At 57.5% G+C, this 141,539-nt stretch overlaps 1 protein-coding gene across 1 annotated transcript; it reads right to left on the bottom strand.

Moving 5' to 3' along the window:
* Nucleotides 1-22,155: 22,155 nt before the first annotated feature.
* On the bottom strand, nt 22,156-114,476 carry FOXO6 (forkhead box O6). Its single transcript, XM_044997622.1, has 2 exons — nt 112,931-114,476; nt 22,156-25,587 (listed from the first exon to the last, which is right to left on the bottom strand). The coding sequence occupies exons 1-2, from the start codon at nt 113,783-113,785 to the stop codon at nt 24,175-24,177; spliced, it is 2,268 nt and encodes a 755-aa protein (XP_044853557.1). The 5' UTR covers nt 113,786-114,476; the 3' UTR covers nt 22,156-24,174.
* Between the last annotated feature and the right edge of the window lie 27,063 nt (nt 114,477-141,539).

The following is a 141,539-nucleotide window of genomic DNA, read 5'->3' as shown; positions in this document are numbered from 1 at the left end:
TGTTAGTCTGTATCAGCAAAAACAATGAGGAGTCCTTGTGGCACTTTAGAGACTAACACATTTATTTGGGCATAAGCTTTCGTGGGCTAAAACCCACTTCATCAGATTTATGGAGTGAAAAATACAGTAGGGAAGTATAAATACACAGTATATGAAAAGATGGAAGTTGCCTTACCAAGTCGGGGGTCAGTGCTAACGAGCCAATTCAATTAAGTTGGAAGTAGGCAATTCTCAACAGTTGACAAGAAGGAGTGGAAATCAGTTTTGTGCTGTTAATGAGGCCAATGTACACAAGGTGGCCCATTTCAAACAGTTGACAAGAAGGTGGGAGTATATAGCAAGGGGAAATTAGTTTTTGTAAAAACAACGAGGAGAACTTGTTTTTGTAGATTTTGTAGTGACCCATCCACTCCCAGTCTGTATTCAGGCCTAATCTGATGGTGTCCAGTTTGCAAATTAATTCCAGTTCTGCAGTTTCTCTTGGAGTCTGTTTTTGAAGTTTTGTTGTTGAAGAATTGCCACTTTTAAGTCTGTTATTGAGTGACCAGAGAGGTTGAAGTGTTCTCCTACTGGTTTTTGAATGTTATGATTCCTGATGTCACATTTGTGTCCATTTATTCTTTTGCGTAGAGACTGTCCGGTTTGGCCAATGTACATGGCAGAGGGGCATTGCTGGCACATGATGGCATATATCACATTGGTAGATGTGCAGGTGAACAAGCCCCGGATGGTGTGGCTGATGTGGTTAGGTCCTATGATGATGTCCCTTGAATAGATATGCGGACAGAGTTGGCACCGGGGTTTGTTGCATAGTTTGGTTTCTTGGTTAGTGTTTCTGTGGTGTGGTGTGTAGTTGCTGGTGAGTATTTGCTTCAGGTTGGGGGGGCTGTCTGTAAGTGAGGACTGGCCTGTCTGTGAGAGTGAGGGATCGTCCTTCAGGATAGGTTGTAGATCCTTGATGATGCGCTGGAGAGCTTTTAGTTGGGGGCTGGAGGTGACGGCTACGGCATTTTATCAAGTGATCCATCCCCTGTTGCCCAGTCCCAGCTTCTGGTAGTCAGAGGCTTAGGGACACCCAGAGCAGGAGGTTGTATCCCTGACCATCCTGGCTAATATCCTTCATGAATTTGTCAAATTCTTTTTTGACCCAGTTATACTTTTGGCCTTCACAACATCCCCTGGCAATGAGTTCCACAGGTCAACTGTGCGTTGGGTGAAGAAGTGTTTCCTTATATTTGTTTGAAACCTGCTGCCTATTAATTTCATTGCGTGACCCCTGGTTCTTGTGTTATGCAAAGGGGGTAAATACCACTTCCCTGTTCACTTTCTCCACATCGTTCATGATTTTATAGACCTCTCTCATATCCCTCCTTAGTTGTCTCTTTTCTAATCGGAACAGTCCCAGTCTTTTTAATCTCTGCTCATATGGAAGCTGTTCCATACCCCTAATAATTTTTGTTGCCCTTCTCTGGATTTTGTCCAATTATAATATATCTTTCTAGAGATGGGGCGAGCAGAACTGCACGCAGTATTCAACTTGCAGGCATACCATGGATTTATAGTGTGGCATTATGGTATTTTCTGTCTTATTATCTATCCCTTTCCTAATAGTTCCTAACATTATGTTTGCTTTTTTCACTGCTGAGCAGATGTTTTCAGAGAATTATCCACAATGACTCCAAGATCTCTTTCGTGGGTGGTAACAGCTAATTTAGATCCCATCATTTTATATGTATAGTTGGGATTATGTTTTCCAATGTGCATTACTGTGCACTTATCAACACTGAATTTCATCTGCCATTTTGTTGCCCAGTCACTCAGTTTTGTGAGATCCCTCTAAAAGAACAGGAGTCCTTGTGGCACCTTAGAGACTAACACATTTATTTGAGCATAAGCTTTCGTGGGCTACAGCCCACTTCATCGGATGTTCTTTTTGCGGATACAGACTAACACGGCTGCTACTCTGAAACCTGAGATCCCTCTGTAACTCTTTGCATTTTGCTTGGGATAACTATCTGGAGTAATTTACTATTATCTGTAAACGTTGCCACCTCACTGTTTATCCCACTTTCCATATAGGGCAAGTGGTCTACATATTAACCAGCTGAGTGCTGAACCAATCAGGCCTGGGGTGGAAAGGGAGAAGTTTTACATATAAGAGGTAAAGGCAGCAGGGTGGACTCATCAGCTGATCAAGGCAGGACCAAGAGATATGTCTGCTGTCAGGGCTGAGTCCTAACACTGTCCTGTACCACTACACAGGCTACAGATTTCCTATCTCACCAGCTAATACAGAGCCCAGCCAGCTCCTAACCCAGGGCTGGCTGCTGCTAGCCGCAAGGAGCCCAGGCTTCTGTTTGCTGTCAAGGCAGTGAAGGACTCTGGAGAAGGGTTGCCATGCCGCCATTCGTCTCCAGTGCTGAGCGTCCAGGTGATGCACACAGTCTAGGATGGCACAGGGTGGAGACTGAGACGTGAGTTCTGCCTGAGGGTCACACGGGCTGAGGTTGCGTGTGTGCGCTAAGTACACGAGTGCACATATTCTGTTGGACATTTCGATTGATGTCACAGCCACAAAGTGGGCAGGGCTGTGTAAGGGGCAGTAGGGTTCCTAGCTCGTAGCTTTTGTTCAGGAGTTATTCAGAGCACTCCAAATCTTCCGTCCAGCGCTGTGTGTGTCACCCGTTAATTGCACAGTGCTGCCCCCGGGACACCACCTGGGACCTGTGATGAACAGCTCCGGGACGGGTTTTCCATACAACAGCCCTGAGGTTTGACTGTGAAATGCTGGCCTGTGGCTCAGCAGCCTTCAGCTGAGGTGCTGGGCTGAGGGGAGTGCAGCAAGGCAGCAGATCGTGTTCCCTCTGCACCCCTCCATGCCAGCAGGCCCCAATGGAGGAGGCAGAGCAGCTTCTAGGGCCAGTGGGATTCCCAGACACATCCCGGCTGCGCCTGTGGAGCCAGGATGCCCAGAAGTCCCAACCCAGCTCCCGTGAGTGAGAGCACCCTCTGGGCAGGGCATTCTCTGGTCTCCCTGCCCTGCTGCCTGGGCGCAGCTCCCACTCCCAGTGCCCTGGGAATCCTTGGGGGAGGCTGCAGTGTGGGGTGAGGGCACTTTGCTGGTGCACAGCCAAGCAGCAACAAGCTGCCTGTTTGCTTGGCGCAGCTGGTCTCACGCCTCGCAGCAGGGCAGGTGGGAAAGTACATGGTGAAATTTGTGGCCTGGACTTTTGGGGGCTTCAGGAGACAGTTGTGCTCAGAGGCAGCCCCCGGGGGGATTCCTGGGCAGGGGCCTTTGTCAGCCCAACCCTGTCTAGCAGCTGCAGCTGGCTTGCACGCTCCTCAGGGTCGCCACAGAACAGGCAGATAGTCCAAGGTCGGGGCAAGCCTCTGGTTTAGAAGCACAAACTCTTCACAACTAGATCCCTTAAGTGGTGCCAGGAGCCTCCAAATAGCAGCAATAGATACACGCCATTGGACGCTGGGGGCTCACTCCCAGCAGAGGCACATGCTGGGGGCAATCAGACTGAATCTGCCTCTGCCTAGCCTGTGTTTGAGACACAGACCAGCTGCGGCGCGTGGGACAGCAAGGAAAAGGAAGAATGACTAGCCTAGAAACACACCCTGCAGCAGCCAGGGCTCCCCACAAATGCTGCCTGTGTTCCCACCCTGGGGCTGACATACCCACTCAGGTGGTTGCAGACCCTAAATCTCTGTTGGGGTCCAGCTGCTAGAGAGCCACCTGTTCGCATGGTTAATCAATAGCTAGCTGGCAGCCCGACGCCAGGGGAGAGGGGATGAGGCAGCTCAGAAGGCAGCATGGCTGGGACGTTGTGCAGACAAAGCCCTCTGATAAGCCGCCCCGTGCGGTTACTGGCACCTCTCTGGGATGTTTGAATGAGGAGCGTCAGCGGGATTATGCCCCATCTCCTGTAGAGCGGTAGGTGCCCGGCTCCGGTGCCCTGCCTAGCACAGCCTGGGCTGCTGGAGACACCAAAGACAGCTATTTCAATGGCCTGAATCCCACCTCCACAACGGAGGGTACATAACAGCAGGCCCAAAATCCGGGTGGTGGGCGAAGGCCCCCCTGGGAATGTGAGATGGGGACGGAGGATGCAGATTGCTCAGCCTGACCAGCCGCTGGGGCTCAGGGGGGATTCCTGCCTGGGAACTGCAGCTCTCTGGCCCAGGGAAGGGCTGGACAGCAGGGAGGGTTTGGAGCTGGGACTTTTCCTTCTCTAGTGAGAGAGGAGGTGGGAATGTGGCCCCGTTTGCCATCCAGTGGGGCGCGTTAGCCGCCAGGCATGCTTGGGCCAGATGGTTCGTTCCCTGTAACTCGGGGGGGGGGATGTAGATACTCCCCAGAGCTGGGGTAAATGGGAAGTGGCCTTAGCAGGTGTCTCTACGGAGTCACCCCCACCCCAGCCCCCGCTAGTGTAAAGGAAGAAAGCAGCTGAGGGCAGAGGAGAGGAGCCCACTCAGTGCCAGCCCTGTCTGGGCCTCACAGCCCGGCCTCGTGCAGCTGGCAGCTGTGCACAGCCCGCCGAGGCCCAGGGGAACGGCAGAGTCGGGAGGTGCCTGGCTCTGAGTGGGCGGCTCAGGGTGTGAAGCGCCCGCGAGGTTGTGCCCTTGCAGCACTGACCTCCCTAGAGTTGCGGGGTGGACGCCAGGCCTGGCCGCACTATGCACCAAGCGTGCTGTAGCTGGGGCACGTCTCCGCCAGGCGCCCCCCTGGGAATGGGGCGTTTCCCCTCTGCGCCTCGCAGAGAGGCCAGGCATTCAGGTGTCCGTGAGCTCGCTAGCGATGTGCTCAGACCTCGGCAATGGAAGCAGGCTGAGGAGAAGATGGACTCTGGGCTCCCCAGGCACCTGCTGGTTCAGTGACTTGCCACTGGGGCTGGAGCTCCTCCACCCAAAACACTGAGCCCTGGTGGGGCATCACCTTTGGCACGACACACATGCCCCATCTCACATACACATGCACACCCCCACACAACCACCTCCCCATACGTACACATGCACACACAAAATCCCACCCCCATTCACACACACACACACACACACCGCATAAACACATCCCATCCACACACCACACCCACAATGCATGCAAACACAGCCTCATGTGAGAGTGCACATGCACAGAGTGCAAATGCACACACACACACACAGCATAGAGACACACACACGAGGTGCAAACGCACGTACACACACATTGTGCTCACCCACTCCAGTGGACTGCACGCGCGCACCCACACCCACACACAGAGCAGCCCACATGTGTTATTTAGGATTTTCCCAAGGTCGCTGCCTTGGTGCCTCTCCCATACAGAGCTTTTCCTCTTCTTCTTGCCTTTGCTGTGGGTAAATGAAGGTTTCCTGGGGACAACACAACAAGGAAGCTCCTTGTTTCTGTCCCGCCCCCTTCAAGCCTCTCCAAGGATCTCTCTGGTGTGCACAGCACACGGATTATTAGCTGGCTGCCTCTCCTATGCACAGGCAGCACCTTTGGCCGCCCTTGTGCCTGTCTCCTCTGTCCTGTACTGCACACTGGTCCCCTGGGCCAGCCGTTTGGCTCGGCGCCCAGGTTCATTTCAGAGCAAAGCTGGCTGGGGACGCTTTCCCTGCTCCCCTGGGGCAGGCTGCTCATTTCTGCCCCATAAGACAATGCCCTCTTTGAAAAACAAAGAAATTATGAAGTACATATGAACATATGGTAACATATATTCTAAGCTGCCTATGTGGCCAATTTTCTGTATGTTACCATATGGTGTGGCGTATTTAGCAAAAATATAACTTGACTGTTTCTCTTTCCATATGGGGATTCTTTTGCCTTAATTAATAACATTGAGCAAAAACTCTTTCTAAGGTATCCAAGATTTCTGCAAGGGAATGGTTTATGACAGAAACATGCTCCTTACAGTCTTCAACTTTCTGTCTGTAACATTCCGTCCTTCTCGGCCTCAGCCTTGTAGCTATGTGGGCCCGGGGCATCTTCCACAAGGGCTGAGAGCTGGAGCCAGAAAGTCCCTTTGCCACCCGGAAGGGCACCTTGGTCTGGCTCCCGCCCACTGTACAGATGCTGGGAACTAGGAGGCTGCTGACCCTCGGCCAAGACAATAAAGCACAGTCCAGCCTCCTGCCTGCATCTCTCTGCATCCCTCAGCTAGAGGGTCTAAGGAAGCCAATGAAGGACACTCAGGAGTGCTGGGGAGGCCGAGTGGACAATCGAGAGTACGCATGGCCACACAGGGACCTGTTTCTTCACAGGAATACAAAGCAGCCGCACTGGCACAACTCGCCAATTAAGCCTTGCAAGTGCCAGTTAGCTCCTGTAATAGTAAAGGTGTCAGCACATCCTGCACCCAAAGTGAGTGAGCAGAAGGCATCCCCAGCCCTGTCCCTGAGCCCCAGTGCAAAGCAGAGGGAGGGGAGGGGGCTGCAGATGGGTCAGGCACTAGCCCGGCTGGGCTCTTGCACTGGATGTCCTCAGTTTGCCAGGCCAAGCCCCATAAACAAAGCCAGATCTCCAAGGAGCTACGGTGATGGCCTGTCAGACTGAGGAGCTGGCTACTGCCTCTCCCACCCCATTGTCAGCCCAGCAGGCCACGTGGTTAAGTCAGTGTGGCCCTGGAAAGAACCATAGAAGATTAGGGTTGGAAGGGACCTCAGGAGGTCATCTAGTCCAACCTCCTGCTCAAAGCAGGACCAATTCCCAACTAAATCATCCCAGCCAGGGCTTTGTCAAGCCTGACCTTAAAAACCTCTAAGGAAGGAGATTCAACCCCCTTCCTAGGTAGCCCATTCCAGTTCTTCACCACCCTACTAGTGAAAAAGTTTTTCCTAATGTCCAACCTAAACCTCCCCCTCTGCAACTTGAGACCATTACTCCTTATTCTGTCATCTGCTACCACTGAGAACAGCCGAGCTCCATCCTCTATGGAACCCCCCTTCAGGTAGTTGAAGGCTGCTATCAAATCCCCCCTCATTCTTCTCTTCTGCAGACTAAATAACCCCAGTTCCCTCAGCCTCTCCTCCTAAATCATGTGCCCCAGCCCCCTGATCATTTTCATTGCCGTCCACTGAACTCTCTCCAATTTGTCCACATAGTTTCTTTAGTGGGAGGCCCAAAATTGGACACAACACGCCAGATGTGGCCTCACCAGTGCCAAATAGAGGGGAATAATCACTTCCCTTGATCTGCTGGCAATGCTCCTACTAATGCAGCCCAATATGCCATTAGCCTTCTTGGCAACAAGGGCACACTGTTGACTCATATCCAGCTTCTCGCCCACTGTAACCCCTAGGTCCTTTTCTGCAGAACTGCTGCTTAGCCAGTCGGTCTCCAGCCTGTAGCAGTGCATGGGATTCTTCAGTCCTAAGTGCAGGACTCTGCACTTGTCCTTGTTGAACCTCATCAGATTTCTTTTGTCTCAATCCTCCAATTTGTCTAGGACACTCCGGACCCTATGCCTACCCTCCAGCGTATCTACCTCTCCCCCCAGCTTAGTGTCATCTGCAAACTTGCTAAGGGTGCAGTCCACGCCATCCTCCAGATCATTAATGAAGATGTTGAACAAAACCGGCTCCCACTGAGATGGGAGTGTGAGCTTGACCCAGCTGTCTGGGGAGCCTCGCAATGCCCCAGCCACAGAATGACCCTGGGAAGAACCCCTGGGCAACCAAGTCCTGCAGAGAGTCGCTGACCAGCTGGAGAAATAACCACCCTGAGAGTCAGGCCAATAATGAGGAAGCCACGGTGGGTCTGTCTGCACTGCAGTTAGACACCCGGGGCTGGCCAGTGCCAGCTGACTTGGGCATGGGGAGGTTCGGGGTAAGGCGCTGTTTATCTGTGGTGTAGTCCAGGAGCCCAGGCTTCAGCCTGAGCCCAAATGTCTACACTGCAATGAAACAGCCCCTTAGCCCGAGCTGTCTGCCTAGCTGGCTCCTGCAGTGTAGTTGTAGCCATGTCGCTCCCAGGCTAGTGGAGCGACAAGGTGGGGGGTCAGACCTTGTATTGGACCAGCTGCTGAAGTCCAATAAAAGATATTACCACAGCCGCCTTATCTGTCCGGCTGTCTAGATTTTAACCCATTCCTGCCCACACAGTGTATAAAACACCCTGACAAGCTGATGTCAAATACTGTTCCTGGCAATGGAATGGGGCAGAGCAGAAAGCCCGGGCAGAGGATGCCTCTGCCACTTGTACTCATCTGCCAAGGGGCCTGGTCCCAGAGGGAGGGTGATCCTGCCTGCCTGACAGCTGAGTCTGATGCCGTGTTGACTCTGCAGTGAGCACATGGGCCAGGAGCAAACGGCACCGACTCCTATTACTGCTTCACTCCAGCGCGTTTCTGTGTTTCAAATCTTCTAAATCAGTGAGGCAATCAGCCGGGCCAGGCGCTGCTCCCCTGCGCTCCAGGGAAGGGGAGAGGAGGTGGCATCTGGAGACCTCCCGGGGCGTTTCCAGCTCTTACTCCTATGACTGTACAGGCCACACCCATGGCTGGTGACACTTTGCTTTAATGATCAAGGCTTTGACGCTCTCCGAGCCAGCCTGGCTCAGCTCTTCAGCTGGGACGGGTCAGTGGCTTGGGCTCAAATGGGGGCTGGCCCCACCCACACCCTTAAGCACAATCCAAACCTCAGGTCCCTCTGCAGCTGGAAACCAGCTGGGTGAGGCTGCTCTGTAACAGCGTGTGCTGCTGAGCGGAGCGCCCTGCTCCCAGGCGGAAGGGCACATGGAGCTGCCCCACGGGCAGCTGGCCTTGTGCTGGTTCCAGCCTGGCCCGAGCCAGACGGCTCCGGGGACGGAACGTGGAACCCTCCCTTCTGAGCTCACCTGCCGGAGTCCCAGGCCAGAGCAGGCGGGAGGCTGCTGGACAGGGGGTACATCCCAGAGCCAGGGGCTGCCAGGCCCAGTCCACGCCCCTCTCCAGTGTGGAAAGTGAGCAACTCCGGGGGGCTGATCAGGCCCCAGTCACAGTGCTGGACAGGTTCAGCTAAGGCCCCTCCAGCAGCTGCACCTAAGGGCTCGCTGGTGGCTCGGTCTGAGATGGGAGCACGGCAGCTCCTACCCTCAGGGTCACCTGGGCTTACCCCTGTCCCCCTCTGCCCACTGCCAGGTGTTTTCCAAGCCTGTGACTCCTTCCACTGTGAGAGCTCTAAGGTCCCTCTCCGTTGCTAAAGCGCTTAAACACAGGCCCAGAGCCTCAAAGGTATTTAGGCACCGACTGATTCGAATGGGCGCTAGGATCCTAAATGCCTTTGAGCACTTGGCCCTTCCCGCTTTGATTGGCGTGACCTCTGGTCCCTGGTTTGCCTCTGCACACGCCAGGCTCTCCTCGGCTGGAACTACCTCCCTCGGCTCCTGCCCCAGCCACGTCCCCTCTCTCTGCAGAGCCGGCCTCCGACGTCCCTCACTATTCCACAGGAGCCTCTCACGCTCTCCTGTGCCTCTTCTCGTGCCCCGCACTCCAAATCCCGTCTGTCCCCGTCTCCTGCTTCCTGCTCCGTGCCCTCCCCGCGCTCAGTGTGCGACCCTGTGGCCTGTCCCCGTGTGCTGAGCACCTGTGCAGCTTCACCCGCTTCCGGGGCCGCTGCGCTGCGCTGCGCTGCACTGGAGTGGCTGGCCGGCACTGGGTGGGGCTTGGGTGAACGAGATGGTGGGTGGCTCTTTGGGCCAGCTGCCTCATTGGCTACCTGTCTACAAAGAGCCGCACCCACTGACACTGAACCAGGGGTATGTGGCCATGGCGCCTCTTCACGCAGCCCTGGGAAATGTTCGCCAATAAATGGCTTCCCTTGGACTGGTGGGAAGGTGCAGCTGATGCTCGTTCCAGCCAAGAGCAATGTTTCTCCAATGCTTTCCCCTCCTCCCTGGCATGCTGCCCAGGCCGCGGAGCCGTAGGCTGTGGGCCAGGCATGGCGCCTTCACAGCCCAGCCCATGGCTCTTGCTGGTGGTGCCGCTGAGGGGTGCATCACAGCTCACGGAGAGGCTGGGAGGATGGCACAGCAGTCTGCCAGCCATGGCTTGTACTGGGCTGGGACAGGGGAGAGCTTCGGCACCAGCCTGAACAGCTCGTGGGCAATGGAGGGAACTCGTGTGCCAGCTGCTGCATGCACGGATATGGGTTCTGCCTGCAAAGTAAAGTACCTTGACCTGCAGGGCCTGCTCCTCCCCCTCGGCTCTCCATCCCCGGAGCCCGCCCGCTCTCCGGAGCTGCTTCGAGTCCAGCTCAGCTCACTCGGCCCAGTCACTGACCTCCGTGACAGGAGTTGTTCAGTCTCAGCCCAGTTCAGAGCAGACCAGCATCCCCCATCCCAGAACCACCCCATGGCTGGCTCTGATCCCATCAGCTGAGACTGCTGGATAGGTGATGGAAACTGAACGGTCCCAGAGGCTCAGGGGGCTGTGGCAGTGGGGTGGGGGGCAGCCCAGCCTGTGTCTTTGATGGCTAATGGTGATTTCAATCCCTTGAGCTGTACCTGCAGCACCTCTCCCCATTGCTAATAGTTCTAGGCACATGGGAGGGCTGCGTCCAGTGCAGCTGTTCCCATGTGAGAGCAGCACAGCTGCTGCGTGATCACCCTCAGCTTTTTACTATTGATCTCGAGAATCAGCTGCGGAATAGAAACCATCCAACAAGTGCACAACAGTCAATGTTCTACTGTCAGAAGCAAATTTTCTGTCATTGAAATGAGACCACTTACTCCCAGTGCAGAGACGCTTATTTTTAAATACAGAAAAAATGGCCGTTTATTCACAGGACGGCAGTGAGTGCAGGGAGTGGTAAATACACGTACCTGTGCCGAAAGGCGGAGCCCGGGGCAGAGTGCGGTGCTGGTTGTTTTCCTGAGCTAGAGAGCAGGACACAGACATCTGGACAATGGCACCAGTGGGTGGTTTGCGACCTGATGCCATGGGTTAGCGTTACTACAGCCCAGGCAGGGAGGGGGCTGCTGCATCTCTATAGACTGAGGCGTCTGATCTCAGAGCCACTGAGCTGTCCCTGCAGGGAGGGACAAAGCACAGGGCAGGAGGGCGGGGGTCACCCCACAGCTGGCTGGGCAAAGCAGTACCCAGGGGTGCTTCAGAGGGGCCTTTGCAGACCTGAGCAGCACATTGAGCGTTTGGGGTCAAGGCAAACAACTGGGCCATGGGGAAGGGCTGAGGAGGCAGCCAAAGGTGGTGGTGTGGGGCTGAGCGGGGAGGTGGAGGAGGGTGGTGATGGGAGGGGAGGTGGGGTGCACGTGGTGGGAGAAGGCTGCTGAAGGTGGTGATGGGGGTAGGGGGCAGAAGGGATGTGAAATAGGCTGTGTCGTCATAGATTTCAAGGCCAGTGAGAAGCCTGACTTCCCGCATATTGCAGCTGATAGAGTTTCACCCAGTCAGCCTGCCCTGAGCCCCTCGTCTTGTGAGTGGCTCTCAAGGAGTTTTTAATGTTCAACAGAAACAAAAGGAAACCTCGTCATGGCACTGGCCCAGCCCTAGGCGGAAATGGTAGAACTGGCCATAAGAATGCAGAAAAGGCAGACGTGGTCAAGAAACATTTCTGTTCTGTACTTGGGCCAAAGCCAGATGATGTGTTCCTACCATATGATGATGATGAAATACTTTCCATTCCAGCAGGAACTAAGGAGGATGCTAAACAGCAGTTGCTGAAGTTAGGCATTTGTAAAGCAGCAGTTCTAGCATCCAAGAATTTGTAAAGGGCTGACCAAGGAGCTCACTGGACCATTCATGCTGATTTTCAGTACGTCTTGGCACACTGGGGAAGTTCCAGAGGACTGGCAGAAAGCTAATGTTCTTTGAATATTTTAAAAGGGTCAACGGGATGATTATAGCCTGACGCTGATTCCAGGCAAAATATGGAACAGGTGATACGGGACTCAATTAACGCAGAATTAATGGGGGGTAATGGAATTAATATCAAGCAATGTGGGCTTATGGAAAAGAGATCCTGTCAAACTCATTTGCTCTCTTGTTTTGAGGAGCTTGCAGATTTGGTTGATAAGGGGAATAGTGTTGCTGTAATATACCTGACTTCTGCGGGGCATGTGAATTCGTACCCCCTGACATTTTGATTAAGAAACTAGAATGATATCAAATCAACACGGCACACATTAAATGGATTAAAAACTGACTAAAAGGGGAATCATCATCGAGCGGGTGTGTTTCTAGTGGAGTCCTGCTGGAATCAGTTCTTGGCCCTACGCTATTTAACATTTGTATCAATGATCTGGAAGAAAACATAAAATCATCACTGCTAAAGTTTCTAGATTACACAAGTATTGGGGGAGTGGCAAAGAAGGGTGACAGGTCATGGAAACAGAGGGATCTGGCTTGCTTGGTCAACTGGGCACAAGCAAACTCTGTGTGGTTTAACATGGTTAAATGTAAATGTCTACATCTATGTCAGCCATACTTACAGGCTGGGGGACTCTATCCTGGGAAGCAGGGACGCTGAGACAGATTAGAAAGCTGCGGTGGATAATCAGCTGAACTTGAGCTCCCAGTGCGATGCTGTGGCCAGAAGATGGAACAAAATCCATGGATGTATAAAGAGGAAAAGTTCAAGTAGGAGTAGAGAGGGTATTTTACCTCCTTATTTGGCTGTGGTGTGACCATCTCTGGAATCCTGTGTCCAGTTCTGATGTCCACAATTCAAGAAGGATGTTGATAAATTGGAGAGGGTTCATTGAAGAGCCACAAGAATGATGGAGGGATTGGAAAACAGGACTCATAGCTATAGACTCAAGGAGTTCAATCTATTTAGCTTACCAAATAGAATCACAGAATCATAGACTCATAAGGTTAGAATGAACTGCAATGGTAATCTAACCTAACCCTTGTCTCGTTAAGGGTGATTTGATCACAGTCTGTACGTTTCTACATGGGGGACAGAAATTTGATGATAGAGGGCTCTTCAGTTTAGCAGACAAAGATATAACATGATCCAATGGTTGGAAGTTGAAGCTAGACAAATTTAGAATAGAAATAAAGTGCAATTTTTAACTGGGAGGGTGATTTAATCTTTGGAACAATTTAGCCAGGGTTGTGATGGAGTCTCCATCACTAGAAACATTTGAGATTGGATGATTTGTGAGAAGACCTGCTGTAGTTCAAACAGGAATTAATGTAGGGAAGTTCTCTGGCCTGTGCTAGGCAGGAGGTCAAACTAGCTGATCACAGTCGTTCCCTCTTGCCTTGGAATCGATGAATCTCTCAGAAAGGCATCCAGTCTTGACTTGCAGATGTAGAGAAATGAAGGATTCACCACTTCCCTCGGTAGTTAGTTGTGGTGGTTAATCACCCTCAATGGCAAGAACGTGTCTTATTGCTAATTTGAATTTGTCTGCCCCCATCTTCAAGCCATTGGTTCTCGTTCTGCCTTTCCCTGGTAGAGTAAAGAGCCCCTTAGTAGCACCTGGTATTATTTTCCCCAGGAAGGTTCTTATACACTGTAATCAAATCACCTCTCAGTCTCCTTCCTGATAAACCAAAGTGATTGTGTTATTTGTGTCTGTCACTGAGAGGCATTTTCTCCAGCCCTTGAATCAGTTCGGTGTCTCTTTTCTGTGCCATGTCCAATTTTTCAACATCCTTTTTAAAAGGTGGACACCAGAACTGGACGTAGTATTCCAGGATCTGTCTCTCCAATGCTGTAGACCAAGGGAAACCACCTCCCTGTCTCTACGTCTGTTCATACACCTTTTTGGCCACAGCATTGCACTGGGAGTTCACGCTGAGTTGCTGAATAGCATTAAGCCAGGTACCCACACCTCTGGACCCTACTAGAACTCCCCTATTTGATGATGACTCCCACTGACCACTCCTTTCTGAGATCTGTCAGTCAGTCAGTTCTTAAACCACTTACGTGGGCTCTATTGCCATTCTGCAGTGGTGGGTTTTAATCAGAATGTCATGCAGCACAAAGTCAAATGCCTTACAAACACCACATCGACGCAGTTACCTTTATCGTTCAAATGTGTAATCTCATCAACAAATACCACCGGAATTCCATATAAACCATCTTGATCTACATTCCGATCCTTTCATTCTTTATCAGCCACACCACGTCTCAGCTTTGCCATTGTTTTGCCCAGGATTGCTGTCAGGCTAACTGGCCTGTAGTCACCTGGGTCATGCCACGTGGCCTTTTTGAATATCGGCCCAACATTAGCAATATTCCAGTCTTTGGTGTTTCCCTGGTATTCCAAGATGTATTAAAACTGAACATCAGTGTGCCAGAGCTCTCCTCAGCCAACTCCCATAGGACTCTGGGAGGCGAGTTATCCAGGCCTGATTTACATTTTTTTATCCCTGGGAATTGTTGGTGTTTGGGGGGTTTGCCCCCTCAATCTTTCCCCACAAATTTTCTTTCAGAGAAGCGAGTAACAGTAACCTTCTAAGGGCCTTGGGAGCCTAATTCCCATTTCCAAGAGTGACTCAGGGCCAGCCTTATAAAGGTAGGGAAGCACTGAGTAGGGTTTTCTATTGACTTCAATGGGAGTCAGGTTCAGGCACTTTTGAACCTGTCCAGAGCTTTGAAATCTGGCTGTCTGGGGCCGAACTCACAGACAGTCAGTGGGAGTTAGTTGCCTAACTCACTTAGGCACTTTTGAAACTCTGCATCCATGCCTCTCTGCATCTCTAGGAGCCTAAATCCCTTGGTAAATCTGCCCCTAAGTTCCTCGTTCACCTATGAGCTTTTGAAAATTTCATCTCAAGCCTAGGGGAAAAAAATCAGTTCATAAGGGGAACATTTCAGGAAGCTGAAAGTCACCATAAGAGCTGTTAATTGAAACATGTAGGTAACTTTAACCCCAGCTGCTGAGATGCCGAGATGCACTACTGGACCGGGCAGCAGGTGTAGAGAAGCAGGAGTTTCTCGCAGTGGGTGGCTGAGCTCAGCGAAGACCCCAGTGGGCAGTGAGAGGCTGGTGACTGCTGTGATAGAGGCCGTCAATCATCTCAGTCATCGGTAAAAGCTAAAGTCCATAAAAAATTATGTCAATAAAAATGTCAAGCTAATGTGGAACAATATTTTTGTTTCACTCGCTGGCAGATGGCTCCAGCCTCTGTGGAAGGTTAAGACAGACTCCAGTTTTACAGGCTGTTTTTATGACTAGGATGGTGGAGTCTTTATAGGAATGGACCTACATGAACAGAAACATCTCTAACTCACCCACAAGTGCTTGGGCCCAGGCAGCATTCACTCGGTGCCGTTCTACGGGGGATCCGAGGGGCTGATCACAGCGCTCCTTCTGGGCCATGAAATCGACGTGTTGCACACATCACTCAGTGGATTCATGCTGCCTTTTGCTTTGTGGTCGGTATTTTGTGATTTAAAAAATTGGGAGCCCAGCTTGCAAATTGGGCACTGAAGGCCGAGAGCTCAGTCCACGAGTGAGCCTTCAGCTGGCAGGCAGAGGGTCCCTGCCGCGGTGCTCAGTGGAGTCGGCCAAGTGTTGAACTGAAGCTTAAAGCATCAAAGGGTGGCGTTTGCTGCAGGGCAGAAGCCCTACCCAAGGCTAGGCACCACTTCAGGCCCACTTCCAGCTATGAGGCGATTGGAGATGGCACAACTAGCAGGGGTGCTGCATGAGCGAGTGAGGGCCAAGGAAGCGACAGTTGGCTATGAATAGCGAGGTGGTGCATGGGGGTTGCGTTGGCAGGGGGACCTGGCTGTGAATGGGGAGGTGGCGTGAGGGGGGTGTTGGCAGAGGGGACGTGGCTGTGAATGGGGAGGTGGCGTGAGGGGGGTGTTGGCAGAGGGGACGTGGCTGTGAATGGGGAGGTGGCGTGAGGGGGGTGTTGGCAGAGGGGACGTGGCTGTGAATGGGGAGGTGGCGTGAGGGGGGTGTTGGCAGAGGGGACGTGGCTGTGAATGGGGAGGTGGCGTGAGGGGGGTGTTGGCAGCGGGGACGTGGCTGTGAATGGGGAGGTGGCGTGAGAGGGTGTTGGCAGAGGGGACGTGGCTGTGAATGGGGAGGTGGCGTGAGGGGGGTGTTGGCAGAGGGGACGTGGCTGTGAATGGGGAGGTGGCGTGAGGGGGGTGTTGGCAGAGGGGACGTGGCTGTGAATGGGGAGGTGGCGTGAGGGGGGTGTTGGCAGAGGGGACGTGGCTGTGAATGGGGAGGTGGCGTGAGGGGGGTGTTGGCAGAGGGGACGTGGCTGTGAATGGGGAGGTGGCGTGAGGGGGGTGTTGGCAGAGGGGACGTGGCTGTGAATGGGGAGGTGGCGTGAGGGGGGTGTTGGCAGAGGGGACGTGGCTGTGAATGGGGAGGTGGCGTGAGGGGGGTGTTGGCAGAGGGGACGTGGCTGTGAATGGGGAGGTGGCGTGAGGGGGGTGTTGGCAGAGGGGACGTGGCTGTGAATGGGGAGGTGGCGTGAGGGGGGTGTTGGCAGAGGGGACGTGACTGTGAATGGGGAGGTGGCATGGAGGGTGTTGGCAGAGGGGACGTGGCTGTGAATGGGGAGGTGGCGTGAGGGGGGTGTTGGCCGAGGGGACGTGACTGTGAATGGGGAGGTGGCGTGAGGGGGGTGTTGGCAGAGGGGACGTGGCTGTGAATGGGGAGGTGGCGTGAGGGGGGTGTTGGCAGAGGGGACGTGGCTGTGAATCGAGAGGGGACGTGGCTGTGAATGGGGAGGTGGCGTGAGGGGGGTGTTGGCAGAGGGACGTGACTGTGAATGGGGAGGTGGCATGGAGGGTGTTGGCAGAGGGGACGTGGCTGTGAATGGGGAGGTGGCGTGAGGGGGGTGTTGGCAGAGGGGACGTGGTTGTGAATGGGGAGGTGGCGTGAGGGGGGTGTTGGCAGAGGGGACGTGGCTGTGAATGGGGAGGTGGCGTGAGGGGGGTGTTGGCAGAGGGGACGTCGCTCTGAATGGGGAGGTGGCGTGAGGGGGGTGTTGGCAGAGGGGACGTGGCTGTGAATGGGGAGGTGGCGTGAGGGGGGTGTTGGCAGAGGGGACGTGGCTGTGAATGGGGAGGTGGCGTGAGGGGGGTGTTGGCAGAGGGGACGTGGCTGTGAATGGGGAGGTGGCGTGAGGGGGGTGTTGGCAGAGGGGACGTGGATGTGAATGGGGAGGTGGCGTGAGGGGGGTGTTGGCAGAGGGGACGTGGCTGTGAATGGGGAGGTGGCGTGAGGGGGGTGTTGGCACAGGGGACGTAGCTGTGAATGGGGAGGTGGCGTGAGGGGGGTGTTGGCAGAGGGGACGTGGCTGTGAATGGGGAGGTGGCGTGAGGGGGGTGTTGGCAGAGGGGACGTGGCTGTGAATGGGGAGGTGGCGTGAGGGGGGTGTTGGCAGCGGGGACGTGGCTGTGAATGGGGAGGTGACGTGAGGAGGGTGTTGGCAGAGGGGACGTGGCTGTGAATGGGGAGGTGGCGTGAGGGGGGTGTTGGCAGAGGGGACGTGGCTGTGAATGGGGAGGTGGCGTGAGGGGGGTGTTGGCAGAGGGGACGTGACTGTGAATGGGGAGGTGGCGTGAGGGGGGTGTTGGCAGAGGGGACGTGACTGTGAATGGGGAGGTGGCGTGAGGGGGGTGTTGGCAGAGGGGACGTGACTGTGAATGGGGAGGTGGCATGGAGGGTGTTGGCAGGGGACCTGTCTGTCAATGGGGAGGTGGCGTGAGGGGCGTTGACCTGGCAGAAGGGGCTATGGGAATGGCTGGCTTCCATCTTTTCACAGATGGCAGCAGAATCTCGCTGGTGCTCAGAGCCGGCCGAGGTGGAGGGGAGGGATTTATGGCCACATAGTGGGAAAGGGGCCGGAGGTGACACAGGTCAGTGGTGCAGTGATCACTTCTCTGGGCCGACTGGGCCTGCCGCTCACATCCCCTGCCCAGCCCACGGCCCACACACGCAGCCACTGTCTCACTGCGAGGAGCAGGTCCCCACTACACAAATGCTGCAATTTACTGATTCTCGTCTATTGCCCAGTCTTGTGCTTGGCACGCCGACACTTATGAGTCCAGCCCAGCCTCTGGGGTGTTGGAGACCCCATTTTCCTTCCCCAGTGCCCTGGCCCAGCAGACACGTGGCAGATCTGGATCCATTCTGTACTTGTCCTGTATCCAGTGATTGCACAGCTTCATGCACCTGAACCTCTTGGCAGTAGTGATGTTCACTTGTAGAAACCATCCCATTGCCCCAGGATGGTCTAGCAGGGCCACCGAGACTTTGGAAGTCCTGCCTTCCTTTGACTTTCAGTTTGGTCTTTAGTTCCAAGTGCCCAAGGGTCACATGGGCTCCTTGATAGCTGAGGTGTGTTGTAAGATGTGTTAACGTGTAAGCTATCCCTTTACGTTCTAAGGGGATTCCTGGGTCTGCTTGTAGGCAAGGGAGACCTGGAGAGAAGCAGGGGATCTGGGTCTATCAGAGTCAGTCTGCAGCCAGCCAGCTTAGGGCTAGCTGGGGTGAACTGGGCCTCTCTGTTTTAGAGAGCAGCCTGCTTTCTCGTTCTCTGGTTTTGAGTTCCTGTGCTTTATCGTTCTGAATCCTAAGAAATAAAGTTGTGTGATGTTGTAGCCTTCCGGCACGAGTGTCAATGTTTTTATCTAACGTCTCGGTGTGTTTGCCAGGAACAAAACAATATGGCTCACAAGTATTGATGATTATACTTGTCCCCCCCTTTAACCTTCCAACGCCCTCTCTGGTACACCACATTCACTGACCCCTCCATCTGTTGCACACACACACACAGGCACTGAGCACACATGTGCACCTGCAAACACACACACACACAGGGGTACGCACATGCACGCGCACACATGTGCGCCTGCAAACACACACACGCATGCACCCTCAAGCATGGAAGTCAGATGGCCATACTTGTAATATTTAAAACAATTTTATTCATGAAAATATGCTGTACAATGCACTATACACAGTTCTTTACATTGCCACATACACAAACTCTAATAGCACAATCAAGAAGGTTACATTGCCTACAATACAGGTGCGGTGAGAGATAACAGCCTGTCCGAAACCCTCCCCCCAAGTCTGTACAGTTATAAATACGAGGGAAAGAATGAACTGAAACATCTGTATAAAGCAAACTGCTGGAGCCAGTCCCTCCGGGGAGCCAGCTCCGCTCTCAGATTGCTCCTGGCTTGCGTGCCCGTCACTGAGTCACTGAAGCCAGGCCCCACCAGGCCAGATGTGGGAGCCAGGCTGGGAGCAGGGGGCAGAGGGGACAGTGCGCTAGGGAACTGGGTGGCAAGTCCAGAAGAGGAGTCTCCCAGGGGGCAGGGAATGGGCTGTGCTTGGGGACCCATGTCCTGAGGGAGATTTAAAATAACCCCCCTGATTCCTTCAAATCAGAGAACTGGCCTTCTCCTTCCCTGTGCTCCCAGCCATGCTCGGAGCCGAGCGGCTGGTGGCTTGGCACATGGCCACTGACCTGGAGGTGGCTGGGCAGGGCAGCCCGGCCGTCTCTAGAACTCCCTGGACGCGACGCCGAAGCTGAGTTTAAACGTGGACTCATGGCCAAGCCACATGACAACAGCCTGTGTAGTGCAGACACCACAGCCGTGTGCTCACAGGGCAGAGAGCCTCGGCCTACCCAGCCTCGTGTGCGGCTCCTCGCCGTGGGCCGGTGCAGACCGCACCAGAGCACAGAGCCAGCTCCCAGCGCGCTGGGCCGTCGGGGGCCCCATGCCCCCCAGCTGCAGTGGGGGGTTGCTGGCAGCCCCTGACGGGGGTCAGAACTGCAGCAATTCCAGCAGGGAGAGCAGCTCTCCAGCCCCGCTCTCTACAGAGGTGGGGGGCAGGGGGCCAGACCAGGCCTGTGCGCGTATCGTATGACCCTTGCATACAGGAGCCCGGGGGCCCAGGGCCGGGAGGGAAATGGAGCTGCAAGGGAATGACTGACCCCACCCCCCCCCATCCGTCCCCATGTGCCTCGCCCCCGTCTCCGTCCCGATCCCCGAGCAGCCCTGGCCCACGCGCACAGCCCTCCTCTCCGCTCCCCCCGGCACTCGGGGTGCTGCACAGGTCCCTTGGCTCCTGCCCAGGCTCCTCCCGCCCTGCACCGAAACTCCCCCGCGCAGGCCTGGGGCTGACCGTGTCCTTGCCTGAGGGCGTGGGTGTCGCTGGGTCGCCCTGCCCAGCTCCCCGCCCGCCACCACACCCCTCGCACTGCACAACGACGGCACACACAATGCTTACCAACACAACTCCACCGTACACACGACAACCCCACGGTCACGAACCACAGACAGCTTCGCAAGACGACGTGCCCGGGGCTGGCCTCCCAGGTCAAACACACGGCGGGGCGAGGGGAGCAGGCATGGGGCATGCCGGGGGGTGGGGGCAGCTCTTCTCTGACTGAGGCCTCCGGCTGCTTCCTCTCAGTACCGACAGATACTCAGGGCTGGCCAAGGCCAAGGGGCTCCCTGGGCATCTCTGTCCCTCCTCCCATCGCCTTGGGGGCAGGGGTGTAAGCTGAAAGGCCCAGCTGGCACTGAGCTCCGGGGGCTGGGGCAGGGGCAGGTCGAGAGTCCCTGAGACTGGCAGAGAGCAGGAGTGGTGACTGGGCACTGAGCACCCCCAGGACAGAACCAGGCCTCCCCTGGGCTGGGTTCCCTGCCAGATGATGGCGTGTCTCCCCTCTCCATCCCCGCTCTCCCAAAGCAGGAACGAAAGCACCTGAGAGGAGCAGAGACTTTGCAGCAGAGCCAAGCCTGGCAAGGACTGTGCCAGCCTGTGCCGCTGGCCCTGCCACCAAGGGGGGTGATGCACTGATGCCGGATCCAAAGCCCCAAGCGGGGTGCCCGTCTGATGCCACATGCCAATGGCACATGCCATCCAGTGCCTAACGGCATCATCCTCTATCGTGCTGCTGGGGATGTGCCTGGAAGATCAGGTGTTTGGAAGGAGGTAGCTCCCTCCTTTCTCCCACACAGGGCAGCACTGCTCCCCGAACACCCCTGGTGCTAATAGGTGGTCCCAGCCCTGCAGCCGCCAGCCCCATGGTAAGCAAAGCACCCTGCCACACCCCTCCTCTCCACCCCAGGCTAGGGCAGGGCGAGGGGGCTGGGTATTTCATACCCATCTGTCATTGACAATTTCTTTCTGCAATGAATTAAATACGTCTGAAACCAGAATGGGAGTGCTGAATCTGACTGGATGAATGTATGCTATCAACCAAATCATAATTTTTAAAAAAGCCTCTGAGAAAGAATATCTAGAATAGAATATATTAAATTCTGTACATGATCCAACAATGTAAACATAATTAATTAATTGGTAATAATGTCTTTATAAATAGACTACGACCTCTATGTACCTGGAGCAAACATCATCAATGGTACATCAATGGGCTCCTTTGTTATTTCCCGCCATAGACACATGCCGGGTACCTGATGGACCCTGGTTGGGTGAGGCGAGAGGACATGGCGTATGCCCACCGCAGGGCGCCACTCTGTCCCAGGCAAGGAGCAGCTGCTAGGTCTCCTATGGCCTTCCTCAGGCCCCTGGAAGATGCAGCGGCTGTGAAGCTGGGGGCTGGGAGAATTGCTGGAGGGGTGCGAGAGAGAGATGGGGACTTTAACAAACCGACCCCTTTCTCTGTGCCTGACAGTGCTTGGTGCTTCTGGGCCGTTCACAGAGAAAGATGGGGGGCTGCAGGGCAGGGGCATGAGACAGCCCCACGGAGGAGGGCAGCACCCTTCAGGGCTCCACCTTGCGTAGGGATGGGGACCATCTCCTCCCATTCAGCAGCTGGGATCTCCGCTGCCCTTCAGATGTGCCTGTGCTGGCGGCTCCTGAATCCACACCACAGAGCCACAGGCTCCATGGGCCAACGCGGGAGGCTCCAGGCGCTTTCTACACCACCTGGCCACAGAACCCTCGTCGCCCCACGGAGCCAGGGAGCCCCAGTTCCCAGCTCCGTGGGATTATGCCAGGGCCAGTTCTAGGGTCCCTTTCTTGGTCCCTGGAGGCTGCTGTTTAAAACACAACCAGCCTTCCAGGAGCCCAGGCCTGCTTAGACCTGGGGAATCTCGGAATTTAAGACAGTAAAATTTGGCTCTGGCATCAGTAGTTTGTCACTGCTCAGCGCTGGGTCGCTCACTCCGTAGTTCGGCCTCTCTGACTATACCTTGGGGCCCCGGAAGATCATCTGGGGGGCAAATATCCCTCCCCCCTGCTGGGAAGCGCCAGGCCTGTGTCCTACAGTCAGACTTCACAGAAACCTCGGTTCTCACCCCTGGTTGCTAGAGGCTCAGGGTCCAACGACCAGGGAGCCCAGAGCAAAGCGCAGCGGAAACAACGTGTCTTCATTTCAGAGCCAGGAGCCGGGCCCTGGTTAAGGAACCCAAGGAAAGGCTCCAGCCCCAGGGCTCAGACAGTGTTTGGGCTCGACTTGTTAGAGAGCCAGGGACTGTCTACAAGGTCCTGGGCAGTTTGGAGATGCCCTGGGGCTCTGGGTCTGCCTCAGGCCGGCGGTTGCTGAACACAAGCCGATGGGTGGGGATTCCTGCCCGGCATGGGGCCAGCACAGCTCACTGCCCAGCTGTGCCTGCACTGCAGCTGCCAGCCACTCCTGGCTCTTCTGGGCCCTTCTCACTTACTGGGAAGGATCCTCCCCAAAGGCCGTGCGCTCTGCACGGCTGGCCCGGCCCGCCCAGCTCAGGTGGGCAGTGCTGGCAAAGCAGGCTGCCTGACAGCTAGCCCCAGTGGCTCCCTGCTGTGGGCAGCAATAGCACCTCTCCCTTGCCTGGCAGCCTGGCAGCCCCGGGCCCCTGCCCAGAGCCTGCACACCGACCCCTGGGGTGGGGGAGGGAAGGGTCTGCTGGTCGTGAAAATGCAGGAGCACAGTGCGCTCTGCAGAGGGAAGCAGGTGTTTGAACCCCAAGTCCAATGGGGAGGTCCAGTGCCCTGGCACTGAGCAGCCCAAACTCTGGGGATGTTCCGCATCGCAAGCCAGATCCAGGTTTTGCAATCATCTCCCAGCCCTCCGCATATCCCTGATATTAACTGCCATCTCCCGCGAGCATGCACTGCCTGCAGACTGCCTCCCCAGCTCCCACCGCGGCTCGCCCGTTTGCTCTTCTAACAAGGTGATTATTCAATGGCAAGAGAGTGCATAAAATCAAATAAATAACTCCCCCCCCCCTTCAACTTCCCCCTGCCTACCTCTCCAGCAGGGATCCAGGCTAGCAGCATGCCTCTCCCAACAGAGCCCCCCACAGGCCCCTGGGCCTGCAAAACCCACACCTGCAAAGCCAGTTCAGGGCATGCACGCCTGTGTCCCTGCCCACGCACGCACCGACTGTGCATGGCACAGTGCATGTTGCACACAGACAGCTGCCAGTCGTCGGCGGGTTGGGATTTTTGCAGGCACTGATGATTGAAAACGTGGCCATCCCCAAAGTTGGCTGAGATCAAACTGGCTCAGAATCCAGAAGTAAACTCTGGAGAGAGCCCCGTGCGCGTGGGTGCTGCCAGCAGGCGGCCCCAGCTGCTAGCTCCAGAGTTCAGAGGCTTTCCCTGGCTCTCCAGCTACCCCGGGGTTATATCAGGTTCTAGAACAGGCTTACACAGTACACGGAAATCCACTGGTTTGCTGCCGGGTGAGTGGGTGGAAGGGGCTGCAGGCTGACGCTAACGCTGACTGCTGGGGGGAGCCAGCCAACCGCTCCTGATGGCTGCAGCAGCCCTGGAAACCAAGGGCCTCTGCTCCAGGGCTGCCACCCCCTGTAGCTAGCCGGGAGAACCAAACCAAAGGAGCACAAAAGGTGGGGCCATTTGGAAAGCTTATTCTGACAAATGCGAATGCCTTGGGCCCAGCCTCTGCACTGCCTCACCTGGGAACCCCGCTAAGGGCGGAGGAGGGACAGGGCACGACGGGCTCCAGGCTGCCTTTGCGCCCACACCCGATGTGCTAGGGAGAGAACTGGCGTGGGCCTGGGGCTCCCCAGCACAGCCTGAGCTAGCTAGTCTGGTGCACACATCAGTGCGGGTGAACCCCAGCTCTGCACTGCCTGGCGGGGCTGTGTCCTGCGCCCGGACGGCTCGGTCACCCTGCGGCTTGTGCTCAGGGTGGCTCTCAGGTTTAACAGATGGCTCTAGCCCATCAGAACAAATAAAGGCAGAAGAGAAAGAAAAAAAAAGTCTGTGTCACTGTTCCCCATGTGACTCCTTGGTGGGGAGCGTCTGGCTTCGTCTCAGCCAGGCACCCAGCTCTGGTTGGGGGGCTGGGGGGCGCTGGGCAGCGTGGCCATGTTGAGGCCGTTCTGCGGGGGCAGGGCCGAGTCGAAGTTGAAGTCCATCTCGTCGCTGTCCATAAAGTCATTGAGGATAATGGACTCCACGTCGCACTCCAAGCTGCCGTTGAACATGTCCAGGTCAAGGTCTGCTGGGAACCTGTCCTGGCCCAAAACAGGGGGGTGGATCGCCCCTGGGTAAGGGCCCTGGAGGGAATCCAGCAAGCTCATGTGTGCCCCTTGGGTATTGACGTAGGGATGGAGATGCCCGTGGTGGGGCATGGCTGCCAGGCTGCAGGAGTCACTAGGCAAGCTCATAAGGCTGATCGGAGTGGGTAAGGCACTGTTGCTGACAGCAGGGTGGTGGCTGGCTGGTGACGGGTGGTACAAAGTGTTGCTCTTCATGAGGGAGGCCGAGTGGGCGGGGTAAGAGGACAAGCCCAGCTCCCCGCCTCCGCACACGAGGGCGCTCTGTCTGTGGCTGCGGGCCGGTGCCAGGACGCTGGCCTGGGCCATGGGCAGCTCGCCCTGAGCCATGCTCTCCTTGTGTGCGTAGGAGATGGAGGAGAGCAGGTCCTGCAGCGAGGCATTCCGGTAGGAGCCGGCGGGGGAGAAGGTAGCTTGCTTGTTCTCCTGGATGGTCTGCATGGGCAGGCGCCGCAGCAGGTTCATGGCGGGCTGGCTGTAGATGGTCCCGCAGTAGGTGCTGGTGGCTGCCGCGAGCGTCGAGCACTTGGAGTTGAAGGTGAAGCTGGAGCTCCTCTGCCTGAGGCCGCCCGAGGGCAGCGGCTGCGAAGGGCTCATGTTGTAGTTGTCCTGCAGATCGTCCAGCAGGCTCTCGCCAAGCCCTTCGTTCAGGCTGATGGTGCCGGTCAGGTCGGTCAGCCGGGGCAGCTCCACGGAGCACCTGCTGCTTAGGGAGGGCGACATGGTGCTGGAGGGGCTGGGGTACATCAGCGGGGAGGACGGGGTGCCGTCCTCCTCTTCCAGCTCGTCCGGCTCGTGGCTGGACATGATTGGGGAGAGGCGCCCGCCCAGCGAGCTGGCCGAGGAGTTGGCCCGTGTCCGGAAGTCGGCCCAGGCGTCATACTCATCGCTGGCGTGGGAGGCAGGGCTCTCGGACCACTTGGCCTGCTGAGAGGACGGGCTCTCCTCCCCACGCTCCTGAGTCGCCTGCAGCTGCTTCTTCTTGCTGGCTTTCCCTTTGATGCGCAGGAACTTGCTGTTGTTGTCCATGGACACTGAGCGCCGCCGCGGCGGCTTGCCCGTCTTGCCGCCCTCGGGGTTCAGCATCCACCAGGAGCTCTTACCGGTGCCCTCGTTCTGCACGCGGATGAAGCGGGTGTGCAGGGACAGGTTGTGCCGAATCGAGTTCTGCGGAGACAACAGAACGAAGAGCCTCTGTCAGTGAGAGTCCCCAGCGCCTCTGCCCCGGGACTAGCAGCTTCCCTATGGTGCGTGTGGAGTAAGCACTGCACTAGGACCCCTGAGAGCTGGGCTCTATTCCCTGCTCTGCCACTGGCCTGCTGGGTGACCTTGGGCAAGTCAGTGCCGCACTATGGGCCTCAGTTTCCCCATTGGCACAATGGGGATAATGATACTGACTCCTAGGTACAAGTGCTTTGAGATCTATGGTGGGAAGAGCTGGGAGGGTTTTCTCCATCTCCCTTTGATGCACTGCAGGAGCAGCGCACACCTGCTCTGACATGCACTAGCCTGGGCAGCCGGGGACTCTGCCGGGGTAAAGGAGCCTCTCCCCCCGCAACAGCGGCAGTGCTGCAAGAATCATAGAATCACAGAACATCAGGGTTGGAAGGGACCTCAGGAGGTATCTAGTCCAACCCCCTGCTCAAAGCAGGACCAATTCCCAACTAAATCATCCCAGCCAGGGCTTTGTCAAGCCTGACCTCAGAAACCTCTAAGGAAGGAGATTCCACCACCGCCCTAGGGAACCCATTCCAGTGCTCCACCACCCCCGTAGTGAAAAAGTTCTTCCTAATATCTAACCTAGACCTCCCCCACTGCAACTTGAGACCATTACTCCTTGTTCTGTCATCTGCTACCACTGAGAACAGTCTAGATCCATCCTCTTTGGAACCCCCTTTCAGCTATCAAATCCCCCCTCATTCTTCTCTTCTGCAGACTAAACAATCCCAGTTCCCTCAGCCTCTCCTCAGAAGTCATGTGCTCCAGCCCCCTAATCATTTTTGTTGCCCTCCGCTGGACTCTTTCCAATTTTTCCACATCCTTCTTGTAGTGTGGGGCCCAAAACTGGACACAGTACTCCAGATGAGGCCTCACCAATGTCGAATAGAGGGGAATGATCACGTCCCTCAATCTGCTGGCAATGCCCCTACTTATAAAGCCCAAAATGCCATTAGCTTCCACTGTAACCCCTAGATCCTTTTCTGTAGAACTGCTCCTAGCCACTCGGTCCCTAGTCTGTAGCCGTGCATGGGATCCTTCCGTCCTTCACCCCAGCCCGCCAGTACGCCTCAGCCTGGCCGGGCGAGGGACCACTGGGAGTTCACTCTCCATGGCACCTTCAGTCCTTGGCCTCTCTGCTGTGGCTGCAGCAAGGGGACCTGTTGGTGCCACAGGGGGGCTGCCCCCCAGGAGCGGCACTGAGACTCCCAACCCATTGCACAAAGGCTGCTGGACAGGAACAGCTCTCCGGCCCGACTCTGCTCTCACACTGGTGTAAATCAGGAGCCGCTCCGCTGGAGCCGATGGAGTGACACTGATGTCAGAGTGTGACTGGGATCAGAACCAGGCCCTGAGTTTCTGGCAACCGGGGCCTCGCAAGAAGGGCTCCCTGGTCCCACTCCCAATCCCCCTCCCCCAGCACAGACTCCTGGAACCCCCCTTCGCAGCACAGCCCATGCATAGGCCTCTTCAGACCCAGCGCGCCCATCCCGCTTGCCTCACTGACGCCAGCCACATGCCCAGTCCCTCACCAGCCTGGCAGACAGGCCCTTTCTCCCAGCCCCGGTGGGCAGGGACTCCCTGTTCCTGTGCTCGGGCCGGCTTCAAACTCTTCTCACCAGCCCTGGCTACTATTTCATGGCGAACGCCGCGCCTCCTTCACACCAGGAAGAAAACATGTCCAAAGCGACCGCACGCGGTCTCCTGCGTCGCTCGCCCTGCTGTCCCCTGCGGCCCGGGGCAAAAGGGAGCCTCTGGGTTAGGCTGGCACTGGACTCGCTCGATTCTAGACAGTGTCCGACGCCCTCCAGCAGCGCATTAGCCCACTGACTACACAGCCAGCCCCACACGCAGGACGGGGCAGCCCGGCGGGGGAAGCATGTGCCATGGCGGGAAGGGTCTGGTTTGAGAAGTACCCTGGGGCTCTGTGTTTCTGGCAGAGGGGGCAGGTCTGAGAAATAGGCCTGGCCTGGGGGCAGTGAGGCGTGGGAGGGGCCTTGGCTCTGGGGGGAGTTCAGCCCCCAGCAGCAGGTCAGGCTGCAGAGACCTGCAGGCTCATGGACCCTAGTTGTGCTCAATCTCTGTGTAATGCTGACAGGCCCCAGGTGTCGGTGGACAGGGTTGAACTAGGGACCTCAGGAGCTTAGTGCATGAGCCTCTCCATAGGATCATAGAACATCAGGGTTGGAAGGGACCTCAGGAGGTATCTAGTCCAACCCCCTGCTCAAAGCAGGACCAATCCCCAGATTTTTCCCCCAGTTCCCCAAATGGCCCCCTCAAGGATTGAACTCACACCCCTGGGCTTAGCAAGCCAATGCTCAAACCACTGAGCTATCCCACCCCCCAGCATGAGCTAAAAGCCACCTGGCTGCTAGCGAAGGCTGGTGAGCAGACTCCTTTTATCTCTCGCTTCAAGTGGTGTCAGTGACACTAGCTAGGCCAGAGCACCACCCCCAGGAGGTGTGTGGTTACCCAGTAAGGGTGGCTGGGTAGGTCCCTCCTGGCCCAGCCCTAGGCCGGGGCAGTGGGGACGCTACAGCCCAGGGGGCTCAGGCCCAGCTCCCTCCAATTCCCTCAGCCCATCATCTGTATCAGCAAATCGGGAGCCACCCCCACATGCAGGAAGGGTCAGCCCAGCCATCTTGAATGTGCCAGAGCAGACACAACATGTCCTCTGGGGACCGGCTCCACGGCACCAATGGCGGCTCTTTGAAGCAAGTCAGCGTGAAGAGTTGGCCAGCAGCCAACCAGCTGGGCTCCGCTCACAGCAGGAAGCCGCATGCTGCATGCGGATCGGAGTCTGCCCGTGGGCCGGGCGCGCATCCCCCAGCATCACACACCTGGCACAAGGGCTGATTGCAAACCCTTGCGGGGATCCCCTCCCCGGCGTGGCAAATCCCACCCCCAAATCCTCCCCTTAAATACGAGGTGTGGTCCTGACCCGCCCGAAGCCCAGAGCATGTGAGTTCTGGGGCCCATCTCTCCTGCCAACAAATGCAGAGTTTAGCTATTGAGGGGGAGTCCCCCTGAGTGGCTCCTTCCCCTGCAGCATCCTGAGGCACCTGAGGAGGACAGCACGATACACAGGCATGGGCGTGGTAGTATCCGAACCGGATTTTTCCTCAGCAGCACCTTTGAATCCTGGTGCCAGGTGCTTCTGCAGCCACCTCAGTGCTGCCTGCTTGCAGCAGGAGCCCGTCTGATGCTGGAGCGTCCTGGGTTCTGCGTTCACAGCCCACCAGGGCTGGTGTGATTAGACTCCCCCGGGGTACAGCCAAACCCTGGACGGAGAACACGCGAGCTTGCCCGAGCCACGTGGACACGCGGGAGACTCCCGCTGCTCCCCCAGCTGTGCCACGCCAGCACTGTTCTCACCCACGGGTGCGTTTCTGACACCACTGAAAGCGGGAGCACCAGGCAGGGCCATGCCCTTCTGCTCACCCCCCACGCTTTGATGCTACAGCAGAGAAGTCCAGGCGTGACGCACGCGGGAGGTGGGGATTATTCCTCGCAGTTCGGGGGAGTTTGCCCATGGAATTCCCAGCGGGCACCCTGCAGCCGCCAATAGCATGTGTCACTTGTGGGGACGCTACAGAAAACCAGGCCATTGGGAGGTGGCATGATGAATGCTCCCCAAGGCTGCCTCACACCTGACCCCACCAGGCAGCTGGGGGCTGCGCTTTGCTCCCTAATGAGCCCTTCTGCCCCTTGAGTGCCCCTTTCAGAGATTGGTCTGGGGCGAAGGGGAAGGTCCAGGATAGGTCTCCTGGGTTCTACGTGCTGCTGTGCCACCAACTCACTGTGTGACCTTGGAGAAAGGCATGTGCCTGGCTGTGCCTCAGTTTCCCTGTCTGTGAAATGGGGATAAAGGTGGTTCCTCTGTAGGAGGCCCAGTGCCCAGCACAATGCAGAGAGCTGAGGGTGGAAGAGACCAGGCCTGAGGCCTAGGCAGGGGGCATTCTGTGCCAGCTGGAAACCAGAGCTGGGAACATCAGGGAGTTTGCAGAAGGGCTGCCTGTGGCTGAACAGGCTCCTTGGTCCAGGTGTCTGTCCCGGCCCTGAGCCCCAGCTGAGTGTGCTGGGGAAGGCAGCAAGAGTTTAGGCCTGTCCAGCTGGGGGAACGGGCAGGGGAGGGGGAAGGAAGTTGCTGAGGTGCCTGGGAGAAAGTTTGGTGCGGCTGCCAGCCTCGAGTGGCATACTAATGAGGAGCCGGGCGAGCTCCGGGCCCATCCATCATATTATGTAATGGCTTCCTTCTCCGCACTTCATTTATTTGGAGATTGCTCCCAGCCTGGCTCCTCGCCAGCAGCCACCAAATCCAAGTCTACAGAAATCAATCTCGCGCTGACTGATTAAGCCGTGTTTAGAACTAATTGCTCCTTCGTGTGTGGGGAGAATAAATTACGGGCTTTAATTTCACATCTTTAAAATGCAACTGCAGGTACGGGCTGGCCGTTAACCCCTTCCCAGCCTGCCCTCAGCACGGAGCAGCCCCAGTGCCACCTGGCCAGGCTGCCGCACACGGGCTCAGGCCAGGGCACCCAGGCGAGAAACACCTGCCACTGCTGGGGGCTTCTGTGGGGCACATGGGCGAGGGGCGCCTTGGCCCTCCGCTCCCTCGCAGCCTGCTGGCTGTCCCCAGGAGCCACACGGCCACGGGCAGCAGGGAGACACGCCCCACCCCACCCAGCCAGAGCACCTAGGGGGCTAGTCGCTGTGCCTCCCTCCTTACCCCCATCCCTCTGCCCCCCTCCAGCTCCACAGCCCACTGCCTCCTGCCGCCCATTCCTCTCTCGGCCTCCTGCCCCACTCCAGCCTCCCCGCTGCCTGCTGCCCGAGCCAGCCATGCCCTCCTGCCCTCCCCCAGGCCTGGCAGAGCCCTTCCGCGGGGAATCCCTGTCCCACCAGGCGACGTTTCTGTGCTGCTGCTAAGAGCCCGGCCCATCCTGGCCGACAGTGGCAGAGATGCTCCTGGGCCGGGGGCACAGTGGCTGCGTCAGCCCCTGATGCCCGGCGCTGAGCGAGATGCAGGGTGCACCTGTGCTCTGCAGCCTGGGCCCCACAAGGGACACGGTGCAAACTTCTCCTGCTGCCGCCACCCGAGCCAGCCCTGCCGCGGCAGCAGTGTGAGGCGTCCTGCTGGGCAGACGGCGGCAATAGCTGGCAGAGAGAGGCTAACTCACGCCCTGACTGCAACGCCAATGACCGTCTGCCCGGGCTCCTTGCGCTGCTCCCACCAGCAGAGCCCCACTGCTGCTAGCAACAGCACAAAGTGCCCTGGGGTGGGCAAGGCTCCCAGTCCAGGGACCACGTGCCACCCTCTAATCAGGGCATTGGTGCCCAGGGAGAGATGGCCTGGAGCTTCCGACAGGAGCTGCCAAGGGGTGGGGGCTTCATTGTCTAACCCTGAGTTATGGGTCATATCCCCAGAGCTGCTAGAGCCTGGGCAGGGGCAGGACACAGCGCGCCGTGGGCAGGGGCAGGACGCAGCGCCCCCGTGGGCAGGGGCAGGACGCAGCGCCCCGTGGGCAGGGGCAGGACGCAGCGCCCCTCGGGCAGTGGCAGGACACAGAGCCCCGTGGGCAGTGGCAGGACACAGAGCCCCGTGGGCAGGGGCAGGACGCAGCGCCCCTCGGGCAGGGGCAGGACGCAGCGCCCCTCGGGCAGGCGCAGGACACAGCGCCCCCGTGGGCAGGGGCAGGACGCAGAGCCCCGTGGGCAGGGGCAGGACACAGCGCCCCGTGGGCAGGGGCAGAACGCAGAGCCCCCTTGGGCAGGGGCAGGACGCAGCGCCCCCTCGGGCAGGGGCAGAACGCAGCGCCCCCGTGGGCAGGGGCAGGACGCAGCGCCCCTCGGGCAGGGGCAGGACGCAGCGCCCCGTGGGCAGGGGCAGGACACAGCGCCCCGTGGGCAGGGGCAGGACGCAGCGCCCCCGTGGGCAGGGGCAGGACGCAGCGCCCCTCGGGCAGGGGCAGGACGCAGCGCCCCGTGGGCAGGGGCAGGACACAGCGCGCCGTGGGCAGGGGCAGGACGCAGAGCCCCGTGGGCAGGGGCAGGACGCAGCGCCCCTCGGGCAGGGGCAGGACGCAGCGCCCCGTGGGCAGGGGCAGGACGCAGCGCCCCGTGGGCAGGGGCAGGACGCAGCGCCCCCGTGGGCAGGGGCAGGACGCAGCGCCCCGTGGGCAGGGGCAGGACACAGCGCGCCGTGGGCAGGGGCAGGACGCAGAGCCCCGTGGGCAGGGGCAGGACGCAGCGCCCCCTCGGGCAGGGGCAGAACGCAGCGCCCCCTCGGGCAGGGGCAGAACGCAGCGCCCCGTGGGCAGGGGCAGAACGCAGTGCCCCGTGGGCAGGGGCAGGACACAGCGCGCCGTGGGCAGGGGCAGGACGCAGCGCCCCGTGGGCAGGGGCAGGACACAGCGCCCCGTGGGCAGGGGCAGGACGCAGCGCCCCTCGGGCAGGGGCAGGACGCAGCGCCCCGTGGGCAGGCGCAGGACACAGCACCCCGTGGGCAGGGGCAGGACACAGCGCCCCGTGGGCAGGGGCAGGACGCAGCGCCCCGTGGGCAGGGGCAGGACGCAGCGCCCCCTCCGGCAGGGGAATGCCAGGCCAAGCTCTGCCAATAGCCACATCAATGCACTACAGCCTCAAGGGGCAAGGGAAGTCCAGTCTCCAGAGCCCACCCAGCCCTCGGCCTCCCTCCTGATGCTGCCAGCGAGGTGCCTGGCACTGTTGGGGGTGTGGGTGCCTGTCCTCTGAGAATGGCTCTGTGCCCAGGCCGCTGGAGGCAGGCCCTGAGCAGCATCCGGCGGCAAGGACGGGCCCTCATGCACTTGCGCCCTGCTAGCTCCAGCCCGTGCCACCTTCCCTGGCAAGGCGAGGGCAGAGGAGCCTGCGGCTGCAGGGCCAGGGACACTGCAGCTCCTCCAGGCTGAGGGCGCTGGCGGAAGGGGAGGGAGGTGGGCGGGCTGCCCATTGGTCTGACAGCGGGAGACAGGACAGGCAATGGCAGGTCCAGGGACCAGCACCTCCATGCTGGAGCGGACGCTCAGTCCCAGGGGCTCGCCCAGCTTGCCCTTCCCCCACCGGGCCAGACCCACGCAGCCACCCGGCCCTTCCCCGGGGCCCCAGCAGACGCTTCGAGGGGCTGATGCCAAAGCTGCTCCCTCTCCCTGGCCTCACCCCCGGCGCCCCTGGCTGGCTGGATTCTCCAGGGCCGCAGTTACCCCGGGGCAGGGCAGCAAGCTGGCAACGCAGTGAGCTGGAGGCACTGACGCCACCCCCTGCCCCCGCAGCACTGCCAAGCTGGCTCCTTGCCATGCCCCCAGCACTGCCCCGTTTGGCCCCCGGTGTGCGGGGTCCCTCTTCCGGTGCACTCGGCAGGGAGGGCTCCGTCCGGCAGCACCTCTCGCAGTACCCCCTGTGCTGTGCAGCACAGCGGTACCAGCCGTGCCAGGCACGCATGACGGCAGCCCCGGTGCAGGGGAGAGGCACACCAGCAGCCTTTGTGCACCGCTGCTCTGACGAGAGGGCAGGGTCCCCAGGCGGGCACTAGCGCCCCCACTACGGATCCCGAGTGTCCCGAAGCCTCTTGGGTGCTGCTCCGTTGGGAGCCAGGCATGCGGATGGTCTGGCCCAAGAGCACAGAGGGCAGCCCCATAGCAGGCACCATCTGGGCCACACAGCTCCAGCCACAACATGCTTCACCCGTGTGGGCAGCTGGCCCTGCACTGGCTCCCGCAGAGATCAGTGGGTGTGGGGAGCGCTCAGCACCTGGCAGGATGGTGCCCTGCAAGAATCATAGAATCATAGACTATCAGGGTTGGAAGGGACCTCAGGAGGTATCTAGTCCAACCCCCTGCTCAAAGCAGGACCAACCCCAACTAAATCAGGGATCCTGCCTGAACTGCCATCTGCCTCAGAAGAGGTGACCGGGACAGGTGCGGCACAATTTATGGGGAATCGCAGACGCCTGCTCACCTTGCCATCACCTAGCAGGGGGCCATGGGGTGCAGAGCCTGGGCTCTGGGAAGGGCACCAATGCAGCCCCAGGCCACCATGTCTCACTCATCTCTGCAATGCAAAGCAGTAATGCAGGAGACGCTGGTGCCCCAGGGCATCGGCCAGACAGCAGAATGTGGCATGGGGTGTGTGAAAAGCCCCCTCCCACACGGGGACAGGGAGTCGCTGCTGGCTGGGTTAGGGGCTTAGCCAGGTGGCTGAAAGGTAACGCCGAGGCCAGAGGGAACCGTAGCTTCCCCTGCAGCATTAACGACGGGGCCTTCGCACAAACACCTTCCCGAAACCCCGGCTTCGGCTGTCCACTTCCAGCCGCTGCCTTTCTCCTTTTTTAGGCAATTCCAACCATTGGAAATCTCTTCCCTCCCTGAACTTGGCACCCAAAGCCATCCGCACTTGGCAGCAGGCCCGGGAGGCCACGGCACTGGCTGGGATCGAGGGACCTGCCTGAGATCGAGGGACCAGCCTGGGGGGCAGGAAGGGGAGCAGCTCAGTGCCGATCGGTGCGGGGAGGCTGCCGCCTCCTTCCGCAGAGAAGGTTTAAGAGCAAGAAGGAAACAGCAATTAATTGTGGCTGAGCTGAGCTGAGCCGGGGACTCAGTGCCGACCGTGTCCAGGACTCTGCTTCATTAGAGCCCTGAGGCGCTTTGCTTGCTGCGTCTGGGTGGGCACTCGTGGCAGGGCAGCTGGGCTCTGCACGGAGAGCACGCGGGGGCGGGGACAGGGACACGGAGCTTAATTAATGGACTGGAAGAAGCCCGGTTGCTTCCTGCCCACAGCAGCGTCCTCAGGATGAGACGCTCAGCCCTTAGCAATGCCTCTGCCACGGGCAAACAGCTCTGGCCAGCCCCCAAAGCAGGGAGCCAGGGCAGGCTCTTCGGGGGAGCCAGCGGGGGCGGGCACGGGGGAGGCTGGGCCACTGGCTGCTGGGGCCGGCACTGCTCCTGCAAGCAAACTCGGCTGAGTGCTAAAGACACATGGCACAGACCAAGCATGTTGCACATGCAGCGACCCCAGCCAATTAACCATCCAACGGCAGGTATCCAACGTCTGGCCACAGGGAAGGGCTCGCCCAAGGCCACATGGCACATCAGAACCAAGGAGCTCCTGACTCCCAGACCTGTGCGCTCACCACTAGTCCACACTGCCTCTCACAGCTTCAATCAGCGGGTGCGTCATGAGCCACAAACACAAACCACACCCGCACGTGGAGACACAGCAATGACGCCCAAGGCTTTCCCTGTCGCTGCCGCCTGCCCCAGTCCGCTGCCCCCCTCCTGCCCCCTCACACCCACACGTGGAGACACAGCAATGACGCCCGAGGCTTTCCCTGTCACTGTCGCCTGCCCCCTCACACCCGCACGTGGAGACACAGCAATGACGCCCAAGGCTTTCCCTGTCGCTGCCCCCCTCCTGCTCCCTCACACCCACACGTGGAGACACAGCAATGACGCCCGAGGCTTTCCCTGTCACTGTGGCCTGCCCCAGTCCGCTGCCCCCCTCCTGCCCCCTCACACCCACACGTGGAGACACAGCAATGACGCCCGAGGCTTTCCCTGTCGCTACCACCTGCCCCCTCACACCCACACGTGGAGACACAGCAATGACGCCCGAGGCTTTCCCTGTCACTGTGGCCTGCCCCAGTCCGCTGCCCCCCTCCTGCCCCCTCACACCCGCACGTGGAGACACAGCAATGACGCCCGAGGCTTTCCCTGTCACTGTGGCCTGCCCCAGTCCGCTGCCCCCCTCCTTCCCGCTCACACCCGCTCCCTCTCACTGATGCAGCCCTCCAGTCAGCCAGAGCCCATTGGACACCAGACCCTCTCCCATCAGACGCTGCCCCTGCCCCGACTCTCTTGCTGAGGCAGAAATCTCTCCTGGCCGGCTAGGCTGTCAATGGGCCCTGGGCCTTTGGCAGAACCCGGGGGCTCCTGCGGGGGAAGTGCAGGCATCTCCCCCACACGGTGAGCATGTCCAACGAGTCACTTGGTTGCCCTGACGGCCAGGCACACAAAGCTCTTACCAGGCAAGGCACCGCATAGGGTGACCAGACAGCAAGTGTGAAAAATCGGGAGAGGGGTGGGGGGGTAATAGGAGCCTATATAAGAAAAAGACCCAAAAATCGGGACTGTCTCTATAAAATCGGGGCATCTGGTCACCCTAGCACCGCACAGCCACAGGCCATGGGAGGGAACCATGGTGTGTAGCGCGGCCTGCCCGGGGAGTCGCTGGCATGGGATTCCCCCAGCACAGCTCCGAGTCGGCTGGGAGAGCCCTGGGGGCCGCAGCTCAGCGAGCAGGTGGCTCCGCACCCGGCCAGAAACGGACAGGGCAGAGCAAGCTGCGGCTGGTGACCCAGCAGCGGGCGCTGCTCCCCACATCAGCATCCAGGAAAACGTCAGTGTGGGGCTAGAGGCGCTGGCCAAATGAAATGTTCAGGAGCTCCTGCACCTGGGGTCATTACTGACAGCGTGGCACCACTTCCTGTCCTAAACTGCTGAATGGCATTGCTGTGCTCTGTTATACAGGTGCTGTGCTCCACCTCAGAGGTGGCTGCAGGCGAAATAGCCCTTGGGAGAACTGCCAGGCTAGGCTGTGTTAGCTGACACAGACAGCAGTGGGCAGGGGTATTATGGCTTGCAGCAGCAGACGCCTGCATAGCGCTGTGCACAGGCCTAAGCCCTGGGCAGCCAACTCCTGAGGAGAGGCTCCGGGCCTGGCTAGGAGGGTCCCTGCAGCCAGCAGGGCAGAGAGCAGAGAGGGAGGCGGGAGAGGCAGCTGCCCTAGGAGCTGGAGGCTGGAGGGGCACGCAGGCAGGCAGGCCCCTGCACAAGGCTGCCGGCGGGTTTCCCAGCACAGCAGAGTCCCCAGCTGCCATCCCATGTGCCTCGCCTCACGCCCGCTCCATCAGCCCCACATCCCCAGGGGGCTGGGGAGACACTCCAGAGAGCGGGAAGGCGCTAATCCCAATGGTGCCTCCCTCCCCCCAGCACAGGGAGACATGCCTGCCAGGGAAACGGGCCCCATTCCCTCCCTCCCCCCAGCTGTTCTCCAAGGAGCCTCATTGTCAAGGGAAACAGCCAGTGTGAAATTGGTCTGATTAGCAATTAGTCCCATTGTGAAAGGATTAGCCGGACCCATTGTTCTGATGAGTGGCTTGACTAGCAATTTGCATCTGGAAGGAGCTGTCCATTTTCTCAGCACCCTTCTGACCAGACAGACACTGTCTGGAGCAGTGCTACCCAGCACCCTGCTGCTGGGACCCAGGCAGGACGCGGTGGCTAGCCAGCCGCAGGGCCAGGAATGGTGCCAGAGCCTGGGGTCAGACTCTGCAAATATGATGCCTAACACTGGGCACCTGCCGGCCCATCCGTCCACCTTGTGGCACCTGCGGGAGTGGGCTGCTTGTCCGTGCTGCTGAGCCCTGCCCCCTTGCAAGGCAGGAGGAGCTGTGGGGCTTAGCACCTCTGGAAAGTTAGTCACTTAGGGCTTGGCTACCCTCGAAACTCCAAAGCGCTGCCGCGGGAGCGCTCCCGCGGCAGCTCTTTGAAGTGCGAGTGTGGTCGCGGCGCCAGCGCTGGGAGAGAGCTCTCCCAGCGCTGCAGGTACTCCACCTCCCCGTGGGGATTAGCTCACAGCGCTGGGAGCCGCGTTCCCAGTGCTGGGGCACTGTTTACACTGGTGCTGTACAGCACTGTAACTTGCTGCGCTCAGGGGGGTGTTTTTTCACACCCCTGAGCGAGAAAGTTGCAGCGCTGTAAAGCGCCAGTGTAGCCAAGGCCTTAGGCTAAGTCTACACTGGCAATTGAGTGACAAAACTTTTGTCATTCAGATGTGCTAAGCCCCCCGCCCCCCAAGACAAAAGTTTTGCCACTGCAAGTGTCAGTGTAAACAGAAGCACTCTCCTGTCGACAATGCAAACACCGCTCATTGGGGGTAGAAGTATTTTGTCTGCAAAAGTGCCGACAAACAGCGGCTACACTGCCCGACTTACACGACACGTCTGTGTCCACACGGCGTTGTCACTAAAAGACGTGTAGTGTAGACAAAGCCTTAGTTAGGTGCCTCGATTTACATTCCCTTTGGAGGCTCCTGGTTTCTTTGTCAAGCACAAGGGCTGGGATTAGCCCAAGCCAGAGGAGCTATTGAGAGCTGGGGACAGGTACAAAGCCAGCGACCAGAACTACCCGCAGAGCTGCCCAGCCCCTGACCAATGGCCTCTCACTTCCCAGGAGCGGCTCCTTTTGCCTGCTTGTCCTGACAGCCCGAGCGGATGGTCCCCAACGTACCAGGCAAAGGAAACTGCCAATGAAAGGGTGACGTAGCCAGCCCCAGTGCTCCCTCCCTCCTCCTGGGGCACTGTCTGCTCCCCCACAGGCAGGCTTCAGGACCCGGGGTCAGGGTGGATTGTGCCTCGGCTGGCAGAGCTGGACCCACGGCAGCCAGCAAGGGGGTGGAGAGACTGGCACTGCGCTTTGGGTGCACAGCCCTCCCCCACACCCTCCCCTTCACTATTCCCTGCCCGGAGACATCACCCTAACCAAACAGCTTCCCTCTGAGAGGCCATGACCGCACACAGCAGGGCTCCTGGCTCGTCCTCACGTGTCCTGAGATGAACTGGTGGGAGGCAGCTGCTGGTCTAGACAGACGTGGGGCCCTGCCTCCCCTCGCTGCATGGGGACGGGCCAGGCCCTGGGGGGTGAGGGGGAGTTTTCTCTTCAGCCGGGGAGTGCGGGCTACAGCAGCTGGCGTGTGTATGTGGAGTGTGAGCTAGGAGTCATGGGGGGCCGGGTGACGCATGGAGGTGGAGCTCAGGGGTAGCACAGCAGGAATGCCTGCACACCACAGGCCTTGGGCTCAGCAGGGAGCTGGCAGCGCCTGCATGGAGGGCGGTCCCATGTGTCTGATGGGCAGAGTGCCCATCAGCTCCGCGAGGAGGGAGGTGTTTGCTCTCGGGACCAAGCTGAGCACTGTGCCAAGTGAGACTTCCCTGGCGCTGGCAGGTGCTTGCAGCACATGAGGTCTGGTTCAAATCCAGCTCACGTCAGCAGTGACCAAAATGCATCTCCATCCAGGTGCCAGTCTGCAAGCTGCTGGGGCGCCAGCCCCGACCTCGCCCCAGTGCTATTCAGTCGCTTTGTCAATGCTCTGGAAGGACATCTCACAGGTCAGGTGGGCTCAGCAGAACAATGGGTTCTATCAGCCCAAAGCAAGGTACAAAGAGCACAGGTCACACTTACAAAAGGGGCCACCAGAAAGCAGGACTCTGACAGGGATTCTGGGTCCCAGGAGATAACCAGCTGGCCAGGCGCTCCCAGTGCAACGTGGCAGCTACGAGGCAACACAATCCTTAGTCATATAAGCAGAGGAGTATTGCATGGAGAAGGGAGGGGCTGGATGTGGCCTGGATCTCATGTCCAGGTCTAGTGTCCCCACGGCAACAATTGTGTTGAAAAATTTGAAAGGGTTCTGAAAAGGGCTGCGAGACCAAGCCACGGTCTGGAAACCTGCCTGCCAGGGAGACACTAAAGAAGCTCAACTGATTTAGTTCATCCATGAGAAGGTTAAGGGGTGACTTGATCCCAGTCTGTATGGATCTCAAAGGGGAGGGGAACTGAGGCAGCAGACACCTCTCTAATCCAGCAGCTAAAGGCACATTGAGATCCAGGGACCAAAAGCTGAAGCGAGATGGATTCAGGCTAGAAACCAGGTGCACATTTTTAACAGTGATATGAATTAACCATTGGAGCAATTTAGGCCTTGTCTTCACTGCGGAGTTAACTCAAGGTATCTACACGTGACAATTCCTCGAGTCAACCTAGCTCAGGTGAGAGAAGCTACACTGCAAACAAACACTTGATTTGCACAGACTGGTTGTGTTACCAGCTGACAAGTTGTGCCAGCCAACTTGAGTACCATGCAGCACTGCACCCAAGTGAAGAGGGATTGTGGGAAGATGGCAGTTATGTTAGGAGCAATACTCAAGTTACAACTCAAACCAACTGCAGTGAAGACAAGCCCTTAGCTAGAGACTGTAGTGGATTCTCCATCACCAGAAATCTTTGACTCCAGGCTGGATGTCTCTGTCTGAAAGATCTGCTCTAGCTCAGCCAGAAGTTACAGGCTTGATGCAGAAACTACAGGCTGCGGTTCTCTGGCCTGTGCTATGCTGGAAGTCAGACTGGATGATCACAATGGTCCCTGATGACCTTAAAATCTGTTAATCCAGCTCCCAGCGTGTCCACATCTCCAGCACTACCAGCTCCACTGGCACTGTCAGCCCCCTGGCTGGCAGGCCCAGCAGAGACCAAGCCCCACCCGTGCTGCTCAGCAGGAGCACATGGTAGGTAGAGGCAAACTGGCCTGCTGCGCTGCTCCATGCTGGCACTTCGCCCGCCAGTGGCATCCAGCTAACACCTCCCCCCTGCACCAAATTCACTTGACAACAAGGGGAAAGAGAGAAACAACCCGGACACCAGGAGCTGCTGGGGAATGGAGCCGTATGGACCCATATGGACCATCCAGCCAAATCTCTCAAGGGACCAGGAGCAGCCAGAGGTGAGACCAGTATGTCCGTGTCCCCATGTGGTGCCAGGGCACAGCCTGGAGTACTGCTGAAAGATTCCTCTGCACCCCACCAGGGTTCCCCAAAGACACATTCACACCTCTTACAGTCACGTCCAGGTGACCCCGCTTCCGCCGCCCGGCTCTGAGTGAGAACAGAGCAGGCTCTTCAGCACAGGCCTCCACCCCCTGAGCTACAGGAGAAGCTCCTTTACCCGGCAGAGCAGGTTGTTCTCCTGCCAATGGGCCCAGCCAGCAGAGGGCGACCCCCTCCCTCCCAGCCCTGTGACAGAGAGCTCCGAATGGGGCCCGAATGGGGCAGGATTCCCTGGGTGGGGGACCGCCCTCCCGTGCGTTGTACGCCCAGTGGCAGGAACCTCTTGGTCTGTGTTTGTGCCATGCCCAGCCCGCGACAGGGGCTGCTAGGCATTACGGTAATAACATAACTGGGCAGCCTACGAAGCAGGAGTTGCCATGGAGACGGCTTCTGGGCTCTAGCGGCCATTACCCAAGCGTACCCCACCCCCTGGGCTCCTGCCCACGGTGCCAGCCTGGCCTGCATGCGGCGCTGAGTGCTGCCGGGAGGATGTGAAGTGCCAAGCTGGTGCTGAGGCCGCAGAGTTCGATGCCGTTGCTGGCAGCTCTCTGGAGCTGCCCAGTGCAGGGGGCTCAGCACTCCGGGCCCGACCTAGCGCTGGCAGCGCCTGCACTCGGCTCGGGATGCCCTGCATGCTGCCAGCGACACGGCTACTTACTCAGCTGCCAGCTTTGGGAATCTCAGCCCAGCTCCAGCGTTTGTCGAGGGCGCCGCCTGTAAGGCCCCAGGTCAGAGACGTGCTCCTGCCTCCACAGCTCCCACCAGCTGCCAAGTGCAGCAGCAGGGGAGGGATGGGATTTAGCTCTGGCTGAGGAGCTCCAGGGGCTTGTCTTGGCAATGGGAGCCCTGGATGTGCTCAGAGAAAGGCCTCCGGTTTCCCAGAAAGCCCTGATCCTACCGGCCGATTCCTCCTCCAGACGACAGCTGTCCAAGCAGCCTGGCCACTGGCAGGAGCCCACCAAGGCTGCACATCTGGCCCAGCTGCTGGTCGTGCCAGCTAACGAGCCTTTTACCTGCTTGTAGGCTTGTGCTGCTTAACGAGAGAAAGTGGTGACAGGCCGCTAACGAGACTCCTCGTCTGAGCCTGGCCAGGCCCCGCACGGCGGGATAACGGCACACGCGGCTTCGGGGGCTAATGGCTGGTTGATTGCTTTGCACACAAAAGTGGTAGGTGTTGGAGGAAAGGCCTTACAGCCGGGACTCGGTGCCACGGCTCCAGTCTTGTCTCCCTGCCCTCAGGGACCACGCTCCCATGGCAGGGCACACTGCACCCAGACAAGCTGTGCAATGGCAGGGTACTGACGGTGGGGAGACCCACCTCTCCAATTCTCCAACAATGCCTGTTACAGCCCCCCACCCCACCCCCACAGCGCTCCTCACCCCGCTGGAAACTCCTCCAGTGGGGAGTGGATAAAGGCAGCATTATCCAGTGGATATCCATCTCTGAGGTACCCATCACCATGGTCTCTGGGCGCCAGGATGAGGTACGGTTCTGTCCACAATGTGGTGGGGGAAGGGAAGCAGGAGTCCAGTCTGGGCTCCAGAAGGCCCTGAGCATTATTATCTGTATTAGAGTCAGGCCCAGAAGCTCCGCTGCGCTGGGTGCTGTACAGATATGGCTCGACCCAGACTAATATCTCCTCGTTCCATAGTGAAAGACCCCTTGGCAGCCTTGGAAACATGCCCAGAACTCGCATCCAGGGCTGCATGGACAGCGTTACCTAGGGCGCCTTGGCAGCTACTGAAATGCAGCTGTGTCTAGGGCGCAGCATGGCATTAACAGTGCTCAGCAACCTCGCGCAACAGTTTAGGACAGGAAGTGAAGGCAAATCCCATCCTGGTGGTAACTAGAGGGGCACTTGAGATAGGCAGAGTCTGGCCAGGATGCTGGGTTCACACTAGAGCCCCGTTTGCAGGACGCAGCGCCCCCTTGGGCAGGGGCAGGACACAGCACCCCCTGAGCCACCGGAGCTCAGCCCACCCACTCCCATTCCCACTCTGAGTTCGAGGCTTGCACAGACCTGGTAATGACGGCCCATGGCCCTGGGCTGCGCACTGAGCGCTGCACCCAGCTCCAAGAACAGCCCAGCCTGCTAGGAAGGGCCAGGGCACGTTTCATGGCCCACCAGCAGCGCAGGCCCCGCCATTACTTGCCATCCAAGGCCTGGCCCTGCACCCCTGACCACCAGGCTAGGGGGCTTCACCGCTGCCTCAGGCAGCCGGCATACCCAGCGCAGCCTGCGAGGGCAGCCGACCGGAGCCCAGTATGCCGTGTGCCATGCCCCAGAGCAACTTAAAATCCCCAAGCTCCTCTAGCCACCCCCTGGAACTAGAAGGGAGCAGCTGTCCCAGCCTGGCCACAGCAGGGAGCTTGGGAGGAGGATTAGAGAGAAGCTTCTTCGGAGAGATGCTGGGCTCTGGGTCAGGCTCACCCCTGGGGCAGCGACTGGCTTTCGGTTCTGTGTTTGTGCAGCGCCTAGCGCAGTGGGGCCCTGGCCTGTGGCCAGAGCTCCTGGGCGCTACAGGGATAGAAACTATAAATAACCCGTCATCTTCTCCCTGAACAAGAGCCCATGATTATCTGGAGGGCCCCATCGTGTCACAGCCCAGGGCCCAGCACAGTCCCTGCCCAGAAGAGCATGAAGCGGGGGGCGGGCGGGTTGGGAGAGTCGAATTACCCCAGCCCTACTCCTCTCCAGCTTCACTGTGCAGAGAGCCCCTGCGCTCAGCCCTGACACCGGCCGGAGGGGAGGGTATCTGGGAGAGTAGCTGCTGGAGCAGACGCTGTGACTGCAGATGGGGTGTCAGCCGTTCCTTGCCCCGTGCAGAGCACTCACACACCGCAGGGTTCCTAGCCCAGCAGGCTCGGCAGCCCCCAGCCTGCCAAGCAGAACAGGATTCCACTGCTGGGCCATGCCACACCAGGTCTGTCAGGTGGGGTGGGGCCCCTCTGCGTGGCATGGCAGGCTCCTCCCAGAACAGGGTCACCACAACCTCCCCATTGCATCCTATGCCAGTGGCCCAGGCGTGCACCGCACAGTCCATGGCAGCCCCAGCCAGAGCTCATGGACAAGGAGTAATTGGTGCCACAAAAGTGAGGGCAAGGGGGAGCCCTGGGCTCTGTTTCTGGCTCTGCCCAGTCCCTGCCCTACTCTGTGCCTCAGTTTCTCTGTCTCTACAATGGGGATAATTCGTAGATTCCAAGGCCACAAGGGACCACTGTGATCAAGTAGTCTGACCCCCAGCACAACACAGGCCAAAGAACTTCCCTGAATTAATTCCCCTTTGAATTAGAGCAGAACTTTTAGACAAACATCCTGTCTTGATTTAAAAAGTGCCAGTGATGGAGAATCCACCGCTGCCCTTGGTCCATTGTTCCAATAGCTATTCACCCTCACTGTTAAAATGTGCACGTTATGTCTAACCTGAATTTGTCTGGCTTCAACTTCCAGCCACTGGTTCGTGTTCCACCCTGTGCTGCCAGACCGAAGAGCCTTTCTGCTCCCCGTGCAGGTACCCCACACAGGTACTTACAGCCTGTGCTCAGTCACCCCGTAACCAGCTCTGTGATAAGCTAAATAGACTGAGCAGCTTGAGCCTATCACTATCAGGCAGATTTTCTAACCCTTCCATCATTCTCGTGGCTCTTCTCTGATCCCTCTCCAATTTATCAACAGCCTTCTCGAACTGTGGACTCCAGAACTGGACACAGGATTTCAGCAGCAGTCCCACCTGTGCTAAATACAGAGGTAAAATAACCTTGCAACCCTACTCAAGATTCCCCGGTTTATGTATCATAGAATCAATGGATTAGAAGGGATCTCAAGAGGTCATCTAGTCCAGTCCCCTGCACTCATGGCAGGACTAAGTATTGTCTAGACACGGGGTTCTCAAACATTTTCTTCCTGAGCCCCCGCCCCCCAACATGCCATAAAAACTCCGCAGCCCGCCTGTGCCACACTCATTGGTTTCCTGCATATAAAGCCAGGGCTGGTGTTAGGGGGTAGCAAGCAGGGTAATTGCCCAGGGCCCCACGCCACAGGGGGTCTCACGAAGCTAAGCTGCTCAGGCTTTAGCTTCAGCCCCAAGTGGCTGGGCTTGGGCCCCCGGATTTCAGCCCCATGCAGTGGGGCTTCAGCTTTCTGCCCTGAGCCCCAGTGAGTCTAATTCTGGCCCTGCTTGGCAGCCCCCCTGAAACCTGCTCGCGGCCCCCCAGGGGGCTCTGGCCTCCTGGTTGAGAACCACTGATCTAGACCATCCCTGACAGGTGACTGTCTAACCTGCTCTTAAAAATCTCCAGTGACAGAGATTCCACAACCTCTCTAGGCAATTTATTCCAGTGCTTAACCACCCTGACAGTCAGGAAGTTTTTCTTGATGTCCAACCATAACCTCCCTTGCTGCAATTTAAGTCCCTTGCGACTTGTCCTATCCTCAGAGGTTAAGGAGAACAATTCTTCTCCCTCCTCCTCGTAACAACCTTTTATGTACTTGAAAACTGTTCTCATGTCCCCGTCCCCCCCGCTCCCAGCCTTCTCTTCTCCAGACCAAACAAACCCAGTTTTTTCAATCTTCCCTCATAGGCCATGTTTTCTAGACCTTTGACCATTTTTGTTGTTCTTCTCTAGACTTTCTCCAATTTGTCCACATCTTTCTTGAACTGTGGCACCCAGAACTGGACACAATACTCCAATTGAGGCCTAATCAGCACGGAGTAGAGCAGAAGAATTACTTCTCGTGTCTTGCTTACAGTACTCCTGCTAATACAGCCCAGAATGATGTTCACTTTTTTTGCAACAGTGGTACGCTGTTGAGTCATATTTAGTTTATGGCCCACTATGACCCCCAGATCCTTTTCCGCAGTGCTCCTTCCTAGGCAGTCATTTCCCATTTCCTATGGGATTGTTCCTTCCTTGCATTTGTCCTTCTTGAATTTCATCCTATTTATTTCAGACCATTTCTCCTGTTTATCCAGATCCTTTTGAATTTTAATCCTATCCTCCAAAGCACTTGCAACCCCTCCCAGCTTGGTATCATCCGTAAACTTTATCAGTGTATCTCTATTCTATTATCTAAATCATTGATGAAGATACTGAACAGAACCAGACCCAGGGCCGATCCCTGCGAGACCCCACTCGTTAGGCCCTTCCAGCATGACTGTGAACCACTGATAACTACTCTCTGGGAACCGTTATGCATATTGGCCCTTTGGGCCACAGTGTCGCACTGGGAGCTCATGTTCAGCTGATTCTCCACCATGACCCCCAAATCCATTCCAGCGTCCCTGCTTCCCAGGGGAGCCTCCTCCTGTGCATATGGCCGGCATCCATTAATGACAGTGATTGCGGAGGTGCTGGGAGATCTATGCGTTAGCATCTCCCACTCATCCTTCTCGCCTGGGGTAGTCGGGGTGGGGGGGAGGCTTGCAGGGCCTCCGAGAGCCAGATGCAGCCTCCTCCCCCTCTCCCAGGTGCTATCAAAAGGCTCCTGGATCACAGCCCTGGGTTTGAGGGCTAGCATGGCCACGCTGGGACTGGGGCCATGGGGAGGGAGGGAGGAGGCACCAGGCAGCTGGGTTGGGCAGCTGGGCAGGAGAGGATCTGGCAGGGGGTTAGGAGCTGAGGACGGAGGGTCATCGGCAGTTCATCAGCTGGAAGGGAAGGAGATGGTACCCGGGAGGGGGGTTGTGGCTGGGAGGGGGCGTATGCATGGGCAGCTTGCATTGATCAGGCAGGTGGGTGGGGGTTGGGAGCTGAGCAGTGCATTTTGGCCCTTTGCCCCATACTCCGGCTCCTGCAGGGCCAAGCTTGGGGCCCGAGGGGGAACGAGAAGAGCGGAGCAGGGGGGTTGGGTCCCCTGAGCAGGAATCGGGGGGCAGGGGCGGTATTGTCAAAGGACTGACGTGGCTCCAGAAGGATGGAGGAGGGATGTACGAGGCCCTGGGTGTGCTAGCTAGTGCCTCCCTCTGTGTGAGCAGCCTGCATCCTGCCCTGCCCCGTGGCACAGCCAGCCATTCCCCAGGGCGCTTTGCGACGGCCACTGCCACACGGGCCTGTGGCGAGGAGCCCCCGCCCCACCTTGGCCTGACACGCTGAGACCAGACACTACCGGCACCTACTGACCCTGCTAGTCCTGTACAGCACGGGCCAGGCTGCCAGGCTCCTCCGGGCCCCTGCACATGTGTGTGTGCATGTGTGTGAACGCTCTGCAGCCCCCAGGTTTGCTCTGGGGCAGCGCTTTCAAGGCCATGCAGGCAGGTGGTCCCCTCCCCTTTCACACTGACGGTGGATATGTGGATGATGCCGGATCTCGGTGACACTGGTATAAACCAGCACAACTAGCTCCTGGGGTTTCTCTGGATTTACAGTGGCCTCAGAGCCCAGGATCTGGCCCTAGACTTTTGCGGCAGGAGACCTGAGGGGCCCGTGTACACCACAGCCCCACTTGGACTCAATGCGGGAGCATGGGCTGAAATGCCCTGGCCTGGGCTATGCAGCGGGTCAGACTAGCTCAGGGGCTGGCAACGTTTCAGCAGTGCTGTGACGAGTCTGCATTTATTCACTCCGATTTAAGCTTTCTCGTGCCAGTCATACATTTTAACATTTTTAGAAGGTCTCTGTCTATAAGTCTATAATATATAACTAAACTATTGTTGTATGTAAAGTAAATAAGGTTTTTAAATGTTTAAGAAGCTTCATTTAAAATTAAATTAAAATGCAGAGCCCCCCGGACCGGTGGCCAGGACCTGGGCAGTGTGAGTGCCACTGAAAATCAGCTCACGTGCCGCCTTCGGCACCCATGCCATAGGTTGCCTACCCCTGCACTAGCTGATCACAATGGACCTTTCTGCCTGAAAACCGCTGGCTCTATAAACAGCCACTGCCGTCCCCAGCGCACCCACCATGCTCCGTACCTGGTGTGTACTTCCCCCAGGGCCACACGCTTGTCCCCAGCACCTCAGAGGTTTGGGGGTGCACTTGAGCTGTGGGGGAAGCTCTAGGAGGGTCACTGTCCCTCGAAGAGGCAACGCAGCCTTGTCCCTGGAACAGCGCGTCAGGCAGTCAGGCCCCAGTGACGCTGCTGTGCAGGACGGACATGCTGGTTTGAACCGCTTGGTGCATGCCTGGGACCTGACCCCTCGGCTGCCCGGCTGGAGTCGGGTGTTTAGCCCTCTCCAGGCACCCAGGGCGGCAGGGAATGGGGGAGCAGGAGCTAGTGCAGGGCTTGCTGGGCCTTGCTTGGCTACTCCCCAGGCCCTTCGACGGCCACCCGCTCTCCACCCCAGCGCAGGCCAGCTGCAGGCTGCCTGCCACAGGGCCTCCCAAGCAGAGCAGCGCCCCTAAAGCACCAGGGGAGCCCCTGAGCCCTCAGGCAGCTGTGCCCAGCTCCAGGGGAAGGTGAGAGCTTCCTGGCCGCTGAGCCAGGCCCTTCGCCCCACCAGAGCGAACGCAGACAGGAGGGGAGACAGGCAAGAGCTCCTCTGGCTCCACCCAGGCCTGCTCCAGCCTCCTGAATTTACTCCAGAAGCGCTGCTCCCTCTGCGCTGAGCTGAGCTGGCAGCAGAGCAGGGGAGCTCCCGGGACCCATGCTCCTGCACAGCCCTGCCAGTGCACAGAGGGGCCTGCGAGAGCTCGGGCGCCACTTTGTCTGGTGCCCCCGCTGCGCTCCCCACGGCCGCCCCCCCGCTGCGCTCCCCACGGCCGCCCCCCCACTGCGCTCCCCACGGCTGGGGCCCTGGCCCCGCCCCCCCTGCTGAGCTCCCCACAGCCGCCCCCCCGCTGAGCTCCCCACGGCCGGGGCCCTGGCCCCACCCCCCCGCTGAGCTCCCCACGGCCGCCCCCCCGCGGACCTCCCCACGGCCGGGGCCCTGGCCCGCCCCCCCGCTGAGCTCCCCACGGCCGGGGCCCTGGCCCCACCCCCCCGCTGAGCTCCCCACGGCCGCCCCCCCGCTGAGCTCCCCACGGCCGGGGCCCTGGCCCCACCCCCCCGCTGAGCTCCCCACGGCCGCCCCCCCGCTGAGCTCCCCATGGCCTGCCCCCCGCTGAGCTCCCCATGGCGAGGGCCCTTGCGCCTCCCCCCCGCGGAGCTCCCCACGGCCGGGGCCCTGGCCCCACTCCCCCTGCTGAGCTCCCCCCGGCCGCCCCCCCGCTGAGCTCCCCACGGCCGGGGCCCTGGCCCCACCCCCCCGCTGCGCTCCCCCCGGCCGCCCCCCGCTGAGCTCCCCACAGCCGGGGCCCTGCCCCCCCCCCGCTGAGCTCCCCCCGGCCGCCCCCCCGCTGCGCTCCCCACGGCCGGGGCCCTGGCCCCACCCCCCCGCCTTGCTCCCCCCGGCCGCCCTCCCGCTGAGTTCCCCACGGCCGGGGCCCGGGCCCCACCCCCCCCGCTGAGCTCCCCACGGCCGCCCCCCCGCTGAGCTCCCCATGGCCGGGGCCCTGGCCCCACCCCCCCGCTGCGCTCCCCACGGCCGCCCCCCCGCTCAGCTCCCCCATGGCCGGGTCCGGGGCCCCACCCCCCCGCTGAGCTCCCCACAGCCAGCGTTCCTGCACCACCTGCTCTAGTGCCCCCTGCTAGGTGAGGCTTGGGACTGCACCTCCCCAGAAGCAGTGCTCCTGCACCCTCGCACTGGAAGAAGCTGGGAGTGCTTCCCCACACAGCCAGCACTACAGCGTGCCTTGGTTCCTGCCCCACTGTGGGAGCAGGGTTTACAAGGCACCCGCCGGCTGGGCGGTGCGAGGCGTGATGCTGTCCACAGACGGCTGTGCTCCGTGTCTGCACACAGCCAGCTTGCTGCCTCTAGCTGCGGAACAGCGGCTACCCTGTTCGGGTCAGTGCATCGCCTGATCCCAAGCCAGCCTGACATGTTGATAATTGAACCAAATGCCCATTAGCAGCATGCCGGCCTGTGTCAGTCACAGAGCCCTGCAGCACAGGTGGCAGACACACGAGGATCCCAGCTTCTGCTTCAGAGCAGCCCAGTGTGTCAGCAAAGGCCTGTCCAGAGCATTTCTCTGCTTGTCACGCAGTACGGACCGGTGCACGCTCCTGTCAGTCAGGAGCCTGGCTTGCAACTCGTTAACACCTCTAACAGCCCTGCCCGTGCTGCACAGACCCGGGGGAGCCATGCCCAGGGACACAACACACATAGGACACACACAAGGTTTGCTGTGTTGCACAGACCACCAATTCTGGGCTGGCTCCTCCAGCCACCCCCGATCAGACCAGTGCTCCATCCCCCACAGGATCCGTCCGGCGGCCACGCAGCAGGGAAGGGCAGACTGCACCACAGGGCTGGGGGTCAGCAGAGCTGCCGTGCTCTGCTGAGGGGCTGGGCCAGCCCTCCCACCTCTCTGTTTCGCTTCCCACACCTGTGGGCTGGGGATGGTCCAACCTGCCCTCTGTGGAGCCGGGAGGCTGAACTCATTCCTGGGCAGGTGCTGCTGAGCCACCCCATGGTCACTGGAGCCCCTTAGACAGGCACGGCGTGAGATTATCCCACTGCCCAGATCATCCTGCTCCCAGCAGCGACGGGCACCCCCCACCCCAGCTGAGCCAGGCTGCAGTCAGCTGGCACATGCTGTATCAGGCCGCTCCCTAGGGGAGAGAGAGGTGCCAGCACCGTGGCCCATGCTGCCCTCAGCGGCCAGAGCCAGCCAGGATGGACTGAGCTGTGATGTGGAACTTTCCCTATAGAGGCTGGGCTGAGCACCTGCCCCGACTCCGTGACGCCAGTGGCTCACCGGCTGCTAGCCTTGCACAGGTTTGGCCTGCTGCTCGCTCCAGCTGGGTCTGTGCTGGCTCCAGAGAGGGGGAAGGGGATTCCTTGGCGATCACCTATGTCATCCCATGGCAGGACAATAGCACGTGCCCCCCAAGCCACCCAGTCCCCTCCTTATCCCACACTACGCCTCTGATCCCACTTGTGCCGGGTCATGCTGGGATCACAGAGAAAAGCGTCTCCTGGCAGGGCTGTCACGGAGTCTCCGGGCGATGCTCTGCAACTGCTCCCCACAAAGCCAGGCAGGACTTTGGGGAGTCTCCTCTCCCTCGGAGCAGACTGTCTTCAGGGCAAGAAACTCACACGGCTTCACCTCCTGGGTCTCTCCTTGGAGCATTCAGCATGTGCCCCTCCGTGCGCTTCCCACAGTGAGTCCGCCCAGGCGGGGTCCTGGGGAAGCCACCGGGTCCTGCACCCCCACTGCGCAGTCAGACGTGACTCTCAGCCAGCCAGTAACATAGAGGTTTATTCGATGACAGGAACATGGGCTAAAACAGAGCTTGTAGGTACAGAGAACGGGACCCCTCAGCTGAGTCCATTCTGGGGCCCAACGAGGCAGACCCCCAAGTCTCCCTCACTCCTCGTCCCCAGCCAGCCCCAAACTGAAACCCCCTCCAGCCCCTCCTCTCTGCTCAGTTCCTTTCCGGGGCCAGGAGGTCACCTGACCTCTTTGTTCTCCCCCACCTTTAGCATCCCCTTGCAAAGGGGGCAGGGAAGGGCCGGGCCATTACTTGCTAGGAGACAGAGTGTTGGCCAGAAACTGAGGCCCCCACACAGTATTCAGAGGAAACATTAAGAACAGTCCCACTTCGTCACACAGGCCTGCTGAGGTCCCTCGGGGGCTGGACAGAGGGGCTGTGACCTGGAAGGGGACAATACTCTAGATGGACGCAACATACAGAGCACATAACCCAGGGCTCAGCTGGATACAGGGCCTGAACCTACGCCCGCTGCCATCAGTAAGAGTGTTTCCATTGATTAGGGGGCTTTGGCTCAAGGCTCCGGCATAGCACATGGCAGCATCTCCCCAAGAGTCAGTTGGGTGTCATAGACTATCGGGGTTGGAAGGGACCTCAGGAGGTATCTAGTCCAACCCCCTGAGATTCTTACCCCAGTTCCCTAAATGGCCCCCTCAAGGACTGAACTCATAACGCTGGGCTGTCCCTCCCCCCGGGTAGTGGTAGGTGTCCACTACCTGCATCCTTCCTGCTGGGACGGGACGTGCTGCCCCCTGGGCTGGGCTCCCTGGCCTGCGCTAGCCAGATCAGCTGGTGGCTCCTCGGGGACTGGAATCCCTCCAGACTCAACCAGCCCTAAGTGGCTGTCGGGTAAAACCCTGAGAGTCTGCCGAGCTGCCTGAGGAGCACAGCAGGCGGAGCTGCAGGGCTCTCAGGAGAGGCCCCGCCATCCCCACGCTGCGGACCTGGAACCTGAAGGTTTGTTTCCCATACAGGAGAGAAGGGCCCCTCTGCTGAGTGAGGTGTCTGTGGGCAGGTCTCCCTGCCAATGGCATGGCCGCTCCCTGGGCAGGTGTCACGATCTGCCACGCCTGTCACCGCATTCAAATTTGTCACTGCTCCCTCCTCCCGCTCCTGACCACGAGCTCTGCAAGTTATTTCCAAACCAACAGGATAAGCAGCTGACGCCAATCAAACCACAGCACCCGCCCACCCCACCTCCAGCCCTTGCTTCCTCCAAGGCTACAGGGCACAGCCTGGCACCCGCAACACGCAGGAGACTCCGCAGACTCTGGCTCGTCTGCTTGTGCATTCGCAGTGTTCCAGTCACAGCGATCTCCAGGCTGCAGGTCAGGCAGGATCCAGAGCTCTCCGGAGAGCTGCCCGGCCAACCAGCCCCATCCCGTCCTCAGCCCCAGGCAGCGACACACATGGCAGAGTGACACCATGCCAGGGGCGGGGGAGACCTGCCAACAGACACCTCACTCAGCAGAGGGGCCCTCTTCTCCCATCACTGTACCCGAGTGACCTGGATGTGGGTGAGCCAAGGACAGCGGGCAGAGAGGGAACAGAGACCATATCATGCCCCTCCAGGCACGTTACATGAGGGAGCAGGCATGGGAACCTGGCAACTGCCACATGGGATCAGAGCAGGGTCTGTCCAGCCCAGGATTCTGCCTCTGCGCCAGAGAGAGGGGCAGGAAACTCCTGACAGGGGCAGAGCTGGAGTAACCTGCCCCAGCAGAGGTCCCTCGCTAACCCCCATCACTTAGAGCAGGTGGGTCTCCAGCCTGAGCAGATGCTGATCCCTGTTGGTGACAGGCGTGGATAGCCAGAGACACTCCACTCACCCTGGTTACCAGCGTGGCCAAACAACTGGTTGCTAAGAAGTTCTGCAATGGGAGTGTATCTGTTGCCATGGCAGTGGATTTATTGTAGCCAGCCAGGATCACTCAATGGCCCCTTTGAAAACAGACCAGACAGAGCAGCACCCCGATCACTGGGGATGGGCCATCCCGGGCTGCGGGAGCAAAGCCCTCATGCCCCGTCCAGCTGGCTGTGTCCCTGCAGCTGCAGCCCTGCACCCCGTCGCTCTCCAGACACTGCCTTCACCTGCTGTCCCAGGAGCATCCCCCAGCTGGCCAGCCCAGCACAAGGCGTCTTTATGTGACCAGCCTTTCCCCGAGCCTGCCAGGGAGGAGGAACACAGGGTGGCTTTGTAGCGGAAGGCTCCTTCCCACTCCCAGCTGCGGCTGGATTCACCCGCTCAGGCTGCGTGACCAGGTCCTGGTGACCCAGCTCTCCGGTCAGGTGACGGCTCTTTCCAGCCGCGGGCATGAGTCACAGCCGGGGAGCTTTGCAATCGGTGCCAGGTGACCGGTGTTAGGGGCACGGCATCGCTGATGATATGCCTGGCATGTGCCACAGGGGAGGAGTGTCACTCTGCCGGCCCATCACCTGGGGACACAGAAGGGGGAACGTCGCTCCCTGGCTGGCTGCAGCGCTGTGCAGGGCATTCTCGGCTGGCAAGCTGCACAGCCAGCACATGGCCCTGCCATGGGGGGAGCGTTACCAGTCTCGGGCAGCGAGCCAAGTGCCGCTACGGGCACAGGATGGCGGGGAAGGGAGCAAGCTCACTCTTTCCAAAAGAGCCACAGTTAGGGGGTGTGGAGCTGGCCCCAGGAGGCCCCGATCCCAGCTAAGAGGCGGCTCCACCCAGTTCCCACCGGCTGGGTGAGGAAGAGACGCCTCCCATCAGGGACTGGCTCAGCACCACAGCAGCCTAGCGGAGCCCCGGGATGGGCACATGGAGCCCTGCGGCGTGGCCTGCCCAGCCTGCCTTTGCCATGGCCAGCATGGACCCCTGGACTGGCCACAGGGTTACTGGGGGCTTTGCGGCTGCATTTTCATTTGCACTTCCAAGGCTGAGTGAGCACAGAAAGGGCTGGGAAAGGAAACCCTCCAGGTGGTCCATGGGGTCGCCCCCCAGCAAGCAGGCCAGCCCCGGGGGTCCATAGCTCAGCCCTTGAGGGTCAGTACAGACACAGCACTGAGATCTGGTGCTCAGAGTCCCTGGCATTGCTGCTTTGACATGTGTCCCACCAAGCCTCAGGAATCCAGTCTGACAGGCTGCAGCCATGAGCTGCCGAAGGCTCTGGTCACCTGCCCTGCCGGCAGCCAACAGGTTCTTGTGGAAGGCCCCATCAGCTCCCATCCTACATGGAGCCCGACTGGAGTGTCTGCCTCGGGCACTGGGTGGGTCTGATCTCAGGTGCCCAAGCCAGGTGAGCGGGCTCTAACGGCATCTACGAACCACTGCACAGACACTGCCCATTCGAGGACAGGGCTTTGCCAGGCTTTCCATGGGCAGTGCCCCTTCCAGACTGGGCCATCTCCTGCCCAATCCTAGCTCAGGGGTGACAGGGGGCAGGCACGGGACAGACAGAAGGACGCTGTGGTTCGACACCTTTATGAAGGATAGTTTTAGGATGACAGGTGTGTAGCTTGATGTGTGAGAGCATGGCAGCAGATCATTTGTGTGTGTTTGCAAGTGTCAAAGTGCACTGTGCATGTGACTGGGTAGACAGGGGCATGTCAGGGGATGCTGTGTGGTGCAGGTCTGAGTGTGCATCAGGGGATGCTGCGTGGTGCAGGTGTGTCTGAGTGTGCATCAGGGGATGCTCGTGGTGCAGATCTGTCTGAGTGTGCATCAGGGGATGCTGTGTGGTGCAGGTGTCTCGTGTGTGTGTGTCAGGGGATGCTTTGTGGTGCAGATCTGTCTGAGTGTGCATCAGGGGATGGTGTGTGGTGCAGGTGTCTCTTGTGTGTGCGTGTCAGGGGATGCATTGTGGTGCAGATCTGTCTGAGTGTGCATCAGGGGATGCTGCCTGGTGCAGGTGTCTCTTGTGTGTGCGTGTCAGGGGATGCTGCGTGGTGCAGGTGTGTCTGAGTGTGCATCAGGGGATGCTGTGTGGTGCAGGTGTCTCGTGTGTGCGTGTCAGGGGATGCTTTGTGGTGCAGATCTGTCTGAGTGTGCATCAGGGGATGCTGCGTGGTGCAGGTGTGTCTGTGTGTGCGTGTCAGGGGATGCTGTGTGGTGCAGGTGTGTCTGTGCATATGTGCGTTATGTGCGGGGGGCAGATAGGGCTGGTGGCAGGTGTAACAGTGTAATCCCTTTGCTTCGCCAGTCGAAGCTCTGTCTCCTGGATTGCCCCAGCACCGTCTGTCCCACCCCACACTCTCTCCAAAGGGCTCATTAGAGCGAAAGATGCACAATTTAGATAATGAATCCAAGCGCTGCCTCTTGGGGAACCGGGCGGGGTGGGGGCGGGGTGCATGTTGCTGGGGTGGGTCAGAGCTGTCTAAGCCGGGAGGCCCCAGGAGAGGCAGCTGCTGGGAAGCTCAGCAGGTGGTGGCCGGTTTCTGTTACACTGTCTTAAGATCCCTTCCCCCCCCACAACTCCCTGCCTCCCCGGACGGCTCTGGGCTCTGCTCTCTGCTTCCCAGCCCTGGCCAGAGCCCCAGAGCCCGGGCCCCGCGTAACTTCACCCAGGTCTCTGCCGATTGTAACCAGACTTCTCAGCTGCTCCAGGCAGGCCGTGATGGCAGCTCCTGGGGGGGCTCTGGAAGGACGGGGCCGCCAAAACACTGGCCTGGCTAAGTGTGTGTGAGGATAGGGGCATGTGACAATGGGGGTGTATAAGGATGGAGTGTGGGTCTGTGAGTGAGGATGTGTTGTATGAGGATGGGGGGAGTAGTGAGAATGGAGGGGTGAGGATAGAAAGGTGAGGATGGGGGTGTCTGTGAGAGGATGGGGTGGGGGTGTGAGTGAGGATGGGGGTGTATAAGGATGGGTTGTGTGAGGATGGGGGTGTCTGTGAGAGGATGGGGGTGGGTGGGTGACTGAGGATGGGGTGTGAGGATGGGGGTGTCTGTGAGAGGGTGGGGGTGGGTGGGTGAGTGAGGATGGGGTGTGAGGATGGGGGTGTCTGTGAGAGGATGGGGGTGTGTGTGTGAATGAGGATGGGGTGTGAGGATGGGGGTGTCTGTGAGAGGATGGGGGTGGGTGTGTGAATGAGGATGGGGTGTGAGGATGGGGGTGTCTGTGAGAGGATGGGGGTGTGTGTGTGAATGAGGATGGGGTGTGAGGATGGGGGTGTCTGTGAGAGGATGGGGTGGGGGGGTTGTGACGATGCGGTTCTGGCGGGACCCAACTGAGAGTGCCAATTCAGGACCAATTGCTCAAACAGGGCAGTCACAGCCCTAGGCTGAGGTTTTTCCACCTCTAAGGCAAACCAAACCAACCCGACAAAAAGGACTATGGTTTCACCCCACTGGCTAACCACAAGTCACACAAGCAATTTCCTCAGACACTCCAGTCTCCCAGTATCACCACTGGTCCCACTCATCCTGGGGATGAATGGTTATGAAAACCAACACCCCAATAAAAGAAAATGGTTCTCTCAATTCCAACGAATCAAGCCCCAGACCCAGGTCAATATACACATCAGATCTTACCCACAAATCACGCTGTTACCAATCCTTTAGAATCTAAAATCTAAAGGTTTATTCATAAAGGGAAAAAGGTAGAGATGAGAGCTAGAATTGGTTAAATGGAATCAATTACATACAGTGATGGCAAAGTTCTTGGTTCAGGCTTGTAGTAGTGGTGGAATAAACTGCAGGTTTAAATCAAGGATGAGTGTGTGTGTGATTGAGGATGGGGGTGTCTGTAAGAGGATGGGGGTGTCTGTGAGAGGATGGGGGTGTGGGTGTGAGTGAGGATGGGCGGTGAGATGGGGTTTCTGAGAGGATGGGGGTGGGAGTGTGAGTGAGGAAGGGATGTGAGGATGGGGGTGTCTGTGAGGATGGGGGTGTATAAGGATGGGTTGTGAGGATGGGGGTGTCTGTGAGAGGATGGGGGATGAGTGAGAATGGGGTGTATAAGGATGGGATGTGAGGATGGGGGTGTCTGTGAGGATGGGGTGTATAAGGATGGGATGTGAGGATGGGGGTGTCTGTGAGAGGATGGGGGGTGAGGAGGGGGGTGTATAAGGATGGGGGTGAGTGAGGATGGGGTGTATAAGGATGGGATGTGAGGATGGGGGTGTCTGTGAGAGGATGGGGGGTGAGGAGGGGGGTGTATAAGGATGGGGGTGAGTGAGGATGGGGTGTATAAGGATGGGATGTGTGTGGATGGGGGTGTCTGTGAGAGGATGGGGGGTGAGGAGGGGGGTGTATAAGGATGGGGGTGAGTGAGGATGGGGTGTATAAGGATGGGATGTGTGTGGATGGGGGTGTCTGTGAGAGGATGGGGGGTGAGGAGGGGGGTGTATAAGGATGGGTTGTGTGTGGAGGGGGGTGTCTGCGTAAGGACGGGGCGTGTGTAATGCCCTGCTAGACATGGGTGAGCCAAGGACAGTTTGAACCCGGCTCTGGCTCCATGGCCCTGCAGGAGAAGGCGCCAAGGCCATGCGGAGCCAGCGCCAATCTCCTGGCCTTTGCTAGGAGGTGAGCGCTACAGCCTGGCCCCCAGGCCCCTCTTGCCTGCTGTGTCCTAGGGGGATTAGGCTTCTCGCCCAGTGTGAGCGGGGGGTGCCCCCAGCCCAGCAGCCTCAGGCCTCGGCTCGTTGCCTGGCGACGCCCTGTCCCCAGTGCGGCGCTGACGAGGCCCCAGCCAGACCCTGAGCCCTGGGAGCAGCGAGACTGCGGGTTAACCGCTGATTAGCTGCTGCGGCTGATGAGCAGCTCTTCAGACAGGCGATTGACTGGCGGCTGATTAGCCGCGTGAGCACCGCTCCTCGCAGCTATTTTTAACTCTGCTAGTGGCAGGGCTCTCCTGGCTGACACCCGGACTTGGCTGCTCTGCGACGGCTGCGGAGCCAGCAACACACAGCACTGGGCCCGCTGACAGGGTCTCTCCGCGGGCTGCAGCCGGGGGAGTCAGGCGAGCCCAGGGCCGAAGGGATCGGCCCATGGTCAGCCTGTATCCCAAAGCCCTCAATCACAAGCATTCCAGGGGGGCCCTGCTGCCCTTTGTCCCATGATATGGATGGAGGTTAGTCGGTGGGGAGCCCTCTCTGCTCTGAGGTCAAGCCAAAGGCGCTGGGAAGCAGAGCTGGGGGGTTGTTGTCTCCATTATCCTTCCACGCCAAGCTCCCAGAGTTCCTGTTGGTTGCGGGGTGGGTTTGTGGGGTTCAGTTACTGGGGGCGCCTATGGCTAACTCCTCCAGGGAGGATCCAAAAGGAGACGGCTCGAGCTGCACTGCCAGTTGATCTCCTTATGGTCACGGCTCTGATCCCAGAGCTTCCACCTGCCGCAGCTGCCCTGAATCCCATGGGATAGCTGGACTAGACAGGGCAGCGAGAAGCTGCTTTGATTCCTCCTGAAGAATCCTGATGGCCAACAGCTCCTCCTCTCCCTCGAGATCTGCCAGGCCCTGGTGTCTCTGCCCTTCTGCTCCACAGTTGTGTGCAGCTCCAGCCGATTCGTGCGCTAGCAGATATATCTTCTCCTCAGCAGGCTCAGACAGTGCCATGCCGGAGAGACAATAGGACATACAGGCAACGCACCTGGCTTAGCCCAGGGAATACCAAGGTGACACTATGGGGAGAAGAAACATTGGGAGGAGCTGGCTGGACGCACTTGCCATCTGCTGAGGCCACCTGGGCCCCACTGTCCAAATGGCACCCAGCCTTGCGGCTCAGCGCTGCTCCTGGGCCACACCCCTCCCAAGCACAGCACAGAGGAGCTGGCTAGGCAATCACAGAATCTCAGGGTTGGAAGGGACCTCAGGAGGTCATCTAGTCCAACCCCCTGCTCAAAGCAGGACCAATCTCCAAACAGAATTTTACCCCAGTTCCCTAAGTGGCCTCCTCAAGGACTGAACTCACAACCCTGGGTTTAGCAGGCCCATGCTCAAACCACTGAGCTGTCCCTCCGCGCCCCCAAATTGCATTGCTCCTCTCTGGGGAAGGCCTCTCAATGGTGAGCCAGGCTGCTGGAGTCTCCTGGGACCCCGGGTCAAACACATAGAGGCCTCGGCACATCTCAGCATTCGGCACTCTCCACTGGCTCTCCACCGGCCTCTGTCCACCAGCAGGGAGCACTGTGGCTGGTGCAGCTCGGCAGGGACTGGCCATTGCAATTCCTTCCAGCAGGAATCGTGCTGGCCCCAGCTTTTCCATCCTTCAAGCATCCTGCAAGACTCCCCTGCCTCCCCCTGAGCCACAACGGTGGGAGAAGGGCCAGCCCACGCTGCCGTGAGTGGGAGATGTGGCTCCAGCAAAGGGTGGGTGAGGGCAGAGTCCTGGGAGCACTGCAATGGGAGCAGCTTGCAGCTGGCTCTGGGGAGCTCCTCAGGCTCCTGTCGGCCCTCACCAGCATCACCAGCCCTGGAGGGAACAGCCTGAAAGCCACATTCCCCTGGGGCAGAAGCCGATGGGGCTGCTCTCATAAGCTCTGCCAAGGATCAGCTCAGAGCCTCCCCTTCCCCATGCCAACCACACCTACCAATGCTCCCACCGGACTGGTCCACCGGACTGGTCCATCCGGACCCACCGAACCAAGACCATGGGGAAGGGGCCCTGGCCAGGCTGTGAGTGCCACGCATGGCTCACCATCCAACAGCCCATCTGTGCGCCGAGGACTCTGCCTGGTGGCATTTCTGGGATCCAGGCAGAGACTCCACAGTGACAGCCGGGCTGTAGGGAACAGGCTGGGCCCAGAGCCATCCCCTGGAAGGTCCTGGGCTCCATGGGCACATGCCGCCTGGTGCTCCCCCTCAGTACCAGGGCCGGCCTGCCACGGGCGGGCTCCATGGGGCTCTGGCAAGGGGGGAATCCCAGGATTAAAAGCAAAGCTGCCCAGGGTGATGCCAGACATTCACTCAGCCTAGTGCTCCGGGAGCTGGGCCATCCCCGGGAGCATTTTCCTTCCTAAAGCACAAGACCAGGAGAGGAGGCTTCCTGGCGGGGGAAGCAGAGTGCTGCCTGGGGCAGGAGCACCCGCATGCTGCCACCCACCCGCTGCCCTCTCTGCTCCCTCGGCAGCTGGGAGGTGCGCAGAGGCTCGGCAGGCACATCACAGAGCCTTTGCATTTTTAATTGGAAAACATGTTCTCTAACTGCTCCCCCCAGCTCCCTGAGCAGCCGGCTCCTGGGCATTCTGGGAAATCCCAGCCGTGCACTCACCATGACAAAGCTAAAATTGCAAGAGCTTGGCGCTGAGCAGGTTAACAGCGGAGCGTGAGCCCCAGGACACGGCCATAGCTGGGAACACTCCCATCCCGAGATCACCATCCCTACCGCAGGCTGGGGCAGCGGCAGGTTCCCCCCCATGTTACAGATGGGGAAAGCGAGGCTCAGAGAGCAGCAGGGATCTGCCCCAGTTACTCAGTGACTTAGGTGTATCATGCGTCCGACGAAGCGGGTGTTCACCCCCGACAGCTCATGCTCCAATACGCCTGTTAGTCTAGAAGGTGCCACAGGACTCTGTCGCTTTTTACAGTGACTTGGGGACACCTGCAGTGAGTCTCAGAGCCTGCGCCAACACCCCCAGGCTTGCAGGGCTCACGTCTGGGGTTCCAAAGGGCAGCGTAGCCGTGCCTGCTCAGGCTGGAGCCTGGGCTCTGAAACCCGGCGGGTGGGGGGGTCTCCGAGCCATGCTCAGCCCGGAGTAGGAACGGCTGCACTGCTGGTTTTAGCCCCGGAGCACAAGCCCTGTGAGCCTGAGTCAGCTGACCTGGGCTCAGTGAGACTGGTGGCCGTGGGGGTCTTTTCTGGCAGGTTAGATGTACCCAGAGTCTGGCAGAGAACCCAGGCATCCTGACCCCAAGCTCTGTGCTCACTGCTCCAGACTCTCCGCTTCCAGCCAGCCCCCCAGCACTCCTAGGAGGGGTGCAGAGCCCCACAATGGCCCACCCAAGCATATTGCATCAATCCCCTGCTGTTGGCTGCCGCACGGCTCCACTTGTAAATCACCTGGGGCCAGGAGGGCTGCACAGCCAGAACCCGTGCGAGGTGTATGAGCTGGAACCCCAGAGGGCAGGGTGACCAGATGTCCCGATTTTATAGGGACAGTCCCAATCTGGGGGTCTTTTTCTTATATAGGCTCCTATTACCTCCCACCCCCTGTCCCAATTTTTCACACTTTCTGTCTGGTCACCCTGCCAGGGGGTGACACGTTGCCCCCAAATGACCAAGGCAGAGTCCAGCCTGGCCCCTCCCCCGGTACGGAAAGACCCGTCTCCACTCGCTACTGCCCCAGGAATACTCTAATTACACCCCAGAGCTGGCCACCAAAATAGCTGCAGTAAATCACACACAGCTGCCATGTAATTTTTGCATGAAATTACAGTATTTTTTCCCCTGGGTTCAATTTCCTCCACACCAAGTTCTTACCGCAGCCAAATAATTAAAGCGGCAGCGCTCCCTTTTCCTTAGGTACTTGTCTAATGCCCCACTGGCACCCTCCCCCGTGCCTGGGCACGGTGGCTCCAAGGCCAATGGGCCGGGGAAGAGTACACGTGGGGCGACCCCAGCCACAGAAAGAGATGTGGGAGTGTAGGGGAGCCTTCACCCCAAAACTGGAGCTTGCAGCTGGTTTGCTGTTACAGGGAGGGGCAGGTTTGAAAAGATGCAGCAGGGGAGCTTCAAGGTGCGGGAAGGCAGTTGAAGGACTCCAAAGGCCAGTGAGGGAGGGGAGCTGCAACCAGCTCCTCTTAGGAAGCTGACCAGCGCTCCAAAGGTCCTGGGCCTGATCTCCAGAGGTGCTGGTGCCCGCAGCCCCGAGCAAAGCCAACGGCAGCTGCAGGTGCTCTCACCTCTGGACGCCAGACCCCCTCCTCGCCTTCTCAGCGCTGTGCCCAGGCTGCAGCCTGGAGGGGTCGTCTGCAGAACACTTGGTTACCTGGCTCTGAGCTCCCATGGCCTGTCCCAGAGCCTTGGCTGACTTGAAAAGCCCCTGGAGCTTCGGCTGCTTCTTTGTTGTTTGACCTGAGCTGGCAAGTGGAGCCGCCGGATGGCAAACAGCTGTGCCAGCTTCGGGGCAGAGCAAAGCACTTGGGCACCTGGGGTCTGGCAGCATGGACAGCCGCATGCTCTGAGAACACGCCCCCTGCTGCCCAGGCTGCAGAACCGCCCCCGCCCCCAGTGTCAAATCTGTGCAGCCCACAGGCTGAGGCTCCAGGGAGGGAGAGCTAAACCCAAGGAACTGAAGGGCCCCCAGCACAGCAGCTCAGAGGTTCCCAGGGTGGCACCTTAGAAAGTCGCTGTGCACAAGTGAAGTGTGATGAATGTGCACACCCTGCACTGGCTCCTCGAGAGCATCTCGCTTATTCAGTATGGGGAGCAGAACCCCTAAGCTGGGGCTCAAAGCACCCAGGTCTCTCCTCCTTGAGCTAAAGGAGGGTCCCCATTAGCTCCCGCTAGTCATAGGGTCACACACTAATACAGCCTCATTTCAGCCACGAGAGGGTTAGACCATGAAAATGAGACGCAACTGAGCTACCAGTCAGATTCTTGGGATGTCCCTGGGCAAGTTGAATTCACTGGTGTTAAAACGTGACAAGAAATGCAGTCTGACCATGTGAGAGCTGCTGGGCTTTTCCGTCTCTCCAGGGAAAGGATGGAAGCCCCATTGCTTGGGACGTTTCCAGCAAGGCTGGACAAAGCCCTGGACCATGGACCGTAGGGTCCCAAGGGAGATGGACTAGATCTGATGTGAGAGGGCTTTTCTAGCCCTCATTTCTATGGCTCCATAATGAGCCTCCACCTCAGCCAATGGCAGGGCTCAGAAATGTGTTAACATCAGTTCTGATTGGACGGCAACACCAAACGGTTGATCAGACGATTTGCCCTTGGCAGATATACAACACTCAGAGAGTAAATACTGAGGAGCGTTCCCCTGGTTGGTGAGGCCCCCTGAAGTTCCCTTAGCCTGGGTTTCCCTTGAGCTGGGTCAGACCCAGCCTGCACCCTCGCACTGACCTGGGACCAGCCCGAGTCTGAAAACGACTGAGCTCACAGTTTTTGTACTTGCTGCTCTGAACTGGCCAGAGCAGGAGCAGGAATAGTACTGCAGGGACCAGTGTTCTTTTCCTGGTCTCTCCCCAGCCCATGGGGAGGAGGGAGAAGACACCTCCCAAGGAAGCCGGCTCTTGTGGAATTTCCAGCCTGGAGTGGCTTGGAAAAGCATCCCGTCTTTTGGATGCTGATATGAACCAGTTCTTTGTAGGCTGGCCCAGTGCTAGTTTCCAGGCTGTGATCTACATTTGAACTGGACGGTTTCCAAGAATCCACAGAACGCTGGGCACTGGGCCATGCAGTAGGTCACAAAACCCCTTGAGCATGCGCCGCTCGGCTAGTGCCCTTTTCTTCTTGCATTGTAAGGCGCATGGATACCATGGAGAGGAGCACGGCGTAAACACGCAGGCAGATGGCCAGTCCCTCTCTCTCCCCTCGTTATTAACCCACACAGCTCCCTGCCCAGCTCTCCCTGTGCGGGTTGGCAGCACCAATGCAGCCAGGCTGTCCAATCCCATGGTGATAGAGTTTGTGACTGCTAGGAGTGTGGCCAGCTGCTCGGTGCCCTATACACCTGCCTGGTGCCACCTGGCAACAGGAGCCAAACCTTGCTGAGCATTTGCCAACAGCCCTTGAAAGCACATCTAAGGGGCAGCAAGCAGAGAGACTCGTCCCCTCCCCCACTTCCTCGTCCCGCATCACCCCACTCCGCTCCACACTACAAGGTGCACAGATGGTTTCCAAAGGCCAGGGTTGGCCTCTTCTTCGCTCTTCCTCTCCGTGGGCAGGAGGGCTCCAGCCAGTGCCACCTGCTGCCTGGAACACACAGCTGCAGGGTGATGTACCTGCCATGGAGCTGCCTTGAAAACCACCAGTGCTGTTTTTGGCAGTGACAGTCAGGGAACTGGCTGGTTTGGGTGCTGTGGAGCAAGATGCCTCCACACGGAAAGCTGGCTCAGCGCGACCGGGGAGGAGCCTCCCCCGCTCGGCAACCGGACAACATCACTGACTCGGCTTCCCGCAGAGCAATGTCTCCCACTTGTACTTACACATGCAGCCCAACGGCAGCTGCGGGCACTCAGCCCCTCTGGAATCAGGATGCCTCTGCCCCCGCAGAAGGGCAGGGGCCTTGCTACCTCCTCCTGGCTGGCGCAACATCCGTTCCCTCCCGCAAGAGGCACCAGCCTCAAGAAGTGAGTAATCCCAGCTACAGCTCAGCACAGCACGGGTGTCAGCCCGGCAAGCACCTCCCAAGAGCACCCAAGGATGTGGGATTCTGGCTGCCTTATAGGGAGCTACTCAGAAACAGGGACCTTAGCTGGGGAGACGAGCTGCAGTTGAAGGAGTTTCCAGCACAATTTCTGGCCAAATGTTTTGGGGTTTTTTGCCCAAAAATGAAAAATAAAATGTTGCAGAATATTTTCATTTTGGTCAAAATTTTCCAGTTTTTCACCAAAAAATGGAAACAATTTTTTTTTTTGGTAAAAATTTTCAGCTTTCAGAAAAAAAATGGGGTTTTCAAAAAAACATTTTTTTTTCAGTTTTTGAAAAAATGATGTGTCCCCTGTTTTGATTTTAAAAAAGCAAAAGCTTTCCATGAAAAATTTTGCAAAAATAATTTTACAAAAATGGCCTGGGAAAATAATTGACATCTGCCAACCAGCTCAGTTTCCAGTTCTGTTTGGCTCTAGCAAGCGCACAGCCTAGGCTACTGTCTCTTCTGTTATTCTATTCCCTTGCTTGTCCTAGAAGCAGGGCAGGAATCGCCTCCAAACAATTTATGCTAGACAAGCATAGGCTTCTGGTTAGTTAGAAATACCTGACGTAAACTAACTCCCTTTCAAAGCAATGGTTTCAATTTAGGGAGGAAATTGCGGGTTGAACTAAACCACATTTTGTGAATCTGAATAGTCTATTGAAATTAAGGGCTAGAGGTTTCTCAAACCCCACTGGAGCCTGTCCCTAAGCCCCAGTTCCTGGATACATTTCAGTTTCTGTTGCACCCTTTCAGTCGAAATCACACCTGCAGTTTCATTTGGATCTGCTGCTGTTCTTCACGGCCTGACCTAAACTGCTCTGCAGCGTTGCTGTGCACCGTTAAGCAGCAGCCATGCTCCACCCCAGAGGAGCACCGGCGCTTCAGCGCTGGATAAAGTCATGCCTGGCGAGTTTGTGTTTCAGTTTGTTATGCTTTAGATTGCTTTGGATGAAAGATGCTCTCTCCATGTCTGACTATGTATGGTGAGTGTGATTTATTACAGCTCTGCCAAAGCCCCTCAATCCTGAATTAAAAATATAGCCACATCCTTTCTGTTTCCGTGCTAGGCTCCCAGCCAGTGCACCTCAGTCCTGGCCAGCAGCCCCCCAGCGACCCCCGTCTGACTCTGCCGGTCCATGTGGATCACAACCCAACGCACCTGGCTGTGTTCTCTGGAGCAGACAGCCCACACAGCAAGACTCAGAATTACATTTTGCCTGCACTCTAAGGTAGGAACGGGACCGAGGCCTCTGGGGCTGAATGGCCTGGCACTTACCCATCACACCCCACAGACCTACTATGCCTGTGAGCCTTGCGCTTAGGAGCCAGCCCCACCCATGGCTCAGCAGTGTTCCAGGATGCACAGACTCCCCTCCCTCATACAGACTCATGCCCCACATCCACCCCTGCCTCCTCACAGACTCCCCTCCCCATCAATACCAGATGGGCCCTTCCTTGTCAACCCCCAGACCCTGACACTCCCCACACTCCTCTCTCTGCTGGACATGGGGCCCCATGTTGCTCCAGTGAGGCCTGAGGGTGACACCCTCCCATCTAGCAGTGGCAGGTTTTACCCTCTGCCTCCCACGGCATGTGCCCTGGGAAGACAGGCAGCCCTGCCCTGGCAGGTTCCTTGCAGCAGCCTCAGCCCAGGTGTCACCCACACGCTGCAAAGCAGGAATAGCCTGGCAGGGGCTGAGCCAGCTGCCTGCTCCCAGCAGAGCAGCAGGCTGCCCTGCAGCCCAGGGCATGGCTCCAACCACAACACAGGCCGCCGGGGCGCTGGCAGGAGACTGCCTCCCTGGGGCCATTCTCCAGAGCCAGGAGGATCCTTGTAGGACCTCAGCAGATGGCAGGAGAAAGGCTGATCATTGCCACACCCGAGCAGGTCACCCTGCAGCCATGGGGATCCCGGAAGGCTGGACACATAGCTGGGGCGCTGGTGTAGGAGGGGCGGCAGGGGCCAGTTGGGGAAAGGGGAGCCCTACACCTGGGACTCTGCTCCTCTGCCCCGGCAGCCGGAGGCCTGCTAGCCCCTCCCACGGGCCCAGTCACAGGCCTCGCACCATCTGGCAGAGGGTGAAGCCATTAGTGAGCAGAGCCCTGAGCTGGTGTCCGGCCTGGACGGGAACAGGGAGCTGCTTGTGCGAGCCGCCTGCCAGCTCCACTCAGCCTCGCCAGCCCTGGCTCACTCAGCCAGCCCCTTCCTGACCGTCGCATGCACCCAGAGCATGCTGCTCTGCTACCTGGCATCCTGCTGCCCAGAGCACAGGCCAAAGGGCTGGGTCCCCCGTGCTGGCGCCGCAGGCTCCAGGGACGCCAGACACGCTGCCTCTCAGCAAGCCCCATGGCCGAGGCACCACGAAGACAGTGGGGCAAAGACGGGTCAGCCAGAGAGTGGATAGTGCCGGGGATGGGCCATGGGGGGCTACCGTACTTCTGAGACCCCAGCCATGGACTTGGGGCAAAGGGTTGTTGTGCTGTCACATTCCAGGGCCAGGCGATCCTGCTGCGGCCAAGGGGGGACGAGATGGCTGGTTAATAGTTCAGTGGCAGAAAATGGCTCCTCCCCAAACTGCTCAAAGGCTAGGAAGTGGCTGTCAATTCCCCACCCCCTGCCAACACCTGACCCCTGCCTGAGGAAGAGGCCATGCAATCCCTTGGGAATGGGAACAGCCCGCTCCCCGCCCCCACACAGAAGGCGAATACCCTCTCCTGGCAGTGAGCACCACCAGGGAGCGGGGCAGTAAGGACAGCTCGGGTATTGGGGCAGCAGCAGCACCTGGGAGCCAGCCCTGGTCCCCACCGACAGGGTGACAGGGCTTAGCGCCAGTGACAGCACCAGGCAAAGCACCATTGTTCGTCCCACACGGGGAGAGAGAGCTCAGCTGCCTCCACAGTGCGAGCACACACATACACACACACCCCAATGTGCACACACGCACACACATACACACACACACACCCCAATGTGCACACACGCACACACATACACACACACCCCAATGTGCAGCACACACGCACACACATACACCCCAATGTGCACGCACACACCAATGTGCACACACACACACACCAATGTGCACACATGCACACACATACACACACACACCAATGTGCACACACGCACACACATACACACACACCAATGTGCACACATGCACACACATACACACACACACACCAATGTGCACACACGCACACACATACACACACACACCCCAATGTGCACACACGCACACACATACACCCCAATGTGCACGCACACACCAATGTGCACACACACACACACACCAATGTGCACACATGCACACACATACACACACCAATGTGCACACACGCACACACATACACACATACACACACCCCAATGTGCACACACGCACACACACCAATGTGCACACACGCACACACATACACACTCACACACCAATGTGCACACACATACACCCACACACCAATGTGCACACACATACACGCTCACACACCAATGTGCACACACGCACACACATACACACACACACCAATGTGCACACACACACGCTCGCACATGACATATTCCCCTCCAGGCATGCACCTGCGCACAGAGCAGGGTGAGCAGTGGCAGTGTGCTGACGCCCAGCTGCTCACGCTGAGCCAAGCCGAGCCTGCTATCCCTTTAAGGGAGCCCAGTTAGCAGCTCCTCAGCTGACAGGTCCTAGTCTCTGCCTGGGGCCGGGGCCAGTGCCATCCACAGCCACAACCAGGCCCTCCTCAGAGGGCGGGGAGGGTCGGAGAGAAGTCCCGGTTCCCCCCCGCACCCAGCAGTGATGAACTGCGCAGATGTGATTATTCCATCTTGAGACCATGACACCCCGAGCACACGCGCCACAGACCAAAGTCACGCAAGCAAAACAAGGTCATTGTTGGGCTGCAGGACCCCAAAGCCCTGGGGCAGGCGGCTGCTGCAGAGCCCAGAGGAGGCAATGTAATGGGGAGTGCCAGGCCAGCACTCATGGGTTCAAGCACCGCACACACTACTGGAGTAACTGGGGAGGAGGGTCAGGGTCATGGGGAAACTGAGGCACAGAGTGCGGCCATGACCAGCTCAGAGTGAGTCAGTGGGAGGCCGGGAACAGAACCCTGCTCTCCTGCTGCCGCAGCCTGGCCTGTTGGTCCAGGGAGCGCTGACTCTCAGTCACCGCTTAGGCAGAGAGATTTGTTATATTGCCATTCCATTAAATCCCCAAGCTCTGCCTGCACACCCGTGTGTGTGTGTGTGGGGGGGTGCATGCGCACACCCACACACACGTGCATCTCCCTTCTCCAGCGTGCGAGAGCCTCCCTGAATGAGATGTCAGGCCTTGTCCCCAGCAGCTTGGCCGGCACAATACACCATGGAAACAGCTCTGCCCCCCGCCAGAAGCGAATGGCGAGTGTAACGAGTTTGACAGTGTTAGCGTGCTTGTGCATGTGAGCTTCCCCTCCCCTCCCCCGCGTGCTGGCAGGGAGGGGAATTTGGAGAGGTCTCCGGCATGCTGGGAGGCTCTTTCGCTCCTCTGGCCCGTAAAGCCAGCAGCAGTCAGGCTTCCCTGCTCAGCTCCCCGGGCAGGATCCCAGCCGTGCTGCTCTGGTGCCAGCATGCTCCTGGCAGGCTCTGAGTCGAGCCAGGAGAGCCCTGCGGGCGGGGAGGATTTTCCGTTTGGTGCTGACGACAAGCCAAAAAGCAACTGCGCTCCCTGAGGGGAGGAGGCTGAAGCCCCCATCTTCCAAGGATCAAGGGCATGGAGCTGCAATGGCCAGCTCCCGCTGAGGAGCCAGAGCCTCTCCTGGGGCCCCACGCCAGCAGGCCAGCTTTTCTCCCCTTCTGTCACCTCTGGCACCCAGCAGGCTGTGCGTGCACGCACTCATATGCTCCCACGGCCCTCCCGTAAACTCCATGCATTCACACAGTGCACAACACCCCCCCCACACACACACTCCCCTCACATACACGTTCTCACACCCACGCACGGCCACAAACACATGAACCGACACCCCGAGCCCACATACACTGGCCACATGTGCGGACGCACACACATCCGCGCAGTGACTCAGCTGACCTGACGGGCAGCAGCTTGCTTTGCACCTGTTAATTACCTCCGCCCTCCACCCCCTCAGCCTCTGTCACCAGGGTCTCACCAGCCAGGGCTTACTCATAATTCACAGAGCGGGGAAGGGGGGATCCTCTCAGCTGCTGCGCAGTCAGGCCCAGGTGCCCGGGGGGGGGGGGGGGGGGGCAGGGGGCTTGTGCCATTTATAGCTGCAGAAGATTAACCCTCCAGGCTCCAGCAAGGAAACGCAGCACAGAAGCTTCAGCACTGCTGCTCTGTAGACCTAGGCCCAGCCTTGCCCCCACCCTGGCAGCACCAGGAGGGAATGAGACCAAGCCCAAGGACCATGACTGCTCCCCAGCTCTGAGAGATCCTCACAGGTGCCCGCCAGGCCGGGTGCAGGAAGGTTACAGGCAGTGGTGGTACCCGTCACTCAGCCCCACCACGCCACTGGGAAGGCCCCCATTCCTCCTCCCCAGTGTCCCATTCGCTTAGAAAAGGGAACACAGAGTGCGTTGCTGGCGCTCTGCATTGTGTGTGCTCTGTATATACTGTGTACGTGCAGCTCTTCCCATGCACACTGGCTCCACACAGATGTGGATATGAACATATGACACAGCCAGTCTCTGACCAAGGAGCAACGCTACAGGGTGACCTCGGCTTCCTGTGCCGTAGGACCACTCCTCCTGGGAAGGTGCCACGTGGCAGCCTTGGACTCAGTGACAGTTGAGGGATTGCCTCTGGAAAAGAGGGTCTTGTCTCCCAGGCTTGGGAAATCCCCTGGATCACAGTACAGTGCAGGGAGCACAGGATCCATCGGGGAATTCCCAGTGGCTGCACCATGCAGCTCTGGTTTCATCCCAATATAACCTGCCCAGCCCCACCATCGCTGCTGAGGGCCAGGCAGCAAGGCAGGGCTGTCAAATGCTGCCCAACTAAGGGACTTTCCCAGAGCCCTGATGAGCTGGCAGCATCCCCAGGCGCCCTGATGTCTGGGTGGGTCTGTGTGAATGTGTGCCTGGGGCTTGCCTCTGGCTCCCAGGGACAGGAGTGTTTAACCCCAGAATGCCCTGGCTAAGCAGGATTTCTCCTAGCTTCTCAGGGACAGATCTACCTGGATTAGGAGAGGTGGGATTTGTGACAGGCCTGGAACACAGCTAAGCCCTTTGAAATGATCAAGAAATCCACTTACATAATAACAGGCACAAAATGGCTGCTGCCCGCAGGCCACTTTCTGCTACCGGCATTTCCTCGGGGAGCTGAGCGGGACCGGGAAAGGGGAGTCAGCCGGGGAAAGGCCGTCACTCATGGGTCAGCTCCTCAACTGGAGATACACACCCCAGGTGTGAACAACAGAGCAACATAGTGGCATGGGGATATACCCCCATCCCACCTTGATGGGCCACCCTTAAAGCCTCCAGAGCCCAGGGATTCAGTGGCAAGGCAGACACTTTGCCTTGAAGGCCACCGCAAAAGGACACTACAAATCAGGCTGGTGCCCTATTTCACTTCTCCTGGACAAAAGCCTCATTTCATTTCTGCTTGCTCTTAACTTCGAAATATCAGGATCATCAAGGCTGGGCCTTGCTGGAGGACCCAGAGCTTTGGATTCCCCCATCTGAAAGGATGAGGCAGCTGAATCTGGAACCAAAGGAGATTCTCCTCCTGCTGTTACTGGAGGTTAGAGGTGCTGTCAAAGACAACTCCTAACAGTGGGATGAAAATCACTTTCCTAGACCACTCATCAGTTTTCACTGCTACAATCAAAGCAGTTTGCTGGTACAGGAATGCAGCTATAGCTACACTGGCAAACACGCCTCGTGGAGATGCAGCTTATCCTGGCAAAAGAGTTCTTTTGCTGGTAGAGCTTACACCAATTCCCTGCATGGGGTACATTCAACTGGCAAACGGACATTTTTGCCAATATGGTGGTTTGCACTAAGGCTTTTGCTGGCACAGCTCTGTGGGTTAGTGGGGTGTTATTTTTATACTTCCAACCAACATAGCTATGCTTGCAAAAGGTTTAAGCATAGACCAGGCCTGAGACCTACCAGTTCTCTGGTCATCTATCCAGTCTTCCAGGGAAAGCAGGATAGAGCAGGCCTGGCTTTCTAACAAACAAAACCACCCCACCCCTGCACGCACACACACACTGTTTTCTTGAACTTTCATATTTCCTTTATCCATCAGAAAGATGCAAGAAAGGGCACAAGTCCAATTCTTATTTTCCTTATCCAGCTTTACATTCTCCCACTGAGTGTAGAAATAGCAACCTCTCCTCCTCTGGACACTCAGACATGCCCCCCGCTGCAGCCCTGACCAGACCCTGCACGAAGGGAGGGTGGCAGAGCAGAGAGGGGCAACTGGACAACCACTCCCCATTCATCAGTGAACAGGTCGCAGAACTGACGCATCAACTTTAGAGAAGCAAATACAGCTGCAAAGAAAGGGATGTGAAACTCAGCTCCTCCTCTACCTGCCTGCCAGGACCTGGCTTCCGGATTCTCAGTTACTTGGGAAACGGCTGATGACATCGCAAGCACCTTAAAGCCAAGCAAGGAAATTCTCTGCTTTAGGTGTTAGGGATGCCATCCACTGTTGCCAGGAAACACAGAGCTCTGAGTTAAGATCCCGGCAGGTAAGTGAAGGTGGAGCTGATTTTCAATGTTATTTATTATTTTTATGTTAGTTAATCCTTAAAGGAACTGGCCATTCATGGGGTTTCACAGCACCACTGGGGGGTGCTGTGCTGTGCTGAGGGAAGGAAGGGATTCAAGTCATTGTCTCACCCCTTGGGCATGCCCCTGGCTGTTCAAGGCAGTGCAGTGGGGGGGAAGTGTGGCGCTCTCGGCCTGCTGGGTCATTCTGAGGGGACACATATGAGGGGACACTGGGGTTGCTCTCCTGGGCTGACCGGCAGGGAGGGAGGGGAGACGCAGGGCCAGAGGTTCCCTCTCCAAACAGCTCTCCACTCCATGTGTTCACTGCCTGCCTTGGTGTCTTCTCCTCTTTCCCTGCCTTGTCACTCAGCCTCACCTGTCACTGTGCAGGTTGCTACCACAAGACTCACTACAGCTCCTTACCCTGCAGCCTCAGGCCTCTTGCTGGGCTACTACCCCGCAAGCAAGTGCCCTGGAGTGATCATTGTATCAATGACAGCCTCTGCCCTTCCCTCGGAGGGGCTCAGAGTGCATTACCAATGACTGCTCACTCTGCGGAGGTGCCAGGGGCCGATCCACTCCCCAGATCAGGAAAACTGAGTCATTCATTTCCACAGACATCCCAAACTCAGGGGACTGCAGGCATCCCAGCATGCCGTTGTCCCCGGGAAGGGGGGGGGGGACTTGTGGCCATTCATCCTGGCAGGGTGTCACCACTGTCCAGAAATGTCTTTCCCCGGCCAGCCTTAGCCCACTGCTTACTCAACTCCCTCCTCCCGCCCCAAGCCGGTAGCAGGTGAGTCCAGCAGACTGCCTTTGCGCAGGGAGATGCGGGATTCTGCATGCACAATGTCCAGCCTGCAGCCACATATAGGGTTCAATGCGGGGGATATATCCAAATGAGGTACAAAGACAAGGATGGCTCATTCTGTGGCTGGGGGCAGCAAGCTGACGAAGCTACGAATGGAGCCATGCAAGTGTCACTTAGGAAGCAGAATGAGGTGGGCAGTTCCCATTCCAGCTGAGGAACTTTAGACAAATGAATCCTGGGGTAAAAGTAGCTCAGTTGCAAACACGTGACAGTGGAGCAGCCTCTGGCTTCCCATAGCAGCTGCTCAAATGCCTCGAGGATCTGGATTAGCAGCAGAGCCTTGATACATCCCAAGAAGGTCCTACAAGGGGAAACAGACACACCTAGGGATGCAGCAACTATTCCAGTTAGGATGTAGCTGAGGAACAGGAACACAACAACCTACACACCTGTCAGCGTCTCAGAGGATCTCAACAGTTGGCCACACAGGGGACCTGAAGCTTTACCTGTAATGGCAAAAATTACATCATCTTGAACCTCTCTTAGCCGCTGGTTCCTTGTGCAGCACAGTGGCACTGAGATGCTGTTCTAAAGAGAAGCAGAGTCATTCTCTCTGTGTACAGCTGCACAGACGCCCTGCACATAATGAAGTCCCTTCAGTGCTAGGAGCCCTGGAGATCCAGATGTCAGCCTCCAAATGATAAATCCAGTCCCAATACGAAAATCATTTCACTCCTTCCAAAGTGAACCAAGATATGACTGGAAATGCCCCAGTGTGGGTGTAGAAACAGGATTGCTAGGACCAGTTAGCCAGCATGAATTGGGTTATTTAGGAGCTACAGGAAGGAAAACACACTGAAATCCCCTCTTCCCCCTACCCCCACTGTATTATACACACCATATTCTAATAGCAGGCACCTAAGCATCGGGCTGTCAGCATTCTAGTCCTACCTCTGCCCAACTCACTGTCTGGCATCAGACATATCACCACGGCATGAATTATCAAAGGCCTGGTCTACACTAGCGGGGGGGGGGGGGGGGGTCCGATCTAAGGTACGCAACTTCAGCTACGCTATGTGTCCTCAATTTATAACCAAAATTCTTGTTATTAGTCCCTAAATGCATGATCTTGCACTTTTCACTATTAAATTGCATCCTATTACTATTACTCCAGTTTACAAGGTCATCCAGATCTTCCTGTATGATATCCCGGTCCTTCTCTGTGTTAGCAATACCTCCCAGCTTTGTGTCATCCGCAAACTTTATTAGCACATTCCTACTTTTTGTGCCAAGGTCGGTAATAAAAAGATTAAATAAGATTGGTCCCAAAACCGATCCCTGAAGAACTCCACTAGTAACCTCCTTCCAGCCTGACAGTTCACCTTTCAGTATGACCCGTTGATGCTTCAGAGGCAGGTGTAGCAGTACTCCACCTGCTCTCTCACAGTCGGAGATTGGCTTAAGCCTGAAGCACAGGGTTTAATATCCCTCCCAGAATTGTTGTTATAATTAACTTTGAATTTAGCTTCTCTATGCCTCCCCTCCTGCCTGTAAGAGGGGGATGATACCAAGTCCAACCTCAAAGTGAGGCTTCAGGAACAAATGTCTGTAAAGCGCTGTTTTTTCCCTGGGTGGAATATACGAGATCAGGAATGAGTCTGTGTCGCAAAGTCTGGATTCAGACTTACCCCAGTACAGGAGTGTTTGGATCAGGGATCTTGCTTGACCCATCGCAAAGGTAGAGGTCAGGCACAAAGTGTGGCTCCAAACTCACTCTTCCCAGGTTTGGGGTCTGGATCCAGGACTGCTGTTCTTACTACTGTTCGCACTACATTCAATAGCGCTCCAAGTCTTCAACTGGGATCGATCATACCCCAGGCAAAGCTTTTACCCCCAAAAGGAAGAAGATCCAGAGATGGCACTAGTGCTACTGATTTCACACAGAAGGTGGCTACAGTGATGGGAAACAGTATAAAACTCTGAGATAGAGACCATGGTAGGCAATACACAAATACAGATCACAGTATAGAAGACACACTAACAGACAAAGGGTTGGGGACCGGGAATAACACACAAGGACATGCACAATGGATAAAGTACTGCTACTTCCATGTTTTGCTATTGTTTGAGGGCAGGTGTTTATTCCTTTTGGTTTTAGTTGCGTAGAAATGGGATTTGGTTCAGGCCTGTGTCAACTGTAAAGTACCATCCTAAACTTCCACACAACGTAGTCTCATCTCTGGGACACCTAGTGCTTCTGTTAGAGGGTGTTTTTACACCTCATGCTAAGCCTGCACTAGGGAGACAGTTTGCATATGGCAGCGACATCCTGGGAAGGAGAGTGTGAGCGAGACCTGAAATCCTATTTATCTAGAACCACTCTGCAGATCCACAGCTGCTCTAGAGCTCCACAGACACCACTCAAAGCCTCCAAACACATTTCCCAGCTGCTAGCTTCTCCTGCAGGTGTGGCTGGCTGATGGAGGCCTCCCTCCATGGTGCAGGTGCCAGCTTCCCACACAAACTGCCCCCACTAACACACCTCTGACCTGGCAGGACCTCCTCAGAGGTGAGAATGGTGTCTCGTTTCCGAGACCTGTTCAGTCCCTGGCCATTCTGCTGAGTCCAAACTGCCAGGGAGCAATCCCTGGCGCTGGGAGACCTGTGACGTGGGCACTCTGGAAAGCACACACATTTCCAATAAGCCACTGGATGGGAAAAGCCTTCAATCTCTCCTGACCTGCATGTGCACCAGTAAGCCAGAGACAGCGGGGTCCGTCCCACCCCAGGTCCCTGAGCGATTTCAGATGGCACACCTCAGGGGATGAATCATAGAATATCAGGGTTGGAAGGGACCTCAGGAGGTCATCTAGTCCAACCCCTTGCTCAAAGCAGGACCAACCCCCAACTAAATCATCCCAGCCAGGGCTTTGTCACGTCTGACCTTAAAAACCTCTAAGGAAGGAGATTCCACCACCTCCCTAGGGAACCCATTCCAGTGCTTCACCACCCTCCTAGTGAAAAAGTTTTTCCTAATATCCAACCTAAACCTCCCCCACTGCAACTTGAGACCATTACTCCTTGTTCTGTCATCTGCTACCACTGAGAACAGTCTAGATCCATCCTCTTTGGAACCCCCTTTCAGCTATCAAATCCCCCCCTCATTCTTCTCTTCTGCAGACTAAACAATCCCAGTTCTCTCAGCCTCTCCTCATAAGCAGGGCCGGCTCCAGACCCCAGCGCGCCAAGCGCGCGCTTGGGGTGGCATTTTGCCGGCAGGGCGGCAGGCGGCTCCGGCGGACCTTCCGCAGTCATGCCTGTGGGAGGTCCATCGGAGCCGCGGGACCAGCGAACCTCCCGCAGGCATGACTGCGGCGGGTGCGCTGGTCCCGCGGCTCGGGTGGACCTCCCGCAGGCATGCCTGTGTATGCTCCAGCGGAGCCGCGGGACCAGCACACCCTCTGCAGGAGGTCCCCTGGAGCCGCGGGACCGGCGACAGGCAGCGCGCCCCCTGCGGCGTGCCGCCCTGCTTGGGGCGGCCAAATTCCTAGAGCCGCCCCTGCTCATAAGTCATGTGCACCAGCCCCCTAATCATTTTTGTTGCCCTCTGCTGGACTCTTTCCAGTTTTTTCACATCCTTCTTGTAGTGTGGGGCCCAAAACTGGACACAGTACTCCAAATGAGGCCTCACCAATGCCGAATAGAGGGGAATGATCACGTCCCTCGATCTGCTGGCAATGCTCCTACTTATACAGCCCAAAATGCCGTTAGCCTTCTTGGTAACAAGGGCACACTGTTGACTCATATCCAGCTTCTTGTCCACCGTAACCCCTAGGTCCTTTTCTGCAGAACTGCTGCCCAGCCATTCGGTCCCTAGTCTGTAGCAGTGCATGGGATTCTTCCGTCCTAAGTGCAGGACTCTGCACTTGTCCTTGTTGAACCTCATCAGGTTTCTTTTGGCCCAATCCTCTAATTTGTCTAGGTCCCTCTGTATGCTATCCCTACCCTCCAGCGTATCTACCACTCCTCCCAGTTTAGTGTCATCTGCAAACTTGCTGAGGGTGCAGTCCACGCCATCCTCCAGATCGTTAATGAAGATACTGAACACAACCAGCCCCAGGACCGACCCTTGGGGCACTCCACTTGATATCCAACTAGACATGGAGCCATTGATCACTACCTGTTGAGCCCGACGATCTAGCCAGCTTTCTATCCACCTTATAGTCCATTCATCCAGCCCATACTTCTGAAGTATGAAGTGCCTGGAGCATGAGTGCATGGCACAGGCTGGTGCAGAGATCCTTCCCTATGTCGTTGCCACTTCCCACAAGTGACCCTTCTCACCCGCTGTGGCGTTACTCTCACGGCTGCCTCCCCAAGCCCCAGCTAGGAGGCTGAGCTATTTTGCTTCCTTCAGAGTCAATGTCAAGAGCACTATGGCTGGTAGGAGGTGCCCAAGTGCCACTGCAGCCTGGTGCCCCATGCCTGAGCCGGCAGCAAGAGCCATAGGGCATCACCCTGGCCTGGCTGCATGGGACCCACAAATGTCCAAGCCCCTCTTGTGCCAGGGGCATTTCCATGGGCACGTCAGGGGAACTCTGCCTCTTTGCATCAGAGGAGCTCAGAGCCTGCACAAAGGGCATTGTCATGGCCTGGTGCTTAGCCAGGGTGTGTGGCCTGAACCCCATGGCCAGAGCCAGATGTGGGACACTGGGAGATGGGAAGACAATACGCTGTTGGCACCAGTGGGCCTGGCACAGCCAGAGGCCTGGGAGCTGCTTGGCTGGGGGTTGGGGAGTAACATAAGGGCCAGCAGCTGAACCCTGCCCAGCTGCAAGGCCTGGAACAGCGTCTGAGGGACCCTGGAACAGCAGGGGCCGGAAGCAGGCACCTGGCCAGGCGGAGGGTGTGGGAGGGGCAATGCAAGAGAGGCTGCAGGGCTGGGGGAGCGTTGAAGGGTGGGGTGTAGAGGTGGGAGGGAAGTAGTGATAGGAAGGATGAAGGCATTATATAAACAATGGGACAGTTGGGGGAGCAGGGTGTGGGGCGCAGGGGCAGGAGTAGTAGCAGGGATGGGTGTGTGAGCGGCTGGGGTGAGTGTGTCAGGGTTTGGGGCAGGGGGACGGGCGGGGCTCACTGTGTGAGCGGCTGGGGTGAGTGTGTCAGGGTTTTGGGGGAGGGGGAGGGGAGGGGCTCACTGTGTGAGCGGCTGGGGCGAGTGTGTCAGGGTTTGGGGGCAGGGGGAGGGGCGGGGCTCACTGTGTGAGCGGCTGGGGTGAGTGTGTCAGGGTTTGGGGCCGGGGGAGGGGCAGGGCTCACTGTGTGAGCGGCTGGGGTGAGTGTGTCAGGGTTTGGGACAGGGGGAGGGGCAGGGCTCACTGTGTGAGCGGCTGGGGTGAGTGTGTCAGGGTTTGGGGGCAGGGCTCACTGTGTGAGCGGCTGGGGTGAGTGTGTCAGGGTTTGGGGCAGGGGGACGGGCGGGGCTCACTGTGTGAGCGGCTGGGGTGAGTGTGTCAGGGTTTGGGGCAGGGGGAGGGGCGGGGCTCACTGTGTGAGCGGCTGGGGTGAGTGTGTCAGGGTTTGGGGCAGGGGGACGGGCGGGGCTCAATGTGTGAGCGGCTGGGGTGAGTGTGTCAGGGTTTGGGGGCAGGGGGAGGGGCGGGGCTCACTGTGTGAGCGGCTGGGGCGAGTGTGTCAGGGTTTGGGGGCAGAGGGATGGGCGGGGCTCACTGTGTGAGCGGCTGGGGCGAGTGTGTCAGGGTTTGGGGCAGGGGGAGGGGCAGGGCTCACTGTGTGAGCGGCTGGGGTCAGTGTGTCAGGGTTTGTGGGGAGGGGGAGGGGCGGGGCTCACTGTGTGAGCGGCTGGGGTGAGTGTGTCAGGGTTTGGGGGCAGGGGGAGGGGCGGGGCTCACTGTGTGAGCGGCTGGGGTGAGTGTGTCAGGGTTTGGGGGCAGGGGGAGGGGCGGGGCTCACTGTGTGAGCGGCTGGGGCGAGTGTGTCAGGGTTTGGGGGCAGGGGGAGGGGAAGAGGCAGCTCGGGGTGTGTGGGGGAGAGAGGCATGTGTGTGGAGGGATTCTGGGTCTCTGTTCAGTACCATTATCTGCCTGAGACCTGCTCCCACCATCCCCTAATGGCCAGGCCCAGCCCAAGCTGGAAGTGGGGAGGATCGCTTAGTGCTCCTCACTGGGCACTGCCTCAGCTGTGTAGTTGGGAGGCTGCTGGGCACCTGTGGCAGGACTGAGCTGTTCCCCTTGCTGCACCAGCTAGCTGGGTCCCCCGAGGCTCTGCCTCCCTGGGGGACGCGGGCTCTGTGTAACAAGGATTGAAGCCGGGGGACGCGGGCTCTGTGTAACAAGGATTGAAGCCGGGGGACGCGGGCTCTGTGTAACAAGGAATCAGGATTGTAGCCGGGGGACGCGGGCTCTGTAACAAGGATTGAAGCCGGGGGACGCGGGCTCTGTAACAAGGATTGAAGCCGGGGGACGCGGGCTCTGTAACAAGGATTGAAGCCGGGGGACGCGGGCTCTGTAACAAGGATTGAAGCCGGGGGACGTGGGCTCTGTGTAACAAGGAATCAGGATTGAAGCCGGGGGACGCGGGCTCTGTAACAAGGATTGAAGCCGGGGGACGCGGGCTCTGTGTAACAAGGATTGAAGCCGGGGGACGCGGGCTCTGTGTAACAAGGATTGAAGCCGGGGGACGCGGGCTCTGTGTAACAAGGAATCAGGATTGAAGCCGGGGGACGCGGGCTCTGTGTAACAAGGATTGAAGCCGGGGGACGCGGGCTCTGTGTAACAAGGATTGAAGCTGGGGGACGCGGGCTCTGTGTAACAAGGATTGAAGCCGGATCATGTGGGTAGAACAAAGGGTGGCTTTAGCATGGACCAGCTTTGCTGACCTGCCTGCAGTGAACCCACCTCACCCTGCTCCGTGCCCTTCTCCCACTGCAGCTTGGCACAGGGGATGCTCCAATGGGCAATTTCACCTTCAGAGCCAAAACCACTGGCCCTGGTGCCAGCCCCTTCGGTGTCTGCCAGGAATAGTGAGTCCAACCAGGCGGCTCTGCAGCTTTCAGCCATGAAGCTGCCATGCAGAGGTGCCAGAAAACAGGCTATCCCCAGACCGCAGGGCGGGGGGTGTTGAGAGCAGCACCAGGAAGGTAACTGGTGGCTTCCCCCCAGAGCTGGCAATCCCCTGCAGGTGCCACCTGCCCAGGAGGGTCCCATTGGCTCCCCTGTGCTGGGCTCCTTTTGGGCTCTCCAGCTTTGGGACACTGAGTTTTAATTGAATTAGATGCTGCTGCCTGGGCAGAGCAGCCTGCAAACCATCCTCAAATTCCTGGGAAAGGTGCCCAGTCTGTCTGCAGTCTGAGCCCCCAGTGCTGACCTAGAACTGACCGGCTTTAGCCACCCCTCCAGCCCCAAGCTGCAGGGGGTCCTGCTGCCCTGAATAGAGCTCATTATGCAGACGATTAGGCATGGCCAGCCGAGGGGGCCGGGAGTCTCTCCCAGCCAGGGTCAGATGTGCAGAGCCTCCTTCTCCCGCCAACTTCCTGCACAACAGAATGTACTGAGGGCTACGCGGCTCCAGCCAGGGACACTGTGTGCTCCCTGCTCCAGGCCTCTTTTTCCTGGCCAGCCTCCGGCTCCGCACAAAGCAGTGCGGCCAAGCTCAGTCACTCAATAGCGCCTTTGTTAGCTTCACCGTCACACCTCGGCCCCATCAGCCCCCTCTGCCCTTCCCACACTCCCATCATGCTGTCTGCTGGGGGGCACATCTCCTAGCAGTCCCATCCCCCCCCCGGCCTTTCCTTTCTTACCTGCCAGGGCCTTCTCCTTTGTGCCTCATCGCCCCCCTCTTGGTGCCCCCTCCGGGCCCTCGCCCCATGCCTGAGCCTGCCCCCACCAGCTGTGCCTGGCCTGATGAGCTGGTGCGGTGCCCAGCCTCTTGGAGGCAAGGGACCGGTGCCACAGGAAACCCCTGTTACCTTCTAGGAAGCTGTCTCCCAACCTGTCCGGCCCAGACTCGTGCACAAGGATGCAGGGCACAGCCATAGCAAGGACTGGTGATGGGGTAACAGGCAGTCACACGATCCCCACAGGAGCCTGGCCATGCACTGTAACGCAGTGTAAGCAACCCCAGCCCACAGCTGTCGTGCCAGAGATCTGCTCCCAGGGCTGGCACCTCGGCTCCATCAGAGCAGCCAGGCAATGCCCCACATGGGGACCTCCTTTACCCCCCACTCCAGGGCACCACGTGGACACCAGCTGTATGCCCCCAAAAGCAAAATGGGGCCATTGAAGAGAGATCCTGGTTCTCAGCCCCCAACCTCTAACCTCAGCATCCTCTGCCAGCATTCACCCAAAAGGGGCAGGGCCAGGCCATGCCAGGGAAGGGTGAGGACAGGCCACAGGGCCAGCATAGAGGGAGGGACCGACCGCAGAGCCCACATGGGGAGGGGTAAGCTACGGAGCCTGTGCCAGGGGAGGGGAGGGACAGGCCACAGGAATCACAGGGGAAAGGCTAACCTACCAAGCCTGCATTGGAGAAGGGGAGGGGTAGCTCATGGGGGCTGTGCCAGGGGAGGGGAGGGACAGCTGTGAAACCAGGCACAAGGGGCAGGCCACAGGGCCTGTGTAGGGGAAAGGAAGGGACAGGCCACCCTGGGCCCACAAGGGGGAAGGGCAGATAATGGAACCCCTGTCCAGGTGTATGGAGTCTGGGACCTTTAATCCTGGGGCCCACTTCACACTGTTCCACACTTTTAAAATCTTTTTAGCTTTGAACACATGGGAGCAAATAAATAAATAAATAAATAACTACCATCCCAGCTCTTCGAACGTGGGGCAGAATCACAGGTACAGGGCCCTCGACAACAGACAGCAACCAGAAAAATCGCAACACACTCCGCAGGGAGCCAGGACTCAAATACTAGGTCTTCAGCCCAGAAAACACAGGCCTCTGCTACTTGAGCAAAAGCAGAACTCCCATAAGCAACAGCATTAGCAGGTCCCTTCTCCTCTCTGTGGGGTTCATCAAAGGGCAGCATCACTCTACACCAGGGGTCGGCAACCTTTCAGAAGTGAAAACAACAGGAGTCCTTGTGGCACCTTAGAAACTAACAAATTTATCTGAGCATAAGCTTTCGTGGGCTACAGCCCACTTCTTCGGATGCATAGAATGGAACATGTATTGAGGGTATATATATATACACATACAGAGAGCATGAAAAGGTGGGAGTTGTCTTACCAACTCTGAGAGGCCAATTAGGTAAGAGAAAAAAACTTTTGAAGTGATAATCAAGATAGCCCAGTACAGACAGTTTGATAAGAAGTGTGAGAATACTTACAAGGGGAGATAGATTCAATGTTTGTAATGGCTCAGCCATTCCCAGTCCCTATTCAAGCCTAAGTTGATTGTATCTAGTTTGCATATTAATTCCAGCTCAGCAGTTTCTCATTGGAGTCTGTTTTTGAAGCTTTTCTGTTGCAAAATTGCCACCCGCAATTATATCTCTCCTCAATATATGTTCCATTCTATGCATCCGAAGAAGTGGGCTGTAGCCCACGAAAGCTTATGCTCAAATAAATTTGTTAGTCTCTAAGGTGCCACAAGTTGACCTGTTCTTTTTGCGGATACAGACTAACACGGCTGCTACTCTGAAACCTTTCAGAAGTGCTGTGCCGAGTCTTCATTTGTTCACTCTAATTTAAGGTTTCACGTGCCAGTAATACATTTTAACATTTTTGGAAGGTCTCTTTCTATAAGTCTATAATATATAACTAAACTATTGTTGTATGTTTAAAAAGTTAGGAAATGTCAGGGGGGATAGCTCAGTGGTTTGAACATTGCCTTGCTAAACCCAGGGTTGTGAGTTCAATCCTTGAGGGGGCCACTTAGGGACCTGGGGCAAAAATCAGTACTTGGTCCTGCTAGTGAAGGCAGGGGGCTGGACTCAATGACCCTTCAGGGTCGCTTCCAGTTCTAGGAGATAGGTATATCTCCATTAAAAAAAATGTAAAGTAAATAAGGTTTTTAAAATGTTTAAGAAGCTTCTCAGCTCACGTGCCACCTTTGGCATGCGTGCCATAGGTTGCCTACCCCTGCTTTACACACAAGCCAAGCACATTCACCTTCCTCCGTACCCAGAGGAATTACTGCAAGCCCACTCTGCTACTGCAATGCTCATGTACCTCTGAGAGCCTGCCTCTCCCAAGGCTCTGGGCACCTGAAGGAAGCAGAAATACAGGTTCATCTGAGCATGGCCATTCTGGGCCCATTTCACATAGAAACACATCTGCAACCCAGTTCAGGTTCATTCTTTCCCAGCATGACATCCCTTGTGTTAATGCAGGCCATGCCAGATCTTCCACACACTCTGTGAGGGGACGGGTAGGAGAAGGGGATTTGGGAGGTTGGAGGGGTGGAGTAGTTTCATCTGCTGATGGGCTCAACTCAGCATTTCATCGCCATACAGATGCAGAGATCCAGCTGTCTCAAGAATGTTCCCAAAGAGAATCCCAAGTCTGCGTTCCTGGAGACTTCAGTCTACCATGGATTGAGATTAGTGTCTTCTCTCCAGCTTCAATAAACCCTTCTCTGTGGAAATACTTTACACCTCCTGGAAATGGAGACAGCTCTCCTTCTGACCTTGTGCTCCCCTCCTGGAGAAAGATCCCTACTCCCTACAACAAAGGGGCTATTCCATCTTCCCTGATCCCATCCCACTAGCAATCCATGTCCTTGGTCTCAGGGAGATCATACATATCCTAATTCCTCCATCCACATCCTGCAGCAAGATGCAACCGATGGGAGCTCAGAAATGAAGCCTAGACAACAACCGATAGAGTCCTTTCAAGGCCTCTCCAATGGGGGCATAGTAGTTCTTATGTCATCTTACTCCATCAAGCTTTACTCACCACACTTTCTGGGCAAAACTATCTGAAACCCCCAGCGTAGGCTCTGAGGCAGGGGAAGGGACCAGATGAGCAATAAGAGATCCCACCACAATGCCAATGTATAAGTTAGACCCCAAAAGATGTTCCATCATGACCATCTACATTGTCTCTCCCCTGCAATGACCGCCCAATGGAGCCCTGCATCCTGCCGACTGTCCGCCAGAGCTACCCACTGTGAATACCCAATGAAGATTCTCACCATGAGTCCCCAAAAGAACTCCTCAACCTGCTATGATCACCAAATGGGATTCCCCCTGTGACCAACCAATGCAACCACGCAACAAAGGTCCATCTGGGACTGCCCAGTGGAGCTGCCCATCATGGCTAATCTCACCACCATGACCACTCAATTGAGGTTCCCACTGTGACCGCTCAGCTACGACCACCTAATGTAGCTGACAACTACAATCTGCCCCAAAGAGCTCCCCACTGCAACCACCCAACAGAACTCCCCATCATGACCGCCCTATGGATTTCTCTGCCATGATGACCCAATGGTGCTCCCCACCATGCCTGACCGAGGAAGCTCATATTGCGACCACCCAATGGAGTTCCACTGTGACTGCCAACAGAGCTCCCTGCCATGACTGCCAATGGAGCCCCCGCCAGGTCCGCCCAGCAGAGGTTCTTCCAGCAGTAAAACTCCTATAATTACTGTTCTTTCATATCTAAAACTACCTGAAAATTGCATCTGGAGATAATTCATTTCTGTTTAATGAATCCCCCTCTCCAAGCTACCCCTCCCAGAAGAAACTGCAAGGTGTCTCCAGCTCCAGACACATTTATCCAGGCTTCCAGCACCGCTGGGGTTAAGCCCATGTGGCATCCTCAGTTTGTCACTAAAGAAGACCCCATCTCTCTCTCTCTGCTGCTTCTGCTGCTGCTTTATGGCTTGGCAGAGGGAGGGGGCCACGCCTGCATTTGTCTGGCAGCTAAGCCCCTGTCGTCATGGGGGCATTAGCACCATTACTGCAGGGAGCTCCCCAGAGGACAGTAAGTGGATCAAAGGGTTTTAGCAGCAGACGGCTCCCAGACAGGTCTGGATTGTCTTCAAGGCAGCCACTTGAGGCTACAAATGCACTTTCTGACTGCAGCTCCAAAGCCGAAAGTTTCACACGGGCTTTATTCCTGTTAACCCCTCACAGCCCGCAGCCTCCGGGATACTGGGCAAGGAGCAGCGTGTAGATGCTTTGCACCAGGGGCCCTCCTTCCAGCATGTACCCCCTCCCCAAACCCTGCCCACTTCTCCCTGTCAGAGGACAAACCTCTCGGAGAGCATCATGAGGCAATTCCATACATCCAGCCCCACAGCTCGGAGCGCTCTGGTGGAGATTCCATAGCCAAACCTGGGGGCCAAAACCCAGGCCCCTTGTTGCACATTTAGGTGCCTAAATAACTGGCCTAGTTTTCAGCGGGGCTGAGCAGCTCCTATTGAAGTCCCCCAGACTTGAATTATTTGGCCACAGTAACAAATGCAGCCCCCAGCCAGTAGCATTATTCCCCCTGCCTGGGGGAAGCACAGAACAGGGATGGGACTTGTCCAAGGCCACACTGAGTCAGTCGCAGTGTGAGGAACAGAACCCGGGAGTCCCGCTTCCCAGCGCCTTGCAGCACCTACTCGGCTGCCTTCACTGGCTGGTGATGGAAGTAGCAGGTGCTGTCCAGGGTGGACACTGCCCGCCTGTTCTGTGCCTGATCCATTCCTGTGTTTCCCCGCTGCTGCCAGCTGGCGCTGAACAGCCCATCACCGTCACTCTCCCCTTCCCCCCGCCGCCGCCCACCAGCGGCAGAGGGCACCAGTCCCTGCTGGATGGAAGGAAAGCTGCCTTTGGTGTATCACATTTTGCCCTAAGGCCTCTCATCTCACCCCTTCTGCCCCGGCCACTAGGTGCAGCCCAGCCTGCATTAGGTCCTTCAGCCCTCTAGTCTGTGCTTGATGCAGCCCCGAGCATCAGCCAGCGCTTCCCAGGCAGAGCCCCCATGCGCTCAGGAGGGGAGGGCGACTTCGCTGGAGTCATGATGCTATGAATTATTCAGGGCATAACAGTAATTATAGGAGCCACTACTGGCTGCCCTCCCTCTGCAGGCAGGATCTGAATTGGTTCTGCTCCTTGGACTGGGCTTGGATGGGGGCCAACAAGCTGCTTGGATGGCAAGGAGTCAGAGGGGTGCACATGGACTGGGAGCTGTCACCTAACACTCCCATCTCAGTGGGGTAAATCCATCGAAACAGCAGCTTCCAGTTGGCCTCCTGGAGTGCTGGGACAGCTGCGGGGGGTGGGGGTGTAGCAGCAGCAGGAGAGGGACACACTGAGTCAGCAACAAAGCTAGAGGGAGAACTCAGGAGTCCTGCTTCCTAGTCCTAGCTCAGTCTACTAGACTATGTTGCTGCCTTAGGGACTGTCTATGACCATTGTTAACGGCATGCAGGGCACTTGAGGCAGATCAAAGACAAGGAATGAGATTTTCGAGGCTGTCTAGGAGATTCAGGTATGTCTTCCATCAAAGTGAACGCAGGTATGTCCCTAAATCCTCTAGACTGCATGGAACATCTCAGCAAAGGCCCCTCCAGCGAGCTTCCAACCTATGAAAGACACTAGGCCGAGGTAGCTGGAGAGAGACAGCACGGAGGATCTCACAGGAATGATGGCTGGTCACCACCAGCTCCATCACTGACAAAGTGTGCAGACGACACAGAAATTGGGGGAATGGTAAATGATGAAGAGGAAAAGTCCCTGATATGAAGTGATCTGCATTGCTTGGTAAACTGCATGCAAACAAACAGTATGTGCTTTAACATGGCTAAATGTAAATGTATACAGCTGGGAACAAAGAATACTTACAGGATGGGGGACTCTATCCTGGGAAGCAGGGACTCTGAGAAGGATTTGGAGCTCCCAGTGCAATGCTGAAACCAAAGGAGCTAACGTGATCCTGGGATGCATAAACAGAGGAATATCGAGTAGGAGGAGGGAGCTTATTTTACGACTATATTTGGCACTGGCGTAACCACTGCTGGCATACTGTATCCAGCTCCCATGGCCACCGTTCAAGAAGGATGTTGATAAATGGGAGAGGGTTCAGCAGAGAGCCACAAGAATTATTAAAGGATTAGAAAATCTGCCTTATAGTGATAGACTCCAGGAGCTCAATCTATTTAGCTTAACAAAGAGAAAGTTAAGGGGTGACTTGATCACAGTCTCTAAGTATCTACATGGGAAGCAAATATTTAATAACAGGCTCTTCAATCTACCAGAGAAAGGTTAACATGGTCCAATGCCTGGAAATTGAAGTGAAACAAATTCGGACTGGAAATAAGGTGTAAAGTTTTGCCAGTGGGGGTAATTAACCTTGGAACACTTTACCAAGGGTTGTGGTGGATTCTCCATCACCGACAATTTTTTAATCGAGATTGGTGTTTTCTAAAAGCTCTGCTCTAGGAATTAGTGTGAGGCAGGTCTCTGGCCTGTGCTGTGCAGGAGGTCAGAGATGATCACAATGGTCCCTTCTGGCCTTGGAATCGGAATCTATGGGCTGGTGGTCGGATCCCAGGTCCTGCTGACGTTTCCGGTGTGATGTCAAACAGGTCCCTCAATTTTATAAAAAGTTAGATGCTAAATTCTGCATGGAAAAGTGGGACCCCCTTGTGTGGGACCACTGTGCTTGGCATGCTCATTGGATATCTGAGAGTGCAAGTGATCACAATAACGTTACTGTACCTGATCAACACAGATTGTCATGTTAGTTGTATGCACAAATCAGGGGGGCAGCTGTGCACACATGCAGCACATGCAATTGCAGAGTTAACTAGTTCAAAACCCAGACCCTTACATTTTCTGTGCCTCAATTTCCCCAACTTGGAGATGGGGGGGTTGCAAGGCTGAATCCATGAACACCTGTGATGTGCTTTGAGCAACGAGGATGGCTGGTGCTAGGGAAGGGCAGTGGAATCGTATCATTGTTATGAAACTGGGAGTGGAATATTTGGATCCCGTTGGGAATTCTCAGGGTCAGGAAGACAAATCTGCTCACTTAGTCCAAACAAGGGGCTGGTGTTCAAAAATTAACCTGAAGCCACCATCATTAACCAAGTGCAGCCTCATCCTGCCATAAATCCTACAGTCTAACAGCTGGCTAAGAGCTTGGCATGTGGCCTCCCCATACAGCCGCTCCTTGGCTCGCACACTCAGACTACAGGATGCAGGAAAAAAGAGAGCAGGTCGGCCAAGAAATACACAGGGAGGTTTGAGCTCTATTGCTGGGATTCCAGAGCTGCTGAGCTGCCTAGCTGGCTGTGAACTGGGTGCTGGGAAACCTCTGCTGTATGGTCACTGCTGATGGGCGGGCTCCTGAGGACACGCTGCTGGCCAGCGGAGGTTTCATCAAGCCTCTAGCTAGCTCTCAGCGGAAGCCTTGAGGGCAGCTTTTCAGTGGCCCTGCTCCTCTGCATGTGCAAGGCTTGTGTGCTGCCCATCCACCCATATTTGCATGGAGGTTTTGTGAGTGTGCAACGTACAGGGTCCTGGGCACGCACACAGGTCCGTGATTAAGCAGCCTTACTGAAAAGGTGCCCGTTACGGCAAGCTCAGCAGAAGTTAGCTGGCAGGGCGGGGAGTCCAGAGACCACTTCTGAGTTTCAAATCTGGAGTGTCACTCTCCTGACCCAGGGAGAGAGGGGCTGATACCATAAATCCTGGGTGAGAATGGAGACCACATCCATCATTTCCGTCCATGGGATAAAGAGACCACCATACGTCAGTGTATCCCAGCCCAGGCAGTGATGCACCCATCTGGCATTTTCTCATTATACTGAGGGCTTCTGTTTTGCTGTGTGCATTTGCCACAACGCTTTCAGTGGTGGAAAAACTATTTGCAGAAATGGCAGCACAGTGTGGGAAAGCAGCATGAGGAGGGACTCTGGCACCCAGCAACCTACAGCCACACGCAGGCACTGCGGGGCTCAGCCAAGTGCATCTGTGCAGCGTCAGGGAATGGAACCCGCAAACTTTAGCAACGAAACCGGAGTGTTACTGTGAGGCAGCCTTCCCCAGTTTAGCCACTAGGGGGCACTGGCATATGCACGCGTATGCTGTGGCATAGTCCACCTTGCAAGGGCTGAAGTGGGCTTGAAGACCCCTTCGCCCTGGAATGAATGGCAGGCGAGAGCTACTCTGTCCAGTAGCTGAGTGCCAGCCTCGAGCCATAATTCATCACTGTGATTTCTGTGCCCCATGCAGACAGGTGCTCAGAGCGGTACAAGCCACAAAGACAGGATCCCTGCCACAAGGATCTACAAAACCTCACACTGCACCTAACTGAAAACCACCCTCATCCTCTACACCATGCTAAGAGACCCGGCCACCCGCAGCACCAGACACCCAGGTGACGCATACACAGCAGCACAGGCACTGATGTCCATGTGTCAGCCCAAGCTGGTTTGCCTGTGTTTTCCTGGCCCCTCCTGGGCCGTGGTGTCAATAACAGGGCGGATGGTGAGTCCCCTGTACCCAGAGATCACAATCTCCAGGCAGCAGGGAAATGACAGTGGCTGAAAATCCTCTGCTGGGGAGAACGATCCTCATTTTCACTTTTTCACTAGTAGGGTGGTGAAGAACTGGAATGGGTTCCCTAGGGAGGTGGTGGAATCTCCTTCCTTAGAGGTTTTTAAGGCTCGGCTTGACAAAGCCCTGGCTGGGATGATTTAGTTGGGGTTGGTCCTGCTTTGAGCAGGGGGTGGGACTAGATACCTCCTGAGGTCCCTTCCAGCCCTGAGATTCTATGATTCTATGATTCATTATGTTTCTGCCAGGGAGCCCAGGGGAGGTTGGGAGATTTCACAGATGGCGTATCCCCAATTGCCCACTCTCACATGGGGTAGGGGCAGAAAGGACAGCCAGTTTCCCTAGGCTATTCGACATGTAACGCCGTGTCACCCAGCCAGCCCTGGGCTGTCAGGTGCATTCATCCACATACCCAGCCCAGGGCAGCAGGCAGGGGAGGCGGGAGCCAGGGCAGAGCAATTAGCGCCCGCTGGAACGACCCTCTCCTTGCACAGTGCACAGGGAAGAGTGAGCTTCTCTCTCCGAATGCTGCATGGTGCTGACAATCCCGTACTGAATTACTGTAGCCCTAAAGCGTGACTCCCAGCCTCCTCTCAGGCTGGCTAAGATGATGCCTGCCTGGGGTTGCCAACTCGGAGTGAAGCTATTCCGGGAGATTGTTTTTCCTCAATGTGACAATGTCATTTTCTTAAAATATCCTATTAAAATCTGCCAGATTGCTTTCAACAGTCACCGGGAGACTGATGCCGATTCCAGGAGGGTTGGCAACCCTATGCCTGCCCCAGGGCCTGACTGCCTGGGGCTGGGGGAGAAAGAGGGGCTGGGGCTTCCCTTAGCTCATGCAACACATTAACAGGGGGCTGATTTTCTGCTGCACCTGGCCCCTTTACACTGCTCCAGTGGCGGCACGGATTGGAAACCACTGCCAGGGAATCCCTACGGTGTGGCGGGGGGAGGCAGAGCAGGGAGGCGATATGGCCTGGGCACACGAGGGGCTGGCAGGTGGCCCCTGGGAGGCTGCTACAGCTAAGTGAGAGCAAATGCCAGGAAACCCAAGAATATGGTGAGCAGAAAAGGGGCTTCAAGCCACCTTTGTCCCTCCCCCACTTGGCATGAGGACCTGGGCCCCGTGCTGCAGCTGGACCACTGTGCAGCGTGTGGGAACTGCACCCTCCCTTTTGGGTTACTGCCATGCAGTCCCTTGGGCTGGCACCCCCACAGGCTTAGCTCTCGGTGGAGCACTGTGCACCCCATCCCTCTCTCTGCCTGTGCTTGGAGAGGGGAGCTGGAATAGAGCAGCTGGAGCAGAGATGGGGCTGTGCAACAGGAACGCTCCAACAAGTAGCTGAGTCGGATTAACAGGGTCTCCAAGCACTGGCACTTGAAACTCCATGAGACAAAAACACGCTGGATTCTTGGAAGGCAGCATCTTGGCAGAGACAGCGACAATGGAGAGAGATGGCTGAGACAGCCCAAAGCCACTGTCAGTCCCTGAGGCCTAAGCTGCTTGCTTTCCTTCCACGCAGCACCAACGAGCAGGCCATTTAGGGTTCCCTCAACATCAGCAGCCTGTCCTCTAGCACCCTAGGTTTTGGGTGAGCAGGTTCCGGGGGAGCGGTGCTGGGTGAGCCGGTTCAGGGTGAGGGGTGCTGGTTGGGCAGGTTCTGGGAGAGTGGTGCTGGGTGAGCAGGTTCTGGGTGAGGGGCACTGGATAAGCAGGTTCTGGGGGAGTTGTGCTGGGTGAGCAGGTTCTGGGTGATGGGGGTTGGGTGGGGAGGTTCCGGGTGATGGGGGCTGGGTGAGGAGGTTCCGGGTGATGGGGGCTGGGTGAGGAGGTTCCGGGTGATGGGGGCTGGGTGAGGAGGTTCTGGGTGAGCAGGTTCCGGGCGAGTGGTGATGGGGGCTGGATGAGCAGGTTCCGGGGGAGCGGTGCTGGGTGAGCAGGTTCTGGGGGAGCGGTGCTGGGGGAGGGGGACTGGGTGAGCAGGTTCTGGATGATGGAGGCTGGGTGAGTAGGTGCTGGGGGAGCAGGTTCCGGGGGAGTGGTACTGGGTGAGCAGGTTCCGGGTGATGGGGGCTGGGTGAGGATGTTCTGGGTGAGGGGTGCTGGTTGAGCAGGTTCTAGATGAACGGTGCTGGATGAGGAAGTTAGGTAAGCAGGTTCTGGGTGAAGGGGCTGAGTGAGCAGGTTCCGGGGGAGCTGTGCTGGGTGAGTAGGTTCTGGGGGAGCAGTGCTGGGGGAGTAGGTTCTGGGGGAGGGGGCAGCAGGTTTCAGGGGAGGGGTGAGCACGTTCCAGGGCAGCGGTGCTGGGTGATGGGGGCTGGGTGAGTAGGTGCTGGGTGAGAAGGTTCCGGGGGAGCGGTGCTAGGTGAGGAGGTTCTGGGTGATGGGGGCTGGGTGAGGAGGTGCTGGGTGAGGAGGTTCCAGGGGAGGGGGGCTGGGTGAGCAGGTTCTGGGTGATGGGGGCTGGGTGACCAGGTTCCGGGGGAGCGGTGCTGGGTGGGGAGGTTCTGGATGAGCAGGTTCTGGGTGATGGAGGCTGGATGAGTAGGTGCTAGGTGAGCAGGTTCCAGGGGAGGGGGGCTGGGTGAGCAGGTTCTGGGTGATGGGGGCTGGGTAAGGAGGTTCTGGGGGAGGGGGGCTGAGTGAGCAGGTTCCGGGAGAGGGGGGCTGGGTGAGGGGGTGCTGGGAGGCTGTGGTTGGCTGCTGCTGCTGAGATTTCTGACCCTCTCTTGTGATTCCCTGCAGCAGCTCACCATTACCCCCGCTGCATCTTGGCATTTTCCTGAGGCGGGGCTGGCTGGGTCTCTATTGTACCGTGTATGCAGTGCCACCCATGCCTCAGCTCCGCGCACAGGCCCTGTATGAGCCTCAGCTGCACAAGAACCGGTGCTGCAGGCTGCTCTATGCCACATGCTGATTCCATGGGCTTGCCCTGCACACATCCCGGTTCCATTCCCACCCCCATGTGCGTCTCGGGCCGTGTGCCCACCCCAGAAGTGGCCCAGTTCCCTGCTGTACACGCGGGATGCTGCTAGGCCTGGTACAGAGCACCTAACCCACTTTACCCTTGCCACCCTGGCAGCCTACTGGGAGCTACTCACACTCACTCAAGGCAGGCTGGAAGCTGCCAAGGAGCAGCCCAGGCAGCCCAGCCCCAGCCCGCTATCTGGGGCCGCCTTGCGTGTGAAGGAAGGCCGGCTGCTGGCGGCACAGGAATGAGGTTGTGGGCAGGGCAGGGGACCGGAGGAATCAGCACTCAAGGGAGAGAAAAAGGATCATCTGTCTGTCTGGGGATTGGGCCTGCTTTGAGCAGGGGGCTGGACTAGATACCTCCTGAGGTCCCTTCCAACCCTGAGATTCTAGGATTCTAGGATTCTATGATCACAAAGTAAGTGCTGCCCAGCAGCGCTGGAAAAAGAGCAGCGGCCCTCTCCCCGCAGTGGAGCTCCCTACAGTTCTATCCCTTCCCTCTTGTTTCAGGGAGAGCTCAGCTCCCGTCAGGTCTCCCAGATCGAGGAGTGAGAGAATGAATTAGCTGAGTTCAAAAGATGCCCCAGCCATATTTCAGTCATATGAATGCTACAGCTTGTTAGGAGCCCCAGGAGCGCTAGAGGGAACCTTCTTGCCCTGTGTCCTTTGGAAGCAGCATGAGGAAACAATCAGACGGTGCCTTGGGGAGCTGGAAGGCAGCCTGGAGCTCAGCAGTAGACACAGGCTCATTCCACTTGCCCCTGGAAGGGTCCTAGCTCCCCAAAGGCCACCCACTCAATCACACCACAGCCTGTGCCAAACCCCCGCCTTGGAGACCCAGCACTGCTCCCTGCACTGATGTCCCCTCCCCCCTTACTGCAGTGGCAGTGGGGCATAAAGCCACGGGCAGCCACGCAAGAGTCACCCCACTCAGCCCTCAGAGGAGATGCAGCCCCCCGTCCGCCTGCTGGGATTAGCGGGGACAGATCTGGCCACTGGAACTGCAGAGGAACAAGAGGTCGAGGGCTGCAGGCATCGGTTTGGAAAGACTCGGACTCGGCCTGGGCTCAGTCTCGCCCACATTTCGAGCTGAACTCCGGCTCTGCACGGTCCCAAACCTCCATGTTCCACTGGGTGGGCTGGAGCAGGCCAACAGGCCATGAGATGGCAGGAGAAGCTGTGGCGTAATCTACCCCTCTTGTCTCCAGCCCTTGGCACAGCCAGGAGAAGTCATTTAAATAAAGCCGCCCTTATGCAGACCAACCTCTTGGATGCTTCTCCAAACCAACCATGACCTCTGACCTTCCTGAGGCCTGCCCTTCACTCCCTGAACGGTGACATGCATCAGCTGGCTTGGAAGCACGTCTGGGAGGGGCAGGCTGCACAGAGAACACAGCTCCCTTTCTAGGGTTGCCAGGCATCTGGTTTTCGACTGGAACATCCGTTCGAAAAGGGACCCTGACGGCTCCGGTCAGCACTGCTGACCAAGCTGTTAAAAGTCCAGTCAGTGGCACAGCGGGGCTAAGGCAGGCTCCCTACCCAGCTCCACCTGGCTTCCGGAAGCAGCAAGCACGTCCCTCTGGCTCCTTCACACACTGCCCCTGCCCCGAGCACCAGCTCCGCAGTTCCCATTGGACGCCAACTGCAGCCAATGGGAGCTGTGGGGGTGGCACCTGCAGGAGCTGCGGGCCTAGGAGCCAGAGAGACATGCCAGCCATTTCCAGGAGCCTCCTGAGGTAAGCGCCGCCAGGACCCCGCACTGCTCACCCCCTCCCGCACCCCAACCTACTGCCCCAGCCCTGAGCCCCCTCCCATACCCAAACTTCCTCCTGGAGCTCACAGCCCACACCCCCTCCCGCACCCCAACCTACTGCCCCAGCCCTGAGCCCCCTCCCGTACCCAAACTCCCTCCTGGAGCTCACAGCCCACACCCCCTCCCGCACCCCAACCTACTGCCCCAGCCCTGAGCCCCCTCCCGTACCCAAACTCCCTCCTGGAGCTCACAGCCCACACCCTCTCCCGCACCCCAGCCCCCTGCCCTGAGCCCCCTCCCACATTCCAAACCCCTCAGTCCCATCCCCCAGCCTGAAACCCCCTCCTGCACCCCTCATCCCCAGCCCCACTCCAAAGTCCGCACCCCCAGCTGGAGCCCACACCCACGGGGGCTCCTGTAATACAGACACACACACAGAGCAAGGGGGTCAGACGTCAATCTTAGAATTTGTTTTTTAAAAAGTTCACACCAACCGCAATCTAAAGAGAAACGGCTTTAAAAAAACTCCCTGACAGCAGAGTTCTGCTTGGCTGAGCCTTCCCCGCTGCCGTGCTGTGAATTCAGCCTCAGCAGCAGGACAAGCGGGCAGTCTGGAGCCCCAGCCAGCCTGCTCGCACTGCCCAAGTGCAGAACGAGCCCCAGAGCCGATGTGACAGAAAGGAAAGAAAGAAATCTCTCCCTCTGTAATACTCCCTGGGGCTGCTCTCAATCCTGCAACTGGATCGATGTGGGCTGCTAGAGCAGATCCAGCTGCAGCATCGGGGCCCACACTGGCATCATGGGGAATAGCATTTTAACAGCAGACACATGGTTTGCACCTGAGGCCCCTTTCAGTGGGTCTCAGCTTTGCCTACACCACTGAAGAGGTGCAGTTTTCACCTCACTGCAGTGCATGTGAGGTGACCTGAGGTAAAAACACAGTGCAGACCAGACACATCCGCTTTGGCACACAGTAACTAGGCCAGGTTAGCACCAGGACTGAGTTCGCCTTGTTTACCTCCTGGTAAAACCAAAGCACCTGGCTTTCGCTGGGCTTTTCCCTCAGGATAGCTCATGAGCACTAGTTCACCCGAGACGAGAAACTACCTTTTTTTTTTTTATCAGTGAGGACAAGACTTCACTTAATAAAAACAAACCACAAAGACACACAATCTCTCCTTTTACTGATTAACATAAAATCATGCTGCACCGTGATTTACACACATTATTAGCCTGGCGTCCCATAGGAAATTTTACCAGTGGGACCTGCAATTAATACCTGTGACATAATAGAGTTGATTATAATAATTGCCATGATAATTATGTGACACCCCGGGAAGGGCGCAGAGAGAGCCTTGCAAAACAGGCTCTTTGTCTTTACTTTTTTGTTTTCTCTCCAGCTTGCAGGTATCAGCCAGCAATGGACAAACCCTTTTTAATGGACTCTTAATAATGCTGTAATTTCCTTCTGCAGTGAAAGTTTTCCAAACAGTCAAAGCCTCAAAACAAAGCAATGATTGTTCCTATTAGCATTAAATTCTACTCTAGGAGAGAGAATAAATCAAACATGGGGATTCAATTCAAAACAGAACTATAAAAAATCCAATAATGATTTTTTAATATTAATAAGAAAAATATATTGTTATGCACTCTTAGCATTTAAACTTCTAATCCAATCAGTGCAAAGTGCAGAGATAAATCACAGCAGCAGAGGAACGGGGAGCAGCCATCAAGCATGCAGCAATAAAACGCTGTCTCACAGCCCTGGGACAGAAGTAGGTTTGACAGTCTAAAAATAAAAAAAAGGGAGAGGTTGGGGGGCTTATCAGCCTGTCACTCCAGAACAAGCTTGTCCATCGCCTCTCTGCAGCTCTCCATGTACCCCGCACCCCAGGTACAGAGTACGGAGGGGCTAAAGAGGCAGGGCAACTAAGATGCTCCTCTCACCTGGAGACCCCAACCCAACCAAGGGGTTGATGGCACAAGTCCTATTTGTTAAGCTGCCACATGCAGCTGTATTTGCTTAGTGTTTAGAAACATGGGACTTGCTGTACAACATCAGACCATGCAACCAACCCGCTTCCAACAGCTGATGGTGTCCAAAGATACCTTAACGGGAGGGCAAAACTCCCCTACTATAAGCCACCTAGCATTGAGCAGCACTGTCTGGGGGGGGGTCCTCTCCCCTTTGGCATTTAGTTTATGCACTGAAGCATGCAGGTTGATTCTCTGTATCTACATACAGAATGGTAGGGATTACTGTTAAAATACACACACACACACACACACACACACACACACACACACACACACACACACACACACACACACACACACACACACACACACACAGAGACTGTATTAGGCAGCCATCCAAGGGCCCAGCAAAAACTGGATGCTTAGTACAGGTAGGTCTTAAATACAAAGTCAGTTTCATGTGGTTTCAGTGGTTCTTTTGCTTTCTCCTCCCTGTATCAATTGTTGATTTCTTTGGCTGCCTTATCTTGGATGGCAGCACTGGTACCTGGCTATAACAGCATCTCCCGGGTTCTGTTCTCAGTACACAGGCAAGCACCTGGCCCATGCCCAGCATTTCAGACCTCATGCAGTGTGATTTTACGGCACAGGAGAGAAGCCACTGAATGAGCAGCTATTCTGTACATATATCACTCAAGGGATGACAAAGAGCCCCAGCTTAAAAGGCCTAATCAGTTGAGCAGCACCAGCTCCCACTGACTTCCAACTAGAGTTGTGGGTGCTCAGCACTTTTGAAAAGAAGGCTCTTTGTAACCACTTTCACACGTTGCTATGTGGTTCATTGTAGAGCCATGTTTCCTGATGTTCCCAGACTGGTGCAGGTCTCTTTGAATTAAATGGGGAATGTGACTTCTTATTAGTGGATTCCTATGACATTTTCTCAATTTACATTGCACTGTTGCACAACACATGGAGTAACAATATAGTAACACTTGTACAGTTTTAATCACAGGTTGTGAGCTCCCCAGGGCAGGGACCAGGCCTTCTTGCCAGTGTGGAAGTGCCTAGCACATTGTGGGTGCTCCCATACACAAATCATCGCCCTAATCACAACAACACCCTACTGTACATCATGGGTTGCTCACCATGGGATCCTAGATGAGCTAATAACAGATAATGGTCCACAATTCACCCGTGAATCATCCTGGCACTTCCCTTTGCTTTATCAGCTCAAGCACACCACACCATGGCCTACTGTGCACACTCAAGTAGATCAGCAGGAAAGTTGATGCAAAAAGCAAAGACCTTGATAAAAAAAATTGGGCAGATTCAAGGGCTCCCTGGTCCAGCATGACGAGAACATGGCAGCACACCTCACAAGGCTCCATTAGGGTCACCGGATGCAGCAATTTGGAAGCAGAGGATCACAGCCCTTAGTGCTAATGTCTAACAAGCTTCTTGCATTGAAGGCAATTAACCCCAAAGTAGTTACACGAGTGCGACGCACCAGGAAATGGCAATGGAAGGAATGCCCTGGCAGGAGTGCCAAATGGCTCCCTCTCCTTCAAGGGGGAGAGAAGTGGAATCCAAACAGGAAGTGACTGGCACATTTCAAAGGGAATAACTATGCCACCCACACGAGGCAAACCAGCCATGTTGTCCGCACCATCATACTCACCCTGAGGACCAGGACCACCTGATGAAAAGACACCTCAACAAAACCAAGGAGAACCCTGCTTCCTGAGTCTGGAGAACATCTAAGATACTGCTGACAATGACCAACTGAGGAGCAGAGGATAGACGGACAAATAGACACTCCCCCTACATCTCAGGATTGTTGTGAGATGTAGTTAACTCATGTTTGTCAAATGTTTTGAGATCCTTGGATAGGAGGCTAACAAAGAGGGAAGGATTATAGTTTACTAATTATTATTATTGCAGGTTTAAAGCCAGTGCATCATAAAGCATTTCTGCTCCAGCTTTCTTTCAGAATATTTTATCAGATGTTCTTGGGGCAGGAGGCAGACCTGATAAAGCCTCATTATCACATTCCTGTTCTTGGCACTGATTGGTCAACTATTTAGCCACTTAATAATGCCTTTGATTATATCTCTGTCTCCATAGCGGTGGTTAATTTGAGGCAGACCAAAGAAATCGGCCTAGAAATGAGCCACACTCATGTCCAGACAGTGATGAGCTGTATGTATTTTAAGTTAAGTGAAAATATTCTGAGCCAGGTTTTCAGAATTGCCTCAGCACACACAGAATGCGCACACGCCGCTAGTCCAGTTGCACACATAACTGGGTAAGAGAGCACACAGCTGATGTCTAACTGGCCATCTCTGCACATGCAGATTCTGCAGTCGCACTGCACTCATGTACACTGTGATTGCATTTGTGTGTGCACACAATTTGTACTGGGCCTAAATCTTTATAATGGGACAATATCGTCATTGATCCACTGCATGAGCCAACAGCTCGATAGTATCCCAAGAGGCGCTTGACTGCTCAGCACATCAAGTCATCAAACTGGCTGAACAACCCAAGTGTAGCAGGGTCTAAATAAGTGTCAGGCTTGTAATGCCTAGAGCCACTGGTTCAACTCCTAGCAAGCTTAGCTCAGCCCTCATCACTTGGATATTAATAAACCGAGCTCCGTGCACTTGAGCACGTGGGGTCTTTGGGGGTGAGCTTTTGTGCCCTTTAAGGTATGAGAGCACTTTTTATAGGAGCTGGGTTCCCCAAACTCCCTGTCGCCCTCCCACTGTTGTGAAACCTGCTGTCTGCTGCCCTGCCCCCCAGAGGTGGCTGCATTTCCATATTGCACAAGCGCTGCCCGAGCAGGCCCTCAATGGAGATTGCAGCTCCCTGCTGCAGCACACTGATGGGGGCACAGCCATAAAGTGCACTGGGATCTTTTAGGGTGACTAAGGCTATTCAGACATGATGATGATCCTGAACAGGCATCGCTCTCTGCACTAAGCAGCTGAGATTTTCTGGGATCAAGGTTCTTTCTCCCCACCAGACGGGACAAAAGGGTGGGGAGAGCACCCTGAACAGTGGGAATCTCCTGGGGGTGAGGGTCTGGTTCTCTGGCTGCTCTCTGGGGCACCCTGGTACACAGCCATTCTAAGATGGACATGTTACGGGGCTCTGCAGCTTCAGCCGGCGGGCAGAGGGGAAGGCTCCCCTAACTCAGCTGTTCCTCATTCTCAGCCGCCCCAGCCGGATTATTGCCTAATGGTGGGGTGGGGGAACGGCCGGCAGCCCAGGACTGTCAGCGTGAAAGACAAGACGCTTTCCCAGAGATGGCAGGGAAAGCTGTGGGCCCCTGAAGTCAGGTGAGAGCAGGAGGCTGACCGGCCAGCTGCCCTCGGATAACGTGAGGGAACGAATGAGCCCAGGTGGGGGCCTAGCTCCCTGCCTCCCCTGAGAGAGGTGAAGGCCTGGCCCCAGCGTTTGGCACATACTAACGAACGGGGCCTGTGCCGGGACTGGGTAACGAGGGCGGCGAGAGGGCAAGGGAATTGCATCAGGTCACCCTGGGGTCAGTGTCAAGTTCCCGGCTCCCAGTCATACTCCCTGCACACCAGCCCACATCCCCGCCACTTGCTCAAGCCCAGCTGCCAACGACCCCCACCCCTTCCCTCTGCTAACAAACACGAGAACGTGGAGCTCGAATGGCTCCTTAGCAGCCTCCAGGCCGGGGCAGCGCTGACCAGAGCCTGCAGGCCCCACTCTGCGGGGCAGGAATCTGAGCTGGCAAAGCCTCACACGCTCCCCGCTCCTCCCTGGAGTTCAGTTCCCGGAGGGCCTGCTCCTCCCGCCCCACATGAAAGGAGCCAGACTCCCTGGGAGACAACAAAGGCTGCTCAGAAGAGGAACGGGGTGTCTAGAGAAATGCCAGATGAGCCGCCCCGCACGCGAAGGACCACTGCGCGTTCACTGCAAGCCCAACTCCAGGGAAGGCTGGGGGGCTGGGGGCAGTGAACTTTTGAACCTGCAGTCTGGAGATCAGCGCATTACCTTAACACAAGTTAAAAATAAACGTCTCGTCTCTTTGAACGAGTCTGTCTGCAATTACAGCTTGGCATGTCTGCTTCGGCGCGTCTCAATCGCTGGCATCGTGCCAGGTGGCAGGCGGCTTCTAAGAACCCTTTTTTCTGAGCAAATCAAAGGTGTCTGCTCGGCTTCTCTGTCTTGACCTCCCCCGAGCTCCCCGAGACACAGCATGTTCTTCAAAAGCACCCCTGAGCTCCAGCCCCTTTGATACCCACAACTCTACAAAAAGGCTCCTTCTTCCTTTCTCAGCCCCCTGAAGAGATGGGGAACTCTCCCCCCCAACGCCCCAAAGAAAGGGTGGGGTTAGCCCAGGCGGAGGTTTGGTTAAGGGCCAGACTGCTGAGTTATTCACCCAGTTTGACTGTCACAATATTTACCAGTATCTGCTGTGCACACCCACTAAGCAATTCTACAGACGGTGGGTGGGTGGGTGTGTGAAAGGACAAGGGGGCAGGGGTGAGCATGTATATATGGCAGTTGTGAGCACGCAGGGTGAATATGCTGGGTGTATGTGTTTGCGCACACAGCTGGTGGTGCATATGTTGTGTGTTGGGGGTGCGCATGTGAACATGTGGGGAATGTGTAATATGTGCTTGTTTACGTATGGGCATTCAGTGTGTAATGTGTGTATTAATGAGGGTATTAGTGTTGTGTGTGCACTTGGGAGTGCTAGAGTGTCTGTCCAAGTGTGTGTGAGCAAAGTGCACGCAGGTGACTGTGTGCACATTCGTGTGTGCAGGTATGACAATGTGTGTACACAGGAGGCTGCACTAGTGAGTGTGAGGGAGGCACAATCATGTGGGGTGTATTTACTTTGTACTGAATGTGTGTCACACTGATGTGTTGTAACCAGATCTGTGCTGAATGCCCAGAGACTGTGGTGATGGGCCCTGGAAAAAGCACCTAGTTGTGATAGCAGAAGTGACACTGCCCCTCTCCTGTGAGTGTGTGCGTGCGGCACTGGGGGTGGGGGTGAGTGCTCTCACTCACTTGCCCGGGGGCTGGGGCTGCTAAGGCCAGGCCTGGGTTTGGCCCAGCACAGGCCTCTCGCCCTTGCTTGCTTTGCCACTCAGCCCTGACACCAAGCAGCTCATTGCTGAACACACATGTTCTGGCCTCCACTGCTCTCGGATTCACATGGGCAGCAGGACGGACCCAGATCTTGGAGTTCCCAGCCCAGTGCCACGTAGGGCCAATGGGCAGTGACTCCCCTGGCCTTCTCCCAACACCAGAGGAAAACAGGGACCCTGCCATCATCCCCAAGTGCTACACAACCACCACTACTGTGCTGGCTCCCGGAGGCCTCCCCACCACTCCCCAGGCAGGGCTGCGGGGGACACGCAGGGTCTGGGGGAGCAGTGAGATGAGCCACGTCTCCAGGCTGTCCTGCTATAACAACGCACTGGAGGCAGTGAGCAGCAGATGCAGAGCCAGGTACTCAACCTGGGAGCAGGGCTGGTCCATTCCTTCAACTCCTCAGCCTTGTCGGGATCCATGCTAGGAAAGCTCTCTATGTTTCCAGCCCCCAGGCCGCAGCCGGGCAGAGTGCAGGGACTGAGGCGTATGATGAGGCTTCCAGCCAGCAGCACGGGCTGCAGCTCTCCAGAACCAGAGAGAGGCAGATGCTGGGAAGAGAACAGGAAGACAGGCTGGCATGGTGGGTGCTCCGGCAATGGAGTGTGTGAGACCGAGGACTGCGAGAGCTCAGCTCTCCCTGCCAGACATTAACCCACATGGGGAGTTAGAGAAAGGAGCCAACACTCCTGGGGTCTATTCCCCCCTCAGCTAAATGTGGGCTTTGCTGCTCTGTGCTTCAGTTTCCCCTACGTCAGCAAGGGGCTTGTGGGGAGGCATTAGCTGCTGCTGTTCCCTGCTCTAGGAAGCTGGGCTCTCCCTGTTTGCAAGGGGAGGATGCCCATGCCCATGCCCTCCTCTGTGACTACACAGCGCCAGCACCATGGTTCTACAGTGAGCGCCTGTGTTCCCCCTTCCTGGGGCGAGGCAGAGACAGGGAGAGCAGCCTCTCTCCTCCACCGGCTGAAAGCAACGTCTGTGTCGGGCTTTCGGCTTGCCTTGCTGGCAAGCGGCCAAGCCAACACATAATAATGAACAGATGCCGTCCAAAATGAGCTTCAGCAGCAAGCGGGTAACCTGTTCCAAGTGTCCTTCTGTAACCCAAAGTGCCTTTCACCTCGCAATAACCAGGCACCTTCAGCAGGAGAGAGGAGCGGACAGGAAGCGTCTGGCTAATTAAAAGTAATGTGAGCAGGGACAGGACTGCCAACAGAGAGGGGGAAATAAACACAGCTGGGTGGGCAACAACCTACTTCCTGACAGGGTGCTGCCTTGGGGGGCACAGCAGCAGGGTTGGAAAGGCAGCACCCCCCAATTCCATCACATGGCATCATGGGGCAGCAGGAAATCCACTGTGCAGACCTCTGCTCTACGGGCCGCAGACTCTGCTCTGCTGCTGCTGGTGTCTCCATGTCTGACCCCTTCCACCCTGGCCATTGTCCTGCCTCCTCATCCTAGTCCCAGGCTTTGCCCTTACCCAGTCCTAGTCTCCCTCCAACCCAGGTCCTTGTCTGATCTCAGTCTTTCCCCCCTGGCTCCCAGGCCCCGTCTCCACCCAGGCTGCTTCTCCCTCCACTGCTCCCTCTGCCCCCAGCCCAGCTCATATTCCCTCCCTCTGCAGTCGTCACACAGCCTAGTCTCCTCCCCCCCCTTGCCCCAGAGACAGCAGGACAGCATTAAGAGCACAGAGGACACCCTCATTTCTGGTGCCCAGAGTTGTAACAGTCCCCAACAGCTGGGAGAAGCAATTGCAGGGGAAGTCCTGTTCGGCCACTGCAGCCCCGGCCTGCAGCACGCTGAGCGCAGGAGGAATCTACAGAGACTTTAGCGGCCAAGTTCTAACAAGTCTCTACTGAGCATGTGCAAACTGATTGTTCAGCAGTTTCTAACTTAGCCAAATGTGGGTGTTTTAACATGAGAACAGTAAAAGACACATCCCTGCCACTAGGCTCAGCCCCCTGATAAACTCCAAGTCCCGGGTATAAAGCATGAGGCGCTGGCACTTCTACAGAACCCAAAGATTTTTTTTAACATCAGCAAAACAACACATTTCCCCTCATTTCCTTCTTGAAAACAGCCCAACCGTTTTCACTGAAACCTTCCAAAACATTCAGCCCGAGGCAGAAACCCAGAGTGGAAAGCTTCAGCCCAAATGGCTAATGCTTGGCAAAGTTATAAGCAACTGAAAACAGGGTCTTATAATGGAAAGGGCAAACTTCACTATAGGTGGCAGTACCAGCTGCACCTAGAACAGACGAATACCAGAACTGAGTGATGCAAGAGGTGAATGGGGGGGCTCCTAGAACCTGACCTTTGATGGGCACTGGGAGAACAGAGCAGTGGGGGAGGATCTGTATGTGCCCCACATACTGCGAAGGAATCCACGCTCCTCGCCTTCCTGCCATCACCGCTGGCCTGCCAGGGGATGGAACACACTGCTCGGTGAGAACATGCTGCGAATCACTCGGGGGACGGGACGCTGTCTGTCTGTCAGGCTTCTCTCCAGGCGCTTTGCTGGGCAGCTGAAGCCCAAGGCCAGCGCTGAGACAGAATGCAGGCAGTGGTCTAAGCACACCAGCCTCGTCGTGTGTGGAGGGAGGATGGGGGACCCTGCTTTTTCCTGGTTTCCCTCTTGCTCCCCTCCCTGCCCCCACTGAGGAGATCTAAAACGAGAGGCCAAACCCTTGGCTGGAGTAAAATGATGTAGTCCCATGAGCTGCAATGGACTGATGGTGATTTACACCAGCTGAGAATGTGGCCCTAGAGCAGTAGGCAGGGTGCACCGACACCAGTCCCAGCAGGGAGCGTCCCTGGGAAATCACTCTCCAAAGGGCAGCAGCACAGAGCAGATCCTGGGGCCCGTTCCTGGTACCTCAGCACCTTTAATGACCTGGGCCCTTCTGCGTCCAGGATCTCAGAGCAGCCACCGCGCTGAGCCTGAACTGATCAGAGTCAATCCAAAATATTTACAAGGCCTTTTAAGTACAATTCCAAATGCCAGGAAATCCATTTCCTAGCCCAGGAATCTTGGCACTTGCCTCCCCGTGTCAGGCTGCAGCGAGCGAGGAGGAGAGACCGAGCGGGGGAGAGGCAGCAGCAGACTGCTGGAGAGCGACCTCCTGGAAGTGCTCCTGCTAGTCCCCAGCAGCTGAAGTGTAGTTTATATTCCAGTGGTTATTAAAAATAAAGGGAAGAGAGAGCTCAGAGCAGAGCAAGCTGTTCATTTGGAGCTCTCCCTGGGGGTTAATAAAGCCCCACTCACTGCTGTAGGATCATTTTTATGTTATCATAAAGCTGGACCATTTAGCAGGTTTGTGTTACTTCAGCAGTTAGCGCTGCATGAGAAGCAACTCAGAGGGGAAAAAAGGATGAAAACCTCCCCGAGCGCCCAGAGAAATGTTGTGGGGAGGAGAGGAGCCCTGCTAGAGAGGATTCCTTGTGCTCATACCCCAGCTCTCCTGCCCCTGCCCCCCCTCCCCCCCCACACACAGCTAGACCCCAGGGGTTTAGGAAGAGCTGGCTCCATCCCTCCCCGCACTTCGAGAGCCATTGTCACCAACGCACAGCTCTGAGGGATGGCCAAGGGATGTGACTAGGGTGCTCAGAACATCCATAGGACAGACTGGGGCAACCGTGCTTCATGGGGACACAGGGGCCAGGGCAGCCTGGGGGGCTAGTGGGGGGGGGCTAGTGGGGGGGGGCTGGTGCCGGCAGCAGCAAGCGACCCGGCCCCAGCCCGCCCCACTCCCTAGCCACCCCCATTCCACCTCTTCCCCAAGCCTCCACCCTGCCTCTTTCCAGCTTCTGCCCCCTCCCGAGCGACACTGGGAGCTGGCAGGATGGGCTGGGGCCGGGTCGCTCACTGCTGCCGGCGCCAGGTCCCCTGCTAACCCCATAGGTCACCCTGGACCCTGCATTCCCCTGAAGCACGGGGCCCCCAAAGCACAGGGTCTGGGGCAGTTGCCCCAGTCTGTTCTATGGATGTTCTGAGCACCACCCAAAATGATACAAACCTGGCACCCATGAAAAGGGAGCTCGCTAATGTCCTGCAGCACTGGGGAATGATCTCCACAGATGGAGAGGAAGGAGAGTAGAGTAAGGGAGGCACAGAGAGTCCACAGTGGCCAGCCGCTGCTGCTGAACCGGCTGCCCAGGAGCAAAAGTAACTTTGCTCTCAGCTGCACAGAGGCTAATGGGAAATTGAAACAACCTGGAACTTGGTGGGTGGCCCGGGTGGTGCAGCATGGGCCCAAGCTGCCAGCCCAAGAGAGGCGAGGGTGTTTCCCCCAGGGAGGGGGCCAGAGGAATAGAGTATCTGGGCTCATGAGGGCTGCCCAGGGACAGGTATAACAAGAGACAGGCACCCCAAGCTCAGCAGCTCCCCATTAACCCCCTCACTTCCTGCCCCACCTCTCGCTTCAGCCATTCCACCCCTCATTCCAACCTGTTAGCGGTGCAGACCCTGCCTGCCTACAGGAGATAGCTGCTCCCAATGTGCAATTTTCAGCCTCTTGCTAACCCGGTGCAAACCCCCATGCGGACCTCCAAGGGCTTAATCAGTTCCTGACAGATCTAAGTTATACCCACATAAAAGCAGCTGCATAGGAGGTTATAGCAGTTTAACTAAATGGGTTTAAAAATCACACCTCTCATTAACCCGGGATAATGGCATGCGGACCAAGCCCCAAAGCCACCCTCAGGGCGGGTGCGGGTGCACAGAGAATTTCAAAGCAAGCAGAGAAGCGAAGGGCTCCTTCTCTCCACGCAGCGTCAGCTCCTGCTGCTTTGTGCTGGGAGGAGCAGGCAATGGGCGGCAGCGAGCTGCTACCTGTCATTCCTCCACCCTCCTGGGAGGGGGCGCTGTGTTCCAGAAATGAATCCATCACATTATAATGCCCACTGCATTACTCCCCTTGCTCTTGCCTTGCAGCGGGGTAAGAGGGGCCACACTTTACTCAGCCCAAGCTGAAATGTCCCAAGCAATGGGTCTTCCACCCTGCCCCTATGCAAGCCTTCCCTGGCCTATGGCTGCAGTGCTGTTCGGCTGAGGGCAAAGTGCACCATGGGCCAGGGAGGGCTCAGAACGGAAAGCATTCAGCACTGTCAGAGCTACATCAAGCAGCCATCCACCAGCTGATTGCTTGAGTCTTATATTTTGGACGTCAAACTTAGAATCAGAGCTTCTGCCTTTTGATGGAGGGTGTTGGTTTCCCATTAACAAGTGGAAAGCGTGAGCTGGAGCAGAAAACTTCAAGCGCTTTGGAATTGATAAAATAACAACTCCCTAATTAAGCAGAACTGTCAGTCACAGGCACTGCCTGCCCCGCACTGGGAAAAAGCAGCAGTTTCTGGCGCACGTGCCTGGCATAACAGCACAGAGGGTGTGCTGCCACTCACATCGCATACTGGGAGTCCCCAGGACATGCCCCTGAGCGGGACTCCAGAGCAGAGCTCCCCTTTAGCCACTGGAAGCAAGTCATTTAAACACCGTGCCTCAGTTTCCCCAAATGTAAGGCAGGGCTACTGCCACCCACTGCATTGGAGGGGATGTTAATGACTGCAAAGGGCTGTGAGCTGACTGGACGAGAAGGGCTCCAGGAGGGGAGAGAAAATGTGCTCTCATTATTTGGCCGCTCCAGCAGCTATTCCCACCCTTAGGCTCGGGTGGGGGCAGAACATGGCTTCTGAGCAGTCCGTCATCTCGCCTGCAGGCTCCCAGACAGTCCAGCTGAACTCAGATCCCTGTGCACTGGGCTTGCATTCTCTCACTGCAGAGACAAAGCCCACTCAGCCCTCGCCCAAGGACACTGAAACCACCATCCTGTGCAGGTCTGGGGCAGGAGGAAACGGCAGTGAACGCTAAAGAATGCCCGAGGGTCAACCAAGGAGCAGTGTGCGTGCAGGAGAGATTCCCAAAGACACCCAGCTTCCCTCTAGCTGGCATACGCAGCAGGTTGGCCCTGAAAGACGTATTCAATTCCTGGAGAGCCCCCAACAGGTCTGCCGAGCACCAGGCACGGCTCTGTGTGGTTGTGGGGAGGAGAGATGCTGCATGTCTAGAGCAGGGTAGGAGTCAGGAGCTCCAAAAGGGGTTAAAGCTGGAGCTCCTGGTTCGGTTTTTGGCTCTGAGAGGAAGCCCAGTCTAGTGGTTAGAGCAGGAGCCCTGGCTCAGGGTGGGGGGCGGCGTCCAGTGGGCAGAGGAGGTCAGGAGTCAGGATTTAACTCCCGGTTCCAGCACTGCGTAGCCTGAGGCAAGTCACCCAAGAAATCAGGCTTGAGTTCAGCAGCCTCACCCTCGTTCAGGGCAATGCACTGGGATCATGACACTTGCACAGGGGGCTCATGAAAGGCAAACCCCTGTTATCCGAGACCCCCTTCCAACACTGCTGTCAGTAATGAAACGCTTTAGAGCCAGGATGCCTCTCCCAGGCTTGGGGCAGGAGGGGGGAGGAGCAGCCTCTGCAATAAGCAGTGAACAGCTCATTACTGCCCGTTACTCCAGGTCCGCCCGCCGCCAGCACTGGTGCCAGGAGAGGGGGCAGTCAGGGGAGCGTAGCGCCATTGGCACTGTGGAGGGGGCTGTGCGTCGAGGGGAGGCATTCCCGGGAGCCAGGCTTGGCTCTGCTGGGGCAGGAGGGGGAGGAAGGCAGCTGTGCTGCAGGCTGGGGTCAGGGACCCGACAGGACAGTGTCCGGGGCGAGGCCTGGGAAACAGGGTGCAGACAGAGGCTGTCACTGTGGGGTGTGTGCTTCGGCCTTTCACCAGCTCCCTCCCAGCCCCCGCTCACATCCCCAGATTAAAGGAGCAGAAACTGTCAGGGAGAAGGCAGAGAGAAACGTTGTGCCAGCTCCGAGCACTGGGCAGGCCAGGCTCCCTGCCACGCTACGTGGGGTGCTGCATGGGAGACAGCAGGTCTGCCATTGAACCCATAGCACACTGACACTTCACAGGATCACAAACCAACACCCCCCCAACCCCCAGTTCAGGTGTGGCTGCTGCTGGACACGCAGGACTCATTGACCCCGGCCAAGAGAGCCCAGTGCCTGGCTCAGCAAAGCTCCATGGCAGCCTTGCTTCTTCGGCCGCCGGCGAAGAGGAGAAAGCGGTCCCCTCCGGCACACGCAAGGATCACTGCGGGAGCACAGGACCAAGAGGTTTAGCAACCACCACCACAAGAAGGACAAGGAGACCACAGGGGTATTTAGCACATCGATCCAAAGCACACAGGGGCTGCTACAGGCCCTCCCAACAGCAAGCACAGGCAGGGAATGCGGGTCCAGAGTGCCCTGATACAGACAGGGAAAGAGCCATGTACCCTCCCAGGGCTCCTGGCTCAGGGGTACTGGAAACCCCGCTCTTCCCAAATTCACAAGGGCCATGTGCCTCAGGGAATGCTGCTGTCAGGGCCCGCACAGAGGTGTTCTGCCGCGTTCGTGCTCCCGATGGGGCCTTCCCGCTAACTGTGCAACACTGGGAACTGGGCAGGCGGCTTGCTGACAGCTGTTCTTGTGTGGGAGGTGTCAGACACGGTCTGAATGTCACTGGGAGGCTGCAAGAGATGAGTCGTTACTTACTGCAGCTGTGCCACACTGCAGACAAACCCTCCTGCTCTCAGCCCGGGCAAGAGGCACAGAAACGCCACTTGCCATGAGCCAGGGCGGGAACTACCTGCCATCCATGGGAATAGGTCTCCTCTGGCCAGGGCCCAGGAGGCAAATTGCACTTACCCCCAACCCCTTTACCAAATCCTCTGGGTCATGGAATGCACCCGGCTGCCTGGGATCCCTTTGCCAAGCAGGGCGGACGGGTCTGCCCAGACAAACTGCCCACTAATGCCCAAAAATGGCTGAACACCTGACGGATCCTTTGTTCCTGCCTCCTTCCACAGCTGCAGCAGCAGTTTCCCGAGCAGGAGTCCACAGGCCTGCCACCCTAATGTCCTCGGAGCAGAGCTGGGAGAGGCCCCAGCTGAACTTCGGCTCTCCGAGTGCACAAGCCTCTCTTCTCCCTCAAGGCAGGTGCTGGAGCTCTAGACCCCATCCTGGCTCCAACCATGCTCCCAGCTTCGCTGCAGCATTGTGCGTTCCACACGGGGGGAGGGGGTGTCCAGCAGCCACATCTGGCCAGGTGAGTCACTCTTTCCCAAATTGCATGCCTGTCTCAGGGTGTCATTCTCCAGGGAGAACATGCTCCCACGAGGAGGCCATGCTCCAGATGAAGCCCCTTTCATGCAAACACTTGATTAAATCAGTGATTCCCCTCGGGGCCGGCAGCAACACAACAATCTTTGCTCACTGTTGCTATTAAGGTGCACGTGGCGCTGTGAGGGTACGTGGCCTGCTCCAGAAGGTAGGTGAGACCCTCCCTGCCCCACAGGGTAGATAAGGAATGCTCTCCAGTCTCTCGGTGGGGAACGGAAGCAGCAGTGCAAGCTGCATCATGCACAAGTGCTCCCTAGTGGATGCTTTAGAGAGCACCAGCCCATCATGCTACGAAGTTGTCTGGCCTCTGAGTTGTGGGCTGCAGGGGGCCGTGACGTACAGACAGTGAGGTGCATTAGCGGGAATGCTGGGGATAGTTCCCGATTCTGACACACCTGCTCTCCAGACAGGAAACCCCTTAGTCCTCACCCTGTCCAAGGTTGGGCTGCAAAAGCAAGAGTTACATTCAAGCCCTTACTGCTGAAAGGCCAAAGTCGCTGCTCATCCCGACGTTTGCACGATTGCAAGCCCAAACCTGTTACCAGCCCCACCCTAGCGGTTTGTGCAGTGCCCCACTGTGCTTGTCTGAATCCTCGCACGTCCCACAGGGGGACCCCCTTTGGTCCTGCTTGCAAGCTGCAGGCAGCTCAACCCCTGGTGCTAGCATGTTACAAGGAAAGGCTTTGTGCCCCACTCCAAACCTGGCGCTCAGCCCACACACCACCCTCGGCCAGCGCTCTGCCCATGAGCAGAAGCTTTTATCCCAGCTGGTAAATTTCCACCTCCCATATGCCACATCAGTGCCAGCATCATGCCACTAGAGACACAATCCTCAACCCTCTCAGTCTCCTTCTAGTGAGGTCGTAGTTTGCAAACTTGCCGACTCCTCACCACTGCTCCCACCCTCCCCAAGCCCCCTTCTCCCCTCCCACCATAGCAATAATAAGAACCCTTTATCCTTCCAGGAGCCTGTACATCTGGCAATCATACAGCATTTTTTACACTCGTTAAATAACACAAACATCCCAGGGAGCTGACAAAGAGATAGAAAGGGAATCTCTTTTCCCACTACTGAAATGCAACCACCTCTGGGGTGGAACGTGGCATCTGCCTAGGAGCACCCAATAACATTTCAGTTCCCCAAGGAAGCCCAGTGCTCACATCCTCCAGTGATGGAGTTTTGTGGCTCTCTAATGACTACCACTCAGACACCTTTCCCCAGCCACCTTGTGCTGTCTCTGGCCCTTCCCAGTCCCTTGATACTTCAGTGGGTGTGTCTGCCACCAGTCCCTAAGCACTGATTTCATGTGCTCTTTGGTCAGAGTTCCCCACGTACTCATCACCCTACAATTTTCTCCTTTACAGCGGAAGCTTCTACTTGGCACATATCTGTAAAACAGTCATTCTCCTCTGTTCTATTGAGGCTCCTTCTCCAGGAGGATGGGCTTAAGGTTAAAGCACTGGACTGGGACTCAGGAGATCTAGGTTGGATTCCTGGCTCTGCTACACACTCCATGTGTCAGCGTGAGCAAGTCACTGCCTTTCTCTGTTCCACCATCTGTAGAGTGGGGTTAACAATCCTCCTTTTGTCTGTCATGGCTACGTAAAGCATAAGCTTTATGGGGCAGAGCCCATCTACACAACCCCTAGCACAATGGGGCCTGTTCTCAGTGGGGACCTCAGGGACAATGCTAATATAAGTGACCACCATGATATCTGCACACCTGAGCTACTGGAGTTAGTTCTTCACAAAGGTCTTATAGAGCAGCTAGGGACATGGTTCAATGGTTTCAAGTTGCAGTGGGGCAGATTTAGGTTGGATATTAGGAAAAACTTTTTCCACTAGGAGGGTGGTGAAGCACTGGACTGGGTTCCCTAGGGAGGTGCTGGAATCTCCATCCTTAGGGGGTTTTAAGGTCAGGCTTGACAAAGCCCTAGCTGGGATGATTCAGTTGGGGTTGGTCCTGCTTTGAGCAGGGGGTTGGACTAGATGAGCTCCTGAGGTCTCGTCCAACCCTGATAGTCTATGACATCCCCTGGGGCCAGAGCAGCGCAGCCTACAAGTCATTAGGAGGAGGTGGGGGTAGGCTCAGCAAGGACAGAAATGGGCCCAACTCCTCCTGACCCCAATGGGAGCTGGATTCGCTAGTGCCAGGACAGAGTTTGGCCCATATCCCACAGCAGCTCTACTATGAATGAACACACTGCTTGTTATCCACTAATCACACTGGAGGTAACAGGGTTTAGGGGAGGGGTAAAGCGAAGCCACCTACTAGTTTACTGACACCATCTAGACACAAGGCAATCTCTCCACTCTGCCAAGTGTTGCTAACACAAGGTGTGTCTCCAAGTGTCAGTCATTTTGTAAGTGCCCTTTCCTACTGGGCAGGGTACTGTGACAGACAACACCTTAGCCGGCAGGTGCGACTGAGCTCAGCACAGCCTCTCCCCCCACTGCTTGGCTCTAGGAGTGTCAGCGAAACACAGCTCCACAGGAAAACACAGTAAGGGGATCGATGGTTGCTGACAGAAATATTTAACAAACCAAAGGCAACAGCTTGGAGTGCTGCCAGTGAAACCAAATCCCGCGACCAGAGAGCTGTGTGCGTGCACCTGAGGGGAGGGGAGGGAAGGGAAGCACAGCACCTTCTGCGGGGAAAGACCTCAGTGCCTGTTTCCCCTCACAGCGCTGCAAGAGTTAAACCCTGCTCTGCCCAAGCCTCCCACATGTACAGCGAAAGGCGCCTCACAAAGCCATTTCTATGGAGCACACCTGTTTGTGAAGAGCCTTCTGCCGCGCTGCCGTCAGACACTTAGCAATGCTACAGCCTCTCTGGGCAAAGCAGGCATATTTAGCTCTAGGACTGTAGGACAGGACTCCCCTAATCTCACCTTACTGACCATGCAACAGAAGCACATTATGCTGCTGGGAAAATCCCGATCACCCATGTAACCCCCCCACACACGCACACACACACGCAGTGCTGGGGATTGGCAGCGCTGTAATTAATAATGCTCTAATGCTCACATATGGCAGGCAAAGACGGCTTCTAACACAACACCAATTTTTATCCTGACAGACCCGGAGCCAAGACCGCGGTCACATGTCTGATTCCAGCTCTGCTGGCCACTAGCCCTGCCAGCATCTGACAGAGGTGAGCCAGTCACTTCTCATGTGGCAGACATGGATTTCTCCCCTCTCCCCCAGACCCCTTGTTCTCAGACTCCTTCCTCTAAAATGCAATCCAAGAACAAAGATTTAACACATCACCACATGGGGAAAAGGGAGGGAAGGGGCAATCAGGGTTCAATTAACACCAGCAGGAGACAGAGTCATGCACACACAAGCACCTCCCCGCTTCTGCTGCCCAGGGTCCTTTCCAGATGGGCAGGTGCATGGGCAGTTATAACACAACTGCAGCAAGAACCGAGGGCCAGACTGACCCCTCGGCCAGGCCATTCAGAATGGGTGACCAGGTGAATGGGTGACCAGGTGAATGGGAGCTGCTGCAGACAAGCGAGCCTGGTAGGGATCTCCCTGCTAACACACACAAGGCAACAGGAACCTTTTCTCTCTCCCCACCCTAGAGAAGCTGGGAAAACTTGCTGCTCCCCTATCTGCAGATGCACCAATGTGGCTAGGAAATCTCTCCTATGCCAGCTCTGGGTGAAAACGAGAGTTCTGAGCACACAGAGGAATCAAGCTGCCTGTCCCCTAGCCACACATGCACTGATATGGCCACAGCCTCGGACCACATGTATCGCCTTAATGAAACTCTGGTCACAAGCAGGGACCGAGCAGGTTTTTCTGATGGCAGACAGAGAAACTTGTCCGCTCCCTGCATGGAAATGGGCAGCTGCAGGCGCAGCCCCTGACCACACAGATTAATTCAACACAGCCTCCCTGGGCGCACACATGGATTTAAATTAAACTTGGCTGGCGCCTGCGGGCAGGGAGGCGCGGGCACTGCTCTGCCCCAGGCGGGCGCTGCACGTACCTTCCAGCCGGCAGAGCTGTTGCTGTCTCCTTTATCCTTAAAGTAGGGGACGTATCTGACCATCCAGTCGTAGATCTGGGACAAGGTGAGCCGCTTCTCCGGGGAGCTCTCGATGGCCTTGGTGATGAGATCCGCGTAGGACAGGTTGCCCCAGGCATTGCGCCGCGAGTTCTTCGCCTTGCGGAGCTGTCCAACATCCGCCCCCAGCGAAGGCAGCGCCGAAGCGGCTTTGCGATCCGCCACGGCTCCCGTGTTCTCCGAGCCCTCTGCCGCTCCGCCGGCCGCGGGGGCTCGGGAGCCACCGGCTGCCGCCGCGCCTCCGTCCTCCTCCTCCCCGGGGAAGTCGGGGTGAGGCAGCGGCCAGGTGCAGGAACGGGGCCGGCTCTGGGGTTCAAAATCCGGGTCGATTTCAACCTGATGCGCCTGCCGCTTCTCTTCCATGTTCCCCCCGCTCCGCCTCCCCCGCGGAGTCACGGCAGGTTTCCGCACGGCCGGGGAGAGGGAGAGACGGCGGGGAGCGGACCAGGACGAGCGCTCACGGCAGAGGCAGGGGGCGGGGGAGGACGGCAGCCCCCGGGGCCGACCCTGGAGTGCAGCGGGGAGGGGAGACGAGGCCCCGGCAGCGGGGAGAGGATGCACAGCAGTCCGAAGCCGAGCGCCGGCACCTAGGAGGCAGCTGGCCCCAGCCCCATGGCAGCCAGCAGCAGTGTAACGCGAGAGCTCGGATGGGGGGCTGCGCGATGGGGGCTCCCGAGGCAGGGACGGGCGCGGAGCTCCCCCGTAAGGAACGGCCCCAGCGCCGGGGGGCTCAGCCCGAAGGGCATGGCGGGCGGGGGCTGGCGAGGGCGGCTGCATCCATCGGGGCCAGGCTGTTCAGTCAGCAACAGATGCTCCGGAGCCCGGGCGGCGGGCGGGCGGGAGAGGCGCCCTCCCGGGAAGGCTGCGGGCAAGTCCGGGGATCCCAGCTGGTCACCTGGGCAAGTAGCCGGGCAGCCTGGGGCGGGCTGAGCCCGGCTCTCTCACGCCGGCCCCCGCGGGAACACAGAGAGGAGGCGAGGTCAGGTCACCGGGGGCTGGGAGGGCAGGGCTCCGGCGGCGGGCAGGGCTCCGGCGGCAGGCAGGGCGGCCCCTCCTTACGGCTGGGCTGGCCGCTCCCCGGCAGGTGGGTGGCAGGGCGGCGGAGCCGAGGCGGGCATGCTCACGGCCGCACGCACCTGGCAGCGGCCGGCTCCCGGCCCGGGACTGGCGGATCCCGCCGCCTGTGCACAAGTGGCCTCCACCGCAGCCGAGCCCGAGAGCGGCCAGGCAGCGCGGCTCGGGCGGGCACACGCCCCGCACCTAGCACCTGCCGGCGCCGCGGGCCCCAGCTCCGCGCTGCGCCTTCCCCGCTGCCGCCGCCCTGGGCTGACGCCGCCTCTCTCCCGGGACGGGGCTGGACGGCACCATGCTGAGGCGGCGGCTGCCCCTGTCCTCTGCACCGTGCCCCGCGCCGCCAACGCACCAGCAGCGCCCGCCACCGCAGCCGGCGGCACCTCCGGGAGGGGCGGGACGCGGGGCGGGGACAGCGGCCGGGCCGTCCCCGCCCGCCTCGGCCCCTCCCCAGGGCTAGCGCCGGGGCGGGGCGGGCTGCGGGGGACTCCCGCCTCCAGCAGCGACCCCGCCCCACACAACTGCCTCAACCCCACGCCCCCCACAACTACCCATCCCCCTCACAACTGGCCCCCAACTACCCACCCCCCTTCCTCCCACCCACCCCCCACGCCTGCCCCCCAACTACCCATCCCCCTTCCTCCCACCCACCCCCCACGCCTGCCCCCCAACTACCCATCCCCCTTCCTCCCACCTCCCCAAGCCTGCCCCCCAACTACCCATCCCCCTTCCTCCCACCCCCCACGCCTGCCCCCCCAACTACCCATCCCCCTTCCTCCCACCCCCCACGCCTGCCCCCCACAACTACCCACCCCCCTCACAACTGGCCCCCAACTACCCACCCCCCTTCCTCATACCCCCCACGCCTGCCCCCCAACTACCCATCCCCCTTCCTCCCACCCACCCCCAAGCCTGCCCCCCCAACTACCCATCCCCCTCACAACTGCCCCCCAACTACCCATCCCCCTTCCTCCCACCTCCCCAAGCCTGCCCCCCAACTACCCATCCCCCTTCCTCCCACCCCCCCAAGCCTGCCCCCCAACTACCCATCCCCCTTCATCCCACCCCCCCCCGCCGGCCCCCCCCACTACCCATCCCCCTTCCTCCCACCCACCCCCTAGCCTGCCCCCCATCTACCCATCCCCCTTCCTCCCACCCCCCCAAGCCTGCCCCCCAACTACCCATCCCCCTTCCTCCAACCCCCCCAACACTGCCCCCCACCGACCCATCCCCCCCACAACTGCCCCACAGCTACCCACCCCCTTCCTCCCACCCCCCACGCCTGCCCCCCCAACTACCCATCCCCCTTCCTCCCACCCAACTACCCATCCCCCTTCCTCCCACCCCCCACGCCTGCCCCCCCAACTACCCATCCCCCTTCCTCCCACCCCCCACGCCTGCCCCCCCAACTACCCATCCCCCTTCCTCCCACCCACCCCCAAGCCTGCCCCCCAACTACCCATCCCCCTTCCTCCCACCCACCCCCCCAAGCCTGCCCCCCAACTACCCATCCCCTTTCCTCCCACCCACCCCCCCAAGCCTGCCCCCAACTACCCATCCCCCTTCCTCCCACCCCGCACGCCTGCCCCCCCAACTACCCATCCCCCTTCCTCCCACCCCCCCGCCTGCCCCCCACAACTACCCACCCCCCTCCCAACTGGCCCCCTACTACCCCCCCGCCTTCCTCATACCCCCCAAGGCTGCCCCCCATCTCCCCCGCCCGCTTGCTCGCTCCCACCCCCAAGCCTGCCCCCCAACTACCCATCCCCCTTCCTCCCACCCCCCCAAGCCTGCCCCCAACTACCCATCCCCCTTCCTCCCACCCCTGCCCCCCCCACTACGCCACCCCCGTCCTCCCACCCACCCCCCAGCCTTCCCCCCCCACGACCCCTCCCCCCTCTTCCCACCCACCCCCACGCCTGCCCCCCAACTACCCATCCCCCTTCCTCCCACCCCCCCAAGCCTGCCCCCCAACTACCCATCCCCCTTCCTCCCACCCCCCCAAGCCTGCCCCCCAACTACCCATCCCCCTTCCTCCTACCCCCCCCAAGACTGCCCCACCAACTACCCATCCCCCTCACAACTGCCCCACAGCTACCCACCCCCTTCCTCCCACCCCCCACGCCTGCCCCCCCAACTACCCATCCCCCTTCCTCCTACCCAACTACCCTTCCCCCTTCCTCCCACCCCCCACGCCTGCCCCCCCAACTACCCATCCCCCTTCCTCCCACCCCCCACACCTGCCCCCCAACTACCCATCCCCCTTCCTCCCACGCCTTCCCCAACTACCCATCCCCCTTCCTCCCACGCCTGCCCCCCCAACTACCCATCCCCCTTCCTCCCACCCCCCACGCCTGCCCCCCCAACTACCCATCCCCCTTCCTCCCACGCCTGCCCCCCCAACTACCCATCCCCCTTCCTTCCACCCCCCCAAGCCTGCCCCCCCAACTACCCATCCCCCTTCCTCCCACCCCCCACGCCTGCCCCCCAACTACCCACCCCCCTTCCTCTCACGCCTGCCCCCCCAACTACCCATCCCCCTTCCTCCCACCCCCCACGCCTGCCCCCCAACTACCCATCCCCCTTCCTCCCACCCCCCCAAGACTGCCCCCCCAACTACCCATCCCCCTCACAACTGCCCCCCAACTACCCATCCCCCTTCCTTCCACCCCCCACGCCTGCCCCCCCAACTACCCATCCCCCTTCCTCCCACCCAACTACCCACCCCCTTCCTTCCACCCCCACAATTGCCCCCCCCCGTCCTGCTGCCCGGGCTCCCCCAGGCAGGCGTCGCTGGGCCAGAGGGCGCGTGCTCTGCCCCCTCCCCCCTGTTATAGCGGCCCGAACCGACCGCCCCCTTCTCATTGGAAGAACGCGGCACAGGCCCGGCCCATCGCGCTTTCCCATTGGGCCGATGGGAAGCCTCCTAACGGGGCGGGGCAGACAAGTCTCGCTCGCAAAGGGTTTCCGCCCACCAATGACGTCAGGCTACCTGCTGTATCGGTGAGTAACCCAGGGCAACGGAGTTTCGGAGCCAGTCAGAGCGAGACCACAGCCACCGCCACGCCCTTCGCTACGGACCTGCCCAGTGCCCCGCCCCTTGGCGTTAGATCCTGCCCCCAGTCTCCCGCCTTACTACAGAGTCACGCCCCTCACCTAACCCCCGAGCCCTACGCCCCACAGACCCCGCCCACACACAAACCCTGCCCACTTGTCATAAAGCTCCGCCCATAGACACAAAGCCCCGCCCACTCGCCGAAAAGCCACGTTTCCCAACGAACATATAGTACCGCCCCCACAAGCCCCGCCTTCCCTGGGCCAAGGGCCCTGACATTGTGCAGAGAGCCCCGCCCTTCCTCAGGCGCGCACAGTCCCGCCCATATTCGAGAGCCCTCCTGCCCCCCCAACCCCCCCCCACATCTGAGAGCCCCGCCCTCCCCCAGGCACACACAGTCCCGCCCATATTCGAGAGCCCTCCTGCCCCCACACAAAGCCCCCCCACATCTGAGAGCCCCGCCCTTCCCCAGGCACACACAGTCCCGCCCATATTCGAGAGCCCTCCTGCCCTCCCCCACAAAGCCCCCCCACATCAGAGAGCCCCGCCGTCCCCAGCACCCAGAGCTCAGGCCCCTGAACCAGCTGGGGTCAGCGGGAGGTGAAGTTTAGATCCCGTCCTGCCCGTGCGTACAGACCCCTGGAGGCCCAGAGCAGGCTCAGAGGCCTGTCCGATGGGGATCAGCGGGGGTGAGGGGTCAATTGGTGGGTACCTGGGTGCACGTGACAGGCACAGTGGCAATCCCTAGATAGGATAGACTGGCCAAGCCACATGAGACACGAAGGATCCGCTGCTTGTACCTACTGAATTCCCAGGAGGGCCCGTCCGCATCAGGAGGCCCGTCACCCAGCCTAAGGGGAGGAGTCACTAGACCCAGGATTCAAATAAAGTCGCGGGACAACAAATGACAAAGCAGGAACAGGAGTGAGGGTTATAGGGTCAAAAGCAGGGAGCCAGAGGAGGACACCAAGCAGAGAACCCCAGACAGCGCCCACTGCTTCTCGAAAGCATCCAGGGAGCCAATGGAGGAGCTCTGCCAGGATACATGATCTAAGGGAGGTGCAGAAACAGGCCCCACAATGGCAGAGCACCTCCCCATCCTACAACCTCCTGCTGGTATGGTGGATGGCCTTGGTCAGTGCCAGGAGGTGGTCTCGCGACTTCATGGGGCCATTGATAGAGTCTGTGTAAATCAGGAAGTGTGTGGAAAAGTGCAGCCAGAATCTAAGGAGAAGGCTCTGAAGGAGTCAGAAAAGGGGCTGTAGCCTGGTGCACTCAAGATAGATGTATGCCATGGTTTCCTCACGCCACAGAAGGGGCAAGCATCAGGAAATGGGGTGAACTGCGCCAAGTACACTCCCATGCTTATGGCTCCGTGAAGGAGCTGCCAACTAATATCCCCAGAGGGTCGTGGGATCAAGTGGAGTACAGGATGACCCACCAGGGTTCCTCACCTCCACAGATGGTAGTACATCCCGCCACTTGGTGTCTGGGCAGGATATGAGGATGAGGAAATGAAACGTGTGGCACATGAGCATGTACAGCTGTTTCCTAGGCACAGTTTGAAAATGGACTGGCTGCATGTCACACAGCCAGATCAGGTTATGTAGAGGGGGCAGCCGGGGCTTGTGGGGTGGGGGCCCAATTACAAGATCTGGAGGGCCAAGGCTGAAGGGCAGGCAGGGAGCACCCTCCTGCAGGACCTGCTCAAGGAAGGTCCAAGAGGCTGGTGATAAAGCTGGTCTCACCTCCTGGAACATGTGCTGTGGGGTGCGAGGGGTGGAGAACCATGTTCTGGTCAATCCCCCCACCCCCACCCCAGGTTCCACCCAGTCCCCCCGGTTGTAGTCCAGGAGGTCTCCAATCCTGGTGGTACCTGCCAGGACCAACCTCTGGCACACCAACGTCAAACCAATTGTTTGCCTTTTTCCTGTACTCATGAGGCTAGCTCAGCACCCTTAGCTAAAAGGCCTGGCAATGCAGCAGGTGGCTGCATTTCACTGCAGCTGAACGAGCTTAGTTTGTAATGTGCCGTAGCATCTTCTGGGATGAAAGACCCTCTATACTGGGACCTGCCAATGAAAGTGCTTTGTAAGAGCTCGATATTATTATTAAATAGATGCTCATTATAAATTATTATTATAAAAATAATCGCTTGTGATGTTTTCTGTTGTCTGAAATGTAAAATTAAATGTTTTCTCTCTCAGTATTTTCTCAGAATCTTAGAACTAGAGACTGAAAAGTCCTTTAGGCAGAGATCCATGCCTCCAGGGACCACGGCAGGATCGATTTCTGGAGCATATTCCTCATGACACTGTCCAGCCTAGTTTTAAATGGCCCAAACAATGGAGTTTCCACCACTTCCGTCTGGCAGACTATTCCACCTACTGCACTGCAGTGTTAGGAAGGTTTCTTGATATTCAGCATAAATTTTCCCTTTGTCTCTGTTACTGGTTCTACCCCTCAGAGCCCCCTACACAATATCTGCTCCCTCCACTTCGAATTGCTGATGGAATGATCCTACGTTTGTTTAACAGTGTGTGGAATTTGTAAGCTGTCTGTTTATACCTCAGATCAGAGTACTGCCCAGAACCAGTGATGATGCTGCCTAGCATTTGTGTCTGTACTAGAGATCAGCCCAAAGGAAACACCCCTGAGCTTTGGGCATGTTTGAAACCTGGCCTCAGAACCACATTGTGTAAACAACCCCATATTTTTATAATGGGCTGAACTAAACCCCCAGACCTGAATGCCCCCAAACCTTTGGGATGGTGGAACCCAGATCTGGATTCAAATTGTGCAGCTCCGGTGCCTCTCTCATCTGGGCTTGTATTTTTGTAGGGTCACATGACTGATTACATAATGCTTCTAGGGCAGGACACATTAATGTGGCTAAATGCATATTTCAGTTCCGAGGGAGCTCCTGGGAAGTTTTGATCTCATTATTTTGGCTGCATAAATGAGAAGTGTCTGTGAGGCCTGGTCTACATTAGAAAATTAAAACATCTTAACTATATCACACAGAGGTGTGAAAAATCCACACCCCTGAGCGGCATAGTTAAGCAGACCTAACCCCAGCATAGGCAGCGCTAGGTCGATGGAATAATTCTTCCGTCAACCTACCTACTACCTTCCCGGGGTGTGGCTTACCTATGCTGATACCTATCTACCTGTCGGGGTAGATAGTGTCTACACTGAAGTGCTTGCAACAGCCGTGCAGCTGTTTTGCTGTAGCATTTCAAGTGTAGATAAGCCCTGAGTAACATAACCCCAAATAAAATAAACTATCCCACCTGCCTTATCGCTCTAATATCCTGGGACCAGCACGACTACAACAACACTGCACGTAACCCCAAATACTAAGATATTCTGGTCAGTCTGGCTTCTTGTGGCATCCAAATGCAGCCGTTCAGAAATCATGAGCATTCAAAAATCATGGGTCAGGCCCCCAAAATGAGGAGATTGGCTTAAAAATTAATACATTTGGGGTCTGTTTATTTGCTTTCTGGTTCTGGAGCCAATAGGTCACACTGGATCAAGTTTTCAAGCTTTTCTCTGCAACCAGAAGAGCTGGAAATGTACTTGTCTTTCAGATGGAAGCTGAGAGTCTCCTGTAGTCATGGAGCTGAGACTTTAAGAGAAACATTGCAAGAGTTGCAATGCTGGGAAGGCCTGATTTTACATAACTCCATTGGCTTCAATGGGGTTTGTACTCATTTCCACCAGTGTGCATGGCAGTGTGCATGGTTTATTTTGGGGGAATGTGGGGGAGGTACATTTATTTCCCCATTGCTTCCTCCCCCAGCCCAAGAAGAAGCTGGATGCAGCTCCTTCCAGAGCCCTTTCCTGTATCATCAGCATGTATTCCCAGGGGCCCGGGCCGGATCCAAGCTGGGCACCCAGGTGTTTGAGGTGCTGGGAGGCTCTGCTCAGCCTCTTGCTGCAGGCTGGCCTTTTGCCAGCACAGCTGGAGGGCTGACCCCAGCCAGGTGTGAAAGGTGTGCGCTCTGCACATGCAATCATGCCTGTTCACAGCAATCCATCTCCAGAGCCTGTGTGCTGCCAAGCAGGGGTGGGTTGAGGACACAGAGGGAGTGGCAGCCCTTTTGAATGCCAAGCACCTGCACTGGAGAAGGGCCAAATTCCCAGCACAGCCAGGGCCTCTAAGAAGCCAGGCAAGCACGAACAGAGACACATGGAACTGCCAAAAGCCAAGCTGAGTTGGACCTTGCAAAGGGAATTAAAACCTATAGTAAAAGGCTCTTTAGCCATATACATAAAAAGAAAACAAGGAAAGACGAAGTGGGACTGCTCAGCACTGAGGATGGGGGCGGGGAGATTAAAGAAAATCTAGGCCTGGCCCAACATCTAAACAGATACTTTGCCTCAGTTTTTAATAAGGGTAATGAAGAACGTAGGGGTAGTAGCCGGGTGGCTAATGGGAACTAGGATATGGAAGTAGAAATTACCACATCGGAGGTAGAAGCCAAACTCTAACAGTTTAATGGGACCAAATCGGGGGACACAGATAATCTCCATCCAAGAATATTAAGGGGACTTGCTCAAGAAATTGCAAATCCAATAGCAAGGATTTTTAATCCGAAAACTCAGTGGTCATGCCATATGACTGGAGAATTGCAAATACTGTAACTGTATCCAAGAAAGGTGGGGGGAAAGTGATCCAGGAAACTGCAGGCCTGTTAGTTTGACTTCAGTTGTATGCAAGATCTTAGAATAAATTTGAGAAGGAGTAGTTAAGAACATAGAGGTAAATGGTAACTGGAGTAAAACACAATATTATTTTACAAAAGGTGGATTGTGCCAGACCAGAGAAGATAATTGATTTTCTAGACAAAGGAAATGCAGTAGATCTAATCTACCTGGATTTCAATAAAGCATTTGATACAGTTCCACATGGAAAAATATTACTTAAATTGGAGAAGATGGGGATTAATATGAGAATTGAAAGTTGGGTAAGGAACTGGTTAAAGGGGAGACTACAACAGGTCATGGTGAAAGGCCAGGCTGGAGGTGTTCCTCAGGGATCAGTCTTGGGACTAATCTTATTAACATTTTCATTAATGACCTTGACTCAAAAATTGGGTGTGAGCTAATCAAATTTGCACATGACACAAAGTTGGGAGGTACTGCCAATACAGAGGCGGACCGGAATATCATACAAGAAGATTTGATTGACCTTGAAAACTGGAGTAATAGAAATCGGATGAAATTTAATAGTGCAAAGAGCACTATTTGTTATAATCTGGGGGTGTATCTGTTGGAAGCGACAGAGGAGGAGAAAGATCTCAGTGTTTTGGTCGATCACAGGATGATTGCAAGCCGCCAGTGTGATGCAAAAGGCAAATACAATTTTAGGATGCATCAGGTGAGGTATATCCAGTAGATACAGGGAAGTGTTGTTGCAATTATACAAGGCACTGGAACACGTGCAGAGAAGGGCTACTAGACTGATCTGAGGAATGGAAAACCTACCTTACGAGAGGAGACTAAAGGAGTTTCGCTTGTTTAGTTTAACAGAATGAAGGCTGAGGGGAGATACTACTGTTCTCAATAAATATATCAGAGGGATAAACACCAGGGAGAGGGAGGAGTTATATAAGTTAAGGGCAAATGTTGGCACGAGAACAAACGGATATAAACTGACCATCAACAAGTATAGGCTTGAAATTAGATGGAGGTTTCTAACCATCTGAGGAGTGAAGGTCTGGAACAGCTTTCTAAGAGGGAGTAGTGAGGGGCAAAAAATCAAATTTGTTTAAGAGTGAGCTTGATAAGTTTATGGGTGGGATGGTATGATGAGATTGCGGACAGTGTCTCACGACTGCTATTAGCAGATATTTGAATGGCCAGTGATGGGGAGGGCTCTGAGTTACTACAGAGAATTCTTTCCCAGGTGTCTGGCTGGTGGGTCTTGCCCACATGTTCAGCATCTAACTGATCACCATATTTGGGAGTGGGAAGGAATTTTGCCCCAGATCAGATTGACTGAGACCCTGGGATGTTTCTGCCTTCCTCTGCAGCGTGGGGCACAGGTTATTTGCTGCTCTGAACTAGAGTAAATCAGGGCCGGCTTTAGGCCAATTCCACCAATTCCCCTGAATCGGGCCCCGCGCCTAAGAGGGCCCCGCACCCAGTGAGAATCCCTTCCCTGGCTAGAGGCGCCTTTTTAATTTTTACTCACCTGGCGGCGCTCCAGCTCTTCGGCGGCACTTCGGCAGGTCCTTCGCTTGCTCTGGGTCTTCGGCGGCACTTCAGCAGCAGGTCCTTCAGTGCCATCAAAGACCTGGAGCGAGTGAAGGACCCGCCGCCGAAGTGTCTCCGAAGACTCGGAGCGCCGCCCAGTGAGTACAAGCCCCATGTGTTTTTTACATTTTTTTTTTTAATATATAGACATCTCTGCCGGGGCCCCGTCGAAACTGTTCGAATTGGGCCCCGCACTTCCTAAAGCCGGCCCTGGAGTAAATGGTGGAGTCTCTGTAACTTGACATCTTTAAATCATGATTTTAGGACTTCAGTAACTCAGCCAGCGGTTCTGGGCCTACTGGAGCAGCGGGTGGGTGAGGTTCTGTGGCCTGCGTTGTGCAGGAGGTCAGACTAGATGACCACGATGGTCCCTTCTGGCCTTAAAGTCTGTGTGTCTATGAACCCTCACTCCATGCTCACAGGAGCTGCCATGGCGCTGGTGCCTGTTCGGGGGAATGGGCCAAATCTCCAACCTCCCCAGACAAGGGGAAAACAAGGATCAGAATCTGTTGCTCAGGGCCCAGCTGTGCTCACGAAGCCTAGGTGTGATTAGCTTCGGAGATGGGTCTCAACAGCTCTTTCTTTGAGTTGTGAGCTCTAAACTTCCCACAGATGTGGACAGGGCAGGAAAGGTGCACACAGGGCTGGCTTTAGGAAGTGCGGGGCCCAACTGGAACATTTTCGGCGGGGCTCCAACAGGGATGACTAAAAAAAAAAACGTAAAAAAAGGGGGGTGCAGGGCTGGCTGGAGACAGGGGCTGGCTGTGGGCAGGACAGGGGCTGGCTGTGGGCAGGGCAGGGGGTGTAGCAGGGGCTGGCTGTGGGCAGGGGGTGTGGGTACAGGAGGTACAGCCCACCCTGTACAGAAAGTTCCCCCTCCTCCTCCCTCCCCCACTGGGGTAGCAGCAGCAGCCCGGGGCTCGGGGGCTATTTAAAGGACTGGGGCGGCAGAGGCAGCTGGAGCCCCCACCCCTGCTACCCCAGGGCTCTGGGGGCTATTTAAAGGGCCCAGGGCTCCCCTGCTTCTCCTGTACTGGCCCTTTAAATAGCCATGGGAGCCCTGAGGAAGCGGTGGGGCTCCCGCGGCTATTTAAAGGGCCGGGGCGGTAGAAGCAACGGGAGCCCCGGACTTTTTAAATAGCCCCCAGAGCCCGCAGCCCTACCCCAGGGCTCCAGCAGTGGGGCTGTGGTGGCAATTTAAAGGGCCTGGGACTCCAGCCTCTGCTGGGAGCCCCAGGCCCTTTAAATTGCCCCCTGGGGAAGCCGGGCCACCCTGGTGTGGCGCATCGGCTCTTGCTGGTACACCGTACCGGGGCTTGGGCGCGGGACCCTCTTAGGCGCAGGGCCCGATTCAGGGGAATCGGGTGAATCGGCCTAAAGTTGGCCCTGCACACGGCAGAGGACTCTAGCCAGCTGAGCCAGCTGCAGCTTTCAGCACCTGCCCCACTCACGATTGGCGTGTAGGCGTTTGGTGATGATGATTTCCTGATTTACTTGCTCTCCCTGCTCCAGGAAAGCAGATTCCAAAGGTTGGATGGTTTTCTTCCTTCTTCACTTCCCTCCTGGCAAGCGGTCTGCCTGGGCTCCCGGGGTGGCATGGCATGCTCCTCAGGGTAGCTGGGCTGGTGAGCTCACTGGAATGATACGCTGCTGGAATTCGGTCAGACACCTGCAGTCCAGACCAACGTGCAGTTAGTAGCCCTGCTTAAGGAGAGTGGAGATGCCAGAGAATACTGGGAAAGGCTGGAGCACGTACTCCAGGTGTTCTGTGTACTTGTTCCTCTATTAGATCAATACATGATCCACACAGAGCATGGCAGGCCCTCAGATTCCCTGCCAGGAGCTCCCTTTTGGGGTTGAGGTGGGCCAGGGGAGTCAGAGAAACCACGATGTTCATCTGTACACCATGTTCATCTGCAGCCACATGCTCCCCTGCCCAGCCCTCCACCGCATTCCCCTCTGCAGCCACGCACTCCCCCCCGCAACCCGGCATTGCACTCCCCTCTGCAGCCAGGCACTCCTCTCCCCAGCCCTCCACCGCGCTCCCCTCTGCAGCCACACACTCCTCTCCCCAGCCCTCCACCGCGCTCCCCTCTACAGCCACGCACTCCTCTCCCCAGCCCTCCGCCGCGCTCCCCTCTGCAGCCAGGCACTCCTCTCCCCAGCCCTCCACCGCGCTCCCCTCTGCAGCCACGCACTCCTCTCCCCAGCCCTCCACCGCGCTCCCCTCTGCAGCCACGCACTCCTCTCCCCAGCCCTCCACCGCGCTCCCCTCTGCAGCCAGGCACTCCTCTCCCCAGCCCTCCACCGCGCTCCCCTCTACAGACACGAAGAGCACATCCCCAGCCCTCCACCGCGCTCCCCTCTGCAGCCAGGCACTCCTCTCCCCAGCCCTCCACCGCGCTCCCCTCTGCAGCCAGGCACTCCTCTCCCCAGCCCTCCACCGCGCTCCCCTCTGCAGCCACTCACTCCTCTCCCCAGCCCTCCACCGCGCTCCCCTCTGCAGCCAGGCACTCCTCTCCCCAGCCCTCCACCGCGCTCCCCTCTGCAGCCAGGCACTCCTCTCCCCAGCCCTCCGCCGCGCTCCCCTCTGCAGCCAGGCACTCCTCTCCCCAGCCCTCCGCCGCGCTCCCCTCTGCAGCCAGGCACTCCTCTCTCCAGCCCTCCGCCGCGCTCCCCTCTGCAGCCAGGCACTCCTCTCCCCAGCCCTCCGCCGCGCTCCCCTCTCCAGCCACGCACTCCTCTCCCCAGCCCTCCGCCGCGCTCCCCTCTGCAGCCAGGCACTCCTCTCCCCAGCCCTCCGCCGCGCTCCCCTCTGCAGCCAGGCACTCCTCTCCCCAGCCCTCCGCCGCGCTCCCCTCTGCAGCCAGGCACACTCCTCTCCCCAGCCCTCCGCCGCGCTCCCCTCTGCAGCCAGGCACTCCTCTCCCCAGCCCTCCGCCGCGCTCCCCTCTGCAGCCAGGCACTCGTCTCCCCAGCCCTCCGCCGCGCTCCCCTCTGCAGCCAGGCACTCCTCTCCCCAGCCCTCCGCCGCGCTCCCCTCTGCAGCCAGGCACTCCTCTCTCCAGCCCTCCGCCGCGCTCCCCTCTGCAGCCAGGCACTCCTCTCCCCAGCCCTCCACCGCGCTCCCCTCTTCAGCCACGCACTCCTCTCCCCAGCCCTCCACCGCGCTCCCCTCTGCAGCCACACACTCCTCTCCCCAGCCCACCACCGCGCTCCCCTCTGCAGCCACCCACTCCTCTCCCCAGCCCACCACCGCGCTCCCCTCTGCAGCCACGCACTCCTCTCCCCAGCCCTCCACCGCGCTCCCCTCTGCAGCCACTCACTCATCTGCCCAGCCCTCCACCGCGCTCCCTCTACAGCACTCCTCTCCCCAGCCCTCCACCGCGCTCCCCTCTGCAGCCAGGCACTCCTCTCCCCAGCCCTCCACCGCGCTCCCCTCTGCAGCCACGCACTCCTCTCCCCAGCCCTCCACCGCGCTCCCCTCTGCAGCCAGGCACTCCTCTCCCCAGCCCTCCACCGCGCTCCCCTATGCAGCCACACACTCCTCTCCCAGCCCTCCACCGCGCTCCCCTCTACAGCCACGCACTCCTCTCCCCAGCCCTCCACCGCGCTCCCCTCTGCAGCCAGGCACTCCTCTCCCCAGCCCTCCACCGCGCTCCCCTCTGCAGCCAGGCACTCCTCTCCCCAGCCCTCCACCGCGCTCCCCTCTGCAGCCAGGCACTCCTCTCCCCAGCCCTCCACCGCGCTCCCCTCTGCAGCCAGGCACTCCTCTCCCCAGCCCTCCGCCGCGCTCCCCTCTGCAGCCACGCACTCCTCTCCCCAGCCCTCCACCGCGCTCCCCTCTGCAGCCACGCACTCCTCTCCCCAGCCCTCCACCGCGCTCCCCTCTCCAGCCACGCACTCCTCTCCCCAGCCCTCCACCGCGCTCCCCTCTGCAGCCAGGCACTCCTCTCCCCAGCCCTCCGCCGCGCTCCCCTCTGCAGCCACGCACTCCTCTCCCCAGCCCTCCACCGCGCTCCCCTCTGCAGCCAGGCACTCCTCTCCCCAGCCCTCCACCGCGCTCCCCTCTGCAGCCGCCGACACCTCTCCCCAGCCCGCCACCGCCCTCCCCTCTGCAGCCAGGCGCTCCTCTCCCAGCCCTCCACCGCGCTCCCCTCTGCAGCCAGGCACTCCTCTCCCCAGCCCTCCACCGCGCTCCCCTCTGCAGCCAGGCACTCCTCTCCCCAGCCCTCCGCCGCGCTCCCCTCTGCAGCCACGCACTCCTCTCCCCAGCCCTCCACCGCGCTCCCCTCTACAGCCACGCACTCCTCTCCCCAGCCCTCCACCGCGCTCCCCTCTACAGCCACGCACTCCTCTCCCCAGCCCTCCACCGCGCTCCCCTCTGCAGCCACACACTCCTCTCCCCAGCCCTCCACCGCGCTCCCCTCTGCAGCCACGCACTCCGCTCCCCTCCCCGCAGCCGCGCTCCCCTCTGCAGCCAGGCACTCCTCTCCCCAGCCCTCCACCGCGCTCCCCTCTACAGCCACGCACTCCTCTCCCCAGCCCTCCACCGCGCTCCCCTCTGCAGCCACACACTCCTCTCCCCAGCCCTCCACCGCGCTCCCCTCTGCAGCCAGGCACTCCTCCCCAGCCCTCCACCGCGCTCCCCTCTGCAGCCACGCACTCCTCTCCCCAGCCCTCCACCGCGCTCCCCTCTGCAGCCACACACTCCTCTCCCCAGCCCTCCACCGCGCTCCCCTCTACAGCCACGCACTCCTCTCCCCAGCCCTCCACCGCGCTCCCCTCTGCAGCCAGGCACTCCTCTCCCCAGCCCTCCGCCGCGCTCCCCTCTGCAGCCACGCACTCCTCTCCCCAGCCCTCCACCGCGCTCCCCTCTGCAGCCAGGCACTCCTCTCCCCAGCCCTCCACCGCGCTCCCCTCTGCAGCCACACACTCCTCTCCCCAGCCCTCCACCGCGCTCCCCTCTGCAGCCAGGCACTCCTCCCCAGCCCTCCACCGCGCTCCCCTCTGCAGCCAGGCACTCCTCTCCCAGCCCTCCACCGCGCTCCCTCTGCAGCCAGGCACTCCTCTCCCCAGCCCTCCACCGCGCTCCCCTCTGCAGCCACGCACTCCTCTCCCCAGCCCTCCACCGCGCTCCCCTCTGCAGCCAGGCACTCCTCTCCCCAGCCCTCCACCGCGCTCCCCTCTACAGCCACGCACTCCTCTCCCCAGCCCTCCACCGCGCTCCCCTCTGCAGCCACGCACTCCTCTCCCCAGCCCTCCACCGCGCTCCCCTCTGCAGCCACACACTCCTCTCCCCAGCCCTCCACCGCGCTCCCCTCTGCAGCCACGCACTCCTCTCCCCAGCCCTCCACCGCGCTCCCCTCTGCAGCCACACATCCTCTCCCCAGCCCTCCACCGCGCTCCCCTCTACAGCCACGCACTCCTCTCCCCAGCCCTCCACCGCGCTCCCCTCTGCAGCCAGGCACTCCTCTCCCCAGCCCTCCGCCGCGCTCCCCTCTGCAGCCACGCACTCCTCTCCCCAGCCCTCCACCGCGCTCCCCTCTGCAGCCAGGCACTCCTCTCCCCAGCCCTCCACCGCGCTCCCCTCTGCAGCCACACACTCCTCTCCCCAGCCCTCCACCGCGCTCCCCTCTACAGCCACGCACTCCTCTCCCCAGCCCTCCACCGCGCTCCCCTCTGCAGCCAGGCACTCCTCTCCCCAGCCCTCCACCGCGCTCCCCTCTGCAGCCAGGCACTCCTCTCCCCAGCCCTCCACCGCGCTCCCCTCTGCAGCCAGGCACTCCTCTCCCCAGCCCTCCGCCGCGCTCCCCTCTGCAGCCAGGCACTCCTCTCCCCAGCCCTCCGCCGCGCTCCCCTCTGCAGCCACGCACTCCTCTCCCCAGCCCTCCACCGCGCTCCCCTCTGCAGCCACGCACTCCTCTCCCCAGCCCTCCACCGCGCTCCCCTCTACAGCCACGCACTCCTCTCCCCAGCCCTCCACCGCGCTCCCCTCTGCAGCCAGGCACTCCTCTCCCCAGCCCTCCACCGCGCTCCCCTCTACAGCCACGCACTCCTCTCCCCAGCCCTCCACCGCGCTCCCCTCTGTTGACAGGTTCTCAACTCCGCTGCCCTCCACCGCGCTCCCCTCTGCAGCCAGGCACTCCTCTCCCCAGCCCTCCACCGCGCTCCCCTCTGCAGCCACACACTCCTCTCCCCAGCCCTCCACCGCGCTCCCCTCTGCAGCCAGGCACTCCTCTCCCCAGCCCTCCACCGCGCTCCCCTCTGCAGCCAGGCACTCCTCTCCCCAGCCCTCCGCCGCGCTCCCCTCTGCAGCCAGGCACTCCTCTCCCCAGCCCTCCGCCGCGCTCCCCTCTGCAGCCAGGCACTCCTCTCTCCAGCCCTCCGCCGCGCTCCCCTCTGCAGCCAGGCACTCCTCTCCCCAGCCCTCCGCCGCGCTCCCCTCTGCACGCACTCCTCTCCCCAGCCCTCCGCCGCGCTCCCCTCTGCAGCCAGGCACTCCTCTCCCCAGCCCTCCGCCGCGCTCCCCTCTGCAGCCAGGCACTCCTCTCCCCAGCCCTCCGCCGCGCTCCCCTCTGCAGCCAGGCACTCCTCTCCCCAGCCCTCCGCCGCGCTCCCCTCTGCAGCCAGGCACTCCTCTCCCCAGCCCTCCGCCGCGCTCCCCTCTGCAGCCAGGCACTCCTCTCCCCAGCCCTCCGCCGCGCTCCCCTCTGCAGCCAGGCACTCCTCTCTCCAGCCCTCCGCCGCGCTCCCCTCTGCAGCCACGCACTCCTCTCCCCAGCCCTCCACCGCGCTCCCCTCTGCAGCCAGGCACTCCTCTCCCCAGCCCTCCACCGCGCTCCCCTCTGCAGCCAGGCACTCCTCTCCCCAGCCCTCCGCCGCGCTCCCCTCTGCAGCCAGGCACTCCTCTCCCCAGCCCTCCACCGCGCTCCCCTCTGCAGCTACGTGCGCCCCTCCCCAGCCCTCCACTACATTCCCCTCTGCAGCCATGTGCTTCCCTCTGCAGCCCTCCACCGTGCTCCCCTCCGCAGCCACGCACTCCTCTCCCCAGCCCTCCACCGTGCTCCCCTCTGCAGCCAAATGCTCCCCTCCCCAACCCTGCGCCGCGCTCCCTTCTGCAGCCACGCACTCCCCTCCCCAGTGATTAGTTCTGCTGCATTTGCGCGTGTAATGAACATTCACTGCACTAAATACAAACCAATACAGATTCTGTGGAAAAGCAGCATTAAGGTGAGGAAATCAAATGTGGTATAGTCAGGAAATGCCAAAAGCTTAACCTTAACACTGCCCCTTTTGTTATGCCTCTCTCTTTATATCATTAATCATGGACTATTAGGCACTATGGTAACACAAATAACCATCTGCATTAAAATGATACCCCAGCTTGCTGCTGGGATTGAACCTGAGAGATCTGAACATAGGCACCTAGCTAGAGGCTTGGCTCTCTTTGTAGGGTTACCAGTGTATATGCTTCACTCTGTGAGCCACTTGACCCACTCACAGACCCTTCCTGTGCTTGCATGAGTAATATCAGTGGACAAGAAGCTGGATATGAGTCAGCAGTGTGCCCTTGTAGCCAAGAAGGCTAATGGCATATTGGGCTGCATTAGTAGGAGCATTGCCAGCAGGTCGAGGGAAGTGATTATTCCCCTCTATTCGGCACTGGTGAGGCCTCACCTGGAGTATTGCATCCAGTTTTGGTCTCCCCACTACAGAAGGGATGTGAACAAATTGGATAGAGTCCAGCAGAGGACAACGAAAATGATCAGGGGGCTGGGGCACATGACTTACGAGGAGAGGCTGAGGGAACTGGGGTTATTTAGTCTGCAGAAGAGAAGAATGAGGGGGGATTTGATCGCAGCCTTCAACTACCTGAAGGGGGGTTCCAAAGGGGATGGAGCTCGGCTGTTCTCAGCGATGGCAGATGACAGAACATCTGTTACCAAGTTGCAGTTGGGGAGGTCTAGGCTGGATATTAGGAAACACTATTTCACTAGGAGGGTGGTGAAGCACTGGAATGGGTTACCTAGGGAAGTGGTGGAATCTCCTTCCTTGAGGTTTTTAAGGTCAGGCTTGACAAAGCCCTGGCTGGGATGATTTAGTTGGGGATTGGTCCTGCTTTGAGCAGGGGGTTGGACTAGATGACCTGCTGAGGTCCCTTCCAACCCTGAGATTCTATGATTCTATTATATCACCGGGGGAGCTGACAGACCCCCTACATTTAGGTTGCTTAACACTTGCCATTATACAGGATTCTTGAAATCTTTCTTTTGCAAAACTTTCACACTTCCATTGTTTGCAGCAGGCCTTTGTCAGAGGCAAAGCAAGTGCCTTTTCTTTATCCCCTGATATTCCCTTTGGCTTTTGCTGAGCTGTAAAGTACTAAACATCACAATTTCCCTTCCCTTGCTTGTATTCCTGAGGGGCATTTTGTTATCCTGCCAAAGTAATAACTGAACAGGAACATTCTGATGCCAAAGCAGCTGCAGACACTATATGGGAAACACACCTGGGAGATGCCAGAGCAGCTACTGGGTGGTGAAAAGATCCCAGCTAGGCTTCCCCCCATCAGACTCAACACATGGCCCTCTCTGGAGCCACCACATATAGGAGGAACCTCCCTCATCCCCACTCCCACCTCCACACCCTTCAGCTTGCAATGTGGGAGTGAGAGACAGCAGGTCTTCCCACTGGAGCTGGCACCTGATAGCAGGCCCTCCCGCTTTTAGGATAATAGTCTTCTCCTGCTAGCAGCTGGTATAGTTAGTCTTGTGGCTTGTGTGGTAGCAATGTATGCTGAGATGCTGAAAATTCAGGAATCAAATCCTGCCAAAGGGTGTTGGTACAGTTGTACATAATAGAAAATGTGTTTCTTTAAAAAAAACTAAGAAATTACATGCCAAAATCTCTAAAAGCCCATTATTTTAATATACCAAGCTGGGAGGGGGTGCAAGTGCTTTGGGGAACAGGATTAGAATTCAAAATGATCTTGGCGAACTGGGAAAATGGTCTAAAATAAATGGAATGAAATTCAATATGGACAAATGCAAAGTACTGCACTTCGAAGGAACAATCAGTTGCACACATACAAAATGGGAAATGACTGCCTAGGAAGGAGTCCTGCGGAAAGGGATCTGGGAGTCATAGTGGATCACAAGTTAAAAATGAGTCAACAATGTAGCTCTGTTGCAAAAAAAGCGAACATCATTCTGGGCTGTATTAGCAGAAGTGTTGTAAGCAAGACATGAGAAGTAATTCTTCCATTCTCCTCAGCATTGATGAAGCCTCAACAGGAGCGCTGTGTCCAGTTCTGGGCACCACATTTTGGGAAAGTTGTGGACAAACTGGAGAAAGTCCAGAGGAGAGCAACAAAAATGATTGTTGAATTCTCCCATAACTTCGTAGGATGAGTATTCAGCTTGTGTTGACTTGAGTTCTGGGTTTATTTGTTTTCATGGACAGCTAATCTGATCCTGGATTTGCAAATGTGGCTGCCTGTCTCGCAAGTGTAGTCATTGTTGGTGGGTAGGTTTGAGGCATTGACCTTATGACATGCTCTGTTCTCCTGCTAGAAAGCTCACATGCCACTCCTTAAAAGTGGACATGACCTCTCTCCGTCTGAGTCTCTCCAGTGCAACAAGTTCCCAGGTTTTAATGTCTATCATCCATGCTTTGAAGTTGGTCCTCCAGGTATTTTTATATCTGAGGATGGGCCGACCCTTAGAGCAGGTTTCTGTGCTCAGTTGGCTGTAGAGCACTGCTATCGGCATAAAGGAAACCTCCATGCAGACCATGTGTCCGACCCAGCGAAGCTGAGCCCTGATGAAGATGCTGTTGACGCCAGGGATTTGGCACCTGTCAAGGATTTCAGTGTTGGGGATCCTGTCCTGCCACTTGATGCTGCAGATGGATGTTGGGCGGTGAGGGTGGAAGCTCTCCTGCTGTTTGATGTGGTGCTGGGAAAGCGTCCGTGTCTCACAGCCGTAGAGGAGTGAGGTGAGTACAGCAGCCTGGTAGGTTGTTTATCTTGGTTCCTTCTGAGGCAGACTCCACGCTCCTGCCAGAGCCCGTGGGTGAGCCTGTCAAGTGCCAAGCTGGCCTGCACCAGGTGCTGAGTGATCTCACCACCCAGCGCGGCGTTGCTGGGAAGTGTGCTACGCAGGCAGCCAGATTTCCCACCTGACCTGAGGGGTGTGTTGTCGGCTGTGAGCATCAGGTGCTCATGATGCCGGTGGTCTGGGGCTGGCTGGGACGTGACCTGCGTCTTTGTCAGGCCGAGTGTGGAACCGAAGCATTTTGAGGCCTAGGCAAAGCACCCCACGATGAGCTGAATGTCGAGTGTGTGCGCAATGAGGGCACAGTCATCAGCACACAGGAGCTCTTTTAATGGCTGTTCGATCACCCTGGTGCAGGCCCTGAGTCGCTGTAGATTGACTAGAGCCCAGCCAATCCAAACCAGATGTGTGCACCTCTGTCAAAGTCCTGGGATGCAAACGAGCCTGGCTGGAAAGACAATGGCAAAGAGAACTGGAGCCATTACACATCTTTGTTTGGTGCCCTTGGTGACGGGGAAGGCTTCTGATGAGTCACCACCCTCCGTCACCCCGGCCATCATGCCATCGTGAAATGAGCAGATGAGAGCAATCATCTTCCCTGGGCAGCCGGATTTACGAAGGAGTTTCCATAGGCCCTCACAATTCACCGTGTCAAAGGTCTTGGGCAGGTGAACAAACACCATGTACAGGTCTCTGTTGTGTTCACGAACCTTCTCTTGTGTTTGTTGGCCTGAGCTGGGGGTGCAGGCTCTGGGGTGGGGCTGGGGATGAGAGGGTTGAGGTGTAGGCAGGGCCGGCTCTAGGCACCAGCACTCCAAGCTTGGGGTGGCATTTTCCAAGGGGCAGAACTCCGGCTCCTTTTTTTTTTCTTTGGGGCGCAAAAAGCCGGGAGCCGGCCCTGAGCGGAGGTGAGCTGGGGGTGGGGGGACGCGGGGCGGGCCGCAGGAAGTAACCCTGGGGGGGGCGCAGAGGAACCGCTCCCCCACCACTCACCTCCATTCCACTGCCACCTGCTCCCCCGAGCGCTCCGCTTCTCCCCCTCCCTCCCAGGCTTGCCACGCGAATCAGCTGTTGTGCGGCAAGCCTGGGAGGGAGGCGGGAGAAGTGGAGTGGCGGCGGCGCGCTCAGGGGAGCAGGCGGAGCAGAGGTGAGCTGCGGTGGTGGGGGGCGTGGGGAGGGCTGCAGGAAGTAACCCTGGGGGGGGGGCAGAGGAACCACTCCCCCCCCAGCTCACCTCCGCCTCCTCCCCCGAGCGCGCCGCTGCTCCGTTTTTCCCACTTCCTTCCCAGGTGGAGGAGGCAGGGCTGGGGATTTGGGGAAGGGGTTGGAATGGGCAGGGAAGGGGCGGAGTTGGGGCGGGGCCGGGGGGGCTCAGGAATTTTTTTTTGCTTGGGGTGCCAAAAAGCTTGGAGCCAGCCCTGGGTATAGGAAGGGGCTCCGGGTTTGGGGGGCTCAGGGCTGGGGCAGGGGATTGGAGCACGGGTTTACCTCAGGCGGCTCCTGGGCAGCGGCGCAGCAGAGGTGCTCAGGCAGGGTTCCCGCCTGTCCCGGCACCGCGGACCATGCTGCGCCCTAGAAGCGGCCAGTAGCAGGTCCGGCTCCTAGGCGGAGGAACACACGCGGCTCCGCGCGGCTCTTGCCTGCCGGCACTGACACCCCTCCCTTCCCCAGCTCCCATTGGCTGGTTCCCGGCCAATGGGAGTGCAGAGCTGGTGCTTTGGGAGGGGGCAGTGCGTGGAGCTCTGTGGCCCCCCTGCCCAGGAGCTGGACCTGCTGCTGGCCGCTTCCAGGGCGCAGCGCGGTGTCAGAACAGGTAGGGACTAGCCTGCCTTAGCCAGGCAGCATCGCCAACGAGACTTTTAACGGCCCGGTCGGTGGTGCTGACCAGAGCCGCTGCCACCCAGTGCCTTACGTTCTGCGACCCACTACTGCGTCGCGACCCACAGTTTGAAAACCACTGGACTAGCTGACCTACTGAGATCCCTTCCAGTCCTACTTTGCTATGATTCTATTCAGGTTGACAAGTCAAGCATTTGAAAGTTATATATCAGATTTACATTTGTCTGTGTAACCTGAATTCAGCCCCCTTGTATGTATACATTCTGATAGTTGGTAACTGCACACCAGTTCTTCCACTCCCCCCCCACCACACACTCAGTGCACAGGGGGAAGAATTAAGGTTGCATGGACAGCTGTGAAGCTGGAATCTCCTAACTTTTGAGTGCTTGGATTTTTTACCTAAATAATGTGCTCGGTAGATATAATATAATTAATAAGTAATAACGTATGTTTAGAATTTCATATAAAACCACCACACACTCAGCAAGATCCAGGTTGCCAGGAGTTAATAATACAGTCATCAAACACAATACAATACAGTCATTACATTTGCCTTGATTTTCAAGCCTCAGTAAGAGCTCTACAATAAGCCCCAGCTTGAGGAAAATTGGTTTAGTAGCTCTCGAGTTCTGAGCACTGGCGATTGGCTAGACCAGTGTGGGAGGCAGACTGCATTTCCCCACGCTAGGCACAGTTTAGGGCTGCACTAGACTTTGTGCAGTTGGGAACTGGTGTAACTTGAATACTTTCATGTTGCTTTTGCTGGAGTTTTGGTAGCTTGTTATTTTGACTAATACATTCTGTGGAGAGACCCGACGATATTACACTGGTAACGCCATCATTTTAATAGGCTCTAACACCTGAGACCCATCAAAGCATTTGCCCTCTTTGTGCCTCAGTTTCCCCATCTGTAAAATGAGGATCACGATCCTCATCCCCTTTGGTAAGGAGCTTTGAGATCCACCAAGCGAGGGGGCTGTATGCATTCTCAGGAGCTGGGCAGCCCGGTGAGCAGGTGTCTCTCAGCTCCATGGCCCCTTCTTCAAGCTGTCTTCTGAAAGCCATGGAAGGCTGCAGCAGGATAGCCTCCCTCCGCCCCACACCAGTACAGGCTGGAAAGTGCCTGCTCTGGGTCCCAGAAGGTCTGAGCGTCTGGCAGGGAAGGCTAGGAACCCCTCAGGGGGGTTGAAGGAGAATGGCTCCAAAGCCACATTTGTTCACTTAGCAGCTTGTCCATTGAAAGACAAGGGGTGTGATTCTGCTGTTCAGAGGGCACAGCCTGGGGGGAGGGGAGGTACTTGTACATCCCTTTCAGCCGCCCAGAATCAGGGGGGCAATATGGCGCCTCCAACAACTCAGACAGCCCTGGAAGCTGCTGTGGCCTTACCAAGGCAGCGTATGGGCCTCTTGGCAGCCCGGAATTGACTGCCAGCGACCAGAGCCTTCCATCTGCTCCCTCTGCTGCCCCAGCACATCCTGGTGCTACATCTGGCATGCCCCGATTCAGAGAGCACAAGGCCAGAAGGGACCACTGGGATCATCTAGTCTGACCCCCTGCAGAGCACAGGCTGCGACCTGCCCCACAGTCGTTCCTAGAGCCGAGCTTTTAGTCAAACATCCCGTCTTCATTTAAAACTGGTCAGGGATGGAAAACCCACCACCACCCTTGGTAAATTGTTTGCACAACTAATTACCCTCACTGCTACAAAATTACACCATATCCCCAGTCTGGATTTGTCTAGTTTCCACTTCCAGCCATGGGCTCACGTTACACCTTTGGTAGACTGACGAGCCCACTCTCAAATATCTGTTCCCCAAGTGCTACCTATAGACTGTAATCAAGTCACCCCGTAGCCTTCTCGTTGTTAATCTAATTGGGTTGAGCTCCTTGAGTCCATCACAATGTGGCCTCCTTTCGAATCCTCGAATCATTCCAGTGGCTCTTCTCTGAACCCACTCCAGTTTCTCAGCATCCTTCTTGCATTGTGGACACCAGAACTGGACACAATATTCCTGCAACAGATGCACCAGTGCCAAATACAGAGGAAAAATAACCTCTCTGCTCCTATTCGAGATTCCCTTGGTTGTGCATCCAAGGATCGCATTAGCCCTTTTGGCCACAGCGTCACCCTGGGACTCATGTTCAGCTGACTATCCACCCCCATCCCTAAGCTTTTCAGAGTCACTGCTTCCCAGGTGCAATCGAACAGTATGTGTTTTAATATAGCCACAGGTCAATGCTCAGAGGATGAGGGACTGAAGCAGGGACTCTGAAAGGGACTTGGGGGGCTATAGGGGCTAATCAGCTGAATGTGAGCTGAATGCGAAGCTGTGGCCACAAGGGCTAGGGTGTCCTTTAGCCCAGTGCTTAGTGTGCTTGCCTGGGATCTGCACCTTTGAATCTTTACTCCAACCGGAGCAGGGACCCAAACTCCCAAGGGGAGCGGCCTAACCCGCAGACTATGCTGCGTGGGCTGCTCTCTGCAGCGCCTCTTGAAGCCGCTCTGCTTTGTATAAAGACTTCAGTACTCGTTGAGGCGGAGCGAGAGAATGACTGTCACCTGGTGAGCAGGGCACTCGCCTGGGAAGTGGCAGATGTAGCTGCAAGTCTTCCCTCTGCCGGAGTCAGAGGCGGGTTCTGACACCACCTCTCCACCGAGTGCCTCATTCACCCGGCGGCAGAGTCATTCCCTCTCTTGGGCCCGACGAGCATTTCAGGAGCTACACGGAGGGGAGCAGCTCCAAGAGGAGAGACTGAGAGCAGCCCACTGCAGACTAGCCTAGAGCAGGGGGGCTAGACAGGGAGAGCTGAATTCAAGCCCTGCTCCAGGGCGGTGATTCCAGGCTGACTCTCCCACACCCCTAACGTGGAGCAGGACTGTTGTGTATTTGGTTGTCATGGTTTTTGTTGCTATGGCAACTGAGTTAGATTATTATGGGTTAGCTCAACCGGTTTCAACCGGCTGAGTGAGCTCTCTGTATATCTGTAAATAAAATGGAGGTTTTGGTTAGCTGCCTGCTCTCTGGCCTCAAGTGATTGCTTCCTACACCGGCTGCCCCAAGGATATAACAAGGACGGCGAGTAACATCCTGAGGTGAGCTCCTTTCCCCGACGTCAGGGGGCTGCCCAGGATGGATCTCAGCAAATGATTTGCTCCAGCACTTTTGGGTTGAAAGTAGGAACTTAAGTTAAAGGGGGGAAAGAAAAAAGCAGGTGAAATGATACAATGGCAGCTGGGGGGCCAGCAGCCCAGTGTGACGAAGTAGGAATGTTCTTAATGTTTTCTCTGAGTGCTGTGTGGGTGCCTCAGTTTCCCCTATGCATTTCTCGAGTGTCTAGTGGTGTGTGATGGTTGCAGAGCCCGAGAGGGCCAGTGTGATGGTGTCTGCACAGAGAATGGCTGACACCCTATCTCCTGGCAACTGATGGCCTAGGCCTCTCCCCTGCAAGGTGCCAACTGAAGGTGTGGGAGAACAAAGAGATCAGGTGACCTCCTGGCCCAGGAAAGAGACAAAGGCAGAAGAGGGGCTGGAGAGTTTTCAGTTTGGAGCTGGCTGGAAAAATGGAGGGGAGCCCAGACGCTCTCCCTGGCCCCGATTGACTGACTGGGGGGGTCCTGTTGTCTGTACCTACAAGACCTGTCCTGGACTGTGTTCCTGTCGTCTAAATAAACCTTCTGTTTTACTGGCTGGCTGAGAGTCACGGTGAATCGCAGGAAGCCGGGGGTGCCTGTCTCCCCCAAACTCCATGACACCCAGTGACGGAGCAGTGCTGTGGGCTAGTAGCCAGGGCAGCATTTCAGTGCGGCTGCTTACCCTGCGGGGGCGGGGAGTGCAGGGCTGAGCGGCAGGCCTCCCTGGGGCAGGGAAGGGTAAATACCCAGAACAGGCCTTTCCTTGCCAGCTGAAAATCTAGTGCTTGTTATGATTCATTGTTTGTGTTGGGGCAGTGCTTGGGGGTCCCAGGGACAGACCAAGACCCCAGGGTGCTTGGAGCTGTACAAACACAGTGTGCAGTCTCACATGGCTTACAGACAGTGGACAGGATGAAATGTTGCCAGTGAAGAGCCCACGGCAGTTTGGGGGGTGATGAAGGAGTTAGCCCAGTTTCTGAGATTTTCATATGGGGACAGAAATCAGATGGGGGAAAGGGGGAAGAGAGATTAACACTTAAAATGCAAGGCCTGATTCTCCTCTCCTTTGCATAGCTCTGACTCCATTGGCTTCAGTGGAGTTACTGCTGATTTACCCCCGTGTCAGTGAGAGCGGATCCGGCCCAGGCCACTGTGGTGGTGGGGGGTTGGTTCTGCCCTGTTGAGAGGCTGCTCCTACAACACGGAGCTGGGGGCAAAGCTCCACAGCTCGGTGCCAGCCTTGCTCTGTTTCCACTGGTAAAACTCACTGGGTCTCTGGAAGCAGTTAGGCCACCCCCGCGTTCCTGTGCACCAGGCTCCCATGGGCGTCGCAGGGGTCTCCTGACACCCACGTTCCAGCAGCAGCGGCTCCTGGAGACCTTTGGAGACAGCACCCCGTGGTGACAGCCTGAGCCGGCTCCATGTTTGCCTCCCATCTTGCCCCTGGATTCCCGCCTGCCCCTCCTCCCTGAGGCTTGCGATTTCCATTCTCCATGCTTAGCTCCATGCTTTACATTTCAATGCAGGGGAAAAAATCTCTGCTGGAATGTTCTGTAACATCCTCCTCCCCCTCCACTCCACACCCGGACTTGGCCTCTTCCCAGCATCTTTCTTCAAGCTGGGGTGTGTGGCTGCCTTCCCAGTAGCACATACTGAATACGTTGTTTCATGAGCATGCCTTGGATCAGGATCAGGAATCAAGAGCAAAACCCCAGTTTGCATGGCCAACATGCTCGAGAAAGGCCATCTGGTTGGGCTCACTGTCCAAGCCGAATTTGCTGGACATTTTTGAAGGTCATTGAACAGGGACTCAACACATTCCCATATTTTCACACATAAACACCCACATATATAAGGAGCAGTTAGCAGGCGTATGCATGGCCGAGGCACCGGTGGCTTCACACACACACACACACACACTCTCTCTCTCTCTCTCTCCCCCCCTTACAGGCATATGCAGACACACACTCACAATCTGAGCAGTGTGACTAGGAACACGCACACACATGCACGCACAGGTATTGCTGGCAGAAGCTCCTTTGGCCCCGTGTAGAAGGGACTCCGAAATCCTGGGTTCTAGAGCCAGAATGGCACCAACTCCAAGCTGTGGCGGCTCTAGATCCACTTGCCTCTGGCACAAGGTGAGCTCTGAGCTGCCACGTGGTTTGGTTTGATTCCCGGCTCGTCCTAGGAGCTGGGCAGCATCCAGCTGAAAGCAGAGCCTGGCTTGTTTGGCGTGCCTGGTGGGACAGCACTGGATCGCTTGCATCACACCAGCCTGAAGGGAGGAGAAAAAGGATTTGAGGGACTCCAAAAGGTTTGGGGAAAGCAGAACTCTGCTGGGTCCTCCCAGCCCTGTGGGAAACACCCCTCCCTTTCCAGCCTCTGCATGGTGCAGGCTTCTCAGTGCTTCCTCAGCTGAGCAGCGCTGCTTGCCAGAGCCGTGGGTCCAGCGTGGTGCCCTGCACGCAGCCCAGGCCCAAGGCACACCCATGGCTCTGCACACCAGGCTTGGATCTGATGAAACTGGGGCGGGCTCCATATCACAGTTCAGCCCTGCTGCTGCAGGAGGCCCAGGCAGCTCGGTGCAACTGAGTTGGAGCAAGACTCCTTTTTTGGGGCTTTTCCCGTGGTCCTGCCCGGGGCTGGGGCATGGCTCCTGTCCTCTCTGTCCCTTCCCAGATTGCTCTGGTAGGTTCATGCTGCGCTATTTGTGCCAGACACCTGCACCCTGGGCTCCATGCACCCAGAACCTGGACTGGCTTCTCTGGGACATGCCAGGCAGGAAGCTGATACGCTGCCCCCAAGGAGCCAGACTGGCGACTCGTCCAGGCTCCAGCCATGCACAGCCGGCAGCTCCGTCATTATCCAGCTGCCTTTGCATCCGTGAGGAAGCCAAGCCAGGAGGTGGTGGGGACGGCGGAGTGTTCGGAGGCCGTGCTGCAGGACACCATGTTTCTAGTAGTGCCTGGTGAGTGCTGTGCAGGGGCTGTGTGAGGCGTGGGGGTGACGGCCGAGGGACCAGAGCAGGTTAATGCTCTGTCAGCTGACATTGCGCTGGCCAGTGCAGTGGGGACTCTGCTCCAGGGAAGGGACATCACCTCCTTGCT

This window comes from Mauremys mutica, chromosome 23, assembly GCF_020497125.1.
Source record: "Mauremys mutica isolate MM-2020 ecotype Southern chromosome 23, ASM2049712v1, whole genome shotgun sequence".
NCBI classification, from domain to species: domain Eukaryota; kingdom Metazoa; phylum Chordata; order Testudines; family Geoemydidae; genus Mauremys; species Mauremys mutica.
This window is presented reverse-complemented; position numbering and strand designations above follow the sequence as displayed.

Excerpts from the sequence above, each read along its gene's own strand:
- FOXO6 (XM_044997622.1), bottom strand. The coding sequence starts at position 113,785 with ATGCAGCCGCCCTCGCCAGCCCCCGCCCGCCATGCCCTTCGGGCTGAG. Across the intron at positions 25,588-112,930 it reads ACAGCTCTGCCGGCTGGAAG|AACTCGATTCGGCACAACCT; the intron begins GTACGTGCAGCG and ends TTGTCTCCGCAG.